Source organism: Amblyomma maculatum, chromosome 4 (assembly GCF_055883805.1).
Source record: "Amblyomma maculatum isolate TAMU_Amacu chromosome 4, ASM5588380v1, whole genome shotgun sequence".
Taxonomy (NCBI): Eukaryota; Metazoa; Arthropoda; class Arachnida; order Ixodida; family Ixodidae; genus Amblyomma; species Amblyomma maculatum.
Window position 1 is genome coordinate 21,296,814 of NC_139347.1, and position 144,179 is coordinate 21,440,992.

Genomic DNA, 144,179 nt, shown 5'->3' on the forward strand with positions numbered 1-144,179 from the left:
CGTTGACGAATCGCACCTGTGCAGGAGACGGGCGGAGGTAGGTGCAATGAGGTCGGCTCCGTCATTGGTGTAGTCAACGTTCTGCTGCGAAGTTCCAGGGCGAGATGGGTACAGGGAACCTCAGATTGACCTCCACCAAGTGAGATGTGGATTTAATAGTTCGTTTGAACGTCTAGCGCTGCCAGTAATTCGGGCACAGCAGGGTCGAATTGTCAGCCGCAGGGCACAGCTTCAGCACGAGAGATGGGCGCCGGAGCCAAGCGATGGTGATGGCGATGCCGCAGCGTTTTCCGTTCTTTGTCTTCTTTACAATATATATATATATATATATATATATATATATATATATATATATATATATATATATATATATATTGTTACGGAGAAATTAAAAGGAGAAAATGAAAACTTTTTAATGAAAGCAATGACAGCCAGGCGGGCCCGTGGTATTGAGACCCTGGCCTTCTACTCTATACTGGAGAATGGGTAAAGAGGTTAGAAAAAGAAATTTACGGTGCGAATGAACAAACAGTACAAATTGTTGAGGTACTTAGAACGAGAAAAATAAGATGGATACATAGCATGAAAAAGCACTGAAAAAAGGTAGAGGGGGAGCCTCAGTTCGCAAGCCGAGTCAACGTTTCTACAAGTGGACTTGAGCGATAAGGCTTTGGGGATAATTCTACTGTAGTGTTTATTTGCCAGAACCCCGCCGATTGCACAGTGATTCTTCCGTGCAGGATTCGGGTGAGCAGCTCTACTCTGCGGCGATGGCGCGAGCTCATTGCGGCGCTTGATCTTCATTGCTGGCGGCAGATGGAGTGTTCCACGCTCCCTCCTCGAGACCGGGTGGAAGGCTTCGTCGTAGTGCCCCTACGTTGTCATGCAGACGGAGGGAAAGCTAGACAAGGAGAACCAGGAAAATGTTTCTCATGTCCCTGGCGTGGCTTAGTCGGTTAAAGTGCTCAGCTGGTGATCGGAGGGGTAAGAGTTCGATTCACGATAGAGGAGAACCTTGCCGACGGCCCGTGAAATTTCGCTGGCACATCTCGATCCTGTCAGCATTTGTGAGCGTTATTATAAATGTTTTCATCTTAATATCACAGTACATAGAATTACTTGTCGTTGAGACCACGCACACACTGAATTGCACTCATCTCGCGTTGTCGACGAGAAACACATACAGCACATGTTTTTAATATTCAGCATATGTTATTCCAGTTGTACCGTAGGTATAAGCATGGGTGCCTATTCTATTCGTAATTTATATGTATATTCAACGTTGGAGGTTCTTAAGTTAAAATTTAGCTTTTTGTAGATGACTGCATTTTATTTAAGACAAAGATATCCTCAGGAGACCAAATTAAGTTATATGATCATCTATATAAGGTATCGAAGCAGTGCTCTGAATGGGTATGTCTCTTATGTTTAAGAATTGTTTTGTACTCGGGATATGTGAAAAGAAAACGATTCTACAATAATCCATGCACTATAGGCGAAGCGATACACAGAGCATTCTCAGCTGTAAAATAACTGGGAATTTAGATCGCTAACAACTAGATAGATGTGATTATTGATAGGAAAGTCAGAGAGGTTGGCCGGAATGCGTAAAATCTGGCCTGTTACTCTGTGCTAGGGATGGGGAGAAGAAAAAGGGTCGTGATGGTTGACGATGTGGGAGAAGGCATATGAAAATATATAACAGGCACGGGAACTTGCGTTACAAGAGCGAGTAAAGTTCCGTGTCACAGAAAAAAAATTACAAAGAGCCCACACTGCCTTTACACCCTTCTACTTGCCCTGTCAAGCGCCCAGCAGCAACTCCCCCCGAAGAGGCCTCTTATTCAAACGCTTCAAGGTAGCGGCTAGCGCACTTTGTTCACGCACATACACTGGGCACATCAAGATACGCATGTTGACACTATGCGCGAGTGCCTTTATGTCAAGCGTACCTCTTACTGGGCTTGTTGGTGTGACATTGTGTTAACAAAAGTAAAACAGCGCTAAACTTTACACAAATCCCTCCTGTTCGTCTTTCTGTGTGCTTTGTGTAAAATTTAGCGCAGTTTTTACTTTTGACTTTATTTCCCTCTTGTGGTAGAAAAGTAACCTGCCCAAAGCTCTATTGTTGGTGAAGTTGTCAACGTATGAAGCTTGGGCATGGCCTCCCCTACACGTCTTCTTTATGGCGTCAATTAACCACAAAAAAAAAATTGCAAACGTCGAAGGAGTAGAAAAGATAGCAGATTGATTTATTTGCAATATATTCAGAAGAACTCACATCTTAACACAAATGGTAAATTTTCCTGGCTTAGAATCACTCCAGGCGAGACGCACAAAGCCCGTACAGAAATTGTTGTATGTAAATGATAATAATCTAATGAAAATCAATGGTAATGAGTACATACCACTTCAATATCGTTCAGAAATATCGAGCTGATAATAATACATATAGGTGCCCATATTTTGTCTACACATTTACGAATTTCAACACCGTTGGTGTGCACTGTGGATAGCCGAAATGTGGAAATATCTCTTGTTAATTTTAGAGCCTCTGGTGGCGAACGTTTTAATAGATCGTATGATGTGTACGTGCATATTATTCGCACGATTGTATCATGCGTCATTGTATGCAAATCTCTCTCTCTCTCTCTCTCTCTCTCTCTCTCTCTATATATATATATATATATATATATATATATATATATATATATATATATATATATATTATGTTGATTTTTTTCGCTATCATATGCAAAATTGTGCTCTTTTCTGCTTGCAGTCGAGCTACTTCTCAGTATAAATAAATAAATAAATAATCAAATCTCGCATTAAAGTTGGCTGGTAATGCTTATTCTTTATAGTCATCCATCATAATAGCGGTCACCCCAAGAAGCCCACGTATAATTTAGAGTTCTTCAATTCCAACAACTTGATGCTTCTATAAGCACACGTTATACTTTTGAAGGGTGCAGTCAGAAAATCTTGAATTCTTGATGACAAACTTGAATGGGTAGCGTTGCCAGTCCCCAAACAACAGTGATGCTCGAAGCCTTTTACTCTTTCTCATTATTCTGTATGAAATGGTATTTTCTGAACGCGTGAAAGCACAAGTAACTTTCTTCACACATATGTCGCCATTTTCCTCCTCTACGATCAAACCCTGCAATGAGGAAGTGTCACGTCACTCTCATCCGTGAACATTCCGAATCATCGTTGTTTGCGGCACTCAAATGGGGTCACAGCACGAAAGCTGCGTATCGCAGACTGAGTCTCGTGATCTTCTAGAAGATATAGACAAAGATGAAGATAAACAAGACGATCCCGATGATGTCGTTGAGCCTTCGCCGGGATTTGCCACCGATTTACTGCCATACGCAGTCGTTCTAGCGTGCTAGGATAGGCGGTGCGGTTTTCGTGTCACCTTTTCACACAACTATTGTTCTATGTCGTCGTGTAGACTCGACAGCAGACTAGGTAAAGTTCGAAAAACATTTAGCATAATAATGTGACCCAACCTCGATTTCTTACATTGGCAGTTCGATTTTTTTTCTGCTGTGTCTTCATTCTCCCTCTAAGCCGACGTTGGGTTCTCGTTCCCGGAGAATCAGGCGCACTATTTGCGAGAGTGGTCCTGCTTATTTACATATACTTATGCACCTTCTAATATTTGCTTTTGCGCGTATGCAGTCAGCGTTGTTACTTAGGCGCTTTGCAAGTACACTGCCGACGCCTGCGCTTTGTTCTTAGGTTTCTTCGAATAGACGGCCCCCGCTTTTGGCAGCAACTTGTATGGGACTCCCAAGTAAACCACGACGTCCGGCCGCAGATGACCGATGTCTGTGGGCGGTGCCGAGACGCCGACATCCACAACCAAATTCCGAGCATCAAATTTTGGCGCGTCTACTGCTTTTCAAGCAGGCGCACTCAGAAGCACCAATAGTCACTCGAGAACGCTAAAACTGACAGTTCAGCGCGGATGGAGACAATATATAAAAAATGAACCAAAAACGAAATGTTCAGAAAGCTGTGAAAATGAAGCGGGGACATCGGACGCGCGTAGTTCTTTCAAGGGATTACCTGCGACTATTCGCGACATAAGCGGAGACGACATCGTTTTGGTCGATGCATGTTTTGCTGATAAACAGCCTTGCTTTTCTGCGTGCGTACGCCTCCGTCAGCTAGTGCTGTAGTTACGCGAACGAAGTGTTTGAATGGTGAAAATATTATTTCGAGCAAGTTTCTGACGGCTTAACTTGTTCATGCCATTGCCGCTTTTGCGCGATGGTTAAGGCGCTCGACTCCTATGGTCAAGGACGCTGGGATCGAATTCCGGCTGCGTCTCCTGATTTCGATGGAGGTTAAAAGCCAGACGTCTGTGGGCTGTGCGATGACACTGAAGGTTAAAGAGCCCCAGGTAGTCGAAATGCCCGGAGACATCCTCTACGGTGCCTCAAAGCCTGAGTTGCTCGGCGACGTTAAACACTATAAACCTAAAGCTAAACTTGTACTGTCGCGTACGTTCGTGTTTTTTGGCTTGGTTTTCAGGAGAATATTTGCTGTTTGCTTCACTACTTCACCTGTATGCATCTAGGCTTTCGACGTGCACGTGGTATGCACCAAACAGTAGTTATTACCGCAACTGGCTGGGTAATACAGACATTAATCTATACCTGAGCCAGAGAGCGAGCTCTCATTTCCACTCACTTTGTGCTGTGATAGTGACTTGTAGGTGATGGCGAGACAAACGTATCACCATTGATTCATCATTTAGGAATAGCGAAAGAAGGGTAGGATATTTTTGTTCTTTCTTAACAGAAAAAGGGATTACAAGGCTTAATTGTGTTTTGCTGCCACAAGTAAGATATAGCGGCCGATAGTTGGGTCAGTTTTTTTTTTCTTTTCATATAAGCATCTCAATTCTTTCCCCATCGTTCTAAATCCCCTCCAAATATACTGTGTCTTATTGTGATCGTAGCATCTTTGTTGTTTATGTATAGCTCTCTTAATTTAGGCTTTGAGGAAGCAACGCTTGAAAATGAACTTGAATGCCTGTAGATACATTCGTATAAGGCAGTTTCTGCGTCTTGCGCGTAGCGACGTTCCTTACCCTTTTGGCGAAGTAATTTACTTGTAATTGCAGGAAGAACAATATAAAGGAATAATTGATCTGGTACATTTATTTTCTCATAACCTTCTCTATAAGAGTACAGTCCAGATAAGTACCGCCTTAATAGAAGGAAGTCGATGGAGCGGCGCAGATATATATGTAAACAATTGATATGTGCAGTACCACTGCGAGCTCGCACAGAACATGTGGCCAATCGCAAAACACTAATACCTCTGTCACACGGGCAGTTTCAATGCCCATTGAGTCGATAGATATCGATCTCAATGGGGATCGGCCACAGCCACACAGCGATTTACAATGATGATTGAACTCGATCGACATTGACTCAATGAGGTTCGCGAATGGCCATTGGAATGCCAAGGAACATTGAGAGCAGCCCCGAACTTAGTCAAAGGTGAAAAACAAGACATAAACTTAGAAGAAACAAATCACCTTTTGGAGGTAATCATTTAGACTACATTAAACATTTCACCAACTAGTATTTCGCGTCAAAATGATCGCTCTATAGAATATGTGGCATTCAGGAGTAAACAAACTGACGGCTGTCTAGCTGTTTTCTGTGGCAGTGCGACATTCTGCAGTGTTTCGCTCATGTTCGCCCTTTACAATGCTTTGCGACAACCCAAGAGCCACACATGTGCTTCTAACGATAGCGCCTACGAATGCAGCGAAGACTGTCGAGCTGTGGCAGGATTGCTGGCGCAAAATGAATGCGGCGATTGAACATCGTTCGCCGTCGTTTTGCTGTTGCTTCCCTGTGGGTCAGGCCGTGCTGTGAGGTATTTGAGTACCCTTCTCTGAACGAACTTTCATTTAATAATAGCTGTTAGTGCGGTATCAGCCTCGTTTTATCCTGTTTCACTTCATATTTTTACTGGGTGTTATTACACGTGGCGCCATCTGTGGGATGACACGCTCGCTACTCAATAGTCATTGAAATTTGTCGTATGTCATTGGTGCATCTCGATGACCCTCGAAAATTTCAATGGCCATTCACTCAATAGGCATTGAGATTGCCCGTATGATAGAGGTATAAGACAGCTTCTTCGTATTTTTCAAGCATCCTTGAACTTGTCTTGCGTTGTTTTGCGTCATTGTTTGCATCATTTCAAGAATTGTGCAATGTCGTATACATCGTATTCAGCGTTATGCCTAGATTTTATTGCAGAAATACACTTAATGGCTACATGTTCAACATGTTCAACGTATTTTGTCCGTAGTCTATTAGTACACTACGGGAGGAAACGACTTACTTTCCTGTACCATACAAAGTAAAAAACAAATCAAAACACTCGTGACGACGCATTTCTTTTGAAAATTACTGTAAAGAATTACGAAAGTAATACAGACGAAAACGAAATATGTTTAATTTAGACAAAATACGATTCGCACCAGACTTGTTGGACAGCGACACGTAAGGCATTTACTAGGACAGTTCTGCTGAAGCTGAATAAAGGTGGACCTGCTGAATGCGCGAGGCATAGTTACGCAAGCAGGTTTACAATAAATCATGTATTTATAAAAAACACACACTATACGCGAGTTCAATTTAACTTATGTATGAAAGATTTCCTCGCTAGAGGACCTCAAGAAACCTCCTGAAAACGTTGCATTCTAATATTTTTAAATATTTGGGGTGCCGTTTTTTTATGACGCATTCTTTGTTGCAATCGAGCTTATGTTAGTAGCTTCCTTGGCGCATGCTTCTGTTCGTGCTGGCATGTGCATGCAGCAGGCCCGATTTTCTGGGTGCGATGTTTTGGTCTGCAAGGTTTTCTAAACGCGTGCATAAAGTATCTGTAAATATCACCACGCTGATGCTTTATGATCCTTCTGGCTTGTAGCTGCGATATCTATGGTACATAGAAAATGCTACAGGCATGGATAGTAAACGAAAAACAAAAGAAATTAGAAACATTTCAATAATGTGTGGAAACTGATAACTGGAAACGTGATGAAGAGAGCATTATCAGCATTAATTGCCACTATTTACGGTATGTTCACTTGAGTGACCGGACACTTTGATAAATGTTAAGAAAAATGAAGAGAACGCTCAAATTTCGTCTTAATAGTAGGCACAATAGCGTCTTTATCACTGTTGTCGGCACCGGCAACCGCCAAATAGAAGCACTTCCCTTCATATGCCTGTCTTCATTGAGCGCAAATTAGCCTCCACTCCTGCAGTTGTAATTAATCAGCGCGAACGCTGATATCTTGACAATTCTCAATAATTTTTAATGGCGGGGTTTATCTGCTAGCATTCGCACCATTATGCAGGATAATTTATTTTTTCAATATACCTTACCAGCCCCATTTTGAAGCGTAAAGTTTTTATTTATCATATTATATGTGTTATCTGAAATAAATTCGTTCATTTGACAGGCAGCAGTCGTCGCATTTTCTTCCTTGTACGCAGTGGTTATAACGCTTTCCGCATAAATATACATGCCTAATAAAACGCCAAAAATATATCCGGGCTTTAGAGGTAACATGAAACGCTACTCGGTCTAAACAGCCTCGAAACTCATCAAAAACTCCTCTGTTTTCAATGTTCTGAAATGCTTGTTTTATTAGTAATTGGGCCTTGGTTGTCTTTAATTTTGTTGTTTTTGTGACGACTGTTATGACAGTCATGTCAGAACTCGCCTTTCCCTCAGCTATAAGAAAGTTTCAGTCAAAGAACCTTGTTAACAACGGACATTGCAACTTTTTTACAAGCAAGATTACAGCTGCCTTGTTAAATTTAGTGCATCGTATTCCTAATATACAGCTTTCAGCTGTCTATGTTGAAAGAAAGAAAACACCCGAAACCTGTAATTTGAATGCGAGAAAAGTTCCACAGATGTGAGTAGTCCGAGGCATTTTTCTGTTAAACGCGCGACATTTTCCAACATTTTGGCGTCATCTCGAACTACACCAAATTTCTACTCTTTTTTCGCTTTATTTCTCAAGTTAAAAGAAAGGTATGAACGAAAAAAACAAATTAAAAAAACAAAATTTAGAAAAGAAAATTTAAACTTCAGTCAAGACAAAAAGAAGTCTAAAATAAAAGGGCGTAATGCGAAGCCACAATCTAGAGAGAACCGTCCCAAAAACACAATCGACTCTGAGCGTCGTGTGCTACTGGTTCAGGTAGTTGAAGAAAAAGTAGACAGGGTGGTAGAAAGGTACGCTTAGGTTGGCGTAGGAGGCGCGACCGTTGAAGTCTGCTGAGAGGTGATAGCGCGAACGCGCGCAGAGCTTCACGTGACTGCGGCAGCAAGCAAGCATTGAACCTCGAAAATGAGCAGTAGCTACTGCGGCACCAGGAGTGCGAGAACAATAGCCTCTTCTCATCCACATTGCGAGATCAAAGTATAACTAAACGAATAAACAGAAATTCAGCCGAACAGACAGAGTAACAAAACGTGCACACGTGTGAATCTGAGCCTACGGGACTTAGCCTTCGTGCGCTGCTCAGAAAGCAAAAACAGAAAAATGCGAGGGCATCAGAGTATCGGAAATAAATAAATAAATAAAAAGGACCCTTTCAGGAATTCCTGTTCGAAGGAGATACCTTCGGGTTTTTTGCCCGCCTAGCAGCCAACGCCCGGTTGGGGCACGATGAAACAGAAGTGCGCTGTCTCCTCTCTTTCGGCATTCCATGCTACCTTCGTTTCGCGGCGGTTAGGCTTGAATTTCTCAGAGTTCCCCAACTAAGCTTATTGACGTTGGTTCACGTTGCTTGCAGGTCACTCGAGACGGAGTCCTGGCAATGGCAAAACACGAGTGTTGTTGGCGGTCCCATGCTCGCCCTTTCTTTTTCTGATATTTCGATGATCTTTAACCTTAGAGGAAGGTATTTGCACTGTTTAATGTTTTTCCGTGTGCGTGCGCGTGTTGGGGTACGGGGACTGACTGCACACATAGCATTCTTTCACTGGCCTTTTTCAAGAATGCGAAACCGTCTTCTCCGGTTCCTAGTAATCGTGAGAGCTGCGCATTTCTTTCTTTTTTTAATGTGGAACAGCGTTTCTCATGTGCTCTAGGTAATGTTTTGACGCATGGTGTTTGTAAAGCCGTTGAACATGAGCAGAGGCATGGTAGAGCCACATCTGCGCTGAAAACAAAAGTGAACTGTCGAATTCACTCACAATTTTGGGACTTCATTCTTTATCTGTTGTTTGTAAAGATTCTTCATATAATCTCTTTTTAGCTCTGATAGATTGCCCGTATTACTTGTGTTGCTTAAAGGTAGTGAAAAATTCACATAATACCGATACGTGGCGACAAGAGAAAAAACGGCACAATATGGCGACAGGGTGAAAGACAATATAATGGCTGGTATAGCGCGATGGCTTCTCTCGCGCCACTGCCAACCTTCTTCTCCGCAACAATATACACGCTTTCTATAAACTGAGGCACTCAAACTATACAGTTGGGTAGCACAAGAGGTCTACATTACCATTTGTTCCTTCGGGAAAAAAGAGAAAACCCTTTACTGATGATACAGTATGCATCTGAGGGCAGCCCATATCAGCGGAGGAACGTTTACACTTTCAGATACGCACGTTTTGTTTCATTGCTGTTGTTTTTTCGGATGGCAGATTGGAATAATCAGCGAAAATACACAACCTGTTATTCAGAATACTGCTTCTCTTTCCATTAAATCTCACCAGCGTCCGTTGATAAAGGATAACTGCTCAACTACATGCGCTCAATTAATTATAGCCGACGCTTCATTCGTACTACACGACGGATGGCTGAATTACAGGTTCGAAATAAATTATTCACGCACGTATGCACAAAATTCTTGCTGTGTAAGTGCCGAACAAGTAAATTAGTTGTGCATCAGATGATGCATACTTCAAGGAACGCATATATTTATAACTGATTTTTCAGTTAACAAAAGGTTTTTTTTTTTTTTCATGTGGTTTTCTTGTTCTCGAGATACTTTTTTTCATGGTGCGTATACGTGTGTATGTTTCGCCCTGTTATTGCACGAAATACACCGGCTAGCACATTGGCAGGGCACGTTTATGACACGAGCGGTAGTGATGAAGGAATTGCATACATATTATTGCTTGGAGCGGAATGCAAAGGCACTTACGAACTACCTCTACCAGCTACCAGTACCAATCTACGTGTCTATGTGAGTAACACAACAAAAGCGCTGATCAAAGCTACCGCTGTTGATTTTGATGAAACGGTAGGACATGCTAATTAGCGGTATTGGACATTTTACTTGAGAAACAGAATGGCAGGAATAAAGGTGAGGCCATTTATAGCACTGTTTCACAGTGAGAGCTTTATGAACACGACGAATCTTTATAGTGGTGAGCCAAAATAAATAGCGATAATCACTGTAACAAATGACTGCAATGTGCACTATATTGATAGGACAAATATTTTATCTACTCTGAACCTAGCTGTGAACCTAGTCAGGTGCAAGTACTCACCTTCTGTTCGGGGTCCTTTAGTTTGTATGTAAGGAAAATAAGAATAGGAATAAACTTCAAACTTCAACTTCATCTGCAAATATCCGCCGCAAATTACCCCTAATATTTTTCCGGTACTCCTCTATGTCAAAAAAAAAAAAATGAGTCTCACAAGAAGAGTTTTACCTGGATTTTGGATCACACAGGGAGCTACGGTAATAGAAGACGACATAAATGTAGTCAATGTAATGAGAAGAAAAAATAACCAATGATCGCTAAGGGTGACCAACTTGACCGCACTGGAAGGCAAGCCTAGCAGGTTCCTGCACTTGGATGAAATGTGTGCACCAGGGACAAGAGCGGGTTAACTGCAGGAAAAGGTTTGATACCTTAGCCCTGCAGTGGTCATAGATAAGCTAATTGTGTTTTTGACAACAGCTCAAGTGTTAGTATTGCACTACCTAAATGCGGCAATGGTTGGATAGAACGTAGCCCCAGTGAAGAGATTTGATTCCGTACTCTTTAGGCTTTTTCCATGTGACCATCACGTATGAGTTCCCGTAACGATTTTCTCATTTTATTTCGCTGTGCGCACGCACGCACGCACGCACGCACGCACGCACGCACACACACACACACACACACACACACACACACACACACACACACACACACACACACACACACACACACACACACACACACACACACACACACACGCACACACGCACACACGCACACACGCACACACGCACACACGCACGCACGCACACACGCACACACGCACACACGCGCACACGCGCACACGCACACACACACACACACACACACACACACACACACACACACACACGCACGCACGCACGCACGCACGCACGCACACACACACACACACACACACACACACACACACACACACACACACACACACGCACACGCACACGCACACGCACACACACACGCACGCACGCACGCTTGCCTTCCAACTAAGTCACGCATGCCTCCAATTAAGTCCCCTCCAACCTCCTAAGCCTCACAGCCTCACAGCCTCCACTCACTCACTAATTCACTTAAGGGCACTCGTGCGCTCGCTCGCTCACTGTCACGCTCACCAGTCAGCCACTTGCTTAGTGAGTGAGTTAGTGAGGGAATCATTCACTCACTCACTCACTCACTCACTCACTCACTCACTCACTCACTCACTCACTCGCTCACTCACTCACTCACTCACTCACTCACTCACTCACTCACTCACTCACTCACTCACTCACTCACTCACTCACTCACTCACTCACTCACTCACTCACTCACTCACTCACTCACTCAATCGCTTATCTTGAGGTGACCTATTGGTCCGGATACGCAACAAAAGTGTAGCTTATTCACCAAACAAACTGATTTTCATTCGGCTCTGGACATGGTGATTCGGGACCCAAGGATTGAAATTGCACGCTCCTGATGTGTGCTTCCTCTGATGGTGGATTTACAAATGGGAAAAATCTTTGACCCAACAAAAGTAGTGAGACAGCATATGTACGAAGTGATAACGACAGAGGGAGGCTGAGGAAAATGCGGAAACGACTGCACATTTTTTTCTTCCCAATGCTCGTGTGATGATAATTAAGCAAGTTTTCCGGAGTAGTAGAAGTAAACGTGATTGTACAGATGAAAGTTGAAGCACAAAGTCGTCTAACCGACCAAGCTGGGATGACTGCCATAATTCTGAAGGCCTCCTTCACCGCCGCCGTTTTAATTATTTCCAAGCAAAGCAGCACGGGGACCAGACAAACCACTTGAGTGGCGAGTGACGACCGCGACACCGTGCTCTATACGGCCGTTCATTTATCTTGAACCGCGATGTGTAATCACGAGCTAGACACTCGAAAACGATGTTGTTTCTGCTTATTTTTTCCTCTTTTATTTGTCATTTCCAAACACGAGGGAGTGGAGCCAGGATAACATAGGGACGGGCACATGCACGCGCGTTCTGAGGTTTCTGAGTATTAACAGACGAGACCCCGACATTGCGCAAACTGCCGCTTGCTAAATTTCCGGTAGCTGCTGTTCGCTGAATTCATTACATTGAAAAAGTAAAAATGCAGAGGCAAGCACCAAAATAGGGCTTCATAGTGCAACAAGCACAGACGATCGTAAACAACGACAAAAAAAAAGAGAAAAAAAGTTACTGCTGTGGTTCTGGTTTGGCGAGTATCACTGTTTGACGTTTTGTTTTCCTACCCTTTTGCTTGCTTTATGCTATGTTCTGAACCATTCCAAGTAGGGTTTCTGTGGAGTTGGTTCTGGGAAGCTTAAAAGTTTTCTTTCCGTCTTCAAACCCCATTCTGTGCAGCGCCGCACTCTGATTTTTTCAGCTCGTCTTTATTTTCCCGGCCTTTTCCGTTGTTCCGTTCTCGGCATCTGCACTGCGTAGAATACCGGCGCGTATGCATTGGGCGTTCGACCCCTTCCGAGAGAATTTAAAATCTTACTTGGTACTCTTTCCGTTTGAAGTACTCAGAAGTGTTGCTCCGATTTCAGGCATAGCATTGTTTCATTTTGTACTCAAAATACGAATAAACTGTGCGCTCTAGCAGTCGAACGAAGCGAACAACAGGTTAAACAGGAATGGCCGGCTGGTTCCTATATATATAACGATGCTGTAGGCAGCACCAAGTGCGTGACGTCTAATCTTCGTTCCTACATGTTCAGTGGCGCATTTCTCAATGTGAAAAGATGTTGGATAGGATGCTCATAAGGAAGCTTTAGTACATCATAATGTTCTATACTGTATCTTGAACCCTGACAAACAAATGTAGAAACAGTACATTTTAGTGCTGCCGCCTCAGCACCTAATCAATGACTTGATTATAGAGTGCCGTACGCGACCGGCAACCAAACGAATCATGCACAACCCAGCGACGTGTCGAAAGGAGTTAATTTCAAGATGGAAGCAAAGGATCAGCTTGCTCACTTAGTTGCCTTGGTGACTAAATCGCTCTAAACCGCTAGATTGACTCCAAAATGTGCAGTAAAACAACAAAAGAAGAACTACTAGCTCAGAGGGATAGAGCATATTTTTATAGCATGCAGTCAAAAAAACCCAGATCACCTTAGGCAGCCGTTGAAAAATTTATGGCTGCGGGTATTTGAAATGTCACCCTTTTCCCCCATTCCCCTCGTGCCGTTGTGGGTATTGCAGGAGCGCGAGAAATGGCCATGAATGAAAAACAAATGCGTCAAGTGTCTGAAAATTCTAAAAATGTTTTGACACAACTGAGTTCACGTAGTCCGTTCAACTGCCACAAAAAGCGTAGCCCTTGGAAGCACTTTAGGAGTGCATGCACATTTAGAGTACTCACTGGAACTATCGCGCGAGTAGATAACGTGGTACTACGTGCTGCGTTTTTTTATTTCTAAATACTGCAGGCAGCAGCGCTGCCCAAGCAGGAGAGGAAGTACATGCTTTGCATTATAGCTCAGCAAACATATTTTCATTACAGCAAACAACAATAAATGGAGGCAGACGGTTCCACTAATGTGTTGTGAGGGGAAAGTATGAATACTGGTAAAGTTTAGTCTTGCCGAAATATGGGCGTAGTACTTTGGAGTGGTTCAGCCTACTAGATCACTGGGGGGCAGCAAAAATATAGGCATCACGTGACAAACAAGGTGTGTTGTTATATGGCATGTGAAATAATTTCAGCCTAGAGATCCGATGGCGTACTTTAAGGGGTTCTAAAGTAAGCTGCCTCAGCATGTTAGAAATCGAATAGGTTGAACAGCAATTAGAAAAAGTCTGGCTGAAAGATACTGAATGCGCTCTAGTTTGAAAATGTTTTTCTTGTAGCACGGGTCCCAAACTATCGAGGCATACTAGAGAACTGCTTTGACTAGAGAGCGGGATGCTTCAAGTTTGATTTATGAGCCTATTCAGACGCAGACTCTCTCCACGTGTTCATCTAAGACACTACAGGTATGCTTTTATTCATCATGGAGGTTTACGCGAGGTACTAAGAGCATGGGAGCAGTGGTGAGTCAAACGCCAGTGCCTCGACTGGTAAAGCTGCCGTCACACGGAGCGAGGTGAACATGCACCCTGGGTTAAGGTAAATGAGACAGTGGCCCAGGAGCCATTGATATAAATATGTTTAGGACATGAGCTTCGCAGCATGATGTAGTCACCTACTATAGTTCGCATATTTTGCACCAGCCTGCTTGATTGCGTCGATGGACGTCAGCAGATCATAGCTTAATATCGCTTGAGGCCGGGTGGTGCTGTGGATGTGATCCTGTATGAGGACCTTCGGCAGCGACCGAAGGCCCTTCAGGACTCAGTGCTGTGAGTGGCGGAAGCGGGAGGCAGACGGAAGAGAGTCGAATAACGAGTGGCGTGAGCTGCTCAATTGAAAGCTGAGCGCAGAAGGCGCTAAGCTTAAGCGGAGGTGAGGTGGTGGGCAACTCGCTGATGCTGAAATGTCCCTTCACATTGGCAAATCGCCTATTAATTAATTTACCGGTTGTTTGTGGTAAAACGTTTTGGTTCATACTGTAAGGGCACAGCGCAACAAGACACGGGACGAAAGGAAGAAGACGTACACACGAGCACTGACTCGCAACTAAATGTTTATTGGAAAGAAACATATCTTTATACAATTTCTTCAATGATAATGATAACAAGTATATAGAACTTGCGCAAAACACATCAGAAAGGGTCAACAAAAGATATGAAAAGTTATAATCACTTAATGGTAGTTTTTTTCTGACACGTTTTTTCCCCTCTCCCTTGAAGGTTGAGGAAACGATTAAGAATTATCAAGGAACGCCACCCCTTTATCTATTAGTATGACCAAAGGCTGGCTTATACATTGCGACTTAGTTGCGAGTCAGCGCTCGTGTGTACGTCTTCTTCCTTTCGTCCCGTGTCTTGCTGCGCTGTGCCCTTACAATACGAATCGATACCAACTCGCCCAATGGTCTATTCTTCTTCAAACGTTTTGGTCCTTGCATGGTTGTAGGCGTAGTGCTTCGATAAGAACCGGGTTAGATAATATAAGTACAGCTGCAAAGATAGGTGTAGTGATATCTTAACGGCTATAGTTGCCTTATTTAATTATTCAGATTTATTTCCATTTTTAAATAATTCATCAATTTTTTGCTGGAGCATCAGTGGGATGGAGTTACGACGCAGGCGAGTTTGCGAGTTGTGCAGTTTGATTGGAAGACACTTTTCAGTGTTACGGCACTTTTAGCCTACCACGATATATTTCGACGATTTTCGGTTCTGTTCGAATCGCATCAGTCAAACGTAGCTTCGCTATCCCAGGTTACATTTACCGTGACTTGAAGTGCGCGGCCATGAATACAATGACAAAGTTTAAGGCCAAGAGCATACCTTACTTCCAACGAACACCAAATCAACTTTTCCTAATAAGTGGTTAGGGAGAATATTTGAAAGTGTCTAAACATATACTGTAGTTACACCTTTGTAAGCCTAAACAGCGTATTAGTTTTAACTAAACAGACAGGTTCAGCAATGTCTGAAAATCTGTAACGTCATATTTCATTTGTACGTTGCTGTCTCAACATGCACTGGCCGTAACTACACATTTGTAAGTCTAGTTGAGTTCAATTATACTTGGCTAATCCTATTTATACTTCTTGCGTAAAGTGTGCATTTATCAATGGTCAATGGCAGTCATTTTTTTATTTTGTGGTTAGAACTGTGCTTAAATGTGTACGAAAACGTGATCGTCTTGGTAAATTCGAAGCACCAGCGGAGACGGTGCCAAAGTAAAAGATGAAAAGAAAGATAGCATACTTAGGATAGTCCACATTTTGAAAATATATGGTGGTGGAAACGAATGCAAGACAATTTCGCATCACACACTTGCTTCATATACAAAAAATACACAGGTGGCCTTTTGTCTTTAAGCTCGATCCGCTCGATAGTAGTTTGTAGTTTGAAGTTTATTGTATTTCAAAGGTTAACAAAACATGAATAGTGTAGCCTACCTTTCGCCTATTGGTGCCTTGTTTTTATTCGGTCCTGTATTGTCTCGATAAACTGTACTGCATTTGTCAGGAGCACTGGGATTGAAGTTTAGTTTCAATTTCCACCATGAATTTCTCAAACTCTCAGTGCTGAGAGATGTGCGCACTGCCAAAATTGATTCCACCTATTTCCACAGGTCACAGAGACCAATACCTTTTCGCTTTCTCGTGTTTTTATTTGTTTCGTTTTGTTGATCTGCAGCCTATAGACCTGTGAACGTACACGGCCCCGGGTAGAAAAGGAGTTGATAGATAAACATACTTGTTCCATGAAAGAAGCACTGCGGGAGGGAAACTGCCCTCAAGTGCCTCAGGCACTTATAGAAATGAAGAGCTGCTAAAGCAGACGCATTTAAATGTAACGACTTTCGGTGTTGCACCTAGTGTGTATGTGCAAGTCAAGAACTGCTCTATCTTTTCGTTTTACTGATTCAAGGGACAGTGACAATGTGCTTTCGTTTGAACTATACTTGAAGTTTGGGCTGCGCTCACATCATTCAAATGGAAATGTAGAGAAATCCTGCACAAAAGCCGGAAAACAAGTAGTGCGTGCCCGTATTTACTACCTTGCTTTTGAAGTTTACATTGCGAAAAAAGGTTCCTCCGGCATATTTTTCTTTTCAAAAAAAGCTCTGTGTTTCTTTCAGAGTGTTCAACGCTTGAAAGTTTAAATATATTTCATCGCTAAACCTAGCAGTTTGGTGGAGGCAATTTCAGGAGCTGTACTGTACTGTGCTGTATGCACCACACTAGTTCTTGCTGTTATCCTTTGTTTAAGCTCACGATAATTTGCGCAAGGAATCAATGACACAGCAAACAACACTCAATATTATCTTATTTAAGGACCGATAAGAACAGAGAATTTCAAATTTGTTTTATTTCAGCAGGAAGCAAATAAAATACAAGATGAGGCCTTCAGCAGGTTTGTGCCTTGAGATTGCATGCTGTACGAGGGGAAGAATTGCTGAACATGAAATCGTGAATAACTACTCCACAATATCTTTATAGCCTCCCTAAAATTTCTTTTTTGCTGCATAAACATTCTGTGCTTCTTGTCAAATATTCTTTCTGTGAGAGTGCCGTTGCTAAGCGATTCGTTTTCCTCGACCTCGAGGGTGTTTATTCACGTGCTTCATAAGACCTTCCCAAACCTTCCTAAAGAATTTATCTTTCCACTATGGAGTCTCTTTTTCCTCGAGGTTTCTACGCTTTCTGAGAACTTGGAGGATAAAATGTTAAACGGCCAGAAGAGACTGCCACGACTGGGGAATAAAGGAGCGGTAAAGAGGGTGATTGCTCAGGGCTCCGCTCTTGGAAAAGTTCCGCTTCATGCACCTCACTCCTCTATCGCCTCAGGCATGCACGCACGAATACGGCGGCTTGAAATGCCGGTGCAGCCTCGTTTCTAGTTTACTGAGTCATTTATTCATATTATCTCTGTTTATGTTTACTCTTAACGGCGTTTAGCTGTCGTTCTCAGAGGACGGCACTTTTAGCTTGAGTATCCGGATGCCTGTTTACTGCTGTTCCTCTCTCTGACTTTGACGGCCTCCTGACGTTCTCGCTAGCATACAAGGTTTTTTTAGACTTGATGGAAACGAAAGTGATTTGTTTAGTGCCAGTCACAAAGCATCTGTCGGAATCTCCTGAAAGGAAGACGAAGGAGCAAGAACAGGGGGGAGAATACAAATACGATTGAGCGTTGCGCAGAGCTGAAGAAAAGAAAAGTCAGACATTGAACAGTGAATGAAGAGGAGCCTCCACGAAACCATTTCGCAAATGTTTGTGAGCCCTGGATGCAGAAGCGTTGGTGCGCAGCATCCGATTTACGGTTCTTTACCCTTGCGCTGGACAGAGATGCGTTTCTATTCCAGAGCATCTCTGGAATAGAAACGTGTCCTCTTGTGCTTTGTTTTGTTCCACTAGCTTGGTGACTTGTCTGCTATTTGCGTAGCTGCATTTTTTTCGTAGCAAAATTTTCTAAACTACTTTCAAGGATAACGACACCAAAAATCAAATAAAACACTTCGCACGTGGTGTCTGGAGGATAAAGCAGCAATTCATTTGAACCTCACGTGACTTCTCTCATTTTGGTCGGCAAGTGAAGTGTAATAATTAACTAATCTTATCAAGACATGATATTCAACGCTCGACACCTCGCCATACCGGTACAATCACCGCGAACTTAGCGCCTCGTCCGAGGACGGGGCAGTCGCCCCGTGACCGTGGCTGCCTTCACGGAGTGTCGCGGCCCTTTTCAGTGTAGGACCTCCCAGGTAGGATCCTCATGCGCAAGCTGAAGATTTAGGGCAAGCTTTTACAAAAGGTATTGCTTCAAAGGACAAAGTCGTGTGGCCAAGTGTGTGGCTCCTTGTTTCCTTTATTTGCGCCATTACGAGATGCTTTGGCAATCATGCTCCAGGAAAATTGAATTCTGCTCTAATGAAAACTGAAACATGCACTAGGTTGCCATTGTGACCTCTCATATTATACCTGGAGATGCAGTTAACTTTTATGCACAAAAATATGCCTCTGTAACAAGTATTCCTAAGAGGTGGACGAAGCAATACAATGCAATCGCATCATTTTCATAAATATATGCCACTGAGTAACGCTCTCGAAATTACGATACATGCTTAGTTACAAAGGACTGCATCACTCACTTCCTACCTCTCCTTAACTCGAATCATATATTTTAATAATAATATTTCCATAGTTGTATTTCTCCGTAATTATTGGTAGGGTTGTTCATCTCTCTTACGGACTAGATTGAACCGGTGATGTTGGCATCATGCGATCGGCTGCAGAGAATAATGCAGCGCCGCCCTATATGACACACATTCAATTCAAACAATTAGCACCCTTCAATACTCTGCTCACCTTCAGACCTGCAATTTGATGGCATTGTCTAAACACATAGGAGCAGCCGCTGTACCACGCTACGTTTCTCTTTTATTCCTTTTATTTTTGGTGGTTGCTCATTTTCTACTCTCAGTGCTCTTCATGGTGACCCCAAGGTTCTCTTCACAGGATCATAGGGCTAGAGTGCAGTTTCACACTATCCCACAAAAAAGCTTTTCCTGGGCTAGCTGCAGAGTGTAACGAAACTGTTGCTTTGTTACGCTAATATCAGTTTGCACATAAAGTGGTTAAGGAAGGGTTTACGAGGAGGGCTGTACAAGGGTGTACGCAGAGTATGTTTCCATTATGAGACTCAACAACGCGAATGGAATGACTAAGGTTAGAAAAGCCACTTTTTTGGGCAGGCATCATACATTCCTCGTTCTTTCCATGCAGATATGCGCACTTAAGTCGTTCGGAGTGCTTAGGCATTTATTTACTAGGCAGTTAGTGGTCAAGCTGTCTATGATTAATTTTTTTTTGCTTAAAGAAAGGGTGTCAAAACTAAACATCATAATAATTTGAAATGGTGGGATAATTCGAAACAAATATTTTCTTCGGTGTAAACAATATGGCCCTCTGATACATCTTACAGTGCGCCCATTAGAAGCCCACCAAGCTAGTTTTATCTGTTCGATTAGTTCTTCATTTAGGCTTTGTAGCCGTGGCTTGGTGTTGGCGGAAGAGATGCTGAAAAGGAAGTTCATCCTTATGAAACTTCAGTTTTATTCTGGATGTGTTCTCTCCGGCGGATGGGTTAAGGAGATGTGGAAATTAAAGTTCTGCGCTTTCAAAGACAACAAGTCGCAGACATGCGTAGCCGAAGTCTCGACACTCCTTGCAGAGAAAAACGCCGATCAGAGTTTAATGCGATAAACGACCTTTAGTAGTAGTAGTGGTGGTTGTAGTAGTAATTGTTGTTGTGGTAGCAGTTACACTAAGCAGTGTTATCGAATGATCTCAGCCATTATAGTGAATATGGACGTTTAGACACCTGAGTATTGTACACCAGTTCAAGAACACCATAGAAAGCAACAAACGCTCTCCAAATTACTTAGTGCGGTGTCAAAAGCTGAATGGAAGTGATGCAACGAGATGATGTTGTAATGGACGGAGGAGCAAGGCAGCTTTTCGACGTGCTAATTGCTTTTCTTAGTTTATTCGCGGGTAATTACGGTTCTGCTAACAGTTGCAACAGCAGGCACCTGATATTCTCCAGTGTCGCGTCATTTAAAATAAGATGGAGCATGCCAGTCCGACACACGGACGGTCATTTGCTGCCTCTCAGCCACGAACGGCTCGCCTCAAGCCCCACTTTCCTTTGGCATATCAGGGCACTCAGTGTCATCTGCATGAAGAGCTTTCTTTCTTTCGTGTAAAGCTTCGTATCGCATGCATTGCCCTTGTCCGTTCTGCTTTTCTGTTTTCGTGTCTTGTCCTGCGACTTGCAATTGAAGAATCTGTCTTATAATGCTCGCGATTAAGTGGCAAGTACCATCTTGGCTTATTACATGTCTGGAAGATTGAGCAGCACAAAGCTTTCGGTATCCTTAAAATTATAAAACACAAAAATTTCTCTCAAACTGTCTGTAGGTTTCGTAATGCAACCAAACACGCAGCAGCCTTGTGTTGCGAAAGTAAAAAAAGACTTCCAATTTCTAAGTAAAACTACTCTCTTGATGCGTTCTGAAATCATGAAGGCACTTTCCTTTTTGCGCAGTACACAAATGGCCGTAAATCACACTAACAATTTCTATATTGAGAGTATTTTGTTATGAAATTAGTTCGGAATTTTTTGTTTCAAGAACCGTAGCTTAGTCTTCTCATTTTGAAGCATCGCTACTTAAAAACCACAAGTTGTCATCTGCATCTGATCACGTTAGCTGCACTAACAAGCTGGAAAAGAGTACATCACAAAGCATATTGGGAGTTTGGAGCAGTCTTTCATTACAGGCATTATCGTCTGGCATAATGCCTAATAGTTGGCGTACAGCCTACGTCGTAACAATTGCCAACTTCGTGGTCACTTATCTCCACTTAACTAGCTCCTTTCGTTGACTAGCGCTGTCTGAAAGCTGTTGGAACAGGTCGTACATTCGTGAATTGTAACATACTTACAAGAGGATAACATAGTCTTCAAATACCAGAACGGCTTTCGTAAGAGATATTCACGTGACAACTCGCAGCCTTTAGTAATGACATAGATCGAGGATAGCAACAAAATCGACGCGATAACTGCAGACTTTTCTAGAGCTTTGGCCGCATTCCTTCTCACAGGCTCCCAGTGAATCTAGAACATCGAGACTTTCACGCACATATTATTGCATAAATGAGATTTTTTGTTACTTTGAAGACAGTTCACAAGAATAATTCACTCTTTTGTTCTTTTCATGTCTGGCGTTCCTCAAGGGAGCCTACATGGCCTTTTGGTTTTTCTAATCTGTATTATGATCTCCCTAACAGCATGCCATCGAGAGTTGAACTGGTTGACGATGATGACTGCGTGATTTACCGTAACATTTCTACCCACACGATCACCAATCTTTGCAGGCAGACCTATATATACTAAATACATCGCGTGAAGAACAAAAAATTATTCTTAATCATACTAAAACAAAGTGCATGTCTTTTGGACGCTATTTTTCTTGTATTCCAACCTCTTATCGTATGATAACGAAGTTTTCGAACGTACAGTCGAGGGCGATTTGAAGGTTATCGCGCGAGCGTCGACCGAGAACATGAACAGCGCCATGGCCCAGAATTCTCTGCCGAGGCAAGGGAGGTATCAGGCCAGCTTCCCTCACTCTTTTTGCTGTTCCTTTAGCAGCCATCACTCCCTTCTGGGACATAACTTTCTTTTTTTTTTTCTTTTGGCTCTTCGAACAGGCAGTGATCGTTGTGCGCACGACGTGTTCTTCGGTATTATCTGAAATTGGACACTTTATCGCAACAAACTGAAAGCTTAGCATAGAGCGAAAGGGCGGTAAGTTTGTCGCGGGGGTGATGGTTGTTGTATGGAACAGCGAACGAAGGAGAGAAGAGCGCAAAATCATGATTTTTCATGTTCCAAACCCGGCCGCCAGGTGCCTGGAGTGCAAGGCTGGTCGACGCTCGCGCGATAACCTTCAAATCGCGCTCGACTGTACGCACCCGTACAAGCACCTAGGAATCAATTTCCATTGCGCTTAACTTGACATCATGACATAAATGTTACTCTCGCATCTGATAACCGCACATTTGGAATAATCAAACGTAGACTAAAGCAAGAGCTTTCGTAGCCTGCGAAACTCGCGTATACCACATTAATCAGACTTAAAATTGAGTACGGATCTGCTTTCTGGGGCCCCTGCTAAGACTACATCATACATAGCATTAAATCCCTGCAAAGTCGTGCCACTCGTTTGATTTCTTCAGATATTCACCGTACACCAGTGCTATAACGTTTTTTTTTTTTTTTTTTCACTTGCGATCAGTCATTTCTTCTCGCCGAGGCAACCCTTTCTGTCAAACGCACTACGTGTCCCTCAACTCCTTACGCACAATTGTTCATACCCAGGAGCATAGTCGAGTGAAATAAACTACCATCAGATATTGCCACTGAAGTTCCACAGATCAAGTTTAAGAAATGCTGTGGAGTCATATCGGAATGTGATGTCTGTGTGTTCTTGGGTTTAGTTATTCTTGTTTAACGCTACTTTAACACCAGTGCAGTTTTTCAAATCCTGCTTTGCAATATTTTTAATGTTGCATTGATCTTTGTATTTTAACTGCCAGGCATTTAAATTTTCATACTTTCTACTGATTTTGGGCTGTTTTGTTATTTTGTTTGTCTCATTTTTTGGGGAGTGAGATTTCACTTCAGTTATTGTAGTTTGCTTATTTTGGAGAGACCTTTACTATTTTTGCGGTCTTTTGACTTCTCATCTCATGTTACTAGTCTTCTAAGTGTGCCCCCCTTATGTTATATATACCCTCTACAAGAGGGTGTTATAAGATATTTCAATAAATTGAAGAAAATAAGTTATTGGAGCTCCAACATCCCCTTAGTTTGACTGTGACACCTCAAGTAGTTGATTTAGGATGAAGTGTTAAAAAAAAGTGGGAAAGACAAAATAGAACAGCTTTTTTTTTTCCAGAAAAAAATTAAAAACATCCAGTCGAGCTCATAGCTTCCTTAAATAACGTTGATGTCTGAATGCACCTTGCTCTTTATTTACATGCGGTTTTTCTGCCTCCATTCGTAACTGTATAAAAGGCCGCTGGGGTAGAGGCAGTCGAAATAATTCAAAGGTATAGGTTTAAGCAGAAATTAAAACTAGTTACCTTGAAGCGTGCAGAGCGGGTTAGAGAAATAACTATAATTACATACATTTTAGTCAAATTTAAGGAAGCAATGGCCATGGGCAGGGCATGCATTGTGAAGACAGAGTAGCCGATGGTCGCTACGAGTTACCATTGGATTCCAAGGGTGGAAGGCGTGGCAGGGAGCGGCAGAAAATTAGGTGCGTGGATGAGGTTAAGAAATTCGCAGGAGTCAAATGGATGCGGCTAGCACTGGATCAGGATAATTGGAGAACAATGGGAGCGGCCTTGGCCCTGCAGTGGGTATAGTGCAGCTGATGATTATGATAATGATGACATCGGAGATGCTATGATGCACCAGCAGCTAAACTCCGCAGCGTTATGAAAAGAATTACCATTATTCAGAGCCTATTAACGTATCTTAAATTGCATTTTAGTCTGCTATGCACAATTCTTAGATTAAGGACCGAATAGAGTTTTGTGTTTGAAGTTATCAAGAAGAAGGAGCACAAAAGGCGACGATCGGGAGGTGTCTGCTGAATAACTGAGTATCATGATTTGACAACGAGTTGTATTTTCTACAAGGATCCTCTAAAGTGCCTTTACCTAGTGTAGATTCGGGGGCTAAGAGTTTCTAAAATATATTTCCGCATCACATCCCTCACGTTGTATGCATCAGGACGGAATACCGTGGTTTTCAGGCCCTTAAGTATGGAAAATAAAAAATAGCAATATCCGAAAAGGCTGTCACCTAGTTTACGAGCGCAAGCAGTGATATAAGACTTTAATGAAACTATCCTATGCACTTCTGTAAAGAATTATCTCCATTGACCTATAGTTATTGATTCCAGGGCCGTACCTTAAATAGTGTGTCCGAGAATAGATACATTGGTGTTGTTTTCACGCATAACTTATCTTGGACAAATCATAATGAATACATCTGTAACAAAGCAGTTCAAAGGTTTGGCTTCCTGCGGCGTATATTAACTAATTCTCCTGTAGAAATAAAGCTACTAATGTATAAACAACTAATTTATCTAGTTTTAGACTATGCTTCTATAGCTTAGAATCCATATACACAATCATAGATCAATGAGTTGGAGGCGGCCCAAATGAAAACAGTGCGTTTTATTTTTTGCCGTTTTGACTGCTCTTTTCCATCTTTTTCGGCACTTGCCTCCCTTAAACGAACAACGCTTTCTGTACGTCGCCGTATCGAATCAATAAAATTCTTACATCGCATATTCAATTATTCAGCCACGCTGTCGTCTAATCACTGCACTTTTGCTCCAGAAATATCAACCAAAAAGTCATCATGAACGTAACTTGATGGCTTTTTTACGAACGAAATAACACAATCAAATTCAGCTTTTTTTTCCACGCACCATTTCATCATTACCTGGGAACATTCGCTCCTTGGATCTCGACAGTTTTGTAACAGACATTCAAGACCCGTAAATATTTTATACATATCTGTAACCCTCCAGTGATCATGTACTCCGCTCTTGTTCATATACGTTTGTTGTTCCATGCGCATTATTGCTTGCATTTTATTACTGTATTCTAGCGTTGATAACTTCACAATGTGCTTCATGCATATATGTCGTAAACACCTACTCCTGATATAGTGCTGCATTGCGCTGAGGTATGTATAAATAAAATAAATAATTATGCATTTTTCAGCCTTTGACGGCGTACCCATGAGGCACAAGCCATCAGTCCAGTATTGGTACTATGTTGACAATGCATTGGTTCTACTTTGGACCAGACACTACGAACACAGTACCAACATCGGACCAATGAATTCTGCGGCCTGGGTAGGCTACGCATAATCCATAGCTAGACCGAGGAAACCAGCCGGTGGTAAGCAGCCCTTTCTAAGCAGCTGTCATGTGACCGCAACACTGACCGGAAGAGCACTGGTTTAAACTAGCGGTGAGGCAGAGCAGGAGCGCACGCAGCAGCGGCTGGTCCCATGATTGCAAGATTGATGTCACTCGCGGTTCGGCCGTTTGCTAGTCGAAGGAGCCAGCGTGGTGCACAGCTGTCGCGAGGTGCAGACAAAACTAGCGCATGCGCAGTATCTAGCCTAAACAGGTTATATACCTTGAAAAATCAGAGGCGCTTACTCTCTAAAACTAATAAATAAATGACATTTGAAATACCAGCACTCATATTATGAAGATTGGCGGCATCGAATGACACTTAGAAAGTGTTATCCATTACGCCTTATGTTATGCCCTTTTCATGTCACATGTATAGAACAGATAATAAAACATTGTAAGGATCAGAATGAGTCATCTGTGAAGGCTGTAGTTAGCCGAAGGGAAATCAGAAGCTAAAAGCGAGGTATATAGAGCTACTTTGATGCCACACACGCTTCTGTCTTCGCGATACGAAAACATTTTGTGATTTTATTGCTCAAGTCTAGGCTTTCAAATGCTTCGAAAACGATCTTCACTCGCTGAATTACTTAGTTACACCTGGCAAAATTTGACGGCACAACTAAATCTGAGATGTAAACAACTAATAGTGCACCCTAATCGAAATAGGAAGCTGCCTATCAATAATTATTTTCATTAGCTGCCTTTCTGACACTTTTAAGTAGGAACTAAGGATGGTGTTGAATAGAGTTGCTTGACAATAATTGTAGGCAATGAAGCCATAAAGACGTTTTATTAAACGGGACCACTCTCCGGCCGAAACGGTGTTGTGTGCCAAGGCAACTTGGGCCATCTATAGAATTTTACAGGAGGTAGTTGCATCTGCGTCTATACTGCTCTTTCCAATTTTCCACCATTTATTAGCTGCGATGTTTCTTCCCTTATAACAAACCAGAGTGGATACTTGCAAAAGACGCGGTCATGAAACGCAGTGCACCTAGAGCACTCTGCGCTGTTAGGTACAGAAACCTGTGAAGAGGGCACAAGGCATTCGTACAGTTCATTGCAGATTTGTGTCGCCTAGTGGGGAAACTATCCTTAAAACTACGTATACCAGGAGCGAAATTGGCGCCCATGTGGCCTCTGGGGACGCTCGCGCAATCGCGAACATGGAGAGTACGCGGAAGACCTCCTTCCTCGAAGCTGGTGAAGATCGAGAGGAGGCGGCAACTGTGTGTACACCATGGCGGAAAGGAGCCTTGCCTGTCGCGCGTGGGGAAGCGCTGACTTTCAATTAAGGCGAATTACTGACCCAGGCGAAGGCGGCTGATTCGAGTGAAGGCCTTACGGTCCGCTCTCTTCGAGCGTACCTTGCTCGACGTCAACCTAGCTGCCTCCTTGTCTCCTAACTTTGAAAGTGAGCACTTCGCACCGCTCCTTCTGCTCAAGGAAGCGTCACATAAGTGAAGGCTTACAAGGCTCCTGGGAAAAGTTCCAGCGACTTCCAAACAGAGGTGCAGTCTTCTGGGGACGCTGGAGGAAGTTGCAAACTGGACATCAGCACATTTGTAGCGGGCTTCTTACTTAGAAGTTTGCTTTGTATTCCTTGTTATTGTTTCAGGCGGAAGACACGGGTAAGCAGGTGCCCCCATGCAGTACCTGAACTCAATTTACGGCCCTCAGCAAAACTTTGTATTTGTGTCTTTCAAAAAATAAAATAAAATAAGGAGCGGAACTTTAATAAGACATTCTAGAGGCTTCGTGCGACTCTTCAGAATTTGAGCCATGCTTCCGAGTGCGCCCTTAATTTTGCTTTTAAGGCGAACGCCTCACTATACTCACAGAAAGACTTGTACGGCTATGCAGCAAAGGCTGCGGGCTGGGGCTTTGTTTATAGTGTTGCTATACGCCATATCCAAGTAGCCACTCCTACTCGCTTAATGAAACTTTTTAATATTATATTGTATTCTAGATATTTGAATTGCAATATCAAAGATGACTGCGCATTAACTTGATGGAAGCCTCATATGTCGGGCAACGGTTGATTTTGTTTGAGGGAATCATTTAAGCGGGCAGCAGTAGGAAAAATTCATATGTTCTTTCAACTACGCAATGAAAAAGCAATTCCATGTTAATGACAGTGTCGTTACCAGATGTTTCAACAACACGACAGAGTGATGAACAAATGGCAGCCCTGATATGTATCTCATTTTGTCAAAAGTGAGTAAGAAATTGAAAGGATCGTCAACTTGCAGTGTACAAGGGCTACTTTATCTTTGCCTCAATCATATGTACTAGGGAGTACATACACTTAGCAGAAAACAATGCTTGTCGAAATCGGCTAAGTGGAGGTGGAGCTCGCCGTGATTGTGCAGTTGTTAAGATGCCCGAGTACTGTGCGGGAGTACCCAGCTTCGGTGCCGACCGCCGGCGACTGCGTTTCGATGGAGGCGAAACAAGAGGCGTCCGTGTGCTGTGTCATGTCAACACGCGTTAATGTACTCCAGGTGGTCGAATTACCCTTTACACCTCTACTATGGTACCAAATTCTCTCTTTCCACTTTAAATCACATTTCTCTCTTTTTCCTTACGGCGTGGTCCATGGGGTCCACAGAAACAAGAGTGACAGATAATGCGCCTTTCCATTCCTGTAAACCAGTTATTATTATTACGCTAAGGTCGTTTCATGCAACTGGAGTGTACCAGGATAACACGCAGAAGCATGTGAGGTATAACGTGCTCATCGATCATAGCTCGGATAACTGTGCTAGGCCTTCCTCTGACTAGAAAATTGTTCGGTTTTAGCAAGAAATCAAATAACTGGTAGTATGGCGTCATATATTTTTTTAACCTTTACATATGAATCTCTTTTTTCAACGTGTGTTCTCACTACCACTTATGAAACAAACAAACATATAGATATACCATAGAAGGCAGACAAAATATTTTTTATCCTGAGTACAAGGTTGTAAAGAGTTGTAAATGACTTAACAAGTCATGGTAGTGCGGTTGTTTAAATCACCATATGCTTCTCGAAGAATTATTGTACGCCATCAGAATGGTATGGCTTTGGCTCAGACTTGTTCAAATAACAACCGTTTTCTTTAAAACTGCAGTATTGAGCAATAAACCTAAAGCTATTTTACAGCAGAGGAAAAGTCTCGTCTACCTGACTTCAAACATTTCAAAAGGCTCGCCTAATAATATTGTTACGAAGCGGCAAGCCGATGAAAACAGAAGAACAGAGGACAAAGAGATGGTCGATGACAGTGAGATGACGTTTAATGAAATGTTGCCGGGCCTAGCGCGAGCGCTCTTGTCCGCGCCACTGTCCTCTTCTCTTTGCTTGATCATCCGTAACAATATAAACGTATGTGAGTGAGGAAATCGGGAGTCACTGCCACATTTTATTTCTAATCTTGTGGTTTGATACATTGTGCCGTTGCCTGTCTACGGGAAGGAAGATAAACAGAATACCATCCGTCCTGCTTTGTCGGTGGCACTATTCAGATCAGCAGAGTGCATAATGGCGTGTTTGTAAAGCTACATTCCTTTTCGAGAAAGGCGGCCATACAACTTCAGTTGTTCCCGAATCCGTTGGTACGGAGAAGCTGGATCATAAAATCAACGGCTTTCAAGGAAGGGACTATGAAGAGAGACAGCTCAGAAAGGTATTTTCTAATTATGTTTTATAATGTAAAAATTATTGGCTGCGTTCACAAATTTGCGGCAGCTCTTGTAGCCTTAAACAAATAATAAACTTTGTAGAACTGGTACAAAACATTTCATGAAGAGCAGAAATAATTGAAATAATAGCATAGCGAGGATTTGAACTTTAATAATTTATCTACAGTTCCTCACCGTGCACCCTCAATTCGTGCACTCTAGCAACACCCTTACTTACCGCATTTTTGCGAGATTTCTAATACGCCGCCCTATTAAAACACGGTACTAATATTGGTACATGACACGTTCTATGCACCAGTAGTAGCCGAAGTGCTAATCCATCTGTTAATTGTTGTAGCCATGGTAAAACTTCAGAAGAAAAGATATAGCCTGAAAGCAGGAGCTTGTCGTACTAGGCTGTTACCTTCCTTCCGTGGTGGGCGGGGACGAGGGGGCTCTTGGCAGTAGCGCTCTGAGATCTTAGACTGGGAAACATAAGCGGGAAAGACTGCATTGTGTCATTTTCGCTTTCTTTGAGGGAGGATGAGTAAAGGTGAGCCACGCGCAGCAGCAAAACATATCAAGCCCTCTCAGTTGCAACTTACTCTATCCGAGGTGACAATAAAAACGTACGTGAGGCAGAGCAAATTACAAAACTCCAACAAGGTTTGCTTTGAAGTGCACTTACTACACTTAAAAAATAGAGAAGAGACATTAATTCCCTGGTCTAGTTCTTATTTTACAACTTGAGCTTTATCTAAAGGAATCTAAGAGGCTAAGGAAATGAAAATACTTAGAGCCTAAGTCTATATTTGACGTTGGAGCCAGCATTACGTACAAGTATGCCTACGGCAGTGAACATAAGTGTTACAGAGAGATTACGTTTTTTTTTAAGTCGGGCAAATATGATCAGACAATGATGCTTTCTTAACATGGTGAACGCCTTTTTTATGCAGGTTAACGATACCCTATTCACGGTCCCCCTTCTTGTGTGGTCTCAGCCATTAGACCAACTGGCGGTCTAAATTTCGCTATACAAATCATTATATCACTTCAGGCCGAGAACTTCCAAATTATCGCTGTTTTCAACACGACAGTGTTCCTACTGCGCTGGACTTTTACAGCGGAGATAAATGTCCCCTTTCCCTGAATGGTTTAGAAAAGAAAAATGCGAATAAGCAGTGCAGACAATATAAGCGATGGCGATGAGGTGCTCACGCCTCTCCTCTTACGCCTCTGGCCGCCTCTTGAATCCAACTGCGCAAGCGTCGATGATGATGGGACAAATTTTCGTACTGCTCCCCTACACAGCTGCAACTCCCTGTGATAATCAAACGTTGAAACGAGCGAAAGCCATAGAAGCCGGGCTTCAAGCGTTTCAGATTTTGATGTTTATGGTTATTTTCTTATACACGCCTCTTCTGCCCGGGGACAAAATTTGGGCTTGAGTTCACTTCATGCAAAACCTTCGAGCTGTTTTCGCGAGAAAGGGTTCACCTTATTTACATACACTTTTCTTTCGTGAATCTGGTCACGCTTCTGGCGTGAGTGCAATATGCTACCTGTTACCGCGCCGAGCTTCTTTCCTTGCTTGTATTGCTTGCTGGATACACCGCTTTCGCTCTCGGCGGTGAGTTATGCGTGTCCTTCCGGGCGCATCGGCGGCAGAAAAAAACCCCGGTGGGACTTAGAACGATGGTTGTTGACGTCTGAGAGTCAGCGAAGTGGAGAACCAAGAGTCTAGGGCACAAAGGGCTCTTCCTTGTGGCAAAACAAAAAGTAAAGATGTCGCACTCAAGCAGCGAAGGACACTGGTAAACAAAGGGGAGACGAAACGTTTATCATGAAGTGAAGTTCGTCAAAGAATGAAAAAAATAATAATAAAAGACTGTGAGAGCTTTGAAAAGCAGCAGAAGGCAAGCGGCGACGATTTTTCCGGCGGTGTCTTGAGGGATTTGCTTCGCCTCTGAGGGACGCGAGCGGCGATGAAGTTGCGCTTGCGGCTCGAAGCTCGAGTGGCGGACAAGTTGGACCGCTATTCGTTCCCGCTGTTCCTGCTACTGAAGCTGCCATGCTTTGGCGGTTTCGTAATCGATGTAAATCAATTGGAATGCGATGGGCGCAGTTATCAAAGTTTTCTCTCTCGCTGTTGATAGTGTTCTCTTTTCGGTTTACTAAGATTTCTGTAGGAGGGATATTTTCCAGCGGAAGCAGTCTACTCTTCGTTGTCGAAGAAATGCTTGCTTCGGTCGTCCACTCGGTTTTCTGCCGTTCCCTAACAATATTATTATCGACTTCATTCAGAGGGTCCGATCACGAAGTGCTCTCTGTAGCGTTATAAATATATCAACTGGACATCAATATTACACAAGAACAAACAAATAAGCTAACAAAAGAAAAATACGTCTCACGTACGTCGGGTTCAGGTTGCGAGCGCTTGCAGACGGGAGGCGAAGTGGAGAGGGCTTCATTAAGATGTCCCTGAAGTTGCTAGGTGTTCTTTTTTCCATTGAAAAAAAAAAAAAAAAAAAAACGTACAGAGTGGCGATATTTTCTGCACAGCAGGAAACAGGTAGTAGCGGATGGAACGAGAACTTCGTTAGTTCCTCCATTTTCTGCTCGCTAAGGTTCCAATTAAAGTTTACTCTCTCTCTGGAACGAGAAGTGGCATAAATAATACTTTAATCCGTTAATGTTCTTTGAGGAAGGCTACATCATATTACTATTCTGTCCCGTTATTCTCTTATTTTTTTTCAAGCTGAACTTTCAAAAAGCGGTATACTATCTCATGAGATCACTCCTTTGGTGAATGTAAACCGGACCTTAAATTGCATTTTTCTACACGAAAAACAAAAATGTTTGCACTTGCTTTATTACTTGAGATTTTAGGTGAAAATCTATCGTTTCTTTATATCTTCTCAAAAGCGATGCAGTACAGAAAAATATAAACAGGATTCAACTCCTCATGTTCAAAACAGTTGAGAAGCTTTGCTAGCAGCAACAAGCAAAGTTCAGTATTCGTATGAAAACAAGCCAAGTAGAGCACCATCTGGAGGTCGCATTCTAGAGCATATCATGAATATTTCTTGCACTGTTAAAAAGTTTTAATAAAAGAATTCAGTGGTTAATAACCCTGACGAAAACAATGAAATATTTAGTTGAAACAGTTAATGCACAGTACAAAAAGCCTGCAACATACACTTATTGCAGATGTAGCATACAATGTTACCTCAGTACAGTTGCATTTCTATTTATTGAGTAATCAACATATGTTATAAGATTTGCCAAATAATGATTAGGCCTGAACGAGCATTCCGGATACTTAGTCTTTGCTATAAGCTAAGCACGCCAATTATGTCTTGAATTTATTCTTTATTTCCTCTTTTTCTACACTCTGGTTGTATATCGATGCTCACCTCCTGCCAGCCTGGCCATTGTTAGGAGTCTCCTTGTTGCCAATGCGAAATATTTTCCTCACAATTAGTGCGCTGAATACGACTCAGTGGGCTCGTTCACGGCCTCGGTCACCCGCGAGGTGTTGTCGAATACCTTGTAATCTATGCGACGGTATCTGTTGCCCGCCTCAGTGACATATATACAGACAAGGTGGACGCTTGGGCATGTTGGTTAGACATTATCGGTGAAGCGCATAAAACGAGGACGAGAGGAGACACAGACACACAGATAGAGGAGACAGGAGATATATTTAACTTACAGCTGATATTTATTGAGGCTATGCCTCTTTTTAAATAAAGCGGCGAGCAGTCTCAAAAGAAAAAAAAAAAGATACATTAGAAACGATATGAAAGGCATGACAGGAACTCTGCATGTGGCAAAGTGGCAAATAGTAAGCTGCGAGTATTTCCTTATCGATGTTTAAGAAAGCGTATTTCTCTTTAGACGGGGTGATTGATGTGGTGCTTACGCATTGGTTTTGGTTTTTGTGAATTTCGTAGGCTTCTATAATATCTGTAGTCATCTTAACGCGGCTATAGGTCAACATTCGCACTGGTTGAAAATGGGGAAACATGGTTCTTCCTTTTTCTTCTTTCTGTCGTTTGTGCAGTCCCTGAAATGAATGCTGAGATGACCGGGCACAGTGTTTTATACTTTGTTTCTGTGTTCTCTAACCAGTTAATGAGGCCTCTACCAGTTTGGCCCGTTTAGTGCCTGCCACATGAAAGTGGAAGCTTGTACAAAACTTTGTTAGTGCAGTGTATAAATTAGTTCCTGTGCTTCTCGGCGCAGCCCTCCTTGTTTCGCTTACAAGAGGTGACCAAGTGACAAAGCTTAGGGAGCTGATCGGAGGGGTCAATAACCGTATTCACATTGACACGTGAGCCCACCTTCCTGAGATTATGAGGTTTTTTGTAGGTAGGGGATGACCACGACCTCTCTTTCTTCTTTGTTTTTTTTTTATTCATTGACCCCAATGGATTGATTCAGGTCAACAAGTATTTAGCAGGCTCTCTGAGACAGATGTTAAATGACAAGGCGGGTATCGTATCGCTTCTCGAAGCCTGTGTCTTATTGCGGGACGGAACAATGTTTCCAAGGCGTTGAGGAAACATATCTCTTTGCCTTTTATCTAATTCTTTATATTTTATTCTTAGGTTTATGTGCTTATTCTCTACCTGCTTCCTTCTATTTCCATGCCAAAATTTACTTGTATCCAAATAGGGTCCCAATCTTTCCTCTTGTTTCTTTGTTTTCTTTTCACTCAGTCTTAATTCTTTACAATTTGTGTGGCGCAGTGGCTAAGATGGCCGACTACTGTACCGGAATACCTTCTTTTGATCTAAATCGCCGGCGGCAGCATTTCGATAGAGGCGAAACGTAGAGGCGTCCGTGTGCTGTGAGATGTCAGCGCACGCTAAAGATTCCCAGTGGTCGAAAAACCTTTCATTCCCACCTTCTTCCCTTCCCTTTCGGTGTGGTTTAGGTGTTAACAGAAACAACTCTGACAGATACTGCATCTTTCTCTTCCTGTGAACCAATTATTATTTTTATATATTTGCAATTTATCGCCATACCCAATTTCCAACCCACTTTTGGCATCTTGAATTTTGTGTCCTTTTTAGCTTTTATTTTGCAGTGTTTCTGCAAGTATGAAATATTAGCAACATAGCCTTTCCTTTGTACCTCTGTGTAGGTTCCTGGTGCTTTTTTTCAGCGTTTTTATTTGTATATTTTCTTTACGGCTCTTACATCGCTCCCTGACATCAGTCAACATATTGTAGCGTGTGCAACAGCAGCCGCTGGGCGGTTGCTCATCGCGAGTCTTGTGCGCTGACTTGAAGAAGAAGTGGGCCCGTGACGTTCGATTCGAAGAGGCCATTGCAACAGCTTGGCCTTAGTTTAAGCAGTCCGACATCGTTATAATTTGGCGCCACCATCCTTGTGCACAGTCACGGGTCTGTTTTTACCGCCATGAAAAATTTTTTACTGGACTCAAATCGTTTGCCTAGCTAAATATTTAAACATCACTTGTTCTACAATTGTAGTGTCTGTGAGTGTTACCACTTTTCATTTTATATTTGACTTATTTACCGTTTTGTGTACTTTCCTCTACCCCTCAAATCATTTTTTTATGCAAGTATACTTAAAAAAATGATAAAAATAATAATAATAATAAAAAATTCTTTGCTACCCAATTCTTGGCCGATCCCCCTCTGTGGGTATGGGCCATAAGTTATTTAGACAACAACAACAACAACAACAACAACAACAACGAAGAGGCTGAAGTTTGGTGCTGACCGCCTCTCAGTGCTCCGGACCTGCTCTCCGATGCCCTTTGGATCAACTCCCATTGAAACCAACCTTCTGGTTACAGGCCTAAGTGGCTACGTGACAATATGGAACACGTTCTTTCATCCGACCTGCTCTCCGGTGCCTTTTGGATCAACCCCCATTAAAACCAACCTTCTGGTTATAGGCCTAAATGGCTACGTGACAATATGGAGCACGTTCTTCCAACCGATAGTTGTCAGTGAACTATAGATAAATCGTGCCTCCAATTCTTCTACGCTTACACCTTGGTTTATTTGAGTCCTTGTTTCTTTTCTTCTAGGAGTTGATCATTTACTTGCTTATGTTTCACGTCTCTGATAGCTATGCCGAGGCACGCATTGAGGTATTTTTTTTTTCATAGACACTCTAAAATGGAAAAAATTAGTGCTGAGGATCAGCCACCTAGGAGATACAAATAGAGGAAGCCAGACTTTTGCTTTCCTACATAGGTAGAAGCACGTATCTTTTGGAAGTGATTCCCTTACTTCAATGATCGCAGTCATATTCTAATGGCAGAAGTGTCGTTGACTTCTCTGTTGCTGTTCTTGCTTCCAGGCCGTGCAAATATTTAATGTGAATATCTGTGTTGTCTTTACTATAGAGTCATTTTTAGGTTTCATTAAAGGGCGTAGGCAAGCCGATGCACTTATGTAGGGACCTGATGTTCAGTCTACAGTAACAGAGTTAAGAAATGCAGCGCCAGAGATAAAGGGAGTGCAAAATGCACTCTAAATACCGCATTCCACCCAAGCTGGCCGTTATCAGGCATTTCAACGTGCAATGGCATGCGTGGAATTTCTTTCGTTTGTTCTGCTCCCCAATCTGTTTTTGAACCAGTGAAAACACGCTGCATAGGCGATCCGGCCGATCCTTCCGCAACAGTTGAAACGCTTCGAGAGGAATATCTAGATTTACATGAGGCGCAATGAGGTTACAGTATTCAAGGACATGTAATGTTATAGTGAACTGGAAAGACCTGCAGAGAAAAAAAAAGACGCCTCACTTAGACATGTGTTTGAGAAGGGTCTGCCAGCATCTTTCTTCGCTCACTGCCCTTTTGCGTCTCAGTTTAAGAAACAGGGATTTTCTTAGCGGAAAGATCAACGGTATCAAGCCAAATACTGTTTTGGTCCAACATGCTGGCATTCTATCCTTGCGCTGTTACGCAGACAACCGTGTGCATCGCGTAAGGCAATACTGCACTAAAGCCCTTAAGCAAACAAAGAAAGATGCGGTCGCTCTTTATGAATGCTCTGGCTGCCACAGAAATAGTGGCATATCGCTTGTTTCACTGAGCCCACCCGCTTAAAACAAAGCTCCTACCGGCACTAAGAGCGTGAACAAAGTTGTCCATCTTAGAAGCTCAGGCAGGCGCTTGCACTTAACTGGCACGTTTTAATTAGGCGCGGCCGGGCGAAAACATCTCATTTTGACCGTAATTTTCGCCGACGACGATAACCTCGACCGGGAAACAAAGAAAGCAGGGCTTACATCGAGGGGGAAGCTTATACCGGGACACGGGCCTTAGCAGCGTAACTGCATCCGGGTACACTTCCGGATTCTGATATACTCCCGTTCCTACGCCTGGGGCTCTTGTCTGGAAGTAGTTTGAAAAGCAAACAGAAGCTAGATTTGTGATTTTTCATTCATCAGGTGAGTCTTTCTCAGAGTCCTCGCTCTGTACCGATGTTGATAAGACACACTCAGAATTACCGCCGGCGACCATGATAGCCGCAAAGTAAGAAACCTCTCTTATAACCTTTATTTTTGGTGCTAAGGTAAGGGAAAGAGCCAATCCATGTCAGGTGGAAGTTGTTATTGAAAACGAGACCACCCAATGTGCCTGCGTCCTCAAAGACAAGAGGCTGGAAGAAATGAAATGTTTTTATAAGCCCATGGACTAGCATCATTGTCCTTGTATCGTCATTAGACAATGAACTTCGTTTTTGGTGAACTATACTCTTTCTGGATATGAAAGCGGTCTCCGACTTTGTTCACTACCATGCCACATAGGCAGATTTAGGAAGTCTAGATCCCGGAGAAAAGGTCTATTTATAAATTAAAGGTTAAAAGAGCGGGAAAATTCTTAGGGCCCTGAAAGGATCAGAACTAATATTAGATAGCTGAAAAGGGCATACCACCGAAGCTGGCAGGAAATTACCATTTTCAACCTATTTACAGCAGCCGCAGGAGAATTAGTATCGCTGCTGTCAGCCAAGAAAACATGTTCACGTGTATTGTCTTTATTGTCCTCGTTTGCAGCGGCCGCACGTGTGCGCAATGACTGTGAGAAGAGAAGGTACTTCTTTTATTTAGTCTTCCAGAAGAACGGCCCACGTTTGGGGACGCCTTCGCAATGATTATTCAAACACAGAACATCAACAAATATTGTGGAAAAAAAGGAATCAAGCAGATCATCGTACGCCTGTTATGTAAATTCCTTAGAGCAGATTGTTAATTTTATCATTTTCACTTGTAGCATTTTACACTTTGCAGAGGTTGGCAGCTATTTTCTACTACTAGGCCATGCGACCTCATCTCCTAATCTCACACAATTCGTTGACACTTTCGGCGACTTTCATGAGGGACAAAGAAATGAGCGCCGGCATTTTATTGCATCTCAGTTGTATCAGAGCAAGTCATGTTACCTACCAGTACCACCTTCCAAAGGCATGTTGGTAATTTTTGTGGGTTGCAATGCTCAAAAATGGGCTTGCAAGGGTCCAGTCGTTTCTCACCATCCAAATAACACCTTTCAAAAGACATGCTCTTTAGTTTTCAAAGCTGCCATACCTAAAGCGAATGTGCAGATAAGTGCGGGTCTGTCGCCTACAAACTACCATCTAGAAGAGGCAAGCTGGAGATTTTTATAGTGTCATGGGCTCCAAATGGTCGGCACCAACGACGCCGACGAACTTTTCTTTCGGCAGTGTGGTACTAATCCTTTCGCATGAAAGGAACACACATATAGGCGAGACGATATAAATCAGGAAAATCTTGATACTCCTGGGTGTTAAACCCAACAATTTCCAATTTAGTTTAGATGATGACTATGACGGTACCACTTTGTCATTTTCGGGCTTTGAGTTTTTCCTTTAATTAAACGCACGCATGATAGAAAAAAAAAAAGAACAACGAGCCTTACAAGAGTCCGTAGCTTTAGCATTTTACCGGTTGTTATTCGTACGGGATAGATCACTACAAATGTCTCTGTCATCTACCGTACGATGCCTGCAAAAAAATTATGCAAAGCGTAAAACCGGTATGCTGTGCTTGAACCAAGAGATCGAGTTTTAAGCCTTCGCGGTATTTATTAGGTCATTTACGCTGTTACTTACGGCGTTTATAACGTTTATGACAGTGCATTTAGCACAATTACAAGTTTTTACTTTATCTTCATCGTTTGCATTCCATCTTTCCATATTTCACTTTTTTTACCTTCATTTTAAATGTTCTCATAGTTCGGCATCAATTTTCACTTCCTCAAACTCGTCCTGTACATCCTGTGGGTTTAGCGGCAAGAAGACCGGACACAAATGGGGCGTGGTGTACTTAACGCCCTCGAATAACAACAGCCCGCATGACGTCCGGATCGGTTTCCGCGCTGTCAGACCCAATTACGGAGGTCCCCTTCTGTAATTCCCTCTGCACGAAGCTTTGTTTGCAAGTCTTTCGTGGCAATTTTCTTTTTGCGATATGCTTCTGCTAGCTCCCGGGTGAAGATAAGATGTGCGAGGAAGAGAAGTAAGGCGTCGAGGAAACAGAATCTCCCGGGCCGTATTACCGTTGCCTCGTACCTTGGGCAAAAGTAAAAACGCAAGTAAATGCGTAAACCCAGCATCGTTGAAACATTGCACCGTCATCGTATCCGTCATAGCGGAGGACACGTAATTCGGACCGTTGTATCAGTCGTACGTTTGCCCCACCTTCGTTTGCGATGTCCGCGTTATACCATAATATGAATGCCTCGCACACAAAGAAGAGTCAACGTAAACATCCCGCCATAGCAAAGCGAGTGATCCCATATACTATTGCACCGCCGGAAGCATATATCCTGTGCAGGAAATAATAAAAAGAAAAGAAAAGGTTTGAACAATAGGTGGGAAGGCTTACTCTCACGTCTTTGTCTTTCCTCTCCACTGTTGCTGGCACATGTTTTTTATTTCCTTTCGTCCTGACGCCTTGCGTGCCATCATGTTTTCTAGCAGGCTACCCACTGTTTGCCTTAGCAGGACAACATAACGGACGTTGTTTGCCCGCGTGCCCGTTTTGTTCCGGTCGGGGTACGTAAACGTGGAGAATGAATGCAACGGGAAAATTGATATCAGTTCTTTCAAATTCCACGAAATAAGCTTGTCCTGGCTGCTGCAGCCAAGGGTTCCCTGATTCTGTTTTCAACTTTGTAGTTTGTAAACAGCAGCAGCGTGACGGAAGCGGCGGATAGCGGATTTAGCGCTCTTTCTCATCAATGAGCGGGCAGAGTTCCTGTCGTTCATTTTGGGGGACACTTCTTGCAGCTTGTCAAAGTCGTGTTGATTTCCCCAGTTTTAACAGCATAAGCTCTTCACACGTTTCTCGATTTGGTGTTCGCGCGAACAACCGTCGATAAGCGTGAAAATCTCCAAGTTTGAGGAATTCGAGATGGCGGCCAAATTTGAAGGCTTATGATGACGTCATAGTCCAATATGACGAGCCGATTACGTCAGAGCTAAGATGGTGGCATAGTTTCGGAATCTCAAGTCTAAGATGACGCTCTCGGCATGACGTCATAGCCATGATAGTGGCCTCTGAAATCAGTTGGGCCCATGCACAACCCCCTCCCCTCCCCTTTTACAGATTCTATAATGGGTCGATAGACCCGTACCGTTAGGAGGCCCCTACACAGATATACATTCGGTCAACCATATATACTCCAATGACACGAGCTACCTTACCAGGCTACCATGCCCCAATGTCACAAAGGCTGACACTCGCGTGCCTTTTGAGGCAACATAACTGTTAAAGAATGGTTTTAAATATTCGGGAAGATTTGGTCAAAAACACTATGCTCAGGTATAAAATGCGACCTTGGGAAAGTTTCAAGTACTAACTTGTATCCAGCATACTAGTTGTTTGTACGAAATCCGTTACATTATTTTCCAAACGCAGGAATATCATATCCGCTTGCGAAGCACTACACCATTACTTTATATATACGCGGTTGAAAGCCACTCGCTAACGGCACCACGCTATATATACGCTGGATTAACGCTGCCAGGCAACAGCGCGAGCGGTTGCCCCACTACAGGCACCCGACCTTAATACTGGCTAACACTTCGACCACAGGATGTGGGCGCATGCCTGTCAACGGCACGTAATCATGCTTCGTACGGAAAGTGGATTATTATGCCATAGTATTGCTGTAAAGGAGGCACGGGCCGCACATGGCGAAAGGCACACGCAATGATGCATTCCAATGTGCCACCAGCAGGATAGGAATAATCCCCAGCTGCTAAGCGGTGTCCGGTGGTGCGGTCACGAAGCTCCACAGTTCTTCTGGGGAAAACAGGTCCTATTGGAACCTTGCGGGGATTACGGTCTTCGAGGAGACTTAGCGTCGCCGTGACATATAAGACCTGGAGATTAGCTCACCTCAGTTGCAAGGGATTTCGGCCTTGGGTTCCCGTGGCAATATCATGTAGCCTGTCGAATGCAGCGTAGGCAAGTTCCTATTTCTCGATTTCTATATTTCAGCAGCGGAAGCTGCATCTATAAACCCCTATTTTCTTAAAAAAAAAAAGCACTTGTCTTATTACGGTTTAAGTGCTTCTGTGCTAAATTCGGCAGCTTTTAAACGCACCTATACGATACGTACAATATAGGCCAACGTTGTCGAGGTATTCAACTTGTTTATAGCGAAAGTCATAAATTGTTTATTGAGAATGGATTGATTGAGGATGAATCATGGCGACCAGCACACAGCGCATAAATGCACACACTAAATATAGTTGTTTTTGCCAACCCGTATGTTTAATAAGCGGTATGTTTTACATTACCAAGTAATTTTTCTTTAACCACGAGCCATCTACTCAATAGAAAATGCCGCGAACATTCCTTGATTAACATTGTCTCCCCACTCATGGCACGCTATTTGTTTTTCATTTTCTTTTCTTGTGTAATGATATATGTAGCTTGTAAGGCCAGCTACCACATGACGACTTGCATGCGCCGCTCAGGCATGCCACTCTTAGATGATGCTAATTTTTACGATGGGAAACAATAAAACATTTTCTCTCTTAGCCATCTAAAGAGGGAATGCAGAATACGCCGTAAACTAGCGAACGGATAATGTCCCAAGGACACCGGGGAACCGAAACGGAACACCAGTGATACGAGCATTTTTCTGAGCAAGCGCCTGTCCTAGCTGACGCCGTTACGCCGACTAATATCTAAAATAAAACAAAATAGCTTTGAAATATTGATTTCAGTTTCCCAGGGCAGTTTCTCTTGCTAATTGCAATAAAAAGGCAGGTGAATCACTGAGTTCGGCATTCTGCTCGTGAGGTAATTTCTGTTAACTCGGGCGAATAAAGCTGACAGTCAAGCTGGCGGAAACATTTGATACTAAAGAAAATTTCAGGTAACCTAAGCAACCGTATAAATTCGACTTTTTTTTATTTACAGAACGTTCTGATTGCTCTTGAATATTACTTCTTCAATCCCAAATCAGTCTAAAGAACGTCACGAATATATGTTGTCACTTCGGATTTATTTCGCATTCCGTTTTTTCTTCAGAGAAGTCGCGATATGCTTCTCTTCCATGCCTCCGATGTTAACATGGATCGATGAAGTGTACACCGTGTTGTCGTATAGCATCGCGTACACTACAAAGGCCAGAGTGACACCGAGATGCCCGCTTTGGATGCAGTGTTGAGGGGGTGCAACAACGCGACTAGGGCAGGGGAGAGATAATTCCGCGCCAAGAAGACCGGTATCAATCGTTCCACAGAGAGGCGTCCGAATGCAATGTTTTACAACTGAGAGCGGCAGCTCATACACGATGACTTAATGCATTCGTGTCGAATCTACCATTCTTCCTCTGCTTCCTGCCTTCAGGTGCTACAATAAAATGAAACCGTCTATAATAGCATACAATAGAAGCATACAGCCACTTTTATTTGGTTGTTTTACTACATGGAAGTTTTCCTCTTGCCTGGTTCCTGTCAGGTTCCCCAAAAAATATTTTCCCACAATTACAGCAAGATGTTTACAATATCTTGTTGGCTAAATTGCCTTCTCTAAATCAAGTTTTATAAAGACTCTTCGGCATGATATTTTTTAACGAAATAAAAGTCTGCTTTGTGTACGCGTCTTTTATCGTGGCACCTCAAGATGAGTTCATTGCCTTCCGGGCCAAGCACGGTTTAATTATATTCGGGCAAGTGCTTTTGCAGGAACACCTTATTGTGACCGTTGGCTAACATGGAATAATAAAAAATTCTAGTCAAAGCTAAGGGCATAAAGGACATCAAGGAATGTTCCCCTGATGGATCCCTTGTGACATGGAAACAAAGGCTTGTTGCTGACATCGAGCTAAGGCCTAGGAAGGGCACACGGACAGAAATCTAGAAACTGCTGGAGCATAACGGCACGATGGAAAGTATTTCAACGCTGTGGGCTCGGTACTTCTCGTCGCTAGCACAAGTAATTTATTGTCGGCGACAACTGGAGTCAAAGTTACAGCGGGCAGCTTAATCAATTAAAAACAAGCCCTAGTCCCGCTACTAGCGGCGCGTCTTTCGGCTTATGGGATTAAACTTTTTTTTTCCTAATATAGCTCGGTGCCATAATGTATCCGGGTGGCCTGGTCTATGTAAGTGCTATTGCAGTCTTTTTGCGACAGCGCAGCCTTATAGAGAGCAAGCTGATCTCGCTGCGCGTCTAATGGTTGTATACAAATAATAAAAAATCAGAATAAAGAAAATAAAATTGCTGGCCGCGGCAGTTTTTAGCACCCGAGCCGCGTCCGGCCTAAATAAAAGAGACAAGTAGAGAACAGCGAGTAATATTGAGGGAAGCGAAAGCAAGAAAGGAGTATGTCTGGCTACTGAATGGTATCCGTTTTCGTGTGCATTTAGCCCCGGTTTAGCCGGTAAACATCCGGCATGTATGCTAAACGATATGGCAGGGATATTTACTAATGTTATTACCATTACTTTTCTTTTGCCTGTTCACCTCTTTTTTGACTATTTTTTAATGTATACATTTATCCGCATTTTCTCTTTCCATGTTACTTTAATTCCTTTTCGTTGGCCGGTATATTATATTTTCACGTTTCAGGCTGGTAATTATTAGGACTTCCGGCGCAGACTTCAAATACGAAAATTATTTCGCTGATCAGTCTTGAAATCAGCAGCAGAAAAACTTCGATAGCAGTTGCAGTGAGTGGCTTTACTGGAGCGAAGTTTCCCACTGAGTGGATGGGATGTTGTCGAGGAAAAAGAGGGGAGGGAGGTGGCGGTTAGTTGATGCTTTCAGAGAAAATCTTGATTTAGGACTGAACCGCAGAATTCAATTCCGCCGTAATTTTTTCGTTCTGCATTTGCGTCGGCTTAGAAACTGGAAACTGCGCATCCGCTGTAGGCAGGTTGGTGGGCATTGAGTGCAACTCTGGAAGGTGCATTTAGTGCCTTGATATCGAACGGAACTTTTTGGGATAGGAGATGCTGTGGCGAAGTAGGTTCATGGTCGACAGAAAAATTGAACGGTATTCATGACTGAGCCAATGCAGTCCATCCTCTGAAAGCCTAGCAAGTCCTCAGAGGACAGCTTCGTAGTATCCGCTGAAAACTGCCACTCGAAGCGCTTGAAGAAGAGTAAGGCACACATTATTGATACGTGTTTTGACGTGAAACGAAATCTGCAACACTGTAATACCGGGGACCACCCGGTGGTGTACCCTTAGAGCTAATTTACGGCAGCGAGGCTAGGCCACGCTTTCAAAACGCTACCGACGAAGACTACGTAGGGTTCGCCGCCCATCTTCATAATTCATAATTTAGAATTTCGATCGCCCCCTTAGATACAAATTTAAGAGCAGCAGCATACTGGCGCCCTACCATACAACTTAAAATGGTACGATGAAGAGTCACATCGCTCCTTCTGTCCGGATGAAGAGTATATATATATATATTGTAATAGGGCGTTTATTGACGCTCAGATGGAGAGCTGTGAGGACAGGACCTTGCAACGGCAAGCCCAGCGTACTTCTTCTTCGTCGCACAACGCACAGGTGCATGTCGATGGCGATGACTATCACAGTACATTTTCCCCCCGGGTAAAAAAAGGAGCCATCCTGGCAACTTATGGCGCGGAAAGCACAGCGGGGTCATAGAATGGCTTCAATCGGTTCACGTGAACTGTTTCACGACCACGGCGACGCAAGTCCGCAGAGGGCGTGACGGGCTCAACTACGTAGTTGACTGCAGATGTTTGCTGGAGGACCCTATATGGCCCGTGGTAGCGAGGAAGAAACTTCTTTGAAAGGCCAGGGGTTGTGGAGGGCACCCAGAGCCACACCAGTGTGTCCGGGAGATATGGCGAAGCTTCGCCGGTATCACGGAGGTATTTTTGTTGCCACTGATTTTCTGTTGTGAGAGAGCGGGCGAGCTGACGGCATTCTTCTGCGTACGTGACGGCATCGGATAGCGGGGAAGATTCGGAAACGTCAGGGCGGTAGGGAAAAAGTGTGTCCATAGTACAGGGTGGCTCGCGCCCGTAAAGGAGAAAGAATGGAGAGAATCCAGTAGTGGCCTGTGTCGCGGTGTTATATGCGTAAGTAACAAACGGTAGAACTTGGTCCCAATTGGAATGGTCGGTGTTCACGTACATAGCCAGCATGTCACCGAGAGTGCGGTTGAAACGTTCTGTCAGTCCATTCGTCTGAGGGTGGTACGGGGGAGCGGTGCGGTGTATGATGCGGCATTCTTTCAGGAGAGCCTCAAGAGCGTCTGATAAGAAAACGCGTCCGCGGTCACTGAGCAGTTCGCGAGGGGCACCATGGCGAAGAACCAGGTTTTTCAGAATAAAGGCAGCCACGTCGCGTGCGGAAGCAGAGGGCAATGATGATGTCTCAGTGTAGCGGGTTAGATGATCCACTGCCACGATAATCCAGCGGTTGCCAGCTGAAGTTGTAGGAAGGGGACCGTATAGATCTATGCCGACACGATCAAACGGACGGGCAGGACAGGGCAACGGCTGCAACGAAGCAGAGGACTTGAGAGGAGTTTTTCGGCGTTGGCAAGACTGGCAGGAGCGGACAAAATGGCGGACGAAGCGGTACATTCCACGCCAGAAGAAGCGTAGACGCAAGCGCGTGTAGGTTTTCAACACTCCGCCGTGGGCGCACTGGGGATCAGTATGGAAAGCAGCACAAATTTCGGCGCGGAGATGACGGGGGATGACTAAAAGCCACTTCCTTCCGTCGTGAAGATAATTGCGGCGATAGAGCAGCCCGTCACGAATTGAAAAATGGTGAGCTTGGCGGGCAAGCGCCCGAGACAGACGACCTGGAGAGTGACTTGAAAGAAAGTCCAGAAGTGTAGATATCCACGGGTCGCGCCGCTGTTCCGTGGCCATGTCAATAGTGGCAAGCGAAGACAAATCGTAGGCGCAGATCTCATCAGGCAACGAAGAGGGAGGCAGCGGTGAGCGCGAAAGAGCGTCCGCGTCAGTATGCTTGAGGCCTGAGCGATATATGACACGAATGTCATACTCTTGGAGGCGAAGAGCCCAGCGAGCAAGGCGGCCGGACGGGTCCTTGAGGGACGCCAGCCAGCACAGAGCGTGATGATCAGTGACCACATAAAATGGTCGGCCATAGACATACGGACGGAATTTGCCGATGGCCCAAATAATGGCCAAGCATTCTCTTTCCGTAACAGAATAATTGGACTCTGCCTTGGTCAAGGTGCGGCTTGAGTACGCCACCACATAGTCTCGGATACCAGGTTTGCGTTGGGTGAGAATGGCGCCTATCCCAATACCGCTAGCGTCAGTGTGAATCTCAGTTGGCGCATTCGGGTCGAAGTGGCGGAGGATGGGAGGCGAAACCAAAAGACGGCGTAAAGTGTTGAAGGCGTCATCACAAGCAGGTGTCCATGCGGAGAGGTAGGAGATACCGGAGAGGAGCTGGATGAGAGGAGCGATAATAGAGGCGAAATTTAAGATGAAGCGGCGAAAGTAGGAGCATAGGCCAATGAAACTTCGTAGCTGCTTCAGTGATTTTGGGCGTGGGAATTCGGCAACTGCACGAAGTTTGGTGGGATCGGGAAGAATGCCATCCTTAGAAACGACATGACCTAGAATTGTTAGTCGGCGAGCAGCAAAGCGGCACTTCTTCAGATTCAGTTGGAGGCCGGCGGTAGCGAGACAAGTGAGAACGTCCTTCAGTCGGAGCAGGTGGGATTGAAAATCGGTAGAAAAGACTACGATATCATCGAGATAGCAAAGACAGGTTCGCCACTTGAATCCACGAAGCACAGTGTCCATGAGGCGTTCAAATGTGGCCGGGGCGTTGCAAAGCCCAAAGGGCATGACGTTGAATTCATATAATCCATCTGGTGTGATGAAGGCAGTTTTAGAGCGGTCAGCGTCAGCCATTGGCACCTGCCAGTAGCCAGATCGTAAATCCAACGAGGAGAAAAACTCGGCGCCCTGCAAGCAGTCTAGTGCGTCATCGATGCGTGGCAGAGGATAGACGTCCTTGCGCGTGATCTTGTTGAGCCGGCGGTAGTCGACACAAAACCGGAAGGAGCCATCTTTCTTAGGTACCAACACAACTGGAGACGCCCAGGGACTGTGGGATGGCCGAATGACACCCCGACGGAGCATGTCGTCCACATGATCAGCAATTACTTGGCGCTCCGAAGCCGACACGCGATAGGGGCGCTGGCGCAAAGGTGCAGTTTTACCGGTGTCGATGGTGTGCTCTACGACAGACGTGCGGCCCAAGTCAGTTTGAGGAAAGTCGAATGAAGAAGCGAAGTTCTGCAAGAGGGCGACAAGTTGATCACGTTGCGCAAGTGGAAGATCAGCATCAATAGCATGTTGGAAAACGTCGGAGGGCGTCGAAGCGGTCGCAACATCGCAAGAGCACAGACTAACGTCGAAGGAGGGGGTTGAGTCAGCAAGAGTGGTGATATGACTGGGATCAAGCTCTTCAAGACGTCCAATGCATTCGCCACGGAGCAGGACTGCTGGGCAAGAAAATGGGTTCGAGGCGTAAAGTGCACTCTTGCCGTCTTGAATTTCGAGAACAGCGAACGGAAAAAGGAGGCAGGGATGACGGGAGGTGGTTTCGGAAGGTGTAAAAATCGCAGTCAAAGGAGTTACCCACTCACAAGACAGTGGTACGAGGGCAGCAGAGAACGGAGGAATGTCGGTGTCATGGGCGACGAGAAGTGTAATAGGGCGTTTATTGACGCTCAGATGGAGAGCTGTGAGGACAGGACCTTGCAACGGCAAGCCCAGCGTACTTCTTCTTCGTCGCACAACGCACAGGTGCATGTCGATGGCGAGGACTATCACAGTACAATATATATATATATATATATATATATATATATATATATATATATATATATATATATAAGCACTAATTGGGAGCTCGCTAAGCGAGAACAACTGTTACGGCGTTATTTCGGACCATGAAAAACATGCTTCGCTGAATGCGTGAACCATAGACAAGTAATTTCTGAATGAGGAGCAGCAAATGAGCGGAACCATGCATGGGTGGAAATAGTGCATATTGTGCGTTTGAAAATCTTGTTTTGCTCTGGTTGGTCCAGTTACGCTTGGTGATATATTCCAGTGCTTATGTTTAAAATTGCTATTTTAGCTGTAACTGTTTGCATGCAAGAAGGAAGTCAGTCTTTATATACTATAGAGGTAATAGTGTCCTCTTAAAGCAGCGCGTTTCTGTATCGCGAGAACACTGCCTGGCGCAACTTGTCCACCGCGCGTGCACAGAAATCCAGCGGAGCGTCTTATCCGGCGACTTCCGAGTTTTAACCTTTGCCACCCCCCCGAGAAATGGGCGCTGCCATCGCGCGGCGAAAATTGAGCTCTGGATCCCTACTGTTTGATTTACTGGTTTCTGTGTTTACGCCGAAAGGCCTCTTAAACCATGAGGGATGCAGATGCTGAAAAGCGAGATGGTACCACCTGGGCCATCGTTCTGACAGCGTCGGGTACAGCGCGCATGCGCAGAGTATTAGATTGCTCACCACCGAGTGCGCTGTACAGTCACAAATGCACTGCTCCAGTCAAGGCTTTGGAGGGGCCTCGCTTCAACGGTTTCATCAGGAGGGCTCCCTTAAATTTTAATAAGTGCCGTTTCACGCTACAAAAAAAAAAAAACACACACACACACATTGTTCTCACTTTTAAGAGTAGATGCGACACTCTTTGTTTGCTTACAGCAACGAAGATAGTGAGCACTTCGTTCCCGCAGCGGGACTGAACATGGTCTCTGTCCTACCATGAGCGGTAATTCCTTGCTCTTTCTGTCACTCATACCTTTTCTGATACGCCGACAATGCAGCTGGAAACACTTCCTACTTAACTGCTTAGTGAACGTAGGAAATATGACACAGAACGAAAAAAAAAAAGAACACACTACACGTCACATTTTATAACAATCTCTACACGCTTTATACCAACCTCAACTTGAACCGGAGAAATGGAAATATCTTAAGGTGCCTGAATTTGCTAAGATATTTAGCGAACGAATTATACGCAGTGATGCTTTTTAGCCTACGGGCGAGAAGGGGCGAGTTCGGCATGAAACCTCTGCGACTAGGATAGATAGAAAATAAACCATCCAGACCAAATCTTATGTGTCAGATGACTTCCTGCCTGAGAACAGCACGCGTAAGCGCCCGCTACTGATTTTCGAAATGAAGAAGGGTGCATACGCTTGTGTTAACACGTCTTCCGTTCCTTTAACAAATATGGAATGCTCCTCTTCCTAACAAGTGCTTGAAGTTGGCACAGGCTTGGGCCAAAAGTACTGCTGAGACCTTTCAAGAGTCGCGTTTTTCAAAAGTCGCACAGAGCTTTTTACCATTCCCTGTCTCTTAACTTCTTGACCTATACCTTTTGGAGCTTTCTGGTTGCTTCAATCTTATTTAGAATCAATAAAAGAAGTCCATCAATAGCCACTTATTTCCACTCCATTACTAGCACAGCGTCGCACTGTCCACTTCAATAACGCATGGTCGGAGAGTAAAAATCGGTCGATAAATCAATACGCCGATAAGAAACAATGCGCAGTGGCGGAGGCGGTTCTTACCCACGAAACCGAAAGCGAGGCAAAATACAGAATGAAACGTATCACAGAAGCAACATGGCTTACAAAAAAGTTTTGCGCCATGCTCTATTCTGGGTCAGGCCTCACAGGACTACGAAATAGCCATAAAGGAAGGAAGAACAATACATTGTGCTCCACCATAAGACACGCAAAGAAGCCTACGCTAGCGAGGGTAAGCAGAGTCGACAAAAAAAAATTGTCAGTGCGGGAAGCTCACATTTTGTCTTAAAAACAAGGGTGCGTGGCGAGCGTTGACGCATTGGTGGGTGGCTGGTCGTACAATGAAATGTTAACAAATCGACGTGGGCGTTGCCGGGGCTGCACTCCCTACAAAAACAAACTGAAAACAAGTGCAGCTGAGTAAGGTAACTGAGGTTGGAAAAAATATGTTTTTATCGACATTGGGAAGGTTAGAATCGTACTCAAATGAGTGTGAAAAAGTTTTAGACAGAGATGTATTGTATTTGTATTCCTAATATTTTTTTTGGTTAAATCTATCATTTGAAAGACCAGTTGTTGAACTTCGCGAAGTAATAGATCGCTTCTGCATTCATACTCGAAATACATGGCTTTATACGTATCCTCTTGGTGTAGAAAAACTCAGACTCTGCTTGATTAGTATATTAGTCGCATTTATGTTTAATGGTTGGAACAGGAAACCTAAGGAAATGCTTCTTGTCCTAATTAGCTTCCATTACCAAGAAGTAGGATGTGGGATATATAAAGAGAGAAAACATGTGCCTTCAGGCATTGCGTCTATTTCTTTCATGCTCACACTGTGTTGTGTCAACACAATCTAAGTGTGATACGCGTAGATAAATGCTATTCTTGTTTTCTAGCGTTTGCTTCTTGCATTTCTGATTTAGAGCGAATTTTCGAAGAACCCTGCGCAACTTTTCTGGTAGCAGTCACTTATAATGTTATGTTCAGTATATAAAACAGAGTAAGAATTGAAAGGAGAGGGTTCTCAACGCTGACTCCGTGATGTGTAATCTGCTAACCTGTTTCTAAGTAGATAGATGCGAACCTACTTCGAAAAAACTCTGTTGGCTTGAGCTGATAGTACCAGAATATATAATTATAACTTAAATAATGGCTCCTGCTGTCCCAGTTGCCAATACTGACAACCCGTATTGTCATATGCGGAGCTGACGGACATATAGACGATTGTAGAAATACAGAAGTATGTTATCTGGAAGGTGCTGATATCAGTGATTTTGGTGCCCGCTGTAGAATGGCTATACGAGTAGTGCCGCAGAGCCCCTTGTTTTTAGAAGTAGCTACAAAAATATTTAGATTCGTTTCATCTGACCACTTAAACGGATACAGTTATTTGTTCGATATTGAAAATACGTTTTTGAAAATGTTTGCGGCAATTGTATAGGCTTCTAATGCGGGGCAAAAACGTAAAATGAAATCTGGACATGAACGCTGCCATTCCACGACTTTTTATAGGCATAGTAATTACATGAGCGTTTTCGCAAGCTTAGTTTTATGTATGAGCAGATGTTTCGTTCTCAATAATCATGATTATCATCATCAGCCTGACCATACCTACTGCAGGGTGAAGGCCTCTCCCATATTTCTCCAATCAACCCTGTTCTGTGCTAGCTGCATCCACTTGACCCCTGCGAACTTCTTAACCTCATTCGCCCACCTAACTTTCTGCCCCCCCCCCCCTGCTACGCTTTCCTTCCCTTGGAATCCAATTTGTTACGCTAAGCGACCATCGGTTATCCTCTCTTCGCACTACATGTCCTGCCCATGCCCTGTTCTTCTTCTTGATTTCCACTATAATTTCAGTAACTTGACTTATTTCTCTGATCCACTGTACATGCTTCCTATTCCTTAACTTTACCCCTACCATTTTTTGTTCCATAGCCCTCTGCGTTATCCTAAACTTTAGTAGAACCCTCTTCGTTACCCTTTGCTAATGAAGCTAATTTCGTGCAATACATAAATCCCAAGAGGGCGAACATTTCATTGGGCTTTCGGTTTAGATGCATCTTTTCCACCTAATCTAGTATAAGCGGCCAGATAACGGAGGCAGCAGTGTTTATCTGGAAAACTTATTTTGCGGAGCCATTTTGATCAAAGGCACGCCGTTGACGCAAAAATGCAGTAACACAGGAAAAGGTATCCTACATATCCTTAAACCAGAGGGGCGTACTATATTTTTCTGGCTTCCTAATTAGTTCTCCGGCTTCCTGCGGTTTTTCTCGACGCGGCGTCCCGTCGCAGTATACTGCGCGGGTACGTTTTAGAAGACGAATCGCGCTTTCGCTGATATTCCGCGCAGCCAAAGGAGAGAGTTTGCTGAGCCCAACCTAAGCTAGGGCTAAACTCGTGGACGATCGTTCAGCGTGGGGATCATAAAAAAGGGGAAGGGAAAGAGGGAAAAGAACGAATGGAAGATGCGAACGTTCGCTTCGTAATTAGCGGCCGCCTTCAGTTAATGGCCGCTCACGCCGGGCGAGTCTATCGGGTGCAAAGTGCGTTTTCTTGTCCTCTGGCGGCTCTCCGGGGCAGCGAAACCGCATATTCAGTGGCACGTAGCGTTCCAAGCTTATTGGTTTTTCTCTCTTTCAACACTTATAAATAGGCATAGTCGATTTCGTTGTTCGTTTCTCAATATGTTTTCCTGGCTGTCTTTTTTCTTCGGCATTTGTTAGCCGCATTGGATTCGATATTCTCGGGTCTCAAGCTCAATACGATTAAGCCGCATTTTATTGGCGCAACTTGGTTTTCTAGCGAACTCCACTTGCCTAATTGTGTTTGCAACATTGCTTACCGTATCTTGTGCTTATAGCTTGTCTGCATCTGGCAACCCTAGACCATTATCTCAGATACTGCCTGTAGAATATATCTTGTTGTCACTCGACAAGCTGGATATTACTGAATTGAATTTTAGACGCAGGCAAGACGTGCTCTTGTAGATGAAAACTAAAACTGGCGCGGCTGTTATAAGGGCATGAGGTCGCTGTACAGTGAAGGAAAGATAAAATTAATCGACATCACAAAAAAAGCAGCACAGCCCGCACCGGGTCCGTTGTGTCACCCTGGATAGACTCACCAAGATTCGCTGTGCTCCATGATGGAGGTCACAAATACTAGTCTAAATTATTGGAACATAAATAGATGAAAGGAGTAAATATGAGAATATTTCAACAAATATCTGTTTTTTTTTCTTACGTTCCTTGGTGGATAAAACTTTAACTACAAAGAAAGTGGCTTGATTGCTCCGGCAGAAATTCGTAATGTGAAATTTCTTTATTGCCAGAGACATGGCACTTTCTGGAGCGTCATTTGTTGTAACTGTAGCTTTTATCAGACTGCATAGAATGGCTCATACTTTTCCGGCACTCACCCTCTTGGCGAGTAGACGTTTTCAGAACCAGAGGCGCCATAAAAATATTTTTAAACATATGTTTTTTTGTTGCCACCTATAGGCACCACGTCTGCTGCACTTTCATGTGCAGTTATTAAAGATGTACGAAATGAACGGGAATGTTTAAACCTCGTACGCATAATTGCGAATCTGGAAGACCGGTTAAGCTGGGCTAACGTAAGTGGTTTAGCGAAGGGCAAGGAACCAATTGGGATTGGTAAATGCGAGTGTATCGCTCAACGGCATTGCAGCGGAAGTCAAGAACTTTGAAATAGGACCACGTTCTCTTTGTGCCATATTTAAAGAATTAATCGGAACATATAAGCTTCGCCTTTAAAGGTGTGATGCGATAGCATAGGCGACCACCCGACTTATAAAGGGCAGCTTTAATGAAGCCACAAGAGCGGGCCTGCGTAGCCTAGGTGTAGAGTGCTTGACTCGGCATCAAAGCGGACTGGAAGGTTAATTCTTATTCCACCTTCCTACCTCAAATGAGCAAGCAGATTTTGAAGCTCGTCCCACTTTTATGATATCGTATGTTAATTCCCATTATGTCGCACAAACCACCAAGATTGAGCGCCCGGACGTGCCAGCTGCCAACTAGTACCAGCCAGCGGCACGTCCGTGATTCTTCGTTCACAACGCTGATGTCGGCCGATTAACGAGACCTTTAACACTATTGCCGTAAATAATCTTTCTGAAATCTTGCTTTGCACGACACGCCGGCTTAGTGATTAGTGCGCTGCACAAATTAACTGGGGGACCCGGGTTTCAAACCGGGCGCGGTGACCTCGTTTCAATTGCGGCAAAGCGGTAAACATGTGTGTAGCATTCGGTGTCGGTGCACGCTAAAGAACCTCGCGTGGTCGGAATTTTCCGTAGCCCTATATGGCGAGCGTTCCTCTGGCAGGTTGCATTTGCAGGCTATAGTGAAGCCCTCTGATTAGTCAGTGGTTTGTTTCACTTCTTGAGAATGCATAACATGGCATAACTAGCCGGTGCTGGTCCTTCCTACAAGTGGTAGCTGGTGGAAGTATGCTAGAAAATCTGAATCCTATATTAGGTTACAAATTAGGGAAATAGTGAATAAAAGGGTAGCAAACAGAATGTAGGCGATCAAGAGTCCGTAGCAACTCCACCAGGCTGAAGGCTTGAACGCTGTCTCGTGATGACCTTGAAATCATAGCTTACCTGTGCACAAACGTTTTTAAATTATCCACGAGAGGAAATATTGCAGGGGGAGATTTTACTGAAAGGTTCGTTCAAAATAAAGCACTGTGAAACATCAACCCTTTGAAAATGCGTTCTGTTGCTTTCCCTCTAGTAAAGAGTTTAAATAAATATGCACTGTTGTTCAGTAGAACCAGCTCAATTTGTTTTCTTGAGATCGTATCAGCAATGTTCTTCAATTTTAAAGCCGGATATATTTTTTTAAGCCGACAAGGCGTCTTGAAAGTGACAAATCGACTTTATGCACTTCAGAACAGAAATAAATATAGTACAAGTCGCAATGAGTACAATGAATACCCCAGCAACGTGAAGGGTGTATATAGATGATCATTACTAGACTTAGTATTGATTTTATGACATTCTAGACCATTTATTGCTACAGTATGCTATCCTGATACTCAGTATACATCAGTGAGATGCTTTGACTTGAATGTTTAATCCTGAGTGGGCTCGGTGCCTTTTTGGCGTCAAATGTATGATTAACAGATAGCATAAAACTGGCACAGTTATCAATGCTTACTAATAGGCGTAAAATGGTGGAGATAAGAAAGGGTAGTAAGAAGGAAATCAGTCATGGTCCAATAAACGATGGTAGCTGAAAGCGGCGAAAAAAAATTAAGCCTAGGCAGAACTTAGTGTTGAGGGAGAAGGCGGGCAATATCGATCATTACTTATATTAGCAAGACAGTAAACGTTACTGAGGAGTTCCTTAGTGACCTGCACAGTAGCCGAAGTAGTTATTACAGCACAGAGATTGGCTGTAGTGAAGAGCAATCAGGAGTATCTTCTTTACGAAAAAACAGGACTAAGACCACTTTAGAAGCTATGAAAAGGGATAAAGCAGCTGGGCAGGCAACTACATATCTCTAGTGCATAAACCAGCGTTTCCCAGTGTGAGGCCAGTACATTTCTCGCGCTGGATTTTTTTGGGGACGCTGGAGGTTTTCGAGATTCCCTGGAACAGTGACGGAAAGACACTAGTTGTACTGGTACGATGGGACAGAATCGCTAGGATTAGCTTGACATAAACTTGACATCCCAGCTCTGAGGCGTTTCTTCACAGTACATTTTTTTTTATTTATTTATTTGTAGGTTCTGCAATCTGGTACAGATCATAGCAGGGTGGGAAAACCAAAAAGAAATACAAGCATATAAACGCACTCAAATTCATAAAATTTGCAGGCACTTTTCAAACATTAGTAAAGAACTCTTAAATAGACACCCTTAGTTTTAAGGTCGTGCAACTTAGAACGTGCATTAGTAACGCATGCGTGCTTTTTAAACCTTGGTAATCTCTGCTAAACACAGAGGAGTCGGTTGGGGAGGGACTAGGTGAAAGTTGGTTTTGAAATTCTATAAAAATAAAAAAGGCAAACAATTATCCCGCAAAAAGCATCTTGATGCTCACTCATTCTTGCTTTAGAACTGCTATTTCCGCAGTAATCTTTTAACACTAGTTCTTTTGCATTGACAGGTGAGGAAAATAAAAAAAAAATATGTCCAGTGTTTCTTTTTTTTTTTTTTTGCATGCATAACTTCCAGGCGCTTGACCTGAAATGTTCAGCAAAAAACCCAACTGCAGACTTTCGTTTTGGACCACTCAGCAGTACTGTTTCGTTAATTGGCAGCTTCTAAAATATTCCCAGTTTAACCAACCATCTTGGTTCTGAGTAGCCGTCACATTCTAAGTTCGTTTTTACTTCTTTTACCTCCTGCATAGCGGCGGTATCCTTCTGACATTAATTCCTATGTAAATATTTCTATCAAAACTCTCGCTTGTATGATATCTTTTTTATATATTTATATTGCTAGGTCCATTTTCTTTCCACAAAGAAACCATTCAACTACCGAGAATGCTAGAAAATATTAATAATTTTAATGCGTAGTTTTAATGATGATAGCTGTGAGCAAGCATTGCCCTTATTCTCGTACTTTTTGTCGCATGTGCAATGGTTCATGTGCAACCATTTCCAGCTGATATTTTTTTCTTGTTTTATGCCGACTTCCTTCAGTGTCACCACGCATGCTCCGCTTGCGATATTCAACAACCTGTCTCACCGTGCTCAGAACACTTATTTTAGCATCCCCCGCATTCCACATTTCTCGTTATCCTGTTCCTCCAGAAATGGCAGACTTACTTTTTCGCCAGTTTTCTCTTGCATTATCTTCGAAGCGTAGTTCTCGCAAAAAATGATGTTTCCGGGTGAAGAAATTATAGACACGAAACACTGTGTCTTCTAGTACCCTTAATTTTTAACTTGATTTTATCCCGTATATGAAACCTAAACTTGTTTTGTTTGTTCAATTCGTTCGACACCTTTGTTTTTTTCAATGTTTAATTTATGCTGTCCGCGTAGAGCACGTAACCACTTGCGCCGATCCGAGCGCAAGTGTTTCAGGAGTGTAAAATGATCACTCCTACTTATTAGCAGGTACAGAGTCGTGACAAAGGTACAAAGTTTGAGCACCAAGCGATGCCGAAAAATCTCGGCGCTGTAAAATGAAACATAAATAAGTAAATAAATAAAGTAAAGGGTCAGGGAGTTCAGCCAGTGACCATTCTCCTTTTTGGGGCTGCCAGAGGGGTTGATATTTCTCACACGAGTGATATTTATACAGAGAAACAGGGATGAAGGAGGGCTTCACCCTCTTTTTTGTTACTGCTAGTGGCCGCTTCAAAACATTAGATGCCACTCATGATCCCTTTGTGTGCAGTATTCTCCTCGCCTTCATAAAGAATTAATCCGATTGACGTGAGGGGGCTGAGCACACAGCTATAAGGATTTTTCTTTGCTGCAACATTCAGTAGAGAGAGTATTGAGTCCGAGATAATGTAGACGAGCAAATATTTCATTGAAATACCGATGCCCACTCGAATTACGCATGCAACTTTATGGGCGAAACAAATAATTTCAACGATTATTGAAATTAAAAAGAATACACGCTTTTATGTTTGTTCAAGAGTGCGCTGGTTTTATTCATTGAAATTATAGATGCGAGGGCGTCTCATATCTCGTTTTCTTTTACGACAAGAGGGAACTCATTGCTGCTGATAGAGCTTCTCTCAAGAGACAGAGTGACCTGGTTAGAGATCCACATTGAAGCTGAAAGTCCAATTAATCGGTCCTAGCCTTGAGCGTAGAGAGTGAAATGCATAATTCTGAGCAGCCAGACTATAAACTTGCATTTCCTCTCTGACCCACTCAACTCTTTTCCTATCTCTTAACTTTAATACAAGCATTTATCATTCATTCCCCAGCAGCGTTTTCTTCAGTTCGAATTGAACCCGCTCTTCCAGCCTCAACGTTTGCTTCCTACTTAGGAGATGTGGTATGATATAAAAATTTTGAACTTTTATCTCTAAGGGTATAAGTGAACTGTCTATTCTACTCTGAAAATGTCTGAAAATGTGCTACGCACTTTTATAATCCTCCTGCGTATTTATGCCTTGTACGACTTGCCATTAGAATAGATGCTGCTTTGCAGCTTCCAGTGCTTTGCCCTCTCCCTACACGTTTTGTAAAGATCATTTTCATGTTCTCCTTGTAGTACGTGGAAGGCCCATACTGGAATTACGAAATTTCCAGCTTGAATGTCAGCGCACGTTCAAGCTGGAAATTTCGTAATTCGAGTATGGGCCTTCCACGTGCGATGTCAGCGCACGTTAAAGATCCCCAGGTGGTCGAAATTACTCCGTAGCCCTCCACTACGGCTCCCCTTTCTCTCTATCCACTTTCACTCCCACCTTCCTCCCTTCCCTTACGGCGCGGTTCAGGTGTCCACAGAGCAAGTGTGACAGATACTGCGCCTTTCCCTTCCTATGAACCCAACCAACCAACCAACCAACCAGCTTGAATGCGCCGCCATGCAGTCGCCTCTCTATTCGTTACTTTCTTATCCGGTAGTGGCACCAGCTTTCTGTTTAAACTATAATTCTGAACGATTTCAGATTAGATTTGCGCGTGTTAATCTAGGGTCTGGCAACCGAGCAGTTCCACATTTACCCACAAGTAGAGAGCTCGGGCTAACTCAAGTGCCGCTTCGTTGCCGGGAACCAGCGCTAGCGCTGGGGTCCATATTAGGCTATCTTAGCAGGTCAGCATCTTTGCTGGCCAGGTTCTTTGCGAGTTTCGGCGAGATTCCACCTTCCATATTTCAGATAGCAGTTTTACTATTGCTGAATATATATTTAGCTCCTGTTCTAACACAAGCGAATGCTATAGCAACTTCTTCGGCCGTATTTGTGTTTCGGCTGCGAATAATGCCTGCCGATGGGGGGGCATCTGGCCCGTTGACTATTGAATCAACCTCCACGCCTGACTTCCCACTAGCCGCGTGCACCAGGCGACCCCATCGGGCTCCATTTTTCCTAAGCGCTCATAAGCACGTCGGCTGTTTAATTCCTCCTCACGGTATTATGCTCACGGCGCATATTGCTCTGGGACTATTTGCTTAAAACATTCGTTAGTGATGCTTGTTTTAGGTGCAGCCCGCGCTCAGTCTGTAAGCCTGCCAACCGCAGGATGGCTCTTGCCCGTGGCGATGCTGCTAAGTCTTTATAGCTGTTACATGCGAATTGTCTGCGTATTCTTCCGAGTTATTATTCACCCCCAGGGAGAAGAGTTTTTCCGTAGAGGTGCACATCGGAAGTCTTATGCCTCGCTTGATACATCTTCAGATGAGAGTCTAATTTCCTCTTTTCATCCGCTCTAAGATAGCGGATGGGTGTGGCGCATCACTATCGGTTAAAGACATAAGCCTGTACTAATTTCAGTGGGCTTTTCATATTAAGGCCCTTGCCCTTGAAGATCACTCTCATAAGGAGGCCTAGAACTTGCGGCGCATAGTCTTCTAGCTGTTTATGATGCCGTGATTGTATCCGGGTTCCTTGATAAGGGATCTCAGGATTCTGATTTGCACTACTTTAGGAATGGGTGGCTTGGAGCTGTGTAAATGATCACGCCTCTTCTCCGGCGCCTGAATATCAAACGCTTGAGAGAATTTTGTTGATTCGGCGTGCGTGTGCTTAGTGATGTCAGCGCACGTGAACATCCCCAGTTGGTCGAAATTACTATGAAGCTCTCCACTACGGTATCTCTTACTCTCTTTCAGCTTTCACTCCCCGCTTCCTCTGTTGCATTATGGCGCGGGTTAAGTTTTCAACAGGTAAAGTGTGACAGATACTACCCCTTTCCTTCCTTGTAAACCAAAATATTTATTTAACAAAAAACGTGCATTAAAAAGGTGGTGTTAAAGGCTCTGTAATGCATGTTTTTAATACCGTCTTTGAGCGTCCCCCTAATTGAAGCCGTCAAACCATGCACATGCAACCTTGGTAATCTATGCAATATCACGCCTAACAGAACTTTCGCTAGTATAACTATGTTCAAGCTTTTCCGATACACACATCATTCTTTTTAAGTTTAACGTCCATGCCGCACGACATTTATAAAGTAGAAGCATTAATAAAGTTGCTGGCTGCTCACTAACTGCGCTTGTAAGTCTCTCCTGCTTCCTAAGACTTATGCCTGAGTTACTCCCTGGCTGCATTCATCCTACTTTCCATCTTCCGTGCCAATAATGTCTCCCTTTAGTGGAACATCCTGTTTCCTGTATTTGCAGTTTCCATTTTGCCTTTTCTACTTCTTGGTGAAATGTTTTGAATATTTGGCCATCATGGCTTGATAAAGACGCATTGGCCTTACAACATTTGGTACCAAGATTGAACGACGTTTGCCGAGTGCGTAGGTGGATGTTTTACTTCTGCACATTGCTGTCTATTTTTCGACTTGTGCCAAATAATACAAGTATGATTACTCGGTAGCCTGTCTGAGGTAAATGGTAATCGTTATGATTGGCCGTAGTCAAACCGCTACAGTACGACGGCTTCTCCAGTTCACATTCGAATTATAATCTGCTGGCTCAACTGCGACTACTTTGCCTACTTCTGCCAAGCTGATCCCATGTCTTCGACAAAAATTATACGAATTCGAATTTGACATATGGAGAAATATGACACTACTCGTGCATGAAAAGCCTTCGCTCTGCAATAAGCTAAAATTTAGAACTGAGAACTAGTACTTGTTTTTAAGACGTAGCAGCTAAATTGAAAGGCGGGGCTGAATCTGGAGTTCAAGGTCGAAAACAGAAACGCGTAATATAGTTTGCTTCTTCTAACAGTCATTTCTGAACAACTGACTGTGCACATAAATTCAGGCACACCAACACTGAGTGATATTCGATGTTACTCAAAGGGAAGACAACTAGGGGGATTGGCGTTGAACGGCAACGTAAAATGTGTGCTTGCATTGCCGTTACGTTCATCAGTACGGACTGGCGTGGAGATTTATTTGCTTCGGTGGTTCGAACTAGTTCCAGAGAGCAGGATCCTCATTCATAAACTATAGTGTGAAATTGTTACGACTGAAGGAAGAAGGAAAAGAAAGTGCACGGGCCTGCTACTGGCTCTGTAGCTGAGCCACCTCCGCTGCCTCGTGCGGACAGAAGAGAAAATCGAGAAGAAAAAAGAAAATAAAAGGGAGAGAAAGACGCGCGTCGCAACAGCCGTCGTCCACCACCGAAACGGTAGCGAGTGCAATGACGGCCTAAAGCAGATAAAAATATGGTGGCAGGCTAGTCCCCGCCGCAAGTGGCAGTTACCTACTAGTCCAAGCCCCGTAGGGCCAGGATCAACCACCGAAAGTGTGAAGTAGTATCAGCTAATGAATACTCGAGTTCATTCAAAAAGTCAAATATAGGAACGCGTGGGGAGCCGTATGTGCTGTGGGGATGGGGTGGAGATTGACTAATACTTCTAGTCGTCTAAGTTTGTACAAGCGGCGTAACGTCCCTAATCTTATGCTCTGATTGACTAGTGCAAGTTTTAATATCAATGCGCTTCTCTTCTTTGGCATCATTCAGTGCGCTCCTTGCCAGAAGCGCTACTAAACGAAGTTATTCCATGCGCATAAAGCCTAGGCACCTAAAAAACCTTTCTCTGCGTTGCGCTCTATCCCTCTGTAGTTATCTAACCTCGGTTTCGGCGTGGAGTATCAAAGATACATTTGAAGAACAAGATCACTCCTAGCCATTCCATGAAGCTGCTCGTATGCTTACCAAGGCCTCCTGCTAATTAACAGATTGAATGAGTGCAATCAGCGGTTGCGAAATGGTCGTCAAAATATTAACTCTCTCGTGAACAAAATGAGATCAATATTTCGCTTTGTGGCTTCCAGGAATTGTACTTGAGTAATTATCTTCAACTCTTGTCCTCATTCATATGGTCATTTGTTTCCTTCTCCAGCGCGGCTTGTCAGCGCTCGTGCCCGGAACTTCACAGACGGACTCGCTCACGCACGTACGCGCACTACTGCCTTTACCACATAAAGCACGAACAGTGCGGCTTGGCAATGCGTGTCGAACTGTGCGTTTTTGCGCCGTGCTCATCGGCAATGTTTGTGCCGACCCTCCGCGTCACCCGAGCTTTTCACAGCCTCCGCCGCGACGACGACAGGCGCGTGCACAATGCAACTCCAGCTGCGCTTGGCTAATTAACGAGCCCAGGCACAGGCAATTAATCAAGCCGGAACATGGACTCTACGCTCCGTAGGACGGCGTATGCTTCTCGCCTACGCACTGCCATGTGGGTTCTGGGCTTTGTGGACCGAGTTGTCCGAACGACGTTCCAGGTCGCGACGCTGCATGCGGCCGTCATGTCTTCATTAAGTCTGAAAAGGTCGCTACCCCGCGTGTTCGAATACGTGGCGGTGATTTTTTGTCTGACTGTCCTGATATAACTTTACACCGAGAACTAATCCGAAAATTTGGACAAGGACACATACGTCCCTAGTGCAAAGTATGCCATCGAGCTTGTGGTACAGTGATAACAGGAACGAGATCTTAGCCGTGGCAGTCGTACTTTAGGGCAGAGAAAATACAAGCTGATTGTAGCATTTTGCCTCCATGACCGTAGGTATATGCAACAAGTTTTCTTTCGCAACTACTTTACAGTAAAGAACTACACATGCAGAAGCGGCGAAATGCAGTGCTTCGTAATTATTAGCTTTACTGGAGGCGTAATGGGGCTGAAACCACCAGTATATAACCTAAATACCATTTTGTTACCAAGCACAATGTTACCCTATATTACAGCAAATAAAAAGTACATACCTGATAGTTGCATATAGCGATAGAATTTTGCGCTTGATTATAATAGGCGTTTTGCTGAAAAGATGAAAAAAAAAAAAACGCATTCAGCACTAAAGCCACAAAATCGAGGCAAGACAGCTCGCACATCACTTGTTTTCGCACACCAAAATACCATTTTGTTACCAAGCACAATGTTACCCTATATTACAGCAAATAAAAAGTACGTACCTGATAGTTGCATATAGCGATAGAATTTTGCGCTTGCGTATAATAGGCGGTTTGCTGAAAAGATGAGCAAACGCATTCAGCGCTAAAGCCACAAAATTGAGGCAAGACAACTCGCACATCACTTGTTTTCGCACTTGGTTTTATCTATAAAGATTGTTCGAGAAACCAATTTCGCATTCCTATCTGTCTCGGGTTGCGGCACTGCGTTCTTTGCAGGAAGCACTCTTGGTAACGCACGTGATAGGAAAAATTATCAAAAATGTCAAGTTTTATTTGTTTCTGTAAATGACACTGTCATATATCTTCTCTATCTAGAGCAGCCTGTTCAAGAAAGGCAACGTCTTGTGTTTCTTCACAAACTCTCTCCCGGATTATCCTGCTTTAGGAGTCTTGGACACGTAGTTATCCATAATATTGTTTTTGGGCTTCTCTTACGCGACGTAGCGATCCGCAGAAAAAATTGCGACTGCGAAATACACCGGATATTAGGCCAAAGTTTAAAAGCAAATTGTGTCTCAGAGACAGCTTGAACACAATGGAGAAAACTCTTATCTCAGCTGTCAAAGCAGGCGAAGATGTATATATTTTCCCCGTCTCAAGAAAACTGTACTTCCAAAAATAAACTCCTTCTTTCAAAAAGGCGAAGAAAGTATCTCAAGTTGCGTACTGTGGTATAAAGTTTATGAGCCCCGTTATGATCTGTCTTAGACCAGCAGCAATTTCGATCTCGCTGAATGCCTCCCATTATTCTTTGCGCCGAAATCCCGGTCGACAAACCATTTCGCGGGAGCTAAATCAGGTGCAATGACATTTTAACGTTGTCCGCCGTGAACGTGTTCCTCAAGCAAGCGAAACACGCATGTGAAAAAGAATAAAGCCTTAAATCATAAGAGCCTTCATTTCTCTTTAGTTAGCGTTATGGAGAATTCGAATTTGATAATGTACAGAACCAGCTCCTTTCTCCCCAAACCTCTCCTATTTTGTCTTTTTTTTCATGCAGAGAATTGGCTGCTGAACATTACCCCGCGATACGAGAGGCAAGAACAACAAGACGCAATAACGGCGATGCCACCACAGTGTACAGGCGAAGGCTGACGCATCCAGTTCGCCCAAAATGTACTGAAGTGTCTAACACTTCAATCTTTCTATATCGCTTTTGAACGCGTTAATTTTACTTATTTTTGCGCAAACACCCTTTAGCTCTCGTTTTTTGTGCTTCTGCCAACCTGTCACATTTTTTTTTCCTTTGTGCACTATTTTTGTATCTTTGCTCATTCTATCCCATTCTCATGCCGCTAGGCCATGAAAAAACTGCCTGCGTACTATCCGTTCTCACTTTTATAACATTCTGCTCCCTGTTTGTTTTCTCAGCCGCATACATTGCTGCAGCACGTAGCCGCAGCTCGTCACGTACCGAGCTCGTTTCTAAAATGGTTCCACAGAAAAAGATTGGACAGGTATTCGAGATAGCCCGGCTTTATAAAAGAAAAACTGGAAAAAAGAAAACAAACAAAGAGCGTACACTTGCATATGTATCCAGAAGGTATACCGACAACTCAGCTCCTAGTAAGCACGACACATTCGCACCGTGGATTACCTCGTATACAGTGTCTGTAGAGATATCCCAGGCAACAGTTTCAAGAAAATTGAAGGAAAAAAAGGTAGCTGTCCACAGAGCACGAAATTTACCAGCCTTCCACTTCCATTTTTTAATCTCCTCCAGGAATATAACGCTTCGGAGGTCATTTTCAAAGCGCTCGGAAGAGAGCACATTTTAAAAGCTCTCGGAAGAGAGCTTTGGACTCCGCGGGCTTTTTATCACACGCGCCTTTTATGTATCCAACACGCGCGTGCTAAATTTTTGTTGCCATCCATTTTAGGACGTTTGCCACTGCTTGTGCTATTCTGAACTTCCAGAACATTATATAAACTGGTGCTATTACGTCGTGAAAAGTAACCAAGAAAGAGTTCCACGATAGCGGATTTTAGTGTATCAAGAGCTTCTTCTGAGATTACTGTGCATAGATATATGCTGCATGATGCATCGTTGCATGCTTTATACATACAAAAAACAGTCTTTTTTTTAGCGACAATGCTTTCCCGTACGAAGTATTCTTCCATTTTTGCCCAAGGTTGGTCATGCGTTTAGTGGGCGTGTTTTTCTATTTCTTGTCGGCCCGCTCAAATGGACGCGACTGATGAATAAAATCCCAGAATAAGGATCCCACCAACTTTCCCATAAATGAGCCCCCCTTTTTATTTTCAATAAATTGTTTACATAATCAGCATTATTATCATCTGCTGGGATCTGATGAAGTCGACGATGCTTACGCACAGCGCTAGACGTTTGCAATTTTAGACGAGGACAATGCTTTTTAGCGGGAAACCCTCCATCTCAGTAGGAGCGGCGTGGAGCGTTCAAGGCTAAAGGTCCTGTCTCCCTTACATTCACAAAGAAGACCATTGACCAACTTCCTTTTTCTACCTGATTACAAGCAACCTAGTCAGGCTTCTGCGTTACATTCCAGAAGCATGCTTTCCAGCATCGTAACTTATGTGCCCGCCAGGTACGGCACGCGCATTCCTGTCTGTCAGTGGATATTTGTGCCAGCTAACACATAACGCAAGCAGGTTATCGACTTTTGTCAGTATAAAGCTCTACTCAACGCGAATGCCCAGTTTCATGCTGCGCCAGACATTTCACCATCAGCCAGCGTGAACGTCAAGCCTTCCAAGTTATAGCCCCCTAACATTACAGTTGGAAGCATGAACTTGACCAATGACCTTGGCCTTTGGCATTGACGTTTGAATTTATACTTGAACTTTTGACATTAGATTTTTTTCATTCAGTAATGTCATCTTGAGAAACACTACGTGAAAGAATCGCGGGGTTAACGCAGTCATGGGATCTCGCTATCACTTTGTACAAAAAGGCGGGGAGCCTCTTCCTGTCCGGGAGCTGATCACGCCAGATCGCGAGAACGATCATAGCAGAGAACGATCATACATTTTGTCGTTCGTGGTTCTTTAGCACCTCTCTGTTATCCACAGAAACTTCTGTTGTAATAGGTCAACTGTGCAAAACCGCAGAGATATTGTCTTTGACAATGAAAACTTTTGTGTATTTGCCACTCTCATTGTTGCATAACAGAACCTTGAAGAACCTGCACCTGGCTACTCCAAGTTTTCTTATCATCGCGGAACACTAAACCACAGATATCTTCTCACTAAGAAAGAGGAAACAGGATCGCATAGAAGCACTCACTACTCCGGACATGGTCACGTTGAACAAAAACGCTCAAGCACACCTCAGTGTACAGGGCATCTGGTATCGTACCGTGCCATATGCTCATCCCCTGGTCTGTCTTGTGTATGTGTGCTTTCATGCAGCGTAACATAGGTCTCAACACATAAATAGTACGCATTACCTATTCTGTACGCATTAAATAATAACGATGTTTTACTTTCATGTCTTTAGTGAAAATTAGTGAATTTAGTGAACGCGTGATTAAAACGTTGAAGAAAGGGCTACAAGTATTCTTTTGCTTTTGTTTTCCATTACATGAAATGAACGATATTATTCCAAACTTTCCTTTCTGAACCTGTACTCGGATGACACTTTTTTACAAGTTACTTTGCACAACTTTCAATGCCTCCTCAGTTTTTTTGTTATATATTTTGTCTGATGATAATATTTTTTTCAGACCTGCTTCAAATATTGTCGACATAATTGGTTAAGTATAACCCCCCTAATTTCCACTTCCTCTGCTCCGGGCAATCTACTATTCTTGCTACAAACTCAAAATTATCACCCAACAAATTTCAGTGTTTTAAGTACTCAATTCCTAGCCTTCAGGTTTATACTGTTAGTTTCTTGTAGGCGATTGTTCAACAAAAATTTTATCATTTCAACCCTTTTACACCTTTTATAAATTTGGTCTGTGTACAGGTCATCGACTCATTTTGTTTTCTTTTTAAGTTTACTGTTTTCAATGGCACATCGTGCCGACGAATATCTATGTAGAGCTACGAAAACACGCGGAGTCAGAATTAGTGGCGTTGAGCTGAAAACTTTTGCCAAGAACTTCAAGTTGAAAAGGATTAATAGCAAAAGCATAAATGCAGACAGGGTTCGACAGTGACGGGCCTGCTTGTTCCTTCTTCTAGCTTACGGAAATGAGCGATGAGTGCATTTCACCTGCTCTCGGCAAATGACTTATGCGAGCCGGAATACGTGCGCAGGACATTTCTGCTGAGGCAGACACAGGGGGAAGCTACGTCGAGCACTCTCATCGCTCAGAACAGTCCAACGACACAAGGGAGCCGTAAATCATCTTTTCCGAGTTCTTTCCGACCATCGTGCTAGGCATTAGAAGACAGAGGAGAGGCTAGAACAAGACGGTAGAAAGAGCCAGCAGACAAAGATACAGTACCAATAAGAAGAATAAATGCTTATCGGATACTGCGCAGTTGCCAGCAGTCTATCTTGTCCGACATCGTCTGCATGGCTTCCGTGTGTCGAAACCTCCAGCGCACGGACCATTAGAGACGGCATCTCCATAGCCTTTCTCTACACTCACATGACCCGTTTTACAAACTAAAAAAAGTTTGCCGTATAACAAGAAAGGATTTATGATTCTGCACATCTTACCCTCAGAGATGAGCGACGTTGCTCATTTGTTTTCTGTTTATTTTTAATTCACATCCCTGTTATTCACCGTGCACCGTGTTATCCACCATGCGATAAATGTGTGATACGAAATAATGAAACGTTGCATGACAAGCTTCGACCAAATTTTAGACCAGTCATGTTCATCCTTGAACGACTTGATGCAGTAGCATGCTTTTGTGCATGTATTTTACTGCTCGCGTGATCACTAATCTGTGGCCCATTTAGAATCGCATATACTTAGCGGCATGCAAGCTTAGGCTACCAATTTATATTAAATACCACCAGAAGTAGACATAAAGCCTAATTTGAACCAAGTCGAAGGTATTAAATGTGCATAAGAAAATATAATGAATGCTATTCCGGAAAAAGGTGCCATGGCATATTCTTCTATGCCATGAGGCAATAAACAATGTTATTAAAGACATTCAAGAATTTAGCAATCATTGTTGAACAATCTCAACCAGCTTCGTCGCTTCAGAAATATACTAGGCGCTTAAGTAATCCAGAACATACTTGCGTCTCAAAGGTGTGTAGCACAGCAGGTGAAGGTCCATTCCGGAAACAGGTTTCTCCAAAAAGTGAAGGAATCACAGCCCCTTTAATTTTTTCTGTTCTGAGTTCAACACATTCGTAAGGTTGTCTTCATTTTTTTTTTTATTTGGGGCTATCTCTTCTCTTGAGATGTTTGTTCCTTTTTATAAGCTACTTTTTTGATTCAACATAATTTTTTTCTCCTTTAGTTCTTATCATGTTCTAAAAGTCAAGCGAGAACCATTAGATACATGTGAGGTACTTCGTTTACCAAATGTATAATTTTCTGCACTGTTACTGAGTTCATATCTTCTCAGCCAGTGGATAGCGTCCGAGTAATCTGCTGTAGAAGGAAAAATAAAAACATTTCAGAATAAAGAAAATGCAATATAGCTTACTGGAGCTTCAGGCACGCAAAACGGTACGTCCCTGCATTTAATTTCTCGTCCGTTATTAATGAGCATCAGTTATGTATGCGAAAGCTGAGCAATAAACCAGGATGCACCGGATCATTTGAGCTTTCAGGGACTGTGACCTCATGTTCTGCAGAACAATGAATTGCGCTTCCCTTTTGTTTCCCATATTTCTTGCATTTGAGTATCATTGCCATGCGCTGCCATTTAGAGATGCAGCGTCTACTCTCCATTCCATAAGTCTTCTGTGATGATATAAAATTTGTCAACCACGCGAATGACCGCTTTGTGCCCTAGATAGTCGTTCTCAACTGCTATAGAATTCATGTGTGTCCCACGTCGCAGAATACGTCGATAATGCCACCGCAAATAGGTGAGGGGGATCATCAAGTACCGAGGAAAGCAGCTTGAGCATTTGGAGGTACGCAAATCGATCTTGGCTTATTGTTTCCCTGACTGACGGGGGCGGCAAACGCTCAGACCGATTACTCTGTGCATGATCGGGAGGTTCCAGCTCGATACATGACCCGAATTGATTATATTCAATAACTCGCCCTAGTAGGTGCAGCTATTCGCCCACTGATGTTCTTGCCCGCGGATCAATTTGTTTCCTTTATTACGAATTCCGCGATGGAGACGATGCGTAAAAAAGCAGAAGTATTGGACGATTCCTTCAAAGAATCAAACATCCTGTAAAGAGCATTGCATTAGTCCCATGAAGAAAATAATGAGAGAAGGAAAAGGTTTTATTTTGCACTTTGCTTTACCCGAAGATAATAGCTGCAGAATAATTAGATTAATTTAAAGCGCTTCTCCTGACGCGGTTCGCCATTTATCATCACCATTCGCTTTGAGTATAGCTGTTACTGAAATTTTTTTCGTGCTCGACTTTGTAGCCGAGCTAGCCGCTCACAAGAGATGTGGAAGCGGAACTGGCCTATTTGAATTTGATCAGATTGTAAAGCATTAGTATTGTGACCCCGAATTGACGACAAGTCAACACATATAGCGTTCTCTGGCACAACGTAAGCTGTATTGAAACGGAGGAACAATAACGTTTTGTTCCCATTGTTTTCCTATGTTATCGCCAATGAGGTCTGGTAAGCTCCGCCTGAAACTGTTTGTCTAAAATATTTTTTGATGCAGGAAGAGCCTGCGTTGTGCGTACTGATACACACTGATTGGCGTTACGTGACTTTGGACTAACAGAACTAGTAGCAAATATGGCGAGTTCTTTAGTGGTCACAGGGGCATCGAAATATCTACGTCGCGGGGTAGTGCCAAAGAAAAAATTATATATCTTAGACAAGTTCATCTGTGGAGAGTCAAAAACAGAAATCAACCTCAAGTTGAACAAAGAGGGCTATGAAGTGATGAAACGTGTTGAGCCCATGTGGGAGGCCTATGCGGGACCCATGTGGGCAGCGTTTGCGGGACACATGCGAATTTGCAACTCGCGCCCAGTAGGGCCCTTGCTGGGCTGCTCAAAAATGCTCCGATCGGCCCCAATGGTTACTCGTGTGGGCAGGCCAAATAGGGCTGCCCTCATTCGGCCTGGATAACCGAATTCATGCAGCATACCAAGTCACTCATAACACCTACTTTCGTACCGGCGGGCCAGCTCTCTTGATAATTGTTGCTTTTGTCGGTTAGCACCTTGAATTCCCGAATAGTACTGGAGTGGGTGCTACGGAGGCCAGCCCAATCTGGGCTGTCCCACGTCGTTCCTTCATGGGTGGAAGTTGATATTTTATGGCCTGCCCCAGTCCCATTAATCGTCGAGTACGAAACAATACACCCTATTTTTTTACATGGCGATCTATACTGACCAACACAACAGAAGTTTACTCCTAAAACTATAATTTTATGGGCTGGGCCACACTGGCACCTAAATGTTTGTTTGAAAACTTTATTCTCATGCTCTGTGCCGAATAGAAATAGTGCAGGGAAACGTCGGAGGTGGTGCAGTACATACTCGTAAGGTGGCACAGTCGTTGCTGCTTATCATCTGCCGATACTACATAATTGACATAGTGTCATAGTCACAACGATATAGTCTTCAGTAACTGTTGCGCGAATTCTCTAGGCGCGCATAATATGTAATAATAGATAAAGGGGTACTTTAAAAGAAAGGATGGACGCTCAGCTCATGTTAAGCTTGGCTAAGTGTTAAGCTCGGCTACAGCCCATTTGGGCCAACAGCGGCTTTTCATGAGGGACTCAGATTGGGCTCATTTTGTTTGTACTGCAAAAACCTGAATATATGTTGTATTTGCATGGAAGGACTCCGAAAGAGGCACGTGTGGGAAAGGTGCTGGTATGTCTGTCCTTCCGATTCACCGTGTCCTATGCGGAGAAGCAAGAAAAATTAACTGTGGTTTACTAGTAGTTAAACCTGCAGTTACGCGAGAGCACTCTGCATGGCTACGCTTACGCTCGGCTTGAAAGTAAAGACATGATTTTTGCACACAGCAGTTCACTGTATGGTTTCAGTTTTGTTTCTGCCATAGCGGAATCATTTAACGAATGAGCACCTCTTGTCTCTCCTCATTGACCATTCTCATTCGAGTGTAGACTTCTAATGGTACGTCATCGTTTCTATGTCGAACTCCGGGACACACCGCTGCCATAACGTTCGAACGTACCTTCTGTTCTAGCAACTCGCTGTTGTCGTTTGTCTCTACCAATTACCGAGTTATCTGTCTTGTTCTTCTTCATTTTTCGTTTTTCTTCTGCTTATTTTTCGGCTCAATGTCAGTACGACCACGACCGAGGCACGACCACGAGTAAAGTGCGATCACGGCGAAGAGGCAGAGTGGCTGGCGTAGAGTAGCTGTTGCTACAAAAACTTTGTCTATTACGCGGTCTGGGACGCGTTAGTATGTAAGTTATCTCCAGGGCATGCAGCACTGGCGCCTGTCGCTTCCTTATGTAGAAGCTTGGCGGCTGGTTTAGATGTTTATGCTTTGGTCTTGGACGAGTGTAGGTGGTCATGCAGGAGCGACCCCGTTTTGGCTGTACCGAGTATTCTTTGCAGCCTGGCACAGAAACTGTGCCGGTTGGAACTCATTAGCTCGCCCACGTAGCGCTTTGCCTCAATAGTAACTTCAGCTATGCGCTGGCGCAGCTTGCGATTGTGTCGCTGCTTTCGCCACCTCCGTAGAAGTCCTCGTCGAGCTTCCCACAGATGAAGGAGGTGCTGGTCGATCTCTGGTGTCTTTTCTGTGGCCGCAACTGCGGAGGGGAACTTCTTTATGTCCGCCTGGAGCTGTCTCACCCAGTAAGCAAGGTAGCCACTCGCCGCCTGCGCAACTAGTCTTGGTTTTCAGAAGGCGTCCCAGTCCACGTAGCACAGCTGACGACAGGATGCACGACCCATTCTCACTTCCATTGCCGTCTCAAGGATAAAATAGTCACCACACAAATTTTCTCCCAGGTTGGCCCACGTGCACGTGTTGCGTCCGAACTAGCGTGAGGTTAGGGCTAGTATCCCGGTTTATGCTATTTTCAGGACAGGTGGGATTCTCAGTTTCAGTTAGAAAAATTAGTTGACTGTGGTGTACAGCCCGGGCCAATTTGTGGCCTTCAGAATTCTCAGTCATTTACCCCCACAAAAGATAAGACGAGTTGAAAATACTTATAATTAAGCATGAATTCTGACGTGGTTTCACACTTTTGTGGGCGTCGTGAAAGAGCTCTTCAAACACGTTCCACTTGACTGTCCTTTTTTTGCGTGTCAGCAGCTCGAGAACGACGTGTGAAATGTGCGAGTACTGTGTCGTTGAATGGTTAATTACGCGCAGAGCCTTGGTGACAAAAGTGGTTGGACGTGGTTTCTTAGGGATCTGATATTCCTTGCATGAATGTTGAGTGTATTGTGAGCGCTGGTGTGTGGTTTGTTTTTTGGACGGCGATAAAGTCTAGTTTGTGTCCGCAAGCGTCTAAAACCTGCGCCAGACCTGCAAGTTTCTGGCAAAAACACCAGCCATTTCTTTGCCACGCAAACATATGATAGATAATGGTATTAGCCGGCAGTGCATGTTTTGAGATTTTTTGCGATTAAGGTTTCTCTCCATAATTAGTTCGGCGTTAAACACGAGCTACTTTTTCCTGCATACAGGGCACGTTCCGTGGCCAGTAGGATGATTCAATATCCGCCCGATTTGACGGAATGCGGCGCAACAAACAGCGGAGTCTCGCGGTCGCACACTACAGGCGTTGACGCTGCATCTCGTATCCATACTGAGAGCAGTGCATATAAAGGGGAGCATGCAAAATTCTCAACGACTGCAACTGCCGTCAAAGGGCGAAGCAGATCATTTTCAACTTCATTAACATATCCATAAGTGCCACTGCCCTGAGGACAGAGCGTGAAGCTGTTACTCGGCACAACCTTTGTTAACGCCGATAGGATGAAAGGGTTCATAAGCAGCGTGAGCCCGGGTGAAGGCGCGGAATTTGAAGCAAACTGAAGCGAGTAATTGTTTTTCCTTTGATGTAGGCTACCGAACTGACCCAAAAATGGAGCTCTATGCTTTAGCTTTTACAAGATTGTGCTCCAGAAGTGAGTGTAATATTTAGGCACTCTAAGTAAAAATCGGAGATCGGGGAGAGCAATATAAGGTTTTAGCAGCGTGAAAAGGCCTGGCGAGAAACAGAAGTGAATTCTCTCTGTCGGTGAATTTAAGTATATAGGTATTGGTGAAATGAAAAGAGAACGATTTGCGGAGCATAGACATTTTTACTTGTTCAAAGTAATGTAACAAAGCAGGTCTACGCTACGTAGGGCAGAGTCAAGCCGAGAGAACTCACACTTTAGTTCAGCGAAGGCACGAATCACCGTTCAGTGTACTTAACTTACTGCGCGCTTTAGGGGAACCGTTCAGCAGGGGGCAATACACAAGCAAGCTAACAGATTGCCAGCGAAGATCAGGCGATGGCTATTTACATCTTGATGGCTCCCTCATTAGCCGTGCTTCCAGTGTGGCGGCCATAAGACAACTAGTTGTTTCGCTGTTGCTCGTTTGCGAACAAATGCAGGCGATTAAGGCGACTTTGCGAAGAAACTCCGGAGCTGCATAAAATTTCCACAGCCAAGTAATATGGTAGCTTCACAGGACCACGGACCTTCACGTAATAGCGTCTACTCAACGTTTTGCTACAGCCTAGGTAAGTGGATCGCCCGTCCTCGTCATTAAGTAAATAGCCAAGCGAATACAAAGATAATGGGAATACGTGAGGGGGATGCTAGGGTGGCAGCAGCTGCTGCCAAGGCAACTCACGTTGCTTTATCTGAGATGAGAAGCTGATGTGCTCTGCCGGGGGAGCTGAAAGCACACATCTCGTCTTAAGTCTAATACGAAACTTTTTTTGCACCAGCTTGCGTTGAACCGAACACAGTGCAAGTAAATAAACTTTTTCGACACTGCAATTATCGCCGTGTAGGCTGCCTGGTATTCTAAGAAGCTTCAGTAAAAGTTGACCTTTACTCTCGGTCGCTCGAGTTCGGTGCACACTAAAAGAAAAACACAATATTCTTTTTGTGCACTTGACAAATACTTGTCCGGCATCGAAAGTTGATCTCGTGGCTAGTGTTTGGAGCCGAAGTCACTGGAAACCATTTGAACAATTCGAAACCAACAATTGATCCTTTCAGTGTGCAGGTATATTTCTTGGAGGCAATATGGTCCCACCGAAAGCAAAGCGGAAAAAGATGACAAAGTACGAGGTGAGGACAGGACAAGCGCTGCTATCAACAAACAATTACTGCGGTTCCGGAGCATATATATCCACTTCACTATCACAAGGGGAAAGAAGCGAAGAGAAACTAAGACAGATTCACGTGCCCCCTAAGCTAAAACCTCCAGCTCAGTTTTTCATAGAGCCACAGACGTTTTGCTGACACATTCATCTCCTGCAGGGTGTTTGCATTGGGTTATGCTTCGCACCTATTTTAAGTGATTTATTCCTAGCTCGTAATTACTAGGCTCTTTGTGAGCGGCTGAGAGATCTAAGGATTTTAAAAGTGTTTCAATATATTTAAGATTTTTTTTTAATTCTGCACCTGACTTCCAAAGTGCTGTTGAAATGATGTTGTGATATATTCTTTCTAGGTCTCATGCGTTTAACAGCGCTGTGTTGATGTATGTTATGTTGTCACTTGTACTGCTAGTGAATTCATTTAGTGCGCTTTTAGTGTGCTGTCTTCTCTTGCTGACAAGTTTCCCATCTTCTTTGCAGGTGTTATGTTATGTAGTTATATCCCGCATAAAATAATGCCTCATGGGCGCAGTGGCTACTTACAATATATACCTGTTTTTTTACCCGTTTGTTAGCAGTCATTCAGACGAGTATTCAGATATGTGGCGCAAACAAAGACAAACACAGGAGAAGATCCACAACACACGCGCACACTACCAACTGTAAGAAGAACCGGAAAACACTTCCTCTTCTACATTCAGGCACGTCTCAACTTCTTCTTCTTCTCATCTTCCTCTTCTTTGCCAAGGGGAAAATGGCACTCTCTTCCTCGCAGACCATAACCTTGTCCAAACATGGCGGTGACCAATCTCTTTTTCCTCTTCTTCTATTCTTCCTCTTCTTTATTAAGGGGATAGTGACACTTTCTTCCTCTCAGCCCAAAAAACATCGACCAAACATGACAGTCACAAATTTTATACTGTCTTGTAAATCCACACCACTGCATTGCCCAGTAACTCCTACCACACTGGACAGGCAAATATCACCACATAGTCACAAATCATACACTAAAAACACCACCACACAAATACAGCAAATACAGTAGGACATGTCCATCTACACCCCATAACTTAAGTAGTCCCTATCTATTGAGAAACTATATCTTGCCAACATCTAAGAAGCCACGAGGCCCATGTACTTAAGGGGAAAAAAAATTCTGCAAACTCCCATGGCCCCGAAAACGTAAGATGAGTCCAAGAATAACAATAGGCCAAGAATAACAGCTTGAGGCCCGATAATAATCTCGTTCTTTGCATAACTCAAGAGGATTGCTCAATAAAATTAAATTTTTTTCTACGTAAACTCAACGAAGCTTCACTAATGCATCTTTCATTTTTCTTCTGTATCCAATACGCCTCTAAAATTTCGCGTGCCATCTTATCCCGACTCTTACCTAATATGTTTAACCTACTAAACAACGGCTCACACTTGCACTTTTGGCAGTGCAAGGCTAAATTTGACCCTTTGCCATTTTCTATGGACTTCTCATGTTCCCTCATTCTATCATTAATACATCTTCCTGTTTGCCCAATATATAGATTACCGCACGTCAGAGGAACCTCATAAATCACCCCTACCCGACATCCAATAAAACTCTTAACATGCTTCTTATCGCATTGCCCTTTGTTTTTTCTCCCTATTATTGCACATAACCCACCCAGTTTATTGGGGGCAGAAAACACAACTGGCACCTCAAACCTACTAGCCACCTTTTTCAGGCCGTGTGCAACTCTATGTATATAAGGGATCACTTGTGGTCGTTTATTCCTCAACATATCTGGCGATCTTTTTTTCCCTTTCAATTTTTGAAGCTAAGACTCTGCCACCCCACATATAATCATACCCGGGAAACCAGCCGCATCAAGTCTTTGTAATCGATTATTAAAGCTTTCCTCTGCCATATGTACACATGATTTCAACAAGGCCGACTCCAAACAAAGGGAAGCTATCCCTCTTTTTATAGTCTTTGAATGGGCTGATCCATATGGAAGTAGCTCTTTTTTAGCCCTGGGAATATATTTCCAACACACTTCGCCATTACAAATTTTTATATTTAAATCAAGAAACTGCAATTTGTTGTCCACCGGTAGCTCATGAGTAAACGTAAGCCCTTTTTCTTGTATCTTAAAAATAGAAAGCACACTTGCCCCGCCGGGGTGGTGCAGTGGTAAGACGCCCGACTACTGTGCCGGAGTTCCCGGGTTCGAATCCGACCTCGGCGGCTGCGTTTCGATGGAGGCGAAACGAAGAGGCGTCGTGTGCTGTGCGATGTCAGCGCACGTTAAAGATCCCCAGGTGGTCGAAATTACTCCGTAGCCCTCCACTACGGCTCCTCTTTCTCTCTTTCCACTTTCATTCCCTCCCTCCTCCCTTCCCTTACGGCGCGGTTCGGGTGTCCACAGAGCAAGTGTGACAGTTACTGCGCCTTCCCCTTCCTGTGAACCAATTTAACTTTAGAAAGCACACTTTCCGCACTTTGACTCACTGCAGCGCCCTTATCCACAATGACTAAGAAATCGTCAACATATCTAAATATTTTAAAACCTGATCCATTAAGGGCTGTATAAATTGCTCTGTCAACACAGGATAAAAAGATGTTACATAGAACTGGGGCAACACATGACCCTATACAAATGCCCCTTCTCTGCACATGCAAATCAGACCCAAACGATACAACAGTGGACTTAAGGTAAAACTCAAGTAGGGCTAGAAAATTGTCCACATTGACACCAGCAGAGTTCTGAAAGTCTATAGTCCCATTACTTTTAATGCATTCCCGCACTGATTCAAACAATTCTAAATGTGGCACCGAATAAAACAAATCCTCTACATCAATAGAAAAAAGGTACCCAAGATTGGTTTGATCTTTTAAAAAATTGATCACTTCAAAAGAATTCTTAGTAGCAAAGGGATCATGAACCTCCAAACCTTTTAAATGCTTAAGAAGATACCGGCTGATCTGATGCTGCCACGCATCACGTTCAGACACAATACATCTGAAAGGCGAGTCCGGTTTATGAGTCTTAACAGTGAAGAACACATCCAAACAGGCCTTCTTGCATTCACTGATCCCTTTTGCCAACCTGGTTAGCTTCATATCATTACATAACGCAATAGCTCTTGTTCTACAAACTTTCTTCTTCACTTTAACAAAATTTTTCTCAATTGCAATTGTCGCCTTCTCCTCAAAGAGTCCAGCCGGTATCACAGCAAAACCCCCTTCTTTGTCCGTTTGAAGTAATCGAAGGTTATTCTTTTCAAAAAACTTCACCACTTCTGCAGTACATTCCTTTGGTACCTTGTTCTTGTTCCAAGACGTCCTCATAATACTATCAAGCCCATCCAGTAAGCATCGGTCCCGACCTTCACCAGCTTTATCCGCTATCTTTCTGTTCAAGGACAGAAGCTCACAAGCTGGAATCTTGGGCGGCACACTATATTTCGGGCCCTTCTTTAAGGTATCAGCGACTTTTTCTGGAATAGCGATATCCCCCAAAACAACCAACTGCCTTGGCTTTCCAGTATGCTTTTCCGTTTTTCTTGGCAGCAAGGCCACATATCGTAGCCACAAAAACTCTGTTGTCTGGGTCACTAGATGCCATGTTTCCTTCAATTTTCTTTCCGCAACCCACACAGGGTGTATTGTGTAGCATATAATACGAATCCAGTCTTTGAAAATCCGAATTTGCCTCCATAACTCTGATTTCAAAATTCGGCAAATCCTCTTAACCTGACCAACAGACGGCTGAATCACACCGAAAAAAACACTCACTTCTGCTGGAACCAAACCCTTTCGCAAACAGAAGGTGATGCATCTTGCCCGGCATGTCGAAGAAGCAATCCGAGCGATGAGCACATGCACCTGAGCGTAGTTAGGATGAGAACACATAAAAGGGCCCACAGTACAAGAAAGGTATCTCAAAATAACGGCTTGAGGGGCTAGTTGGTGCATCATCGTATTCAGATATGTGGCGCAAACAAACAAAAACACAGGAGAGCTATTGCGTTATGTAATGATATGATGCTAACCAGGTTGGCAAAAGGGATCAGTGAATGCAAGAAGGCCTGTTTGGATGTGTTCTTCACTGTTAAGACTCATAAACCGGACTCGCCTTTCAGATGTATTGTGTCTGAACGTGATGCGTGGCAGCATCAGATCAGCCGGTATCTTCTTAAGCATTTAAAAGGTTTGGAGGTTCATGATCCCTTTGCTACTAAGAATTCTTTTGAAGTGATCAATTTTTTAAAAGATCAAACCAATCTTGGGTACTTTTTTTCTATTGATGTAGAGGATTTGTTTTATTCGGTGCCACATTTAGAATTGTTTGAATCAGTGCGAGAATGCATTGAAAGTAATGGGACTATAGACTTTCAGAACTCTGCTGGTGTCAATGCGGACAATTTTCTAGCCCTACTTGAGTTTTACCTTAAGTCCACTGTTGTATCGTTTGGGTCTGATTTGTATGTGCAGAGAAGGGGCATTTGTATAGGGTCATGTGTTGCCCCAGTTCTATGTAACATCTTTTTATCCTGTGTTGACAGAGCAATTTATACAGCCCTTAATGGATCAGGTTTTAAAATATTTAGATATGTTGACGATTTCTTAGTCATTGTGGATAAGGGCGCTGCAGTGAGTCAAAGTGTGGAAAGTGTGCTTTCTATTTTTAAGATACAAGGAAAAGGGCTTACGTTTACTCATGAGCTACCGGTGGACAACAAATTGCAGTTTCTTGATTTAAATATAAAAATTTGTAATGACGAAGTGTGTTGGAAATATTTTCCCAGGGCTAAAAAAGAGCTACTTCCATATGGATCAGCCCATTCAAAGACTATAAAAAGAGGGATAGCTTCCCTTTGTTTGGAGTCGGCCTTGTTAAAATCATGTGTACATATGGCAGAGGAAAGCTTTAATAATCAATTACAAAGACTTGATGCGGCTGGTTTCCCGGGTATGATTATATGTGGGGTGGCAGAGTCTTTGTTTCAAAAAATGAAAGGGAAAAAAAGATCGCCAGATATGTTGAGGAGTAAACAACCACAAGGGATCCCTTATATACATAGAGTTGCACACGGCCTGAAAAAGGTGGCTAGTAGGTTTGAGGTGCCAGTTGTGTTTTCTGCCCCCAATAAACTGGGTGGGTTATGTGCAATAATAGGGAGAAAAAACAAAGGGCAATGCGATAAGAAGCATGTTAAGAGTTTTATTGGATGTCGGGTGGGGGTGATTTATGAGGTTCCTCTGACGTGCGGTAATCTGTATATTGGGCAAACAGGAAGATGTATTAATGATAGAATGAGGGAACATGAGAAGTCCATAGAAAATGGCAAAGGGTCAAATTTAGCCTTGCACTGCCAAAATTGCAAGTGTGAGCCGTTGTTTAGTAGGTTAAACATATTAGGTAAGAGTCGGGATAAGATGGCACGCGAAATTTCAGAGGCGTATTGGATACAGAAGAAAATTGAAAGATGCATTAGTGAAGCTTCGTTGAGTTTACGTAGAAAAGAATTTAATTTTATTGAGCAATCCTCTTGAGTTATGCAAAGAACGAGATTATTATCGGGCCTCAAGCTGTTATTCTTGGCCTATTGTTATTCTTGGACTCATCTTACGTTTTCGGGGCCATGGGAGTTTGCAAAATTTTTTTTCCCCTTAAGTACATGGGCCTCGTGGCTTCTTAGATGTTGGCAAGATATAGTTTCTCAATAGATAGGGACTACTTAAGTTATGGGGTGTAGATGGACATGTCCTACTGTATTTGCTGTATTTGTGTGGTGGTGTTTTTAGTGTATGATTTGTGACTATGTGGTGATATTTGCCTGTCCAGTGTGGTAGGAGTTACTGGGCAATGCAGTGGTGTGGATTTACAAGACAGTATAAAATTTGTGACTGTCATGTTTGGTTGATGTTTTTTGGGCTGAGAGGAAGAAAGTGTCACTATCCCCTTAGTAAAGAAGAGGAAGAATAGAAGAAGAGGAAAAAGAGATTGGTCACCGCCATGTTTGGACAAGGTTATGGTCTGCGAGGAAGAGAGTGCCATTTTCCCCTTGGCAAAGAAGAGGAAGATGAGAAGAAGAAGAAGTTGAGACGTGCCTGAATGTAGAAGAGGAAGTGTTTTCCGGTTCTTCTTACAGTTGGTAGTGTGCGCGTGTGTTGTGGATCTTCTCCTGTGTTTGTCTTTGTTTGCGCCACATATCTGAATACGATGATGCACCAACTAGCCTCTCAAGCCGTTATTTTATTCAGACGAGTGTTTTTTGCTCTCGCAGACCCGATTGTCTCGTGAATTTTGGCCTCCTTTGATGCATCTTTTAAGTTACTCACATTCACCAGCGAATTGCCTCAGCAGAAAAGCTTTAGAGTTTTAGATTTGAGGCGGTATTTTAAAGATCACGCGTGCTGGGTCTATATGAGCCACGGAAAAACAAGTCTCCCCTGCCGTACAGTTCGTCGCACTCCAAGCTAGTTAAGAGGAATATTGGGCTGTGCTTCTTGTCGAGTGCTATCAGCAAGTCATGCCAACACATCATTGAAGAAAGCCTTCAATCAGAGGTGTGTTGTTTGGAGGCGGAAGTTTACACTAGGTATGTGATCGTTTTCTTTGCTGAGGCCCTGCATCGCAAATGGAAGTCTGAGGCTCGCGTGAGTGACGTGCAGAGACCAGAAAACAGGAGAAAAGAAAAAGAAAGACGAGATAAAGAGAATATAAGTGTCGTCCCCTATGTGGGTGAGTTCTCGCGCAATAAAGAAGGTGGGGCAATGGTCCGGAGTTAAGTTTTTTTCACAGCGGCAAAGAAGCTTATGAGCGTTTGGAGGTTTCTTCCTACGCGTACGCGAAAACCGGCATGCACCATAAAACACAGAGATCCCTTGGTACCTTGCCAGAAAGAAGTCTACGAAATTCCGCTTTGACGTGGTAGGCACTATATCGATCAACCTGGAAGATGCCTGAACTTTCGACTGCAATTACACTCTAATAAAGTCAATGACATTGCCATAGACGGACAGTTAGCAACCAATTGTTAAACGTGTTACCCTGAGACACCGTGCTGTCCATTGCTCGACTAAACGACTGCTTTGTATTGCCCCCGTACCGGCCTAACTAAAGAGATTGTGGAAGCGACGATTATAGCACGGTTAGGGGATGAATGTCGTATTTTGTGTCTTTTGTTTTGCGCGTTACTTTCTTTGACGATAAACCAACACGCCCAAACATTTTTCCTTCTGAAGGGTAATGATTTTCATCCAAAGTTCAGTCTCCTTTTATGCCAACATGTGCATAGAGCCCTGTTATATGTGCAATAAGAGTATGAATACTTTCTTTCAGAGCGCACCACATTGAGCTATTCAATTTCAGATTTATTATGTAACCCTGAAGAAACGTTTCTCACACAATAGTTTTAAACAAATACTAATTGTGTCCATATAAATATTTAAAAAAATATTTTACTGCAGCCCCGGACATATACACGGCAAAAAGAATTATTCCACTTCATTTGTGGTAAACTTCAGATATGGTAATTGATAGTAATCACAAGAGAAGAAAAAGTTGAGAAAATCAACCTGAAAACTCAAATGCGCCTTTTCCTCGTTTATAATTAGACATAAAAAAAGAAGCTAGAGCAGGCAATGGCGCTGGACGGGGAGAGCTCGCGTGAGACCAACAGCCATTAGATCAGGTCATCGTCATGTTATCATGCCTCTGTTTCATCAGCTGGTCAGTACATATTGTTCGAAAAACTCTTTTTATTCAAATCCCCGAGTGCACACTTTTGATTTCATGCAGGTCCTCCTTATCCTGTTCTCTGAGCTTTGGAGCCTGTTGCCCATCGAGGTCATCTTTGCCGGCTGTGTTTTGCGTCTTTTGTCCTGCCCCAAGAGACATTATCCAAATTCACAAAGCTCTCCTCTTTCCCGTGCAGACCCTAGAGGAAAATACCCCCACTTTAATTCGAGAGTGTATTGATTTGGCACCGCTGTTACCTAAACCGGCACTCCACTAACTACTTACAGGTTAGGACACAACACTCCTATTCTTGCTACTGGGTGCATCCACGGGACTATAGGCCATTGCCTTCTGGCGAGCGGTGGCTCTGGAGACTTCGAGGTCTGGGGCTCACGGGCCCATCACGACAGTCGTGGCGGTCGGCCTGTCATCCAGTTGTACCATCACTTGGTGTGCCCAAATAAATATTTCTTCTACTATTTCTTCTATTCCGTCTCTCTATAGAGAGACGGAATAGAAGAAATATGTGGCAGTGGCGCGAGGACGGAGAACTCGCGAGTGACAAGCAACCATTAAATCGTCTCATTGTCATCTAATCATAGCATTTATTTTACTGGCTGATCGCCACAGTATCATATTTGAATTTTATTTTAACAGCAAGGAATCAGATTCCTGTTAACAGTAGTTCAAATAAAGTGATCTGAGTGAAGGCTAACAAAAATTGAGGCACTGTGTTTGAAAATGAACAGCGATTCGTGAAAAAAGCGTCCTTTCAAAAAATAAATGTTTTCACCAAATTCCTCATTGTATTGACATCTGTTTTAAGTAACAGGGAACAGAATGGCTCAATGTGCGAAATCAACCTCAACGAGCTTGCAGATGTTGATTTTTTACGTTCAATATTTTGTGCCGTAATGCGGTTAACAAAACCTAAAGGTAGACTCATCTTTACTGTCTGGCTGCTTTATATATCGGTTTATAATGTTTTCTTTTAGAATAGAAAATTAAAAAGTGAATTCAGTATTTTTAGTCATTTGTTTGTCTAATCGTTGAGCTCTCTATATGTACGTTATCTGTATAAACATTTCTGGTATACGTAAGTCCCACCCCTAAGGGCATGTCACGGTAGCGTTTTACACACACAGGCGATAATATTAGCTTTCTATTTTATTATTTCTTGATCTCATGTTTTAAATTTTTATACGCCAATATTTAGCATCAGCAAACATTGGGTTTACATTCATATCATGTTGACAGCTTTGAGTGCGTTTCTCATCTTTAATCGTTGCAAATAATTGATCACTAACACATTCTGAATTTTGCTATTTAGCATCATGAAGCTTGCCCGTTCTGAGCCTTTTGATAGTTTAAATGTCTATTTTCTCAATGTTTTGCATTTCTTTATTTCATCAAATAATCAAATTATTGCAGTGGCTTTATTAACTGTCAGCGCCTATCACATACCAACGGATAAATAATCTCTAAAGCAACAAATTATCATGCTTTGATTTTTCACGCAGCCCTTAATTATTTCAGACGTGCGATGCCGACTCCGCCGACGGCTATTCGACTGAAAGGTCTGTACAAGTTATCGCTTCATGCACAGCCCAAGGAATTATCCTCTCAGTCTTGCAACGTGGCCTTTGGAAGCGCACCTTGAATAAATAGGCTCGAGAAGGATGACAGCAAGATTTCTACAGTCCAGCGAATTCGCGAACATGACATACGCATTCAGCCGTGTTATAGAGTTGATAAGGAGACCCCTTGGGCGGCGCATCTTTGACAGTTACGTTACATATTGTTCGCCTCACTGTACATCTCGCTTTACTAGTCACATGAAGGTTTCTCCCATAGTTTTAAAACGTGAAATTTTAAAGTAGTGAAGAAATCATTATTCCAATATGAGGTGGTCGTTTACATGATATGTTGCAACTTTCAACTCGAGGCTGACATAGATATGTAATATAAAAGACGCACAGATTAAAGAATTGGAGATAATAACAGTAGATAAACTTCCGAACGCGAATGAGGATACGTGAACGGAGTCGTAGACAGGAGCATTAATAATGTCGCTTCATATCCTTGAAGGGCGGGCATATGTGCCTCCATCGCGCAATGTTTTATTTCCTTTCGCAATTTGGATTTTCACACTACTTGAAAAAGCTTTGTGTTCGATTAGCATGCACATTTTGTGATTAGCGACAATCGTCGTGAAACTTTCTGTTTGCATTTGCTTTGTTAGCAATTGTGCTTGCTCATCTGTCCGCGCCCATTTATAAAAATGCGTCTTATGTGCATATAGGCTAATTAATAAACGTCGTCCATTCATAAGTAGCCTCTACCTTTCAGAACCCTCCGACCAGCACAAGATCACACCACGGCGGCGCAATCAAAAGACCAAAATTGAAAATGCAATGCGAGAAAAGCATCGTAAACGCCAAATGCAAAACCGCCACACAAATGATCACAGCTTCCGAAGGAATTTTCTCCTTCATGGTAAGAAAATGGCTTTATTTTATTCTTCTTTAATTATATTTATGTCCAAAGGCAACTCAGGGCATGAGCGAGGCAATGTTAAGGGTTTCTGAATAATTTTGCCTCTCTAGGGAAAAAAAAAAAAATGAATCAATATATATATATATATATATATATATATATATATATATATATATATATATATATATATATATATATATGTATATATATATATATAGTTGATCTCTTGACTTAGGCAAGGAAACGTGACTCAAGATTTCTCTTGCCCATTCTTCCGTTGAGTTTCGCGTAGAGCTCGCACCAAGCATTGCCCTCTCAACGTAGTGCAAAACGATACTCTCCCGTTTTTTAGAAGACTTTGTAGCATGTAGTTTTGTTAGTTTTGATTGGAACGAATTTTTTGCTTTTTGACTCCAAGAGCTCTCAACTATTTTCGGGCAAGAGAAATATCGAACGAGAGTATGTGCCGTTTCGTGTCGATAGGTCAAATTCGATTTAGGTGAAATAGCACTTCGCGTTTGAGTAACAAATGTTCACGAGAAGGCGGTTGTAACATATCACAATACGGGAAATACCACTTGACATAGATAAAAAGTCCCCCCTTATACAAAGCTCTACGAGAATGCCTGCATTGTTTTGGAGTAGGGATCTGACTCGGAATTCAAGGGTCCGCACGCTTTCAATTCCCAGCTGATAAATACTGCCTGAGCTGGCAGATTCCGCCAATTCAGCCAGAAACCGCTGACCAGTCAGTGCAGGGCCACGTCGCCAGACGGCTAGCTTTTGCCAGAGACAGGCAAACGAGGTAAAGAGCGGACGGCCGTGTGGGCCGACAACGACTATGATGTCGAGTAAATGCCATGGAACCAGCGCTCTAAAAAACGGGCGTCTATGGCACTTTCATTTTCGACATGTCAAATTGCATTATCCGGCGAAGTACAGGCTTTGCACTTGTTGCTCTTGTCACTAAATATGAGAGGGAGGGCTGTAGGTTTCAGATACCAAACAACGGCTAAAAGGCGGAAATGGGCTGCCTAATGCTTGTGGATTAACAACTTGTGGCCTTACATCAGCTGTCTCGTGCGGTGACGATGCTCCGAGGTGGGACCCGAGGAACGTTCGTATGCTTTCATGATGATGGTGCTACAGTGTGCGCTGTATAATCCTGCAATGTAGGTTGTTTTCATTGCCGCTAATGCAGAGGAATATGCTTCTTCGCGGTTTCCGCCCACGCTCCCGTCCTTCACACTGACACCCAGCTGGTAGTTTGATGCTGGAACATTATGCTGAAAGAAAGCTTTGAGCACGTAGCACATTAGATAGCTTGCAACAACGTGCTTCTCCAGCCTGTCATATGTCGTTCATGGGCATAACAATTCGCGCACAACTGAAGTATCCAACAAACTTTGAAATGGATGCAAACAGACGCAAATGAGACGCATGCTACTGTTGCAGGGAAGAACTGACTACACACCGAATTCGAATAGTCTTAGAAGATGAGAGGACAGAGGCACAGGAATGCTTTTTTTTTTGTGGCTGACGTGTTGGACAGATCATAGTATCAAACAACTGAAACATGGCAAAAGAAGGCAAGTGATATGAAAAAAAAAAGATTGCTGATGTATTAGCACTTCATTCCTGAAGAAAATATTCCAAATATCGCACATCTGCCTACTACTCACTATACTGAAGGGAGAACAAATAAGGGGAATGCAGGAATAAAAATGTATGACCGCAACCCCATTTACGAAATAGGTAACGCACAAATAAAGGGAGTGAAACATGAAAATTAGCCGAAAAGCACAAAGCACCAAATCATACAAACGTGCAAGCGCAGAACAGAGCTTAGCACATTCATAATGTGAGAGTCGCTTTTGCCTCCTTTAAATTATTTTGACATGGGTAAAATACACTGAGCGTAGCCTGTCCTTGAGAACGTATTGTCTTCAAAATAGTCTCTGCTACATATATCAGGACATAGTTCAACTCACATTTGCTATCGATCCACTTCTAGCCTAATATTACCCGTGCTTAAAAAACAGTCTTTCCAACCGTAGTGAAAAAATTTTCTTTGGGCCAAAGAAATATTTTTGTCACTGCCACGTTATTTGTTTTTTCTTTTGTGTTCCGCGAGTACCCGGCAAGTTTTCAGCAATATGTCTTCCAAGAATGCGTCAAGAAAGGACAAATTAAAAAACAAGATGCGCATCAAGTGCAAATGCAGCTCACCTTTTCCCGAAAGAAATATTCAATGAATGTACTCACACGAGCGTTTACATAGAACAGCTGGGATCGATCGTAATAAGGAAGGCGCCGAGAGAAAGAAAAACTAAACAAAAACAACAAGATAACATTGAAAAGATTCGAATGAAGGCAAAGACATTATTATGCACCTGCTTACCTTCGCTGAAACGGTGCTACATTTAATGCGAGGCATATTTTATGTTAAGATACTCAAAATGTAGACCACTCTGGGAGAGAAGACGGGTTGCCAATGCCGCCATGCAAAAGTCAAAACAATTTTTAATTCATTTTTTATTTCCTATTGCATAGACTCTTCTCAGCCTTGCGGCAGAAAAGCTTGGCGGTCTTAGCTCTTTTTCATACCGGCCTCATTCCTTTCGCTTATCTGCTTTTTTTTTCTTTTTGCTTAGAATGTCGCGAAAGGCGCTGTGTGAAATTCAAGCACCTCTTCTGTTCAGAGCACCATGCTTGAAAAGCTTTGCAGGCATGTTTCTCCCTTGTACCTGCGCACGCTCTTCTATCTTTCTGTAAGCTTGCCGGACGCCGCCCGTCTTGAGTTGAAATTGATGTTTTTCCTTTTTCTTACATTCAGTTCCTATTCCTATCGCGATGAAGCAGGAAAGAGAAATGTCTCCAAGGAGGAAACTGGTACGCGAGTGTGACTCAAATATGCAGCAATGGTGCAGTCAACGTCTCTCTCAAGCACTTCAAGACCTCTAAAATAAGAAAGAAATAGCGTATAAAGTAAAATCGCTGAATTTTGTGTGCGCTGTGTTAAGTATACGCTTGTGGCTGCGCTTCTGTTAGACAGCAATGCAAAATGGATGATTGGTATGCGAGTTTATTTTGCTGTTTTCTTATCATGGTGTGTGGTAATGGTCTCCCGGACAAAGAAAAGGAGCGGATGTTTTTAACACTTCAGATATGCCCTTCTTGAAATACCACTCATTCACAAACTAAAACAAATACACAGCGATCTACGAGCTGTCTACTTATGCAGCTGCCATTTGTGGCTTCCCACTTGCGAATGTTTATTTCTAGAACCGCTCTGGGCGGCCATTGAAGGGAACGTTCATACCTGAAAACATACGTGACACACGTGCCTGCGTAATCTTTGAACGGATCTGGTGTGGGCGTTCGATCTTCACTGTATGTATATTTTTATGTACTGCCATATCTTTCCCCTCGCTGAAAAACTTCAAACCACCTGTCTAGAGTGCGCAAACGTATACTGTATATCCGCTTGTGCATAATCAACCATGCTATGGCTCGAAATTTTGAAAGAATTCTGGTCAACTGATAAAGTGCAGTGGCGTTCGCCATCCTACGCAGTGCTTGAAAACCAAAATGAGTATTTCCTATTTCAAACGGGACTGACAGGTGCGTTTCCTGGAAGACAACAAACTTCTTTCCATGGCATGGCACATAAAAGCCCTGCCGCCTTGTACAGAGTTAAGGATAAAGTAAAATGCGAAGCTGTAGGAGGAGAAGGAAAAGGCTTAACGACTTATACATAGCGTTTCTAGGTAGCTTTTAAACACAGTAAAAGCAGAAATGGGAACCAAATAACTCACTTATGACTTTCCTTGTTATCGCAGGCTATGAACGTTCTCACCGGTTGATGACGCAGTTAAATACAGCACTACTACATGAGACATTATGTACAGGAACACGCCTTCGGAGCACAGTATTGCTCTGCATAAATTATACTTCTTATAAGCCATATATTAAATTTAACTGTATCACTTCATTGTCTGTCCTCCTGTCCTTCTCGTAACTTTGGTCGAGCTTTCAGCAGCTTTCGCATAAAAGGCCAACTCTATCGAATCTCAATGCTTCTATGAATATAATCACTGAAAGGCTACACGGCGCTACACATTCCTTTACTAATCATTCAACTCTAGTGCAGGAGGCATGACTCGGCTGGCCGACGCGTGAGCGGTAAAACACGAGGGAAAAGAAGGAAGGAATTCATTATAACCAAAATAAAGAGCGGCATCCCTGAAATGCTAATATTGTGTAGCACTGCCCTTCCCGTTTGAAAGGCAGAGTCCCGATGCCGCATAGAGTGACAAGGTGATCATTAACTACAGCTGTCTTGAAAAACCCTACGGCCTGGTTGGAGAAGCTGTGACAAACATGGCAGGCCTTCATCCTTGCGAAGTGTAGAATAACTGAATGCGTTAGTCATCAGGATAAGTGAACTGTTTCTGTGTAAGCACTTCTTAAGTGACGTCATGTGTTTTGCGCAGCACCTCGTATTAGCCAATTTAGTGGCTCAGTAGCTTCTCGGAGACTGATGGGAGACTAGCCTATAACATGATCGCCTTTCTTCGACGATGGTTTAAGCGGTACGTATCGGTCGGTTGCTGTGCGCGAGTTCTTTATCTTTCTGGGCGGTCAGCAGCCTCAACGTGCCGAACGAACAAGTCAATGCGAACCATTAATGTGTGTGTGACAATTAATTGTGAAATTGCTTCCAGTGTTCTCATGGCATCGTCATCGTGCACAAGAGGAATAACGAGAAATTCTTCGTCTCCTGAAGCGCTGTGTCTTAGGCAAATTTTGAGTGAAGCAGTAAGCGGTCAAAATAAAATGGTAAATGTTCAAGTACATAGAAAGCGTATCGATGATCATTTTATAAGCCGTTTTGAGGTCATTCATAATAGGATGGAGGGACACATAACTTAATGGGTAACGGCTGATTTAGATATCACCTGTGTTTTACTTAAAATGACAGCAGAGACACCAAAAAAATATTGTAGGCTAACAATAGATATATAAACAATTTCAGAAAAGACACCGCGCGCAGAAACCTGTTTATTCTCAAATTCCTTGTGAGGAAAGGGGGAAGTGGTTAGAGTGAATGGGGTTAGATATTCGAAGGATGAGGTTATCTACATCAACCTAGGAAACTATGGGATCGGAGCATCGGACAGAGAGAGTCCGTATTGCTGTGTCTCTCCTAGGCCTCTAAGGGATGCTAACATCACAATTCGTGTCGTGGAGGCTACAATGAGCTATGCGATTGGAGGTTGCTTAGGTTCACTAAACGCATTGAGTTATCATAATAGACGCGAAAGGATTCACCATACAAATACGGCCAAAATTTTGTTGGGACCCATTTTATTGCAAAGTGCTTCCTTTTTGTTCTAGAACATTTTGCTGCGGAGTGCGGCAGCTTGTGATAGGCGTAAGCAATCACACGCTAAAAAACTTCCTCTAACTAAACAGCAACTGCAGCAGTGATAACGTTGTTGCTATACGCGCGCAACTATGTGGTCTCCTCTTTTCAAGTGGCTAAGTATCAGCTAACTTAAGAATAATTTGCGCAAGCACTCGAATGCTTCGTGCTGTCCTTGAGCCCAGATAAATGATAAGGGGGTTGCGATTTAGGTTTAGGGCAGCAGGCGTGTACAAAACGTCTAAATTATCAGCTGAGAGTCGGAGATTCAAAACATGGAGCACAGACCTCTTATCATTTAGGGGGTCGCTATCGCAGGCTCGGCAGCCATCGTTTAATGTAGGACTGACAGCCTTAATTCATAGGACTTTGTTCAAGATGTAAATTGACAATTTAGCTGTTTGAGCAAGGGCCTGGTAGAGTATATTAACTCTTGAGTAGCTGTTCTGCACGGAAACCCGCTGGATTTCTTCAACCTATTGCTCCGCCGAAGACCCCTTTCCATCAAGTGGGGATGGATCTTCTCGATCCTTTTCCGAAGTCCTCGTCTGGCAACCGTTGGGTAGTCGTCGCGACAGACTACCTAACACGGTACGCAGAGACCGCGTCCCTTGTTAAAGGTACTGCAGCCGAAGTTGCTCAATTTTTCGTTCATAACATTGTCCTACGTCATGGCGTCCCCGCCGTGGTAATCACTGACCGTGGAACAGCTTTTACGGCTTGCCTAATCCGGATGGTCATGACTCTGACTCACACTAGCCATCGACGTGCGACGGCGTATCACCCTAAGACCAACGGGCTGGTGGAGCGCCTCAATCGCACCCTCACCGACATGATCTCTATGTATGTGGACGCAGAACATCGCACCTGGGATGCGATTTTGCCCTATATAACTTTCGAGTACAATACCGCCACTCAAGAGACGACGCGACTGACCCCGTTCCAACTTGTCTTCGGTCGCCAAGTGAGCACGCCGTTGGATGCCATGATGCCAGTTAGTCCTTCTTGCGGCTCTGACGCCGAACTTGACGCCGACATCTTTGTTCAGCGTGCTGAGGAAGCGCGGCAACTAGCACGCCTCATAATCCACCAACAACAGACGAATGACGCTGCTCGGTATAACCTCAGCCGAAGAATCGTCACATACGAACCGGGCGACCTCGTCTGGGTTTGGACACCTGTTCGTCATCGCGGCCTATCTGAAAAATTACTGCGCCGATACTTCGGCCCTTACGAGATTGTTCGCCGTATCAGTGAAGTCACCTACGCCGTTGTTCCCGTAGCTTCAGCTCCATCCCGAAGGCCACAGCGTCCTGAAGTCGTGCACGTGGTTCGGCTGAAGCCCTATCATGATCGTACATGACTGAACTTTTCGTCAACGCCGCTGGGTCCTTGTGACACTTTAGTGCCCTTTCGCTGACTTCTTCCTAGTAGTACCTCGTCGCATCGAGTCGATGCTACAGAGGAGGGGGGCAGTGATACAAACTATAGTCGACGACGAAGCGGAGACAATCAGTGGCTAGTTGACGTAGACGATGAAGTGGTTGCTAGTTGGCGTAGACGACGAAGTTGGTTGCTTGAAACCGCGCTCAGACCGCTGCTCGGACCGCTCTCGGACTTCGGCAGTCTTCTAGGCTCAGGGCGCTGCCTGAACGTTTGGCTCAATACCCGCTACAATATTTGCAGGTGAGGAATAAAATGCCGAGGTCCTCAAGCAGACAAATCAGCAAGGCCCGACACTCATGCCAGTCACTCTTGGACTGAAATGTCGCTGGAGTGGAACACAAGTAGAAGGGAAGCATCTTGAATTGATATCATACACACAGAATAATGAACATCTTCTCACGGTATCGTACATTTACGTGCATTCACCGTCAAGGTATGAAATGGAAAATGACTGGAGTAAAGTTAAGAGGCAGGAAGCTTGCCAAAGATAGTGGACCAAGAACTTGGCCCACTGTCAAAAGACTTGTAAATTGGCCCAAAAAATGAAACGAAAACGAAATGAAAGGAAAAAGACGAGACAATGTCCTCCTATTCACAATCAAGAAGAAAGACCGGGCGTGGGTTGGGAATGAATTGAAACGAGGAAGAAAACCGCACACTAAATTAGCCAAGTTGATTGCTTGGGTGCGCCAGTTAAAGGCTAACACTGAGGCAATATCTAACACAACAATTCTTCACGAAGGTTGTATAAATCGACCACAGTTCTCTACACCACTTAACACCCTGCGTTTTTAATCTTTGACTGCGTTTGTTTAGCTGGGAAAGGCCCCAGTTATTGCTTATTACACACGAGGAAGAATCCTACACATGTTTATTTCACCAAATTCAAATATATTTTAAACAGTGTACCTAGAGATAAACAACTGCTAAATATATATTAATGCAGTTGTCCCCTCTTGCAAACTACGCGCAATGTGAGGTTTTGCTTCGTTTACAGGCCTCCTATTAGATATATTGCAGCTCTCCCCTACATTTGTTTAGGGACACATTATTCAAGACCAAGGTCTAAAGGAAGCAGGAATTATAAGTTAAGAACATGAGAAGATGAAAGGTGGAAATCAAGACCTGCATCCTACATGGTCTTGTTCAGGATAGCTGCTCAACTACCGAAATGAGAGGCAAATCGGCATCTCGTGCGGCGTAATGCTCGTTGACGTTTTCGTGGTGATAAAGTGGTTGCTTGCCTTTACGCTGAGCATGCCGAAGAGTAAGTTAGTCCTTCTTGTTCTGTTCCTGGCATTATTGCTTGTCGCACATTTCGCACGGATAATTTTTGCAAAGCAGTTCAGCGTGTTGGCATCAGCTCTAGCGTTTTGGATCCAAAGCGCCTATACCTCTCTTGAAACAGCAGCCACACTTTTTACTATAAAGCATCGTGATATTTTTTTGTACCAGCATTTCCACACATATACCAGTGCTTATAGTAGTGGGCTTAAAACAATCAATTTTGTTGGCATTGCTATCTTTGTATTATTTTCAAACAATGACAAAAAATCGCAAGTTTTCCTGAAATTGTTCTCGTTCCCTTTCCAATTATTGCCAGCTCTCACCCCGTCGTTTTTTTTTTTTTTTTGACTGGGAGTAGAACATCATTAACTCGCGTAAATTCATTGGTCCACTGGGCAAGCTTTCTGCCTCTTAACGTAGAACAGTCATTTTCTATTTTATACTCTGTGTTTGATGAATGGGAACGAGATTATTCCCGGTGTCTTGCACGATTTTAAAGTGCCTCCTTTCTTGCTTGTGTTTCACTCCTGCCAACTACAATGAATGATGGACATTGTCCTAGTGAGCCTAACATTAGATTCGCGCCTTTTATATGTGCCTGCTTAACGACTTTGCAATTCTATCGCTCAGCTGTATATATCATCTAAAGATCCCGAGCCCAACATTCGAGTCAATCCGATCGACCGGTTTCTCGTTCAAAGCATTAAAATGGCACCTTACGTATTGGACTAAGTCCTGAGCCCTAATGTTGTCAGCCCTTCATTAAACAATGGCGACCGTACCTGCGATGGCGTTCCCCAACGTTAAGAGGACTGTGAGAAAACTTTTGACGTTCTGCTGATGCTTCAGACGGTTTGAGCACGTCTTCTGCCACCCTGAAGCTAAAGAGCGAGCAACCTGAAGCAAAGGACGAGCGACTGTTAATCTGAGCTTAAAGAATGTACTTACATATATTGCTCCTAAATGAGCTCATACTTAAACATTTTAAAAGCGGCGACCACATAGCTGGGTGCATACAGCAGCAGCATTGACATGGCTGCAGTTCACGTTCAGTGACAGGAAGGTGCTTAGTGTGTGGTTCCTTACGCCTACCAAAGCTGCCGCACTGCAAAGGGAATTTTTCTACTACAAAAAGGAAGCGCATTGCTGTTGAACGGGTACCAATGAATTTGCAACCATATTTAAACGGTGAACACTTTCGTGTCTATTATGATAACTGAATCTATTTTGTGAACTTAAGCAACCTTTAAATAATAGCTCGTTGGCGCCTTCTCTACATGAATTGTGATGTTGGCATCACTTATATGTCCAGTGAAAAAGGCATGAATGCGGACTCTGCCCCTTTCTCCAATTTCACGATTTGTTCGGTTAATATAGACGATTTCAAGCTTGTTCTTGTTGTGTCATTGCTCTCACAGCATGCTTGTGTGACGTCACGGGTGAGGTAATAGCGGCTATAAAACCAGCTGCACAGATCTTGGTTTTTCTTCTTCGTGTGCCAGACAGCGTCTGAATAAACCCAGGCAAATGTCGTGCTCTCTTGTCAAGTGTGCTACTTGGTGAAGATACAACAGCTATCTCTAACTAAATTCATTCTTGATGAACAAGAGAGAGAAGTGACACCAAGCTTCGAACCATAATTGAAGACCTCCAGTAACGAGGCTTGTCTCTGCACTGCTTCATCACGGTCGGACTTTCATCCCTTGATTTGCATGACGGCGTCCACTACGAGAGACATTTTAGCCTCTCCGACACTCGATACCTAATAAGGTGTCATACGAAATAGTAAAACCAAATTTTGCAAACATGCTGACTCTTCCCGCAACGGCTTTTCTGAAAGGTCGGCACGGATATATGTGAAGTACTACTGGAGAACGCTTGCTACCCTAGTCTAGAGCAAATGTAGAACTAGCCATGAGCCCGTACTGCGGAAGGCCCGCTGAACTGCTCACGCTCATTGATCCGCCTCGAGCTTATTTTCAGTTTGGAGGCGTGTTTCATACCATCCGCTCTTTCGCTTCGCCCGCGAGGCCATTACCACGAGGCAGGGTAAGAAAACGGCAAAAGCAACACTCATCCCATTTCCTCCCTGGGTATTTCTGGGTAACTGAAATGCAGGCGCGAACGTATAGAGTACAAAAGTACAAAGAGAGCACTACCTTGCGCGTTTTCTCTTTCACCGCATTTTTCTTTCATACACCCACTACCTCTTTTTTTCCGTCTTTGGTGTCTCGAAATGCTAGAAAAGAAATGAATTCACTCGCAGGAAGCATCTTCCTGCACCCGTGCTGCATATCTGAGTCATACTCGCACACCAATTTTGCTTTGAATGCATTCCTCTGTCCTATTCCATCGCGGCAGAAAGACACATGAGATGTAAGAAAACGAAAACACGCTACTGAAATTGAAGATGGAATCAGGCCTACTTGCTTACAGAAATATAGGAGAGCGTGCACAGCCCCAAGGGGAAAACATGCATGACGAGATTCTGCAGCATGCCAAGCTGTACGTGGGAGCGGGTTGAATTTCACCGAGTGGCGCTCGCCGAAATTTATGTGAACAAGGAGAAAATAAATAGGGTGAAAGGAAATAGGCCATGGTAAAAATGTGGTAAGATGGCCGCTGCTTGTCTTACATGAAGCTGATTACGACGTGTTCATCAAAAAATAAAAAAAATATAGAAGAAATGCAAGGAGAGTTCTCGGGTGTCGACAATGCCACCTCGTAGGATTTCTTAGCGTAGTGTTAATATTGTGTATTTGTAAGCATAAAATATACCCCGCACTTAATGTATCGCCGTTTTGGCGAACGTAGTAAGCTGTGTAAGAATGTACTTGCCTTTATTCGTGCTTTGCAATACCAATACACCTCCACCCACTTCGTTTCAGAAGGTTTATCTTTTCCAGCTTTGCGTATTTTTACTGCGGTCGATCGTAGCTGCCCTCTGGAATATGCCCATATAGTAGATTTAACTAAAGAAAAATCTTGAGGAAGTTTAAGTGTTCCTATGCGTGCTGCACAGGCGGGGTGCAGCCTTACCTGCGCAGCTGGTTCCGAGGGACAATGGCAACGGCGACGGCGCCGCGAATCGAAGGAACCGGCGCCAATGAGCTGCGCTCTAATATCTTGAGCACATATAGGAGTTGCTCGGTAATACTGATGTATTTTAGAAGCAATTTATTACATACTCAAGTGGTTCATTTTGATTTGTATGAGATTATTTCTAGGAAATATTTACTCCCTTATTTAACGTCTTCTATAATCAGAGTAGCTTACTTATTTCGTCCTAATGGGACACTTGAAGGTATACGAACGGCTGTAGCATTGGCACACGCTAGGCGTATGTTTTCTATATTAACCGGAAATAAAACGACACTGATAATAAGGATATCAGATCGACAAAAATTCAGCAAGTATTGCGACGAGAATAGCGAATTATTCAGTTTAATTCTATCTTGTTCGACACAAAGACGTATTTCCCGACCATGTATCATTCAGATGCTTACTGGACTAGCCTGTTTTGAATCTATCGTACCCCTGCCCTTTTATACGAGCCTGAATGGCCCCGATGTTAAATAGCCCCGATTGAGTTTTGGGAAAGAACGTCCCACGGTAAGGCCAAAAATGGAAGCAGGAATTTTACTTTCTGAAAGATTTTTTTTTCTTCAAATTTTCAAATGCCTAATCCGCAGCAGTACGGCGGTGTTACAAAGAGCAGGGAAAGGGGAAACTGGAAGGACAGTGTAGACTATTTAGCTCCGGCATGGCAAGTATGTGCTGTGGTTTGAGCGGCGACAACACACTGGACTTGGAATGCGAAATAGCAATGGCATGGAGCAAACCGGGTCTCTTTGAAACATGATTTTGATGGAAACAAGCGATAAACCGATAGAAGAGAGACAAAGCAAAAGCAGCAGCCGAAGCTCGTAAAGATTTGGGAGTCGAGCTCGCAGCAGCGTGAAGCTTTGTGTGGGGCCTCGAACGTGAAGCCATACTCGTAGCTGCAAACATGCGCGAAGAATAGTTTGCGGTAATGAAGTTTTATAGCTGAGCGCTGCAGCAGCAAGCCACTATCTAAGTTGTTGAATTCATTTGTTTTCATTATGCTTATCAGCATGGACGGATAAAAACACTTTTTCTGTTCTGTGTTCAAGACGGGGGATGGCATGAGCTAAGCCGTTGGGAAACAAGCTAATTTCCAGGATGAAATCAGAGAAAAATAAAAACTGCGAAGTTTCCGTTTAATGTATGTTTTTAAAAAACAGGAGCAGATGCCTGATGGTTGTATTTTTGGCAGGGAGGAACGGGAAACAAAGATGCAGGGGTGCAGGAAAAAAATAAAGACAAACTTAACTAACGATCTAAAATTGTGCGAAAGCGGTGCTGCATACGTTTTGATTTTCTGTCTCGTAACATTGTGTAGTTGGCTGCAACGATACACGCTGCAATGGGACATACATTCGTCACCAATTAAATATTCGCTTTCTTTACTGACTGCTTGAATTTAGCGCCACACTTCCGACAACAACATCTAGCCCTTTTAAATTTACACCCTCGTATTATAGAGTGGATTAAAATTCCTTGCTAACCTATCTCAGTTCGTTTCTATTAATAATCCCAGTTCAGACACTCTGCCTGTGACATGCGGCGTTTCGCAGGGATCTGAGCACATCCAGCTTTTGTTCCTAATATATTTTATACGATTTGGCGCTACAAATATCATTTAGAATTCGCATTTTTGCTGATGACTGCGTAATGTATGGTATTGTTACTAACACTTATGATCAAATGGCACTTCAGAGCGACTTTGACCGTGCCCAATAATGACGTAACGTATGGTTAAGGACACTAAACGGTAGAAAAGGGAAAGTTGTATCGTTTCAGCGTCATCACAACCGCCTTATTTTTCCTATGAAGTTGGTAGCTGATCCATAGAAAGCGTGTAATTGTTTAAGTATCTCGGTATAACCCTGTCTAGCGATCTTTTTTAATGACACACATTACCACATTCATGTGACAGGCAAACAGATCTCCAGGTTTCCTAAAACGTCATCCTCATCATGCACCGCACGACGTTAAACGTCTGGCTTTCATTGCACTTATCAGACCTAAGCTTCAATATAATAGTTCCATCTGGAACTCTCACCAAATATGCCGAACAAATGCATTTGAATCAGTTCAAAACCGTGCCATCCGCTTCGTTCATTCCGAATATATTTGTATACAATAAGCGTTTCATCTCTGAAAAATATTTTCTTTCTCGAAAGCTCTAAAACTCGCCTCCGCATTGCAAGCCTTTGCTTGCTTCACAAGTCTTTCTACAGCAATTTGAATAAAACACCTTATATTACTCGTTTGAACCACATATCTCACCACACTGCTCATCTGTTTCATATTTCCCGGCCCCTATCGCATACAGGCTCCTTTTTCCTTCCCAACGACATCGCCGCTATAACGCGCCCATCCTCATTATTATCTGCTGTATCTACGTTTATCTTAAGGCAATAAAACGCATTTCTTAATGTTGAGTATATTAACTGATCCCTTAAATACCCGAAAGTGGTCTTTAAGCAGAATAAACTGAGATGAGGACTTACCGTCGCTTCTGCAAAACGTTGCTGCGCCATTTTTATGCAGTTGCGGATAATTACTATGCATCTGCTCTGTCGCTATGCGCTGGTAAAAAGAACATGACGTCACGATTCCTCGTGATTTCTGTAAATGGCGACTTGCTGCTTTCGTTTAGGCTAAGAGTAACGAAACACAGAAATGAATATTCATATAAAATGGATCTCTACAGAATGCGGGCCCAGGGATTGCTCACTTACACCCATGACATGAGTGTAGCGCGAACGGACGAAAGACACAGAAAGGATGCACAACACAGGCGCTACTTCCGACTGAAAGGAACGGCAATCAAAGCGAAACGTGACACATAAAGACTAACAGGCGCATGCGTAAAAAAAAAAAAAAAAAAACGGTGATAAAAAAGCAGACGAAAAACCGCTAAGTGATTAGCGTTCCTTAGGATTGCTAGCTCGCGTTTGGATAGAGAGATGGAAGGCTTGCTGACACATTTATCATCCAAAGCAGCGATCTGTGCTGCTTCTATATCTCACGTGTCAACTGATATCGGTGTTTAGCCAAAACCGAGCGCTTGTCCAAAAGCGGTACACAATCACACCCCTTACAATCCAGGGCCCGATTACTACCTGTAAGTGTATTCATATTGCTTTTGTGTTCGCTAAGCCTTTCATTCAAGCAACGCCCGGTCTGACTAACGTACTGTTACGCACGAGAAAGAGGGATGTTTTTAACAATGTCCTGAGTATATTAGACAAATTTTGTTCGGTGCTTAGTAGTGCATTGTAGCTTATAGGGACGTTTACCGATGGGCAAGGTTTTTTTGCATAAGGAACTAAGTTTTTCAGGGGTTGAAAAAAAAAACACAACCATTCGCTTTCTTTCCAACTTTTCTTAAGATTGAGGGACAGGAAATGAATGTAGGCAATGACAGCTATTTTGCCTTTCGTGCTTTCAGATGACACAGACGGCAGTTTATATTCCTATCACTTCTTTTTCATTAGGCTTTCTGATACAGGAACACATATGTCAGCTGGGTAGCCTGCTTCAAAAAATCTACAAATCAACATTGGTTCATGAGGTATATGGGCACGGCTTTTCCAGGGCACTTTTCAGGTACACATTAATAATGCCTTGTTTTATGAGCTTTGAATGCGCTGATTTGTAAGAAAGCAGATGTTTGTTGGTACGAGGTGAATAACCCCAACATACGTAGTTGTCTAAGAATTTAAAACAGATATCAAGAAAACGGATCTCTCGTACGGTGGGCATTTATTAGTCAGTTGGAGGAGAGAAAAACGTCCTTTTACAGTGGATTAAATACCAGAAGCCACATGCTGTAAGCCCGATGGCGTACAATCGACAAATCTGAAGATTCTAACCACTTGAGGGCTGGTAAGGCGATCCTGGAAGATTCTGTTAAGATATGCCAAGTACACATCACTAAGTACGGGTGCCAGCCAAGACCCAATGCATATTCCCTGTTTTTGAATCTGAGGAACGCCTTGCCAATCTATGAATGCGGGGCGGCGATAAAAGTGCAACAGTTCTAAAACATTCTTGGCTGGTACTCTGGATTCATTTTGGAAAAACACGCAGCGAAATGATTGATGAAATCCTTTGGCTTTTCAAGATACTATGTTGGGCGAGTTGGTACTTATTCATTATTAATATAAACAGCGCGAACACGAAAGCAAGGGACAAGAAACAAGAAAGCCACAGTACATGCGCTGACTCACAACTAAGCCTAAGCCGTTTACTCCAAGGCCCAGAAAAACAAACATGAAGAAAACGAAACAGGTGAACCCAGGGTTTTTTTCACGTGACTGTTTCGTTTTCTTCATGTTTGTTTTTCTGGGCCTTGGAGTAAACGGCTTAGGCTTAGTTGTGAGTCAGCGCATGTACTGTGGCTTTCTTGTTTCTTGTCCTTTGTTTTCGTGTTCGCGCCTTTGGCTTTTAATGCCGAAATTGGTTTTTATGCGCTGAACAAAAAGGTCATCGTTTAACCTTCGGGCTATACCTTCTAAACTGCATTTCTTTGAAGCTGCTGATGGAGGAATGTGCCAATGTTATTTTCACATTCTGCTATTCATAAAGGCAGTGCTTGCTTGCTGTGCCTATTCACATCTCGTGTCTCATTCGGACATAGTGGCTATAGGGCATTCTCTATTTCGCGCATGCGAAAGCGCTGCTTTATAACCCGTGATGTGTAGAGTAATTCTAATTATTTTACACATTGATGTCTAAGTATGCACGGTGTGCTAAGCATATGCCTCCCATCTTATCGCAGGCGGTCAGGCTATCTCCAGCTGGACTGCTAACATTTCAACCCCAAGTCGATGGACTCAAAGAGCATGCAGCAGAATTCGGCAGCACGGGGGACAACGCCTACTGCGTCGACGGTTTTCTTCAAGCTGCAACATCAAGTATCAGGTTTGTGACGTCATCAACGACACCGGCTATAAAATCAGGACAGCATTCTTGGGACTTGAGTGGCCTCGCCGTAAGCAGACCGGACGGTGTGCTAAGCATGCGTCCCATCTTATTGCTGGTTAGGTATACTTGCTTATTTAGAAGTGATGAAAGAACGCTTGTTGTTGTGCCGAGCCCACGCACTCTCCTATTTATTGCTGCTGAATGCTTTAATGTTTGTAAGTGATTGCTTTGTGGCTACATAGAGGAAAACCCTGGTCTTTCTGTTGCGGAAATATTATAGCACATAGTTGAAGGTCAGAAATCAATTCGCAGCGACCTAGTTGATATTAAGCAGAGACTGGAAAAGACTGAGAAAGCTCTGTTTGATTTTAGTGAGCGCCATGGAGAAGGTAGAAGAGAATATTAAGGAAGTGCACAACAATTCGCAGACGATACAAAGGTTGTAAGAAATTATTGCAAAATACCAAGAACTAAACTCGCAGAGGTCAGGTCTAAAGGATTTGGAAGATCGTAGTCGAAGAAATAACTTAGTTGTGTTAGGCATTAACGAACAGGATGACGAAACGGAAGAATACCTGCGACGAAAAGTAATTGGTGAGGTCTCTAACAAAAAATTAGAATTGATTGCATGTCTGTAGCACGTATTCACAGAATGGGGCGAGGTGATCCTATTCGCCCAGTAATTATCTACTTCCAGAACTATCTTGAGAAGCAAAGGGTGTGGCGTAACGTACGAAAGCTAAAAGATTTAGGCATTTCTATTCAAAATGTCTTCTCGGCAGAAACGTTAAGGAAGCGCTAATTAATTTGGCAAAGCGGAAAAGCAGAAAAAGATGCTGGCAAAAAGGTAAATTTAGTTGGAGATAAATTACGTATTGATAAGGCTTTTTTATGTTTGGGATGACTCGTGCAACATGCAAATTCCTGCTAGGCGGATCGTTCAACCAGACAGATAGCGGTCACAGACTCAGCAGCGCCAACTACGCATGCTCTCGCTCAATACCAAAAGCATTTTAAATAAAACTGATAGCCTGGAATGCCTCCTTCTTTCATATATGATCCTCATATAGTGATCCTTACAAAAACTTGCTTACATGATGGCATCTCTAGCGATACAGTTGTTTCAATTGGTTACAAAGTATACAGGCGTGACCGCTCTTCTTGGGCTGGAGGGGTTGCAGTTATAGTGAAGTCTTCTGTTGCTATTACTGTTTTAAACCAAATACTGACCACGAGAGCGTATTTTTGAGTGTATCTCTTTTGGGTACATCTTTTCTGCTATGATTAGTTTATCGTCCACCCAACTCTGCAAATTTGTACCCTCAAAAACTGTATTGTCACCTGTTGGTAAAGCGTTATTGTAATACTATATTAACTGTCGATTTCAACCTGCTCAGGGTGGATTGGACATGTCTAGCTTATGGGCAATGTTATGACAGTAGTGTTGTCTTGGATATCATTTTAGCTTTGAATTCGAATGAAATCGTTAGAGAACCCACCCGTGACAGTGCCCTTCTTTATCTGTATTTGACAGTGAAATTTTTTTTAATGGCTTTCTGAGGGTCGAACGGGGCATTTCAGATCATGACTTGTTATCGTTTTGTAGGTCTCTTAACTGCGAACGGTTTACTGAGAAAGTACCCCCTGTACGTATTCGAGACTTCAATCGAGCAGACGACACTGCCATAATTGACTACCTAGAAACTTCTTTAGTTGTAGTAACGAGAGCGAGGATATTACATGTTTTGTGGAATAGGTTTAACGAATCAATACTATCTGTGATTGAGACTTTTGTTCTCAAAAAAATAAATATAACCGTATCGAAGGAATTCTTGGGTAACCCGGGAAATTATACGCCTGAAATGCAAAATAAAACGACATCATAGGCAACACAAAATATGTCTAACATGGCTGTTGATGTAATAGTGGACTGTCGCGTGTTTCCACTGACTATAAAGAGTAGCCAACAAACGCGACCATGTAGCACGCGGCACACCTCAATGGGTTGTAAGTCTCAGTCTGCCACTTCTTCTCTAAAGTAATAAAGAAGTGTTTTCAAGGGGTAAATATATATATATTAAAAGAACGAATCCCGCTTAGCACAATAATCTAAGGAATTTTCTTCACTTTGTATCATCAGTGTTCTGTTTAGATAGAAAACCTTAGCTTGTCTCATGGGAAGATGAACGCGCATTAGCGCACCGATAAGCACGTATGAAGTCAGGAATCTCGAGCATCATTGTTCGGGGGCTGGGATGACAGATCGATGGAGCCCCTCTCCATCATTTTTTAGCTTCTAGAGACAGGACGTTACTAAATAAGAAAAATGAGAGATTGAAATAAGCTTGACCTGGAGTATCCCAACAAATTTACTATAGTCGAAAAGGAACTTCCTGGAAATATACAAAACAATAACTAAAAAACAGGCACTTTAAGCTATAACAAGGGAACATAAAGGAACACGCGTTAGAATGATAGATTGGCGCCATTTTTATTCGGCGCATGAAAGTAGGAACGAGCCGTAAAATCAAGTATACACGATGGAAAAATGTATGCGCGAAATCTGTCACCATTACTCGAATAAAGCCGCTCTCAGATCCGTTACTATATATTGGTAGGACAGCACAGACTGGTTCCAATGCTATATTTATATGCAGACATTGTTCAATATAAATTAGGTTAGAAGTTTTGAAAAATTCCCCAGAATATGGACAGTCCCATGGCTATAATAGTGTTTACAAGGCCTGCTTGGCATTGTTACCCTGACGTGAATTCAACCTCTCTCTCTTAAGCAGAAGGCATGAAACATAATAAGCTAGCTGTTTTTCTTCAGTCAACAGTGAGAACACGAAGAGTGCAATTCGACCTGTGATATTGTTTTGACCACTGAACGAAAGTAGACAACACATATATGAAGCTTGTGTAGTTCCGCGAATTTTTCGGTTGTTGTTTGGAGGGGCTGGGAACAGCCAAAACGTGGTCTGGCAACTACGTTTCACGAGAGGATACCAATTTCGTCTGGAAGGATTGTAGCCGCGCTAAACTCCTGCTATGATGTTTGAGGTTTTTATAAGCACTTTCCGCGCATATGCTCGAAGTTTCTTCGTCGCATCTGAAGTGGGCGTGTCCGACGGCGGTGGAAAGACGACCACACAGCACGCTTGCCGCTATTTTTCGGCGAGCGCAATCCACATTCGGGCGGAATATCACTGAATACAACGTTCCCTTTGGAAGCATGTCGATATGTTCCTGCGTGTTTTAATGTTTTCGCCATCATCTGAATATGTGATTACCAAGCGCAGAAGATTGGGAAATTACCTGAATGTAGACGTAGTACGATGCTCTGTTTGCTCAACTTTCTCAATATCGTATCAGGAAGAAGCAGTCCACATGTCCACCTCATATTTAAGTATATATTACATGGTGGGCCGTAGCGTAGAGCACTAAATTGCACCGCACTCTTAAGAGTATTTCCCGTTGCTTTACTTCTGACATAGCTAAAGGTACATATGCTTGGTTTCTCCGATGCTTCCGCGCATATATCTTCCACTTCTCCGCATCTACTGTTTATGGTTAGTAATGAAAAATTTTGGCTTGAGGCATGAACAGCGAAGAATTGCTATTATTATCGTTTTTTTTTTACTCTATAATGTACAAGTTTAGAAAGCGCTTTCCGGAAAGGGAATTTTATGTATGTCTTTTGGATTCCCATTCGAATGCAAACTATTTATGTTGACAGAAGACCGGAAACAATGAGATGAAAATATAAAGCTTGTTTGGTGTTTTTCAGGAACCATGATATATGTAGTAAATGTAGAAGTCATGACGTACGCTCACGACCAATAAAATGCACTGCCAGTATTGGCGGGTTGATTTTAGCGAAGTACTAACTTCATCTCTGAACTTATTGTAACCGTGCGGGCATAAGTAAACGGAGCACGCTATTTGCTTCTAAAAGTTTTTACGAGTTGCATAATTGAAACTAGCAGTATGGGCGACCCGGTAGTAGATGCCAGTACACTTTTATTTCGACAAATATTGTTTTATTATCTCCAGCGCTGAATGCGTGATATTAATTCAAACGAAAAATCATGCTCCGTTTACGTATGTCTGCACTTGTACATTTTGTTTGCTGTTTGAAGTCAGTTGTCCCTACTACTGCGCGAGGATGCATGTTTAGGTTATTCTGTGATTAAGAAAAACGCCATCTCGTGCCAAATTTATTGCGCCAGATATATATATATATATATATATATATATATATATATATATATATATATATATATATATATATATATATATATATATATATATATATATCGTAGAGGTGTGTTCATGCGGATAAACCCAGATGGATCCAGCCACTCAGGAGGATCTCGCAGCGGAGCGTCAGGCGTGGCGAATCAGCAAGGCAGCGACCAACTTCTTCGTCCTCGAGTGTGCCAGCACGCGATGCATGGCAGTGGCTATGAAGACGAAGATTACCACACTACATTTTCCCCCCGGGTAGAGAAGGAGCCATCCTGGCGACTTATGGAGCCGAAAGAACAGACGGATCGTAGTAGGGCTTGATTCTGTTCACATGACCTGTTTCGCGTCCACGGCGACGCAAGTCCTCAAAGGGCGTTACAGGCTCAACTACGTAGTTGACAGGAGATGTTTTTTGAAGGACTCGGTATGGACCGTGATACCGAGCAAGAAGCTTCTTTGAAAGACCGGTGGTTGTGGTAGGAACCCAGAGCCACACCAGGGAGTTGGGTGCATATGAAGGCGCCTCGTCAGTGTCACGATGGTGGAAGTGAAATAACTACAAAATATACAATATATATATATATATATATATATATATATATATATATATATATATATATATATATATATATATATATATATATATATATATATTCGAGTCCGCCGCTATGGCTGAGGGTGGCGCTGGTGAACACTCTCAAGGTTCGTATACAGACAACATAAATACCCAAGAAAGTAGCAGGGGGGACAGCGGCCGATGTAGCTCAGTTGGAAGAGCACCGGACGCGTTATTCGGAAGTCGTGGGTTCGGATCCCACCATCGGCACGTTGTTTTTTCTTCTACTTTCTGTCTAATTATCTTTCCCATAAACATATTACGTTACTAACTTCTGTGATTATCCAAGTAAACATTAAAAAAAAAAAAAGTCAAAGTACCATCCCCAACGCTTTCCTTGGCCTCGCCGACTGTTGGCTTCTTTCCTTCATATATATATATATATATATATATATATATATATATATATATATATATATATATATATATATATATATATATATATATATATATATATATATATATATATATATATATATATATATATCTGTTTAATTTCACGGCAACAGTTGATCGATAGGCCACACGAGCTCTTAGGCTTGTTTGTACAGCGCTTTTTGTCTAAGATAGCTATAGCAAAACGCTTACAGTATCCCTGTAAAATTAGTTTAGTTTATAGAAATCGCTGAACTAAAGCTTTAAAATTAAACATTTGGATAGAGACCTAACCCACGGCGTTAGGGGTATGACGCTGCAGCTGTATTGGCCTCTGATTGTCGGCTGCCCTTGCAGATTCTCGTTAGGGTCTATTCGCTGTCCTACCCGCTGATTAGTAATCTTTTATTTGTGCGACTATTATCCAGTAAATATTTACTACCCCACAATCACGAGACACCAAATTATGTCGAACACAACACCACTTAGGTAAAAAATCTTCAATTTAATCAAGCTATGGCGTGGGAGTAGCATTGATATGGAACCTGACTGGTTAAGGAAGGGTACATTTCGAACTCACCCTCCCTCTCAGAGGCGAAGCCTGAGCTAAAAGCGCCTCCTGACATCATGCAACTCAACGAAAAATCACAGCAGGGAAATTTCAGCTAGCACTGCCGCTTCCCAGAGCCAACGCGGTGATTTCTCTCTTACAAAGTCGGCGCCAGAGTTTATTGAGAACGGGACCTTTAACGCTGTTGTGTTAATAATGATGCTACAAGAAGCCTTGCGACGACCCCGCATGTAGGGTGGGAATTAAATGTCGGAAATAAAAGCTTTCCACAGACCTTCTTTTCCTACTTTAAGAGCCTTAAACTTCTCTGCTCCGAGTCACTTTTTGGCAGGGGGTAATGTTTCTTAAGGTAAATATTTCTTTAGCAGAGGTCAGAGCGCGCCAAATGGTGGCTGCAAACTCTTTTGTAAATCCAAAGACTTTCTGAATCGGTGCGACTTTATTATCTCTTCTATCAGGTCTCAGGGACAAGCAAGCGGAAAATTGACCCGCAGAAGGGCTAACAAGCATTTGCCACATTAATTACAGTCCTTAGGAGGAGAAAAAGCACGAAGTTTTTTTCCTGTTTGAACTTACAAGATGTTTAGACTGTAACCAATGCCCGAGTGCCATCTTAAAAGACGCAATCCAGCTACTGAGGACTATATCCGGATGTATTGATTAGTATTATAAGAAAATAAAAAATAACAAGACAAAAACGAAGCGAAAGCAATGATGAATTCATTAGAAAATGAACCTGCATCGTTGTTGACACCTCATTTGCGGAAACTCAGAGCATGCTGGTATTCGGTAAACGTGGCCGCATGTGGTGCTCTCCATTTGCTTCGGTGGTTAGATGAAGCGCTCAAAATGAAAAGTAAACTCTGTCAATCCCCCAGTCTTCATATTCATTCAACACTAGAATCGGAATCCGCTGTATTGAAACTTGAATGAAACGTTTTTCGGCCCTGTGGCAACGGATATCGAAGGTACAAAAAAGCAAAGATTTCTCACTGTGGTAAAGAAAGAACTTTAAAAACTAGAAAATAACTGCATTTATGAGAGAAGTTACAAAGTTATTTTGAAACCTGGAGCAGCAACAAGCGTCGTGCCTGCGCTTTAGAGGCTTCTGTTAGGTAATTATCCGAAAGAATATTTATTAAAGGCACGAAAGTGTGACTTTTATCCAGAGACAGAGATAGTGCATTAGAGGCTGGGTAGAGAGGAAGGGGTCGTGATAACTTGCTTAGAAATTCACTTTATTTGTGTTGGACGTGTGAGCAAGCCAAAGATCCGCTGTTTCTCACTGCTTAGAAGTGAAAAAAAGAAAAGAAAGCCTGTCATTTCCCATCCCTTTTCCGTCTTTTCAACGCTTTTCTGGGAGAGCGGCAAACTGTGACTTTCCTAATTAGTGTACCCTTAGGCAGAACAAAAGAAGGAGAGTACGAAACAAAAATAAACAACAATAAAGCAGCAACCGAAAGCAAGGATTGACGTGGTTCCCGAAAAGAAAAGATTCAATAGAACGGCCTTGTTAATCACTTCCTGATATATTCATGCGCTCAGGGCCGTGGAGGAAGAGGCTCCCGTTTTCTCATTTTCACGTCACTGGGAGGTTCATACTTGCGCACCTTTGCTTTATCTGACATGGCTTTTAATATTCCCCAGATGTTCTCGTCCAAGAAGCCCCAACTCCACATCCCTTTAAAGTGTAGCACGAGGCGGGCGTCGCGGTTACTGTTCCTTTTTTTTTTCTTTCCCTAACAGGTACTTTTCTTTCTTTACAAGTAGCCCCCGCTATCGCGGCCGTCAATCTTTTCGGCAATCGCTATTAAATTCTCTCCGTCATTTTGGAAGCGCTCGCACCGGTAATATGGTTCCTGCGGCGTATCTTTCATCCCATTTTGTCAGGTAATAATTTTGTCGCTTTTCCGACACCATCGATTTTTATTTTCATTTTCCTTGGCCAAAATGCGTGAACTACGGGACGGCAGAGTAATTGAACGAGCCCTCTACGCACCTGCAGTTATGCGTGTTGTGACACCTTGAAGACATCGCGTGCCACCTTCGAATCCGTCAGAAAGTCGATTTGTTGCGGTACCGAGGAATGCGTTGTAGGCTTTTCCCTCCTGGGCCCTCCGGTCATTCCCCCTGGTTTTATGGGCATTTCATGCCAGACAGTTGTGCCAATATTATGTTCGTCTTAATTATTTTTACAAAATAATCAAAGTACGGCATTAGTTAAATATCTGACAGCCGTTTCTGAGCTTGCAGAAGCAACTAAAAGCACAGAAATGATCTTTTAAGTACATAATTTTTGAACGGATTTAATTGCTTACTTTGATTTTCATTTCGTACTGAGAATTCTTCTTTTGTTAGGACTCAGCGTGCGTCTGCAAGTCGTTATTCGTTAGCGGACGTCTTGCAATTAGGTAGAGATTGAATTCTTCATTTTTGTTTCTTTAGGATTGTAGAAACAGTTACGGGCAGCGTACAGCAGGAGCTTCCAATATGCTGAAATCGCAGGCAAAACTAGATGTGTTCGCAACGAAAAAAAAAAAAAAAAGCATAAACAGGCGAACCACAGGATATGACATAATTTGGAGTAAAATATGGTATATTCATTCAATAAACAAGGAAGTTATAATGGTGTATCGTCAGTTAGATTACAAACTGCTAGAACGATTATAATGTACAATGAATTTGTAATTTGCATGTTCTTCATTGAAGATGAGGAAAATAAGTACTTGAGGAGTTGACGTAAGTAAGATTTGAAGTAGAGTTACTGTTCTCTTCTCTAGATTTGACCGCAAGTAGGTTTATTTGGTTTTGTTCAGCAATGTTTATAGTCCCGAAAGAATTCAGTCTATGCGGGGCGCTGTATTCGAGGGCTCCGCGCAAGTTGGACAGCCTAGAACTCCTTACCTCGCAATGACATCGAATGACATCGCACAGCACAGAGGAACCACGATTTTCTCTAGCATTAAAAAGCGGCCACCGCACCAAGATTAAACTCGTATCCTTGGAATCAGCAGTTGAGCGCCCCAACGACAGAGCAAATTCGGTTGGACACAATATGCATATTACAGATTTCAACACATCGGTAATTTTTACGTCATCCAATTTTCTGGATGCGAATAGGTATTTGACTTATAATTTCTTGAATGCCAGCGGCAAGTTCACTGAATTTACCATCATATAGTGATCTCTTAAAGGTCCTATCAGGGACATTACACCAGGATAAGGGGGGGGGGGGGGGGGGGGGTGTTAGTATATAGTAATTCGCAACCAGGTAAACATAGCAAACACAATTTAATGGAATAAAAATGGTAAATTGAGTAGGAGACATCAGGTGAATAATACAATGCTAGCTAAAATTGGCGACACCAAACATCAATAACGAAAAAACAACAATAATAAACAATATATGTACAAAAATAGAACTGCACTTGAACATGAGTGGGGCAAAATGGTAAAATACTGAAAATAGATGATGCAACACTTCAAACAAATCAGACTGCTGGTGAAGGAGTGCGAAGAAAAGTTGATAGCATAGCCAAACAGGTAGGGGCTACTAACTCGGACTTCACCTTCCAGATGGGAGGGTCAAATCGATATCCAGCCTTCCATGGCGTTTGGAAACAGAGTCAGACACTCTGTACCTAAGATACGCAGGCACGTTGGTACAGTTTGGTTAAACCGGGATTTCGAACATTTGTTGGTGGTCCCTCATATATTATGGCAATTTGCTGCTCTATAATAATGTGTATTTGAGAGCTAAAATCAGCAGAAATTTAAACATAAATGTATTACCGAGTACCAAAGGGAGGTTAGCATAAGAGGATTCGGAAGAGGACCCTCCCAAAGGTAGCCGTTGCCGCTGTTTCGTCATCCCATCTTAGGGAATGGTGAATTTTACAGGCACCATAAAGGGGTGCTTGAGGTCCTGTGAAATTGGATTATTTTCTGACTAAATGCACGTTAGGCTACCCAAGTGCGGACATCCCAGCTTGATTTATGCTCACACTCACAGAGAAAAGCATCATATTTTGATGTAGGTTGCGTATATACACCTAGTTCACCACATAAAAAAAAAAATACTTTGCTTTTCAAAAAAATGTCTCGAATGGCATCGTGTCAGCATTAAGCTCTTTGGCGCCCGTTCCTGTGTTTTGCGTAGTCGTCGCCGTCGCCGTTGTCCCTCGTAATCAGTTGTCTGTAATTGCACATTCATGTTTTGCTCGAATTCTTTGCCTCAATCTATCGAAAAGCTGAAACAGCTGACGAGCTGCGCTCAAATTTCTCATTAGGAAGTACCGTAATCGTCGCCAATTTTTTTTTCTCTTTTAAAGATAATATCAAAGATACTAATGAAACTAACGTTGTGGCGAAAAATGAATAATCCTAGAAGAAATTCTGAACTTGTTTTATTTTCTTTTCCCGTATCTGCACTTGCGACTTTTCATTACTGTTGCTCGTCGAGGGTTCGAGCATGAGGGTAGTAGGAACGCGAGATGGGTGACTTAACACATGCACCTATTCTCATCGTAGGTGGTATGAAACTCCTTCAGAAAACTTGAGAGACTGTTCAGCAAAATATTCTTCTTGCAACATGCAGAATAAGAATATTATAATGGCAATATATTGCGAAGAACAACGCACTACTGAGGAGCAAAAAAATACTTGCGAACAAGATTTCCGCGCCTTCTTGGTACATCACTTGCAACCTGGCTATATATTAAAGACGTTGGAGTATATAGAAACAGAAACTTTTCCAATAGCCCCAGTGGTTTTAAAAATTTAAAGAAGAAAGAAATATTTCGATGTGCCAAAATCTCATATCCAGATATTTGCAACTGTATCGTAAAAAAGGAGCAGCCCTGAAATGGACATGCGAAATTAATTGCCAGAGCAATCAATTACGGAAAGGCTCGACACGCTGCAAAAAGACGCGGTCTGCTGAAAGGGTAAGGAACGTTAAAAATCGTTTCGACGCTAGAGCGTTCTTCATCAAACAAACAAAATTAATTCATAATAATAATTTGCTTTTAACGGTATTTACAGTTTCACCAGCGATATGAATCATGTGTGAAAAAAAAAACGCTAAACCATGCAAAAAAAAATGCAGATGTAACTTCGTTCCTACGCACATATCGATTACCCTATCTCAGAACATGTCGTGTATTTTGGCAAAGAATTATATTGATAGTAAAATAACTTCAAAGAAACCTCATCCGTGTATTTTGAAAAATAAATATCAATAGTAAATTAAATTCAAAGAGGAGCCTTAGAACAAGAGTTGATTTTGTGTGGGCTCTTAATGAGCCTGCCTCGCCTTAGAATAGACTGTGGTTAAACCTGGAAAGGTGATCGCTTATGTCTGGCGTCCTCAATATTTTTGTATTTTCATTTCCTGTTCCACCAATGCTACACAGAATACCTCTTCTTTTGTACTAAAGTCACGGTATCCACTATGCTTCTTTTGCCCGCGGAAGAAGCTTCGCTGAGTCCTTTTCACTCCACACTATAGTGCGAATGATAGGAAGAAGCAGCAGCTAGTGATTAAAAGGCAAGTAACATACAGCCAAGATGCGTCTTTTAGGCAGTCAACGTTTTCAGCTCTTTAAAGGTAAACCAAAGATTGGTGCACTGTGGTCAGAAAAAAAAGAATGAATAAGGGAAGCAAAATTAGAAAGTACCTCATCTCACTGCGCCGGTCCATTGTTTTCGTTCAAAGCGCTTGGCGCCAAACGTAAAACGCCAATAGCCAAATAGTAACTAGAAGCCGCCGTTAGGTGTCTCCTTTTTAGAGAATCAGAATGAAAATGACAAAACTCATTGTATTAAGTGGTCAACCGACTTTCAAACTTTTTCGGGTATTTCTTTTTTCTTCTCAGTACTGTCAGCCCCGCGTGCCGTTTGGGATCTGGACGCTACGTGAGGTAAACTAGCTATATGTCTGAATGGATACTGGACACATACCATTTACAAACTTTAATCAAGTACCGGTTATTAACAATAAAGTATGGGGAAGAAGGATGTGGTTTCCATGATCGAAACTTAAGCTGGTTTTGCCTTGAATACACAACATAATAAAGTTAAGCCACATAGTTTTGAACGGTCATCAGCTTTTATAGGCACGTGCACCAAAGGGTTGCATGTCGATAGTGGGATGAGCAAAGAAAAGTGGGAGTTGCAGCTTCATGAATCGATTTGCTACAAGTCTGAAAGCTTCCTTTGAATTCGGCATAAGTGAAACGCTGATTGTGTTTTATTTAGAAAGGCGTACCAGCATAGAAATATTATGGCCCAATGAGCCGGCGAGTCGTAGTGGATTCAGATTGCTGTTTGAATTTGTTGGGAGATCAGGGTAATTATAGAATTCGTTACAAGCTTATATAAGCCAGTGCCTGTTCAGAGAGTCTGTCTTGGAATGATCATGTAGGATATAATTCAACGTAAATGCACAAAAGTAGTGGGGATACATATTAAACATCGTTCTACTTTCACTCAACAAGTTAAGCCTATGATATATAATGGTTTAGTTCAATAGCATATTCTGTATTGTCAACTTGTCTAGGGCACTACCACATCTCAAACCCTCAATATTTCATTTCATTTATTGAAACCTTAAAAGCCCGAGGGCATTAGATAAAGTGGGGGCAATAACATTGCACAACAGCTTATGAACACCAGTTGAAGAAACAAAACAAAGAAAGAAAACGAAACAAATAGTAATAAAATATACAAGAGCAGACTAGTGGGAATTGCCAAATAGAACACTGAAGATGACTCGTCAGGTTTGCTCGGAAAATTTCGCGATCTTTGCAGGAAGCAATAAAGTCCGGTAAAGTATTCCATCGGGCTATTGCATCTATTGCAACATGCTTCTTACCTCACAAAAAAAGCCGCGAGAGTAATTGCTGACGTTCCTTATTCTAGCCACACAAATTTCATATTTACACAATTTCGTACTGTCCGAGTAACCACTCTTCTTCTAAATTAGAGCAGAAAGGCTTCATGTATGAAGGATTGTCATTTGAAACTATTCAACATTCTGTCCAATTTATAAATATTTCCTTTGCCTGTTTTCTACGTTAAGCTATATTTATTTAGGTTTTTTCAGCTTTCTAATAGTTCTTGCTATGTAAATAGTTATAAGTTAAGTTCAAATACATATTAGATATACATGTATGTTTTCTTTATGTACGTAACTGCATTCTGTTGCGTGTCTAGTGTTTAATACATTCCTGCTTTTGCCTATATTTTATGCTTTAGCCTTTGCTATTTGTTTGTTTACTTTATTGTGTTGCTTACAATCACATTCTAATGTAACTGAAGGCCGCTGACGACTGCCAACTTTTGGAGCTAGGGCCTCGTCAAGCCGCTACACGCGCAACGTTTTGCTCTAGCCACCTTCCTTCTACTAAACAAAGTAAATAAACTTTAGCTTCAACATTCTTCCCGCAACAAACAAACGGGCTCAAGTAACCAGTCATGTTGATGATATGTTGAAGTTTGATTGATGCTGTTGCATATAGACTTTTTATTATCGCGCTTCTGATATTTAATTTGCCTTATAGAACTGTTTTGATTCTTGCTCCGGCCACTTGTATATCATTCAAGGGGGGCGTTGATTTTTATCGGCGGTTTTAATATATTGCACTTTCTATTTACTTTTGAAAACGACATTGCATTCCCACAAATCACTGCAGAATAAAGTAGATTATATCACGTTGTTGCACAGAAAGTTCAAAATTTTCCATTTTCTCTCCGTGCTTCCTGCGATTACTCGAAGTGCAGTCACAGACTTCAATCTGATCCACAACGTCAGTTCACTGCTTTCATGCAACGGGTTTTCCTGTGTGCACAAGCATGTACACTTTCAAACTACATATTTATTCTCAGCATTAAAGTTATCTATTGTGCACTCGACTCAGTCGGGTAATTCTTCTCTATATATGACATCCCTAAGCAGGCTCATGTAGCTTGATATAACGAAAGCTATTATCGCAGCAGGGCTTGCAGCAGGGTCCGGTGATTGAGGAGTGTAAGGTATTGGCGCAGTCATGGCCTCCAGTGGCAACAATATGCACAAACGTATAAGCCACACAGCGGAGAGGAGGTTGCCGGAAAAAGCGTTTTATGTTTGTTAATTATGACCATAATCGAAGGCAGTTATGCTCGTGCACATGATTTGTGATTTGCCGGAAATTGTACTGATCAATAAATTGTACTTGGAACGATAGACGGGAGGCTCCACTCAGACGCAAGGCGGCAGATGTTGTAGAAAAACATTTTAAGGAGAAAGCCTTCCTTGACTCATGGCCAAAATATTGCGTGCGCGACATCTGTTCGCGAGATTCATCGAGTTTTTTTTCTTCCTTGTCTAGGGTTCCTTTTATCTCCATAGCAACGTAGGGGACGTGAAGACGAGCTGCGGTGTGCTGCCAGTCACAAACACTTTTAATGGACTCGCGGAAAAGAAAGCCACGACAGTCGCGATGTTGTACAGACCAATCTCACATTTGGAGGAGCACTGCAGTGAACGCATTCCAAGGAAAGAAAATTTCCACTGTGCGGCACTAGCTCTGGCCTTGCCAGAAAATGCTGTGCAAGGGGTGCGCAATCTACCCTGTGCAGCAGCAACGCTGAGGCTTTCGTATTTCTCCAGTGCAGATTCTGCAGTGCTTTCCGTGCTTTCCGAATTTTTACGGTATAAATCCATATCTAGAAAGCTAAACTAGGTGAAAATTTTATAAAATGGCAAGCATCGTGCATCTTTAATTTGTAAAAAACGGGGACAAATCATACTTAAAAAACAAATGAGGCAGGGTTTTTATGAATTCAAAGTGAGCCAAATCTAACGTGAGAGCCTTCCTTGTCAGGGTCAGCCTCGTGAATTAGACTCTGCATCGCGGCTTATTGCACTCATTTTCAGGGGTTATTTTGTCTAGGAAAGCGCAGGAAAATAACGGATTGATGATGCTCTGAAGCTGGAAGGACTCCCTAACGGAGGGATTATCAGGCTATTCCGTGAAGCATGGGGGATCATAGGCTGGCGGCATTCAGTATCAAAGTTGTCAGCTTCTCTATTTGGCTCGGGCTACATGAATCCCTCATTGGTCAGTAAAAGAAAAATTTCATTTTATTCTGACCGTTACCGCTCTTCCATGTCCACTTCCGTTTCTTCCGTTTGCTGAAGAAGGTATTCATGATTTTTAGGTTTCACGCTCTGCAAAGCCAACTAGTAATTCCCCAATGCCATAGTCAGCCACTGCCTAGTCTCCAGCATGCTTTTTCCCTACCTTGACATTGAAGTCACCCATTAGTACAGTATACTGGGTCTTTACTTTCACCATTGCCAATCCTACATCTTCGTAGAAGCTTTCAACTTCCTGGCCATCATGACTGCATATAGACTTATAGACCAACACAGCCTTCAGTTTATACCACTTATTAGGCTTAATTAGGACGCCTGCCAACATCTTATTATTTCTATAGAATTCTTAGCACCTGTTTCTGAGTTGGAGGACTGACCGCCGCCATGGTCAGTTGCTTCGCAGCTGCTGGAGACTGAGGGCCAGGGGCTGGTTGGTGTATTCATAGGAGGTTGTGGCAAATTACTAACCAGAGTGGTTGAATCCTGCTCTGGTCGAGGAGTGTGTTTCCGGAGGTGTTCATCGGCACCAGCTCGCAACAGCTGAAACTTGTTTATGGAAACCCATCGACATGCAGATTTTTTTTTTTTTTTTTTTTTAGCGAGAGCTACAATGGCCACGAGCGAGGTGTTTCGCGTGGCGGGAGGCAAAGAGCCGTTGCCAAGCAACTGCCGCAGCAGGCGGATGCCGCGCGCTCACCGCGCCATCTAGCAGTTAAGAAGCAACCAGAGGAAGAAAAAGAGTTCTCGTATTTAATGCAACAACAACACCATTCCCGAATGCAAACTTGTCATGTAGGCTTGGAGTTTATTCCTAAAAAACCCTTCACATGGTTGTATTTGTTGTAAAATTGCGTGTGATGGATAAAGGGGAATATTCTCCTTCTCTAGCGTGAGGATGACAGTAAAGATGATAGGCTAGTCAGCGGCGCATTACGGGTGAGCGTGTACTCAGCATTGGACAGGATTGGATTGGACAAGATTAGATTGGACTGGATTGAATTGGAATCGATATGACTGGTTTGGAATTAATTGGACAGGATTGGTTGGATTGTATTTCAGTGGAATGAACTGTACTTCATTAAACTGATTTTGGTTTGGGTGAATTGGTTTGGATTTTATTAGATTAGACTGGATTGGATTGGACTACACTTTAGTGGATGGGATTAGATTGGATTGTAGAGAAGTAGGCATCCCAGCGCCAAGCATACATGCTTTCACTACGTATATCCTGGCCTAGCTGAGCTAAGCCACTGGCAATTTTTTTAAGCTTAATGCTATATCCAGCTGGTTATATTACTTCGAATGTATCAATACTTTCTTTCAGATCTCAATCGACCTTACTTGTATTCCTTCACAAGAAGGCAATATGTTTGTGTTCTGCATTGAAATTAGAGTTGACGTTTTCAGGATTGATTTGTTATAATATGAAGGGGGTTTATTAGGAGTAGGGGGACCCGAAAAGCAGCGGCGAGAACAATCCTTGGACAGTCAGTTCGTACACAGGCCGGGAGAGCGAGGTCACTCACGACATTTCTCTGAATGTTCTTAATGTTCCCAGGTTTTCTGTCATCTTTCAACTCACCCCCGGAGAGAAGAGCCACCATGGCGACATAGAGTGTCACGGTCGCAAGGTCGTAGTATTGCTCAAGGCACTGGAAGGGGAAAGTATCGCGGCTGGGCCGGAGGAGATCACGAGAGGACGTCAGTGGCTGCACAACGTATTTGGCAGGAGAAATACCCTCCAGGACACGTTAGAAGTTGGAATGTTTGTCAATAAATCACTTGGCACTCCGCAAGTGTCACTTGGGATACTTGGCAGTTACTGAAAGTACCTGAAAGCACGTAAAAGACATGTGCATAGTTGTTTGAAAGAGTGTTCATGGTCCATATAGGTTAACTTGTCTGTAGTGTTATTGATAAACCAGAAATTGTAAGTACCGCTACTTATTAGTGAAACATGGTAAACCTTTTTTACATTATTTTATTTGACAGTCATACAAATTTATTCCATTTCTCTTCTCGTCATGAGAAATATATTCACGCTCGTATTTCCTCTGGTGATATAAATTTTACGAAGTTGTGTATTATTTTGGTTCTAATAAGAGAATCATTTCATAACAGCGTGTAAACTGCATGTAAATGCAAGTGGGTGTACTATGCGCGAATGAAAAAAAAAACAAAACCTGTCTTGGTTTATGGAGCAAAGACATCTTGCACGTACCTTCGTTGTCTCTCAGCGACAAAATGACCCTCCTAACGATTGCCATGGGCATGCGTCCTGTCTGTTGAAAAATAACGCACCCTTCTAAAGTTCGTTTTCGTTGCCTATCTTTTCCGTGTCATAAAATGGGAAGCCGCATTTCTGCGGCGCCAGAAATGCCCAGTAGGCCCTTCACTTAATCATTTGTTTGCACTCCTCAGCCATGCAGCAGATTTGCTTTCAAAACACAGACTGTGATTTTACAAAGATGCACTGTGAAAGCTGGCGAACGCAGGTTGTGTTAAAGTCGACATTTGCATTTGTAATGTTTTTATGTTTGTGCTAGTTGTGTACAATGATTGTTTTTCAAATTCCGCTCTCTGTGCAGCTATTTGCCTTATGCGTTAGCACTTCATAATTTTCTACATTCTCCCCAGACTACGCCTAATTTTCTGTTGGTCCGCAGACGTTGTTAGGCAGTCACTGCATTCCGCTATTCAGCATGTCGCGCGAGATTCTTCACCTCGATTGAAGAAAATTGGAGGGATATTAATTAGGTGACAATTCGACACACGCTTTCAACCATGATATTCTTTATTTCGATAATTAGCTTTGATCTGTTGGGTTAGAGAATCAAGAGAATAAAAAATAACGAATGACAGCATCTATATTAAGTAAATTTTGCGTATATTATAAAAAAATAATCAAATTACCAAACGACCAATATTATCACGAAACTACTGTTGCACTTTTTCTAATATGTGCGTCATATATAAGCCTGATTTTTGAAGCATAGGCACAAAAAGCTGAACAGTGCACACAGCTTCTGCACTCCCCGAACAGCAAAGAGGTGCTCTCTTATTTAGTGCTTAAAGAACAGGTACTTCGTGCCTAGGTTCTAGCCAAGTATGATAAGAAGGACGTAAGTACAAAGTACCTGAACATGTTCACTTTCCACCACTACAAACAAAATCACAGGAGACCAAATCTCAATTCTCAAACAAAGCAATCAATCAATCCGGATAGCTATCTAACAAAGACGCGTGGGAAGGCGAGCTTTAAAGCAAACGTCATACACAATATACACAAGCTTACAATTCAGACGTACGCAGGCCAGTTATTCTAAAAAATAAGTTTCATAACAAAAAATACGCGTGAGGTTTAAGCGGGGATTGGCCCTGGTGCTTGCTGAAAACTTCACCTGGAGCTTCAAAAAGCAAACCTCATCTCGGAACAAGGGTGCTTGAAGCAGAAAAAGTCGTACATAGATTCTGTTTTCCCATACGGCTAGAGAACAGTCGCAAAACACCGCCTTCGAGAGACGGAAACGGCAGCCCTGGCTCGTGTGGACTTTACTCCGAACGCTGGAAAGCGCATGGAATCCGCAGGTTGCAATCGCCGGTGCTGCTGCAGCTGAGATGCCACCACGTTCTTAGTGAACATATAACTATGTGCGCTCCTATACTGACGGTACAATTTTGTCTTAATATGGTTGTAAGTACACTAAAACACGCCAACACTTCCTTTCAAAAAAAAAAAAAAAAATTCCAAAATGAGCTAACGTAGAGGGTTACCAGAGGCCAAAGTAAAGACAGCTCTAAAGCCAACACAAATCTTATATGGCGTCTCGTTTCCGCTTTCGGAGAAAGCATGTTTGTGTTTTGATATGGCGGAGGGCTGCAGAGAAAAGCCCTTCACTGCGTGCTAAAAAAAAACTGCATGGACAACTTAAACGTGTTGCAGTGTCAAATGAAAAATCAAACTACCTGTGCTCCGCAGCGGTAAGAAGATGAGGAAACATTCACATTTTTTCTTTAGGGCACGAACCAAACGTGCGAATTTTTACCTGCAATCCTCTAAAATCTAGACAAATGCCCGCGCTAAGCACCTGAAACCAAGACAAAAACGGGCATAAACAAAAGAGCGCAGATACCATTGGTAATAACTCCCATATCCTGCCGTTCTTGAGGCGCCCTTTCAAGCGCACGGCCTGCGACCGACGTGAGCCGACGTCAAGAAGCTAAGCTGCGAGCAAGCCAGGCGAATCCATGACAAAGCGAGGTGGAATCGAGGGAACGACGCCAGGCCAAAAGACGAAAGCTGGCTCGCGCCCTCGCGCATTCGTTTCACCATAGAGGGCTGACGGTGTTGCGACAAAAGAAAACAAAATGCCGGGCGCAGTAAGTTCTCTCTTCGCACCATGCCTACGTGCCTTCTGTCGCGTTCACAATCGCGCGGGGACTGCGCTATGCAGACTCTGATTGCGACACTTTTCCTTTTATTTCCTCTTTGCCTTTGGGCTTCGCGCTCTTTTCTTCTTATTCATTTTATTGCTCTGTACTGCAGCGGCCTCTGTTCTGGCGCTTCTGTTGCCGCGCGTTCTGCTGCTGTTTCTCTCTCGGCTGAATGCTCGCTTGGCACCGCCACCGGGGCGAGGTTTGCGTGCCCCGAGGCTATCGGCTTTCGGCAGAGCTCAACGATTTGTGTAGCACCTCCCTCCTGCTTCCAGCCGACCCCGAGCCTTTCTACCTTTCTTCCCATTGCCCTTTTCAGAGCCGTGTCGAATCGCTTCTAGGCGATGAACGTGCATTGTCGGCTCTGTGCCTCGTTCATGTTTGGTGAATGGTTCCTTATTCGTCATCAGCTGATATTCTTTGCTTTTAGTCACCCCCCCCCCTCCCTTTCCATCTCCAAACAGATGTGTTCAATTTCTGTTCCAGCTTTTAAAAAGAAAAAAAGTATATTTCTGCTCACTTTGTTATTTGACGTCGGATTAAAATACAAAATACAAAGAGGTACCCGAAGAATGGGACGACATAAGCCAAGTACAAGGAGGTGAAACGGCTCGGAGTTATTAGACACGTTTTGCAAAAAGGGGACACGCTCGATGCATGCCGCCTCCAATTCGTGCTTTTGCGTGCGAAAGGCGGCCCTGTTGTATGCACCTCCTTCTGCCTTTTCCTTCGTCACAGAAAAGCGAGATTCTACTGTGATGGGATATGAGTTGGACGGTGAGCTATTGTGTATCTTTAACAAACGATGTGTTCATCAGGCGTGAGTGGAGGGGGGGGGGGGGGGAGGGGTTTTGTTTTTTGCCCTTGGTCGTCTTGTAGGCAACATGTGAATGAAGTTTAAGGGTTGGCGGCACTTTTTGTGAAAGTCCGTCTGATCAAATCAATGCTTAGGATACAATAGCAGTAAAATGAAAGCAATAAAACATGTTTAAAATGTCTACCTAAATGCATGTTATCAATAGAAAAGTGAGTAAACTGAAACAGAGCTATGAAAGGCATTTGAAACTTATCAGCCGTACGTTTCTAAACATTTTGCACCTTGTCTCACGTTGCAGCAAAAAGGAGTGCATATTATTTTCCAGTCAACCCAGTGGTTTTGTCGGTTACACTTGAACGGTGCTTGGAACAGTTCTTTGGTCAATGTTCTTAGTGGAATACTGTAACATACATTTTTACTAATGTATGTTTCTTTTTAAAGGGATAACACCACTCCTCATGTTATGTCCTGCGAGATATCTTTGAGGAGTAATGAATAAACAAGTAATGCTATACCATAAAGGTTAAAACATTGTTGGGGTGCTTTAGCGATGAAGCCAGCTTCCGTGAAAGCACTATGCATGCATGTTTTTAGTGTTTTTGGGCTCTCCGTTGTAAATTGGCTAAATGCTGGGCGCGTAAGTTAGCATATATATATATATATATATATATATATATATATATATATATATATATATATATATATATATATATATATACATAAAGGAAAGAAGCCAACAGTCGGCGAGGCCAAGGAAAGCGTTGGGAATGGTCCTCTTACGTCTTTTTTTCTTTTTTTAATGTTTGGTTAGATAATCACAGAAATTAGTAACGAATCTGTTTAGGGGAAAGATAATTAAACGCAAAGTAGAAGAAAAAACAACGTGCCGATGGTGGGAACCGAACCCACGACCTCCGAATATCGCGTCCGGTGCTCTACCAACTGAGCTACATCGGCCGCTGTCCCCCCTGCTACTTGCTTGGGTATTTGTGTTGTCTGTATACGAATATGTATATATATATATATAAAGAACAGTTAGCGACTATGCCTAGAGCAATCGGTTTCTGCTGTGAAAGTAGGCTTATAAAGCAGCACTACATGTAGCTTCGCAAGCAGTTTAAATACCCTCTGACCACTTTATTGCCTAAATCTCCGTTGCTTGCTTATGAAGCATAGGTAGCATTCATCGATTCGGCATATAAGGACGATAGTGCAGTTAGACTTAAACTCCTGTAGAAAAAAAAATAAGAACATGAGCATGCATTTATGCTTCTTTCATTTTCAATTTCACGTGTAAACTGAGCTGCTTCTAAATGCTTATAAGCTTTCAAGGCATTTTTTTTTTAAATACATTCATTTTTAGCAATTACAGAAAATCAAGTCAGGGCGCAGCTACTTTGTAGATGTTCCCATTTCACAACCCTCTGAAGCGAATGAACAACGTACATTTTCCAATGTTGTTCTAACATACATTTCCAAATCAGTAATGGAGGCTTCGCTAGCCAACTCAATTGACCACGTGAGCTGTTCGCTCACTGTATCACTCGTGACATGAGATTTTGATATCCAAACTGCTCGACGTGATTATCGTGACCTGAAAGAAGACTTGGCAGGACCTATTCAAACTTCCATGTGTACCTACTACAAATGATCAAAGAAACATTAAAATTGGGACGGATCTAAAAGAAGAGCGAGTTTCTAAAATACGAGAGGTTGTGGATAACGGAAGTTCCTTGAACGAGCTCGTCTGCCGCTACAGTAGTACGAAGAAACTGCAAATATTTGAAGCTGGCATCCTCAATTGCTTATTTCAGCCCGCGTTTTTAACTAGCAGTCAAGTTACTTAGCCACGAAGCTTATACTGCACTTTTGAGTCCATAATCATTACATACATAAGGCGGAACACACGAGCTACTTGTTGCTAATAATAAACACCTTACAATAAAGAACTCATTATACAAAATTTAGTATTTAACAGGCGTAAACCATATCGAATCCCTCCAGTAAGCAAGTATGGATATCCATTCTTTACAGAGCATGTCCCGTGCCAGCGATTAGACAAGTTTCAAGTCTTACACACAGGAGAAAAGGGTTCTGCGGCACGACCAATTCTAGTATGAAGTCTTTAAAGAACTTTTCCTCCGCTACTGCACCATATAAATGCGTATAAAACTGAGTTATATTACCTCTATATTAGAGGCAGATAAAGTCCCTAAAATATAAAAAAAACAGTAAATAAACGATCTGTATATTTCCCTATTCTCTTATTCTCCGAGGATCGATCTTTTTTATCACCCCTTCGTGCGAAATGACCACGTAGCTGTAGCTTTCTTCTTTTTTTATTTTTACCCTGTCTGGCGGCGAACTACATCGCCCTTGTTCCTGGGGACCTTCCGTATAGCGGCGGCGGTTGCCAGTGGTATCCACTTTTTTGTTCGACGCCATTGATTGAGTTGCTGCTCTCACTCGACAGAGGACTCTATTGGCATTGCCTACGTCGGTCTCTCTCCATCACGCTCGCGTCGTTGTCGCTGCTACGCGCAAGTATCGACGGTGTTTGCTATTGGTCGTGTTTATGTACACTTATCACGTCCCGTGTACTTTTCAGGGTATGCCGGGCTATAGCGGTGCTTGTCTTTCCGCCGATCGAAATCACGTTTTAGAATGGCTCTTTTCGTTGCTTCGGCTGCCGTGGGTACATCAAGTCTGCTCCAATGAGACCCCCAGTTCTTAGCAGTGTAGTGCTTTGGTGGCATTATATAAAGCAAAACTATTTCCAAAATAATGTGAAACTCGATGTTTTCATGTTAATACATCAACTTTCGCAGATAGGGACTGTACCTCGTTTAAGGTGTACACATAATGTGTAACCTTGATTTTTAGTTTATGTATTGTCATTGTATATCATTTTTATGCGATAGTAATCAATTTGTAATCCGTGAAACATGGGAAAAAATATTAAGAATAATGTGTCATGAAATGCGCTGTATGAATTTCTAGAATAATGATCATTTTTCATTCTTGTGTAATATTGTGACGGACAACAAGAGGACTAACATTGCAGTGGCGCAGACAGGAGCATTCCCGTCAGGCTGGTAGCCATTAAAAGATATAATTGACACGTGGTATTATGCCTGGTACTTTAACATGCCGCCATGCGAAATTTGGCGAAGGTGCAGTTTTGTCGTTATCATGCTGGCCGCGTATGCTTCATAGCCAGTCGTCCGCTAAGTCCCGCTATGCACCGCTCATGGCTCGCACGTTCTCGCGCTGTACCGTAATGCAACAGGCGATCAAAGCTCGCCGGTGTCCTCTGCTTAGTCACTTAACCCCACCAGAAGACACGAAGATGCGAATAGAGTAAGGCCCAGCAGTTGTTAGAACTGTGCGTTTCACCCAGGATATCACTGACCACCTACCGTAAGAGTGCAACACTTGGCTCCTGCCTTCAGTTACTTCCACGTTCCTAAGCCATTAGCTTCTATTGAGCGATGTCTCGGCAGTCGTCTTGTACCAGACGTCACCATGCCATCGCCCGTTATGATCATCCACCGCGACGATAAGCTCATTTTTTTCTCCTTTGTGTTGACGCATTGAACAAGTCTATCGTCGTGTCTTGCGGTCATTCTCATAGCGCTTCTAGTGCAATGTTCGCACAATTACGCGATGGCCACGAGATGTTTAACACACTGTTAATACGAACTGTTCCTGCGGCCCTGGCAAGAACACTCGCGCTAGGCTACCAACCATAAAACGGTAACCGCATATGTGAAGAAATCCCACGCTCAGGTTGCCCGCCACCTAAAGATATTTGCAAGTAGTTACAATACTATTTCACGTTACGTCTTACTTCTGCAATAGCCGCAGGGCCAACTTGCATTTGCAAAGATGTAAAACTACATCCAGACATTTTGCCACATTGGTGTCGCCTGATTTTCCGAATCAATCCAGCTGCTTAAGGAGGTCTAAACATCCTTATTGTGGGAGCTGTCAGCACATCTGCTAGGCCTAGATTGTCCTTGCTCTAGAACCATTATATGCGAACATAACAGATTAACCCAGATACAAGGAAGCAGGAGCAGCGCCAGTTTTGTGTTTCCCTTTCGGCGTTTGTTGTATGCACTGTGACGATTCCAAAAATGGAAACCATCGCTTCTTCAAATTTGTTAAATATGTTGTTCTTTTGCGTCTTACCACTGCGTTGCCCCGCCGGGGTGGCGCAGTGGTAAGACGCCCGACTACTGTGCCGGTGTTCCCGGGTTCGAACCCGACCTTGGCGGCTGCGTTTCGATGGAGGTGAAACGAAGTGGCGTTCGTGTGCTGTGCGATGTCAGCGCTCGTTAAAGATCCCCAGGTGGTCAAAATTACTCCGTGGCCCTCCACTACGGCTCCCCTTTCTCTCTTTCCACTTTCACTCTCACCTTCCTCCCTTCCCTTACGGCGCGGTTCAGGTGTCCACAGAGCAAGTGTGACAGATACTGCGCCTTTCCCTTCCTGTGAACCAACCAACCAACGCAGGGCCAATTTCGTTTTACTCTTTCTACCTGTCTTTCTAAAGTGGAAAAGTAGCTACGCACTTATTTCTCTAAGCACTTTATTTTTCTTGATTTTAGTGCGTAGCCCTACTGCCCGCAATCGCAGATTTCACCGATGTCTTCCCGAAGCCGCTCTTTCGCTCTCTCTCTCTCTACGTTAACTTGAAGTAGAGAAAGTGCTGTGCGATGTTAGCGCACATTAAAGATCCCCAGGTGGTCAAAATTACTCCGTGGCCCTCCACTACGGCTCCCCTTTCTCTCTTTCCACTTTCACTCTCACCTTCCTCCCTTCCCTTACGGCGCGGTTCAGGTGTCCACAGAGCAAGTGTGACAGATACTGCGCCTTTCCCTTCCTGTGAACCAACCAACAAGGAAGCAGGCGACGCGCGTCGCGCAGCTTAGCGAGCCCGACCGCCGGCGGCTAACTTTCGATGGAGGTGAAACGGAGATACCTGGGTGTGCTGTGCGATTTCAATACCCGTTAAAGGTCCCCAGGTGGTCGAAATTACTCCGTAGCCTCCCCTAGGCACCCCTTTCTCTTTCCGCTTTCGCTTCCATCTGCGTGCCTTCCCTTACGGTGCGGTAAAGATGTCTACAAAGTATCACAGATATTGCCTTTCCTTTTGCTATAAATCAATTTCCCAATTTACATTTTACGCACGCTTCACACGCTTTAGTTGAGGCTGCGTTTCGATGGAAGCGAAACGAAGAGGCGTCGTGTGCTGTGCGATGTCAGCGCACGTTAAAGATACCCAGGTGGTCGAAATTACGCCGTAGCCCTCGACTACGGCCCCTATTTCTGTCTTTCCACTTTCTCTCCCACCTTCCTCCCTTCCCTTACGGCGCGGTAAAGATGTCTACAAAGTATCACAGATATTGCCTTTCCTTTTGCTATAAATCAATTTCCCAATTTACATTTTACGCACGCTTCACACGCTTTAGTTGAGGCTGCGTTTCGATGGAAGCGAAACGAAGAGGCGTCGTGTGCTGTGCGATGTCAGCGCACGTTAAAGATACCCAGGTGGTCGAAATTACGCCGTAGCCCTCGACTACGGCCCCTATTTCTGTCTTTCCACTTTCTCTCCCACCTTCCTCCCTTCCCTTACGGTGCGGTAAAGATGTCTACAAAGTATCACAGATATTGCCTTTCCTTTTGCTATAAATCAATTTCCCAATTTACATTTTACGCACGCTTCACACGCTTTAGTTGAGGCTGCGTTTCGATGGAAGCGAAACGAAGAGGCGTCGTGTGCTGTGCGATGTCAGCGCACGTTAAAGATACCCAGGTGGTCGAAATTACGCCGTAGCCCTCGACTACGGCCCCTATTTCTGTCTTTCCACTTTCTCTCCCACCTTCCTCCCTTCCCTTACGGTGCGGTAAAGATGTCTACAAAGTATCACAGATATTGCCTTTCCTTTTGCTATAAATCAATTTCCCAATTTACATTTTACGCACGCTTCACACGCTTTAGTTGAGGCTGCGTTTCGATGGAAGCGAAACGAAGAGGCGTCGTGTGCTGTGCGATGTCAGCGCACGTTAAAGATACCCAGGTGGTCGAAATTACGCCGTAGCCCTCGACTACGGCCCCTATTTCTGTCTTTCCACTTTCTCTCCCACCTTCCTCCCTTCCCTTACGGCGCGGTTGCGATGTCCTCAGAAATCAAATGAGACAGTTACCGCGCCTTTCCCTTCCTATAAATCAATCAGTTTTTTTAGCTGAGGAGGCGCAGTGGCCAAAGATGCTCCTAATGAGACAGCGCGGGCGTATCAGTCGCGGACGCCACGGCCCAGACCACAAATCTGTGTTCGTTCATCTGCACTTTAAATATCCCCAGATGGTCTAAATTACTTCGAAGGCCACCAATGCGGCACTTCTTTCATCCCCACCTTCCTTCCAATGCGTCGAGGTCCAGTTGTGCACGCAAAAATTATGACAAATACAGCGCTTTTCCTTCCCTGTAAACCAAGTACTAGCAACCTGCACTAAAATAAAGAAAAAATGAAAATAAACAATAGACCAGCTGCGGTGGCGCATTGGTTAAGACGGCTGACTGCAGTACCAGGGTTCGAACCCGACCACCGGCGTCTGCGTATCGATGGAGGTGAAACGGAGATGGCGGTGGTGACAAACATTTATTTATTCCTTTGTACTAGGAGGACCGAGGCCCTATTGGCTCAAGCCCTCACAAATCTAGGTAGAGCTCCTACTCCGGAGCCCCAATGGCGTCTAACGCCGCTCGCGGCCTGGCGACCAAGGTCCGCTGGGACTGTAGGTCATGGCAGCTGAGTAGCGCCGCCTCCCAGGCCTCCATAGAAAGATGGGTAATGAAGCATTGGAAACAGTGGGGATTAAATGGACATGCCCAGACTATGTTGAAAACGTCCAAGAAGGTCGCTCCACACAGGCTGGAGCCCCCATAAAAGTTTGTATTGAAGTGCTTCAAGACTACCGGGCACAGCATTGTGTCTAAAAATTTTGAGCAGGAACCTTTCGTCCGCTCTCCGGAGACATTTACAAGGTCCCGGAAAGCGGACGTGGCTGACCTTATATTATGTAGTAGTAATATTATGTACTACTCTTGAAACATTTGAGTTCCTCATGGCCCTAGTCCCCATTCAGCAGCCAGGAGCCAACACCAAACTCGCTAGCTATCAGACTTTCCAGAAGGACACACAAACCTGCATCCTAGTCCACGAAGACTACACAGCACAAGAGGTCACCCTTCCATCGATTCCTGAATACTCCTATGTCATGGTCTGGTCACAGTCTGATCTTTTCGAAGCAAGGACCCCCGATTCATGTGCTTAATATAAACTGTAGCCAAAAACTTAAAGATGTAACGGTTTCAATGCTCTTTACAGAAGCAATGCGCGTGGCTGGACGCGACCCCCTACTCATTGTAGGAGATTTCAATGCTTGGTGTCGACAATCGGGCTACCTTGGGGAGGAACCCAGAAGAAGAAAATTGGCGGAACTAGTTTCGACCTTCGGTCTTACCATCCACGCCAATCCGGCCAATCCCACTCGCATAGGCAACTCGGTAACCAGAGGTACATGCCCCGGTTTCTTACCCGCAATATTCAGCACGCCGACTGGCTTAATAGGCAAGACCACCTGGGCAGTGACCACTATGTACACACGGCCCCTCAAACGCCCCAACCAACAAGCGCATATTCCCGATTGGACGAAGTTCCGCGCGACACTTCTCTTTGTCGACATTGTTTGCTCGGTATGTCACGAGTGGATGACTTCTCTAATGACAACTCTTCGCACTAACGCACAACGCATCCATCACACCGACTACTCCCCAGAAGTAGACAACCATCTTCTCCATCGTTAGGCTCGCACCAGTCTTACCAAATGACGGAAAATACAGAAACACAACAAAAAACTTACACACCGCATCCTTGAACTCACTCAACAGGCCGCCGACTATGCCACTCAGTTAGCCGACACCAACTGTGTGGATCGATGTAACGCTTCTGCGCGCCATGTGTCCGGTTGTAATACGTGGCGCTTGTTTCGTGCACTTATAGACCCCTCTCAAACACGTGTGGAAACGACGCGGCATCTCCATCGGGTCATTCATAACTTTCCCAGTGCTACAACATAGTTTGCCCGCGCACTGTGTGGCAGATATCCTTGTACTACAATAGAGCCTCGTATTTCCCAATGCTGATATGCAGGCCCAACAAATCTGGAGCTAGACGCCCCCTTCCAGCTCCATGATTTGAAGCAGACCCTAGCCAAAATGAAGCGCGATGCCGCACCGGGCCGGGACAAGAATAATGTCAAACGTCTGGCGTACCTCCCGGATACAGCGTACCATACCCTCTTTGATTTCACCAACCAAATATAACTGGGAGAGATTCCTCTACCCCAGGATTGGAAGACAGCGTTTGCGACATTTATTCCTAAAGCAGGGAATCCAATTGATGTGGAAAACCTGCGCACTATCTCTCTCACATCTTGTGTCGGCAAATTGATAGAGACTATGCTGCGAGACAGGTTGTCCACTTACCTCGAAACACATCGTACTTTTGCGGCCACTATGTTTGGTTTCCGACAGAAATTCTCACAATATATCCTTCAACAACTTCGTCATGACATAATAGAAGCGGAGAGGCGTCAGTGTGCGGTGCGGTGTTCGGTGCAATGTCAGTGCGCGTTAAAGATCACCAGGTGGCCGAAATTACTTCGAGGCCCTACACTTCGGCACCTCTTTGTCTCTTACCGCTTTCACTTCACCTTCATTTCCCTTAAGCCGTTGTTCAGGTGTCCACGGAAGACGCATGACCGATACTGCACTTTCCGTTTTATAAAAACAATGCATAGAAAAGTATGAAAGGGGTAAGCAGTGCTGCGTACGTACTTCGCATTTGATTAAGTATGCAAATCGGCTATAAGTTTTTTATTTTGCTCGGTAGTTCTTGTTTCTTTTTTCGCACGATGGTTCAGCGGTATGCTCTTTTTGCATCAATTTCAGCGAGGTCATTGTATCAATATTTTATAATAAAGTATAATTGTTTTTTATATATTGCTTTTATTGAAAATCATGCTGAATTTTTGCACCTTTTTATTGCTGCTTATCTCCTTATCTTCCAAGAATCGACGACAGATAAAAATGATGGCAGCATTGCATTGTTAGATAGCGGTTCTGTATACATGCTCACTTCCAACTAGTCTGAAATTTTAGAATTTGTTTTATATCCTTGAATAAATACGACACCAATTCGCACCATTGAAAAATCACCCTTAAAGTGTAATGTGCAGGAAAATAACGAAACACCACAGAAATAGAATTGCGCATCTCGAATATAAACGAGGCCTGCGGACTAAACCTTGGTGCAGCGACCACTGGACAATCCTGGAAAAAGAGTGCGTCTGCTGGTCGACTTTGGGAGCACATTTGAGACCAATTGCTACCGAACTGTTGAGTTTTTACTTGCGCTGCGCATCACCCAGTAGATCGTCTCACACGCCAGTGCTCTAGCGTTTCGAGCTTCCTCGGCTTCCTTTTTGGGGAAAGTACTTCATTTTATGGACTGGTTGCTGCACTTTGATATTGTGCTTATCCGAAATGCTGAAATTCCTTACAATTCCTTTATTTCTTATTTTGCCTAGGCGAAAGGATTCATCTCTGTCTCACAAGCCCGGGGCTTAACATTTTCGTTTCGGTGACTTCGAGCCTTCTAGCGCATTTGTGTCGCCTCTCTCGCTAAGCTCCATCCTTTAGCATTCCTTTTTTCTTGTTGCTTTCTGGTTTTCAATCTGTCCGTGCCTTTGCAATCGATGACCACTTTAGGGAACTTTCACTTTAAGAATGTTTTAAGAAGCTCCCATATTTTTCTTTTCTTTTTTTGACAGAGAGAGCCATTTGCCTTCCTGGAGTTGTATATTTCGAAACAGACTCTTCAAGCTTCCATTTTCGCAAGTTTTACGCATAGGTTACTTTTGCCCCTATGTACTCAGTATGTCTAAAAGAATTCCTGATAGTTTAATCATAGCTGTAAGGTCCTGCGTCGTCTTCCGCAGAGCGGGGTCACATAGCTACGCCGCATAGATCAGAGTGGGAAGGCTAGACCATCTCTTGAACTGTGTCCTCTGGAAAGAAGGGTTCTATCTGCGACTCGTTTCCTTAATTTAATTTTATATCCGTTTGAAACTGCACCATTGCCAAACTGTGAAGATCACCGGGCTTTATAGCGCAGTTCTCGAAAATTTTTCAGTGTTGGCGAAAATTCAGGGTGTGGCACAATTTCGCTTGCACTTGGTTCTCTGTCCAAGCTTACATTTAGATTTATCAAATTAAAGTGATAGCAAAAAATATCAGCTTGTTAGCGGCTTCAGATACTAGATTACGATAAGCAGAAAGCAAGAAAAAAATACGTCTGTTTTGATTTCAAAGACGGCGAATTGAGGAAAAGGAGACAGTTTAGATGCAAAAAAAAAAAAAAAGAAAACTTTGTCCGTCAACTGTACTGTGTGACATTTAGATTAGGCTTATACACGTCAACACGTTTTCCGGAAGTATTTCTGCTTTACTTTTGTAATCGATTCTCGTCTAGCTTTTATTTCCTGAATTAATGAAGCGAGAAAAGGGAAGACTCCGCCATTCGGCAATTTTCCGAGGAAGAAAATGGTAGAACAATTATTCAAGATAAAGAAAGGAACAAACTCTGCAAATTTAGAGCTTGTTTAGGAAGGCGATATGAGAACATATTTGTAGACCAAGTAAAATTTTAAAACTTTAGACAACTAATATACAGACTTTTTAAAATAGCCCATATCTCAAAGAATTGGCGCTTGGAAATCTAGAGCCTTTCAAAGGTAATATGGGCGAGAATAACTGCAAGAGGTTATGAATGAAAATTTCGAGACTCATAATAACCTCACCAAAGATCTTTACAAGCGAAGAAACAGGCAGTCATTATTCCGTCCGACGTGCTCATCACCGAACGGATCCGGTGTGGTTGGCCATTTGTTTCCTGGTCGGCCGCTTCTCCCGACGTCGCGTCGGCACCTGGCCCCAATGTAAAAGCTATTTGGTTTTTTGAGGCCCCCTTCATGTGGGGGCTGTAGCTTGCTGCGGTATCGACTATATTAAGGTTACCGCCAAAACAGGGCAGCGTACCATGGTTGTGTATGTTTTATACGGAGTGAGAGTGAACCCCAGAAGAAGATTCGCGCCCCGGAATGTGTGTCTGTATATTCGTGATAAACGAGGAAGAAAAAATAAGGCGTCGAAGAGGTCACACGCCAGCAGGAGAAAACGAAAGACGCTAAGAAGAACATGGTGAGGGGGGAAAGGAAGAGCAGAACACCTTGAAAGCTTCGTAGCAGGAGAAACCCGGAACCGCCGATTAACTTTAGCACACCGGGAAGACATTAATGACCTCTGGAACCGATGCGACCACGTCAGCTGTAGTTGATGAGAAAAACTGTAGATAAACTAAAGCAGAAGATTCGAAAAAGCACGCTATAAACCGAGAAGGGAGCGCGTAGGCTCGGCGAGAAACGCTTCCTTCTCTCTCCTCTTTTTTCATAAGGCATTGCTTCTCAAGAGCAACCGGCAAGGAGAAGCGCGAATCTTCATATCGTGAAAGAAAAATGCGGTGTAAAAATGAATATTTCGAGAGCAGGCACCTAATCCACGCTAGTACACCTTTAGCTATTAGAGCGAGGGTCACTGTTAATGCAGCTATATTATCATAAACGGCAATCGTATGCATATTGCGATATGAGTTGCAAGACTGCAGTTCCTTCAATGCTTTTTTGGTTTTGTTTTTTTCGTTTCAGGCAGCGAGCATTTAGAATCGTTCTTTCTGTATTCTTCATATTTTTCTGCTGCTTTTCATACCCATCTACGGAGATGGTGAGTTACCAGATAAGCTGTTCATCGTTCGCCTGGAGTAAGAGCCAGGAAGAGGTAGACGTTTACCTAAGACATCGATACCCTATAACCAATGACTCATCATGACAATCAATACCCGACAGGTTCTCGTGTATCCAAGGATCTTAGAGCTTAGAATTACCGTAACTTCCACGACATTTCCAGTGCACAAAAACATAGAACGTTCCCTGTCGTGACCTAATTATGGTCTCTAAATGCTTCAGTGTTCTTTGCACGCAGTTTTCACTAGATTTCATGAACGACACACAAAAATTGGCAGCCTAACATCGTCTCAAGTCTCAAGGCAGCCACCATCGTCACAACATCAAGCCAACTCCCATACTGGATATGTCTCAGCAGGCACTGCGAATTTCCATGAATCATTATCTCGGCGCAGTACTGCTCCTGTTTATTTTGAGACTATCATGAACTTTATAGCTGAACCTAATATTTTATTTTATGTTTTTAGGCATATTATAAGCACTCAGATGGGCCTCTTTCTCATACAAACAATTTAGAACTTGTATTTTACATTCAGTTTGCCTTTACTTTATAAGTCCTTTGCAGGCAACTTTTGTCTCGGCTTGCTTCATCATTTGGAATCTACAAAAAGAGCAAGAAAATCACAGCCATAACTGTGAAAGCGCTTCAGGAGACTATTTCTGGATCCCGCCAGGAACTCGGAAAAAGGCAGCATCTCAAACATCAAGTACAGTTTATGATCAAGCCACTCAGTCGGAGCTGCCTGCAGGGTTGATGAAAAAGAAATGTTCATGTTAATGACAAAACTTTACGCGCCAAAACACAGTGCTCCAGTCTATGTATCAGGTCATACAGGTGAGCAATGTGCCCCTTTCGGCTACTTGTCATTCCTTAACGCGATAAAGGAGTTCTAGTACTATTGCTATCAATTACTCCAATGGTGGCCGGACAAGATGCTAATTTTTTTATCAAAGTCCAATGCGATGGCTACTAAACCACTTAAGAGGCATATGAGCAGCCTAAAAATATACGCATTGAACTTTAAGAATTCCCCAGGAATGTCTCCTTCAAAGCATGACCTTCATTCTGCTTTCAGAAAAAAGAAAGATCAGAAAAGTAATAAGCCATACTTTATTGAACTTCATAGGTAAACCCGATATGCAAGAATGAGCCTGGATGAGCAGAGCTATAATTATAGCTTACTCACATTTTTCATGTGGATGTTTACGACTGCTTCTCTACCAGCCAAATTAGCGTCAACAATGAAAAAGAGTTTGCAATGTATTACTTCTTTGGCCTCTGCGATCTTTTTATAAGCTAAAACAATGCAACCTAAACACAACCGAAGGCAACTCAAAGCGCTAAACTACTTTCGTACAGCGGCGCTGCAACCTCGTTTGCTTTACCCGTTACCCGAACTCACATGAGGTGAAACAATGAAAAGCTTAAAAATGTGCACTTGTACGTTTTTACTTAGTCTATACTGAAAGAGGGTGGGGTATAAAGCGCGGACGTAAGAGCCTTTCAGAGAGAGCGCGAGACCGAAGGATGATAGCTCCTATCTGAATATTCGCACTGAGTAGGAAGCCGCTCTACTGCCGCAATATTTTGCGAGCGCCGCAGCTTCCTTCGTTGTTCTTTAAAGCTGGGGCACTTTCTGTGGCGTTTGAGAGCTTTGAGGGCTGCACAAATATATCTGAGTTCAAGGATGCACCATAGTCTTCATGCATGAAAATGCACCGTTGCAGTTTTTTTTGTACTCTTTTTATATACTTCCTGCAGTACCGAAATGACGTTATAGGCTTATTTGCTCTGTTGTCTGCCACTGATCGCAGCCGTCTGCTTTTCTGTTTTTTCCGCCTCGAAGCTCCGCCTCTCTGAAAACTTTTCGATTGCTTAGGCCTACACAATCCCTTTTAGAAAGACGGGTGCAGGTAAAAGGCTTCAGCTGATTGCTGGCATTCACTACCGTCCATGTCATCTGCGCATAGACGTCATTTACAGACAATGACAGGGGCCCTAAATCAAATGCGGCGGTTACGCTTCAGGCGGTCCTGTTTGAACTGACACTTCTACTTCATTTTTACAAACGACTACTGGATCGTCTCTGCATGGAAAAACGAGGACGTATACCTTTGCAGGTTTTCTGATTGATAGCACTGAAGGGAAAATTATTAGCGTTAAGTGCGTTATCTATACGAAAAAAAATTATTTCTTTTCAGTATATGTCGTCAGAGGCAAGAAAGAACTGTGCACATATTCGCCCTCAGATTTTCAGCATTTGGTTCAGTTACATTTACGAGGTTTAGTTACCGTATTCATTATGCCGTAGTGGAAGACTCTGAAAATTTGTGCCACCTGTGATTATTTAAAATGCACTGATATTACACAATACAGGGACATCTTGTTTTTTGCCTGCATCAGAAAGCGACCGCCGCGGCTTAGATTCTACCCCGCATTTTAGAGTACAAATCTGGAGTTCCCTAACCACTGCAATACTGCGACGGTGCTCTTTTCACTATTTAAAGTCACGTTTGTCTGCGCTGTAAGCTAACAAATGCAGAGGTTTAACGTGCTAAAACTAGCATAACAAGCGACCGCAGGAGCTTAACTTCTAGTTTTTAAAGCGGAAGCCCCCCTTGTCTATTGAGCGCTGTGTCCAAGATCTACCGCCAGAAAGTGGGCATCAAACTGATTACAAAATAAATAACGAAAAAAAAATGCTGTTTATGTGGGAATCCAAGTCGGTATATGGACGCGCAAGAAGTGGAAGCTGCCTCTCCGCCACGACATTTGAGCCTGAGTAAGGCACGTCTTGTGAATGCAGAGTCGTATTAAAGGCGCAGCAGGTGGGTAAAAACGCATGACGCGGTTGACTCAGAGTTTAGGCGAAGCTGCATGCAAAAACGTAGGCAACAACTGAAGCAGTAGCAGACCACAGCGAAATGTCGGCACAAATGCCTTCCCATTATCGCGCGGGCTTAACGACATGGCAAAAATCTTATTAAAGTAATGAAATTATTGCAATTCACTTGATTTAGTAAATTGTAAGGTAATGAACTCCTTTTCCAATTTGGTAATTTATTCATGAGATGAATTACTTTTGGCTGTGATTTCGCAGCAAAAAGTAAATAATTCATTTCGAAATTACTTTCACTAAAGCGCATCCGTGATTTTTCAATAGACAACATGCTAGAGTGCCGCGAAAGCAATAATGACGTGCTGCAAGCCTTGGCCAGCGTAACATGTCGAAAAATCGAGACAGAATTGAACCGAAATCTGCGCCTGAGACCTCCTGTGTCCTTGTAGTATGGTCAGTTAGTGCGGATTTTCTACGGGTAGCTGCAGCCATTCTCCAAGCAGCAGGCGTCAAAGGACCGGTGAAGGGACAGATGAGGCAATACGGCCGGAGCTTAAAACTAGATAGGAGCGCGGCTCAGTGGCACTCCCTGTTCTCTCAGCTAGGGTACAATGGTGCCTGGAAACATTCGTCATCACGAGGCGAGGGAGGGTGGGGATAGGGGGGCCAGGCAGAAGGGTACACGGCGTGAGCCTTACTGAGCGCAAGGTGCCGAGGTCGATTCTTGGGACCAGAGAAGCAATAAATATCCTGGCTACTTCAGGGCCTTCAAACGGCGGAGACAGCTTCGGGACAGCAAGACGCTTGGTTCACCGCTCATTTCACGAACGTTCGGCTATGATTCTGTTTTTCTTTTTTTGTTGTATTTGTCTTATTTTTGCAACAACACGTGCTGTAGGAAAGAGGGAGAGAATAGTTCTCTGGGCCGGAACTTGGCGGGGAGACAATTGTGTGTGCGTCATATCTAGAGATAATTTGTTTTGTTTAGTAGCTTTACTTAGTTTTAGCATGAATGAAAACAAGAAAGTAATTCACAGCTAACTGAATTACTGAGCAGAAGTAATTGTAATGCAATTTAATTCCTTTTAGGAATAATTTTCCCATGCGTGATGGGGATCTAAACTTCCAGTGTAGCACCATGCAATGTGATCTCGTTCATTTGGCTTCAGCGCATTTCTTAATTGCACAAATACGTAATTATGCATAATAACGTCGCCGAATCAATGTTGTATTATTAAAACATTAAAGCTGCACAAAAGACGTTCAAATCAAAGGCGTTAAAATTGCGATAGATGCCAATTATAAAGGGTAATTGCTGGAACACCAAGTAAACGGGCTTTCAAATGCGCATCTTTGAATTTCGATAATTAAAGGTACACAAACGAATAAAATGATTTAAAATGAAGATCCGCTTTCCTGCTGACGGCGTTCAATTTTTCAATATAACATTTACACTTAAAGTAAAAACCAAAATTTTGGTGTCGCAAAATATAATGTCGCGCACGCACACTCACAAGCACATGCACACGCACACGCGCACACACACACACGCACGCACGCACACTCACACGCACACGCACACGCACAAACACATACGCAAACGCAAACTAATAGCCTCTAAGAGATTAGCTTGACATCCGTAATGGCACACATCGACATCTGTTCTTACAGATCCTCCTTCGCTTAAACTGACTACTCATACACTTGCACTATTGTGCTTTACAAGCAAGCAATTGGTTCCTTGGTGCCCTTCTAGGCCCACACCAACTAGTTACCATACAGTAAATAAACGTGTAAGACCATATCCCATAGATATGCAGTCATGCTTAAAGAAAGAAGAAAAAAAAAACATGCGATGCCTTTGCTTGTTCTTTTTTTTTTCTTATTACTATAAATCACAAAACACAACACAAACAGTAGCCTGTCTGGCTTGTCATTCAAGGACCCGCGTTCAGATCCTATCTGACGGAGATCTCAATCGTCTTTGCAGCGAAGTAATTGACTTGATATGTTACATTTGCTCGAGATGTGTGATTGATGCTGAGAATCGCAATCACAATTCATTTATTGTTTCACGCGCTTCTCAGTTCCACCACTATGCGTGTCAGGTGAAACGATTTGGACTAATCTGGATGTTTTTCAAAAGACAGCGGCACCAGCGGTCTGCGATACCGCGTTCATCAGTGAAGGGAAGGCTTAACCCTGATGCGTTAAAATTTTTCAATCTTGGCCTTTCAAAGAGCAAGCATCGAGTTGGAGCAACGTATTATTACCTGTGATTACAGAAATTTAGGATAATGCTACCGCTTGCTGCTACAGTCTACTGGTACCGCGCGTCGTCAGCGACCCACGCGCTTATTGGCCATAATATGTCGAATCAGCCAGCATTTCACGGGAATGTTGTGATATCTCTTATTGTCAGCGTGATCAATGCATGCGTACTGACACTCACGCGATAGCGATAGACGGTAACGGTAAGCGGTAGCGCTAAACTAAATGTCTCTTCGCAACGTTATGTTGAGTGCCTGTAAAGCGTGCTCTTTCTGTTAGAACGGAATGCATGTGGGTGAAACAAACTTTAGGCAAAAATGTGAAAATATCCTAAATGAAATGAAAACGTGCCTGCTAAGATGTTCAAGCTTCTTTGTCTTAACCAAATAAGTCAGCAGGATAAAAGGATGTAAACTATATGTGACATCGCTAATCTAATGTGGCTGCTTTTCTCTCGACCTCATGAGAACTTGCACTACACCTGGGTAGTGACCGTTGCACCGTTCTGCATATTTTTTAAAGGTATACTGGGTGCCATCGCTTACAGCGCACATTGAATGGTGAAAAAATAAAATGAATAACAAAACGTTGCTTCCATTACCTTCTCAGTATCCACTATTGTGCCCAAAAAGCAAGCTATCATATGAAAAAATATTATTTTCATTAAAGCTGTGGATGACGGGCTTTGGCGTTTGATTTAAAGCAGTTAACTGTGAGCGAGGATGCGAAAGATATCTATAATATCTTTTGTCACAAACGCGCAACGCATGAGACTGTCTCTAATCGTCAAATCTTGAAAAGGATCAGCACTCTTGATTCCCAGCGCTTCTCATCTATATTTAACGAGCAAATTGGCATCAAAAAGGGAGCCTCGTGCAAAATTTCAGCTAAGCGTGATGCCCTCTCCGAAATATTTAGTGAATATCTCCTACGCCTTTCAGTTACCGTCTATCTTGCGCTTGTGGCTCCATAACGATCAACATCTGGTTACAGCAGCTTCTCTGCAAGACACAGGCGAAAGGGAGCTCGCGGCCGTCTTTTTGGTCAGAGCCGGCTTGCCGCTCATATCTTTCGGGAGCACCGGCCGGAAACGATTTAGGCAGGGCACCTAATTTCAATCTCCACTGGCTCTGACGCCATCATCTGCACACCACTCTCGTTGGCGGCGTCGCCGGTCATTACCATTATCCTTCTCCGCTTCGTCGCTACTCCTTCCAAGATGACCGGATAGCAGCCCCTCTTACCGCTGAACTAAGAAGCGCTATTTGACCAGCCCCATGGGACACCACTCCAGTGCAGTGATAACGAGTATGGTGCCCGAAAATTAGTGGTTGGTCTATTTTTAGGCACATGCTATTTGTACAACTTAAGGAACCAAATGGAGCAGACATTGTCCGGTTTCTGTTGCCATCTGCACATTTCCTGTTAGCAGCTGCTGCAGTGTCACATATAAAACTAATTACAAAAACGATGCCAGAAACGTGAATATGAAAATGGGCGAAAAAAAGTTTTTGTAGGGAAAGCTAAATTGCTGTAGGTTTTTAAGCCGCCAGCTTGGCACCATGGCACCATGGCAGGAGCTGCCAACTTGGGTCTCTCGTTTCTCATTGGACGGTATGTCGGAACGGTATGTCAGGACCCTGGTATTCATGTAACCCCTATAGGGCACAAAGGCATGTTCATACGGCTTGGTTAAAGCGGGGCTTTATATGAGGACTGGTAGCCTAAGCTATCGCGTCATACCCTTAAAGGCGGAGCTTTAGTGTCCCCCATATTTAGATGCAATAAACGCCTGTACAACCACCACCTAAAACGCCGGTGAAATTTTATGCGTTCAACGGTACGCTGGTCGTGTTCGATGCAACGCTCAGTCGCCCGCAGCCAAGGCTTTCGCTCCACACTCGGCTGAGCAGGGTTGAACCTGTGTATTTTTTTCTTTCGCTATACTCACAATGCTAATGAGTTATTGGCTGGCATTGATTTAATTTACCTGTCGTGTCTAGTTAAGTCAAAAGTTAAAATGCCTCCTTGAGTATTTAAAGGCAAAGAACCCTAGGACGACTGCGCAGAACAGGACGGGACGAAGCGCCTACTAACATATATTGCGTTTATTGCCAAATGTACAGACATATCACCTTAGATCAGGTTTAAAGGGATAACAGACCTGAAAGAATTTTTTTTTATGCCTTCCACAAAACCGTTTAGGTATAACTTATGCACACGCTACCTGGCTTTCTTCTTTTTTGTTTGCACGTCACTGCACAAAGAATGGAAGTATTGTGCATGTCGAAACATCGTATAACGGCATGTGGAATGTGGCAGGATTCTTTCTGTGCCAGCTTACAAGATGATTTTTTCAACACAACTAGTACTGCTTTTCGGCTATTGAAATGAAGTTTTTTATGATTGTCAGCTTCTCTCTTTTATTTGCGTAGTTTTCAACTACAATATACAATTGTTAACTTCCTTTGTACAGTGTAACATCTAAGACAAATTTTCTTTATTTAAATAACAGTGTCGACCTAAGACGAGTAAATATTTTGTCCTTTCTGGTATATTTTCGGCTGCAGATGGAGCTCCGGATCTGCTGATATGTCGCTCCTTAACCTGGACGTCCTTGTGCGTTGTATGAGGCCTAACTTAGCATGCTGTGCTTCTCATTTTTATTCAATTTATTTTTATTTTCAACGTAACTATTTTGATAGAGTCCCAGACAAAAATCTGCAAAAACTGCTTGACGAGGTGAGAAAGCCGCCGACAGGCAACATGCAACAGCCCAGCTTTTTTTTAAAAAACGTGTAAAATAAAAAAAATGAACCAAAATAGTAATAGTAAGTATGAATGATACATCAAATCAGATAACTATATACAATCAAGATGCACAAAAAGTCAAAAGTTTTGGTTCAAACATGAAGTACCATTTCACAATAAGACCGGAAGTACAGGTCACATTATGAACATTGAGTGCTACATTCTATGTGTAATTGTAACATTCGTAACAATGAAAAAATAGAGGTAATTTAGTATAGATGGCATCATATAACTTAAGCGCTGAAGACGGTATTTAATTCGGCGCTGTGGAATCATCCATTTTTTAGGGGCGCGTGTGTTAATGATATAGGGTTGCACCTGATTAGGTGGATAGAAATTGTTGATTTGTTTGATTTGCAAGTGCAGATGGTAATAAAGACGGTAATTATAGAGAGACGTGGTGGTGATAATTTGATCCTTTAAAAAGAGTTCTGTTAAGGTATGTAAGTACGGCATATTGTTTACGTAACGAATGGCTTTCTTTCTGAACGAAGAAGTGGAGTGTGCTTTTTTTTTTAGAAGTCGTCTCCCATAAGAGCGTGCAATAGTTTAGGGGTGGTCAAAACAGGATGCGGTAAACTTGTAGTCTGATGCGGATAGGAAAATATTCCGGCTCCGAAATAGGGCACCTAAATCGGCGGAGCTTTTTTTTGATAACTGATCAATATGGCTACCCCATGTCAACTGACTTGAAAATGTTACAGCTAAGAATTTATGTTCTTTCATGACCCATATTTGAACACGTCCTAATTTTAAATTGGGACAAGGGGACAGACGCTTGTTAATAAGCGCAAATACAATTTATTTGGTTTTTGTTTCATTAATTTTTGCCTCACGATGCGGACTTATTGTGTCCGATGGCGGAATGAATCACTGTCCCATCGGCGCAACTGTTTGGGACCAATGAACACTTTCTCAAGCATTTAACTCCAAAGAGCCGAGCAACGGCCGGTTGAAACTTGTACCCATTGAAAAGCGGTGGGCACCCGGTGGCACCAGGGATTGAAACTAGTACCCCCAGTTGCTAGGTGGATGCTCTACCACAAGGCAACCGCTTTTTTATTTTTATTGCACTCAAAATGTACATCATTTATACAGGAACCGTTAGCCATATTTGACAGACATACCAGGGTTAAAACTCGTCTTAATATTTCAAAATTTCAACACGCAGGAGCCAGTCAGGTGCTGGATGCACAAGTTTTATAAGTTCGCATTATCTTGCAACATTTTCCTTAAAGTATTCTCTTACTGGCCATACGTCAAGATCTGCACGACGTACTGCCGTCCTGCTTCATATACTGTGCATACCCAACGCCATTAAAAGGTCATATGGAATAAAGTCCTCGTTTCAATCGGGAGATACCTCCGTTTGTGATGGTCAAGCGGAAAATCTTTTTTAAGAGTGCATTGGAAGACATCCCACAAGAAAACTGTGTCCCAGCAGTCCAAGGAAACATGCTCTATGATTTCAGCATTTTTATATAACAAACAACGGACTCCCCAAGTGACCAAAATTCTACTTTCTTTCCTCGCTAAGTAGTCGTAAAACGTCCCGCTGTGTAGTCAAAAAACGAATGTTTTGGCTCCAGGTGTACTGTCCATTTTTTTAACTCTTTTAAGGACGTCTTGACCAGGGCCTGCACTTTACGCGGTCCTATACAATGGTAGAGAGAACACTGAGTCACACATATCTCTGCTAAGTTTCTTCCATGTCACATGACTAAGACATGCGATGACTAAGGTAATCCAATGAAAACCGTGAATAAAGAAAATGACAAGCTTGAACAACTTTTTTCAAATGCCCCCGAATAGTTCTTTGAATACAGTGGAAGGTAACGACAAAATCAGGCAAAACTTTGCTCAGTATCAACTGAATAACAGCACGTAAAAATGGGGTTCTTAGTATTCATAAATGAAATAAAACGGTTAACTAGCTGTCGCACAAATAAAGGACATAAACAGGGCCCTCGCTTCAGTCCGTTTTAGTAATTTGGGCAACACAATATTAGTGTGAAGATGAAGAAGTGCACGAGGAACATTCCAGTCAGTGGCATCGTGATCGCTGCGCGTGTTGGACCTGACTGTGTTCGCTGTCGCTGTGTTCACCGCTGATCTGCCCAGAACCTCCACCAAATGTAAGATGGGGGTTTATTGAGGTACTCGGACTTGATTTGCTACTTCCAAAGGACATTACAAGACAAAGCAGACGCCGGTGGACACTACACATATAGGGATAAGTCTGGACAGTGTACTCTGCATTGAGCATGCCCTCTTTTCCTAACTTCATGCGGCTTCGGCTGTAGGTGGCACAACAGCCTCATTAACTTACCTCAAAAGCAGAGAGATTGTAAGGTACCCTTTAAAACTAATTTGTGTTTCTGCGTCTGCGAGTATTACGTATAAAAAGGCTGAGAGATTGTAAGGCACCTTTTAAAACTCACTTGTGTTTCTGCGTCTGCGAGTATTGCGTATGAATGATTACTGCTTCATCATTTTTTCGTGCCTTATTTTTAGGCCTCATCAGGAGTAGCATGCTATGGTAAGGACCCTCTAAACGTTGCCTAGCCCCTGTTTTCTTTATACTAATACCGCGTGTCGAAAACCATGTCTTTTGATAATCCGGTGCTTGGAACACAGAAGCTTTACAACATACCGCAGCTGCATGGCCTTACATTGTCAGAAGCTCCCTCGTAAGGCTTCGTGGTCTCACGGAGGCATCACTTATATAAGTGCGCCAAACTTGCTATAGAGTGCATGCTCCGATATCACGCATGTAATGATGCAAGAAGTGTTTCTTTTATGTGATGCACATAGCACACCAACTTGCGGTTTTTGTCTCGTGTCTTTTATGAACGAGTTTTACAAAGATAATTTCCGTCCAGTAAACTCAAAGATGCAGCCTAGATGGTTGTGGCTAGGCAAAATTACCTTTTCTGTTGCGGACTGAGGCTTGCATACTCTGTGTATAGTCGAATGAGAAAGAACACCTTTCGGATTTTTACCACATTTATTGATTTTACTGCGCGCTAAGGAAGTCAAACAAATTTTCTTCCTTAATATCGGCTCTACCACACCAGAACAATATACTGGATCTTATTAATGCATTAATCAATACTAAAATTTTTCTGTACGTCAAGATAAAAGCATTTAATAGAAGGTACTGAAATTCTATTTTCTTGATGCCACGCCTTTGCAGAAAAGCTAAAGGTGCACAGCTGGTAACAATACGTCTCCGAATAAGCTGAAACATATTTTATGACCCATACAAGTGCAACACATCGGGACTGTGCAACATTAATGAAACGGTTAATGGATAGCGAGGAAAGGGTTGGAATTAAGGTTGTGTATAAGCTTTTCTGCGGCACGATAAGTTATGGCTGCTGAATAACCCGTATCAAATAAAGTCAGGAGAAAGAGTAAGGGAGGGCAGCAAGGCATTACCTAAACTTGTCTGCAATAGCATGCAAATTATCGAGAATGAAGGGCTTCAGAGAAATAAAGAAAGTGTAAACAATATTCTTGCCGCACATAAGGATGTTCGCAACTAAAGCAATTTTCGATTACTGCTGAATGCTGTTTTGAACGGCTTTATAAATATTTTATTTTCTTCTATGGACAGCAACAGCACTCCTGTATTTTGCCGTGGACGTTTCGCAAATGCACCCACGCGACCTCTGGTCTCATAATCATAATTGTTCAGACATTTTATGCAACTATGGTTCAAATATATTGATAACCAAATTTAATGGTCATACGTAATGACCTCACTAACACGGGAGATGGATGGGCATTGTATGATGGGCTCACGTTCCTGAGAGAAGAGCTGAAAATGCAGACCACCGTCCCTGTCAGCTCAGT

The 144,179-nt window shown here is 43.1% G+C and overlaps 1 long non-coding RNA gene across 1 annotated transcript; it reads right to left on the bottom strand.

Annotated features, from left to right (window-relative positions):
* Nucleotides 1–686: 686 nt before the first annotated feature.
* Nucleotides 687–67,711, bottom strand: LOC146190479 (uncharacterized). The gene is made up of 5 exons (XR_014706508.1): nt 67,671–67,711; nt 62,486–62,539; nt 62,279–62,332; nt 48,407–48,522; nt 687–901 (listed from the first exon to the last, which is right to left on the bottom strand). It is a non-coding gene; the product is annotated as an uncharacterized LOC146190479 (long non-coding RNA).
* Between the last annotated feature and the right edge of the window lie 76,468 nt (nt 67,712–144,179).